The sequence below is a fragment of the Hylobates moloch genome, unplaced genomic scaffold (assembly GCF_009828535.3).
Source record: "Hylobates moloch isolate HMO894 unplaced genomic scaffold, HMol_V3 SCAFFOLD_5, whole genome shotgun sequence".
NCBI lineage: Eukaryota > Metazoa > Chordata > Mammalia > Primates > Hylobatidae > Hylobates > Hylobates moloch.
In genome coordinates this window covers 33,464,380-33,590,204 of record NW_026652280.1, presented here as the reverse complement: position 1 = coordinate 33,590,204, position 125,825 = coordinate 33,464,380, and the positions used below count along the sequence as shown (strand labels likewise).

The 125,825-nt window shown below is 43.0% G+C and overlaps 2 protein-coding genes and 1 pseudogene across 2 annotated transcripts; 1 reads left to right on the top strand and 2 right to left on the bottom strand.

Moving 5' to 3' along the window:
• Positions 1-4,431: 4,431 nt before the first annotated feature.
• PSTPIP2 (proline-serine-threonine phosphatase interacting protein 2) lies at positions 4,432-99,366 on the bottom strand. Its single transcript, XM_032152408.2, has 15 exons — positions 99,251-99,366; positions 61,963-62,063; positions 46,466-46,543; positions 37,696-37,730; positions 32,967-33,073; positions 27,289-27,351; positions 21,025-21,123; positions 20,387-20,432; positions 19,343-19,422; positions 15,224-15,322; positions 12,909-13,005; positions 12,705-12,786; positions 11,541-11,575; positions 9,648-9,705; positions 4,432-6,361 (listed from the first exon to the last, which is right to left on the bottom strand). Exons 1-14 carry the CDS (start codon positions 99,281-99,283, stop codon positions 9,656-9,658), a joined length of 1,005 nt encoding a protein of 334 aa, XP_032008299.1. The 5' UTR covers positions 99,284-99,366; the 3' UTR covers positions 4,432-6,361; positions 9,648-9,655.
• Positions 50,034-51,909, top strand: LOC116468418 (U3 small nucleolar RNA-associated protein 18 homolog; annotated as a pseudogene).
• An 11,582-nt stretch (positions 99,367-110,948) lies between the features above and the next one.
• ATP5F1A (ATP synthase F1 subunit alpha) lies at positions 110,949-125,768 on the bottom strand. Its single transcript, XM_032152407.2, has 12 exons — positions 125,639-125,768; positions 122,465-122,543; positions 118,459-118,628; positions 116,603-116,776; positions 116,345-116,511; positions 114,899-115,047; positions 114,130-114,281; positions 113,796-114,020; positions 113,174-113,281; positions 112,900-113,044; positions 111,303-111,453; positions 110,949-111,165 (listed from the first exon to the last, which is right to left on the bottom strand). Exons 1-12 carry the CDS (start codon positions 125,696-125,698, stop codon positions 111,084-111,086), a joined length of 1,662 nt encoding a protein of 553 aa, XP_032008298.1. The 5' UTR covers positions 125,699-125,768; the 3' UTR covers positions 110,949-111,083.
• Positions 125,769-125,825: the final 57 nt, after the last annotated feature.

Sequence of the window (125,825 nt, the reverse complement as noted above, 5' to 3'; positions counted from 1 at the left end):
CTTCTTCTTCTTCTTCTTCTTCTTCTTCTTCTTCTTCTTCTTCTTCTCCTCCTCCTCCTCCTCCTCCTCCTCCTCCTCCTCCTCCTCCTTCTTTTTGAGACAGAGTCTTACTCTGTTGCCAGGGCTGGAGTGTAGAGGCACAATCTCGGCTCACTGCAACCTCCGCCTCCTGGGTTCAGTGAGCCGAGAGCCTCCCAAGTAGCTGGGATTACAGTCTCTTGCCACTACGCACAGCTAATTTTTTGTATTTTAATAGAGACGGGGTTTCGCCATGTTGGCCAGGCTGATCTCAAACCCCTGACCTTGTGATCTGCCCGCCTTGGCCTCCCAAAGTGCTGGGATTACAGGCATGAGCCACAGTGCCCAGCTGTATTTCTTTTTCTGCGGTATATGTTTATCCATGCTTTATACATAAAAATAGTAAGATTTGTTTTGTCTATCAATAACCAATTTTCACCGCCTTGGTGGCAATACCGCCCCCATTAAGAATGCAAATCTTTGTTTTTTTCTTTTTTTTTTTTGAGACGGAGTCTTGCTCTGTCACCCAGGCTGAAGTGCAGTGGTGTGATCTCGGCTCACTGCAAACTCTGCCTCCTGGGTTCAAGCGATTCTCCTGCCTCAGCCTCCTGAGTAGCTGGGATTACAGGCACATGCCACCACGCCTAGCTAATTTTTGTATTTTTAGTAGAGATGGGGTTTCACCATGTTGGTCAGACTGGTCTCGAACTCCTGACCTCAGGTGATCCACCTGCCTCGGCCTCCCAAAGTGCTGGGATTACAGGCATGAGCCACCACATCCGGCTGAGAATGCAAATCTTACACTAAGAGATATTTGCTTTATGGCAAAAGTGGTACAACAATGGACAAATGCCTATTGGCTCCCTTTTGTCTACTGTGTACCGCATCACCTAGAAGATGCTGTCCTGATAGATTGCTGGAATGTCCTCTTAAAGGTGCAGCAGCTTGAGAATAATACCTTGCAAGGTTGGGGTGCTGGCCCTGATGATGAGGTGTTGGTGTTTAAATGGCCACAATCTGGTACTGCATGTTATGACTCCAATAGGTAGAAAACACAGTCTGGGAACTGAAGAAAATTATGTATACAGTGGTCCATTTCCAACACAAAGTGCCTTGAATTGGCTTAGATCAGCAAACTACAAAAGAAACAGGATATATGAGGCCTCTGCTTGGAGAGCCAATGCCTGCTTGTTGGCCTCCACCTTCCCCACAACTTAGTTGCCCTCACCTGAACCAAAGGAGTTTAGTCTAAGATGAAAGTTTACTAGACTGCAGAATAGTTCGTTTTGTCTGTTCTTATCAGCCTGCCCAGCTATTTAGGTCATAAGTCAAGCACTTGAACAGCTCCTGAGCTAGGATTGCAATGCATTGTGGGCTGCAACAAGATGCAGCAAGACAACCCTAAAAAAATACCTAAAGCCTTTACCCAACAATCAATTGGCAATGTCCAGGAAGATTGTGACCCCGTAATACTCAGCCTATGAGGAACTAGTGGAGGGACCTGTGCACTAGGGGATAAATTGCTTCTTGAAACTGTGCTGGGTGTGCCTGCCTATCAGACACCTGATCTTGCAAGACCGTCATTAAAAGTCTCACGTTTGATGTTCTGCAGGTCTCTGAGTCCATTCTTTGGATTTGGATGGGTGAGTTTGTCTCTCATGGAAACCAAGAGGTAAGAGTGGCATCTGTCACTATGGCTTACACTGACCCACAGGGGGAATTTGTGCTTCTCATCCCTTCAACTTTAGGCTCTGCCAGACAAAAACTCCTGACTCTAGGAGGTTGGCAGGGGATACCTATACCAGGGGATATAGAAAGGGTTCCATAAAACTATGGCCAATGCCTGGGCTATTGGGGTTCCTCATACCAATAGACCAGCAGTCAAAGAGATGCATACCAATCCCAACAGGAGTTAGTGATTATCATGAGAAAAAGGGGGCAAGGATGAATATATCTGCAAGGCAGGAGTTTCCCTGGGGTGCTTTCTTGTGTTCCCATGCCTGGTAATTAACATAAACTGGCAATTTCAGCAAACAGGGGACAAAAGCTTGATAACCAGGGCTAAGACCACCACCCCAGGGAGGAAGATGCAGATTATCCCACCAGTCAAGCAACCTAGACAAGCAGATGAACTAGCCAAGTTTAAGAGGATTCTAGAATGTCTGTGCATTAGTTCACTAGGGCTGACATAAAAAAATACCACAGATTGGGTGGTTTAAACAACCAAAATTTATTTTCTCTCTGTTCCAGAGGCTGGAAGTCCAAGAGCAAGGAGGGCAAGGTGCAGAGTTGGTTTCCTCTGAGGCCTCTTTCCGGGGCTTGCCACTGGCACATGGCCACCCTCTTGCTGTCTCTTCACGTACTCATTCCTCTGTAAACACGTACTCCTGCTGTCTCTTCCTTTTCTTCTTCTTCTTTTTTTTTTTTTGTTTGTTTGTTTGTTTGAAACAGAGTCTCCCTCTGTCACCTAGGCTGGAGTACAGTGGTGCGAACTTGGCTCACTGCAACCTCTGCTTCCGGGGTTCAAGTGATTCTCCTGCCTTAGCCTCCTGAGTAGCTGGGATTACAGGTGCCTGCCACCACGCCCGGCTAATTTTTGTATTTTAGTAGAGATGGGGCTTCACCATGTCGGCCAGGCTGGTCTCAAACTCCTGACCTCAAGCGATCTGCCAGCCTTGGCGTCTCAAAGTGCTGAGATTACAGGCATGAGCCACTGCGCCTGGCCTCTTCCTCTTCTTAGAAGAACACCAGTCACTAGGATTAGGGCCCCACCTCAATGGCCTCCCTTTAATTTAATCACCTCTTTAAAGGCTCTATCTCCAAACATTCTGAAGTACTGGCTGGCAGCTGGGACTTCAACATATGAATTCTATGTGAAGGTGGGGTGCACGATTCATCCATAATAGGAGGGGGAGGAAGGAGATGATGAATATCAATTATGAATGTAAAATTATCTGTAAGAACAGGAAATATAGCTGGTCCTGCTCTTTCATTTATATGTGTGTGTGTGTGTCTGTTTTTGGAAGTTGGGACTTGAAGAAGTAGTGATAGGATGGAGCAAAAAGTGGGGTATGGATGCATCTGAACCATGTGGGGTCAGATGCTATCAATGCCCCATCCACATCCCTTCAGTACCTCTCAATTCCTTAAACACACAGTTCCAACTGTCAGGAACTGTGTCCCTGCCTAAGGACCCTCTCAGATTGTTCCCACTCTCCAGCATTGGAGGCAGCCCAGAAGTGCTGGGAAATTAATGCCTCCTAGGAGCATTCCGCAACCAGTGACTGACAGGAGTTGGTGAATAAATACTCCAGCTCCCTTGTGGCTTAGTGCAATATCTCCTAAGTGTGTGTGTGTTCTTTTTGTTTTGTTTTGTTTTTGTTTTTGTTTTTGTTTTCTTGAGACGGAGTCTTGCTCTGTTGCCCATGCTGGAGTGCAGTGGCGCGATCTTGGCTTACTGCAACCTCCACCTCCCGGGTTCAAGCAATTCTTCTGCCTCAGCCTCCTGAGTAGCTGGGATTACAGGCATGCGCACCATGCCCAGCTAATTTTTTAACTTTTAATAGAGACAGGATTTCACCATGTTGGCCAAGCTGGTCCCGAACTCCTGACCTCAGGTGATCCACCTGCCTCCGCCTCCCAAAGTGCTGGGATTACACCACGCCCAGCCCCAGTTGTGTGTTCTGCACTGTTTCCTGGGAGTCTTCAACAAGAGCAAGCTCCAGCTGCCTGCCATGCAGCTTACTTGATAATGCACGCTTTTTTTGCCTTTCTTCCTTTCCCTATCTGGCTTCACCACTTCCATACTGGCACTTTCTGGAAAAAGTACTTGTACACAAATCCTTATCTCGGGGTCTGCTTCTGATGCAACCCAAATTAATATACCACCAGTCTATAGAATAGCTCACATTTACTAAATTTAACACATGTACTCATTTGGCTTCACTCACTTTGCACTCCTTATTTCTCTTTCAAGCGGTTGTTTCTCTAGCTATGTTTTCTTATGGGCCACTAATTCCTTCATAGTCTCTACTATGTGCCAGGTGCTGGAGATACAGCAGGAAAAAGAATAGACAACGGCCCTGCTACCATTGGGGTTCCAGTCTAAAAAGGAAGACAGGCTTTGAACAATTAATTTCAAGGGTGAATCATATCATAACAAGGAAAATGGAGGAGAGGAGAGATGCAGTAGTAGGATCCAACCTAGTCTGAAGGCACAGATGGTGTCTCCCAGAGGAAGTAACACTGCAATTGACCTCTGAAGGATTAGTACAAAGCAGTTCGGCACCATCTCCATTTGGCTTCCCTGACCAGCGATTTGTCTTTTTGAAACCTAACAATCACAAATGTGGCAAGGGATCAAATAAAGCTTGCAAGAGCGATATGGTCAACACAAAAATACGAAGCAAATCTCAAATTACCAAGAACCTTTATTTAACCTACCAAACTAAAAGAGCAATAAAATAAAAATATTTTCCATCCACAAAACGGTTTTACATCAACTACACTGACCAATACAGAGAAAAGGGAAATCCCTGAGGAACTGCCAACAATAAATAATATACTTAAAAATAGAATGTTCTGAGTGTAAAGGAACATTTCCTGAGCCCGTTCAGTTTGGGGAAATTTGGCCCTTTGCAAAATTCTGTTTCTCAAAAGGATATCCAACTGATGCAAGTTTCCTGTCATGACAAGAAGCTGTCATGTTCAGTAGCACCTTACATGAAAGGTGGGGAAATAGGCCAGGCGCAGTGGCTCACGCCTGTAATCCCAGCACTTTGGGAGGCCAAGGCAGGTGGATCACCTGAGGTCAGGAGTTCAAGACCAACCTGGCAAATATGGTGAAATCCCATCTCTACTAAAAATACAAAAAATTAGCCAGGTGTGGTGGCAGATGCCTGTAGTCCCAGCTACTTGGAAGGCTGAGGCAGGAGAATCACTTGAACCCAGGAGGCAGAGGTTGCAGTGAGCTGAGATCATGCCACTGCACTCCAGCCTGGGGGACAGAGCAAGACTCTGTCTCAAAAAAAAAAAAAAGAAAGAAAAGAAAAGAAAAGATGAGGAAATAATCAATCTTCTTCCGATCAATTTGTCCATAGTTCTGGAAAAGCTACTGCACAGAGCAGGAGAGGAAACTATTTGCTCTCTGTAATACTGAAAAACTGAGAGTGCTATTTTAACTTGTCAATAAATAAAAGGTACCATTTTCTCACAGTGCACAGATGTTGTACAAAAAGTACATGACCTCCCTGCTGTTTGTGAGTGAAAAAGGAAAACCCAAATATTTGTGAAAGTGTAAGATGGATGCATTTAGAATTCTGGGGTCTAGCAAGGGAAAGGTTCTCTGTGAAGACCCAAAGTTGAGGACTGGTTTTGTAACTCTAAAATTATCTTAAGGAATGGAATCAAAATACGGTATTTCATTGATTCTAGAATGTATTTTTTTCCTACTTTAGCATCTTAAATTCAAATGGGCTTGGCCATCAATGGTCTGTCCCAAGTTTATTGGCAACTCCTCGACCCCACCTTCTTAGTGCAACATAAAATAATGGCATGTTTTACAATCAGTGGCTCCTTAAATTAGATTAAACATCATGCTCTGTAGTTCAGTATACACAGGGATCCACATAAAAATAAATCTGAAATTTAAACCCTGGTGATTTTCCCAACTGAGAAAGTGCTGGCAAAAATATTTGGCATCTTAAATTTCAGCATGAGCATCACAACTTCAGGAAGGGTTAGAAGAATAGTGATGTGGGTTGGGCTCGGGCTCTAGTTGTGGTTCTGTCCCTAATCAGCTAGGAAAACTGTAAGGAAATTAATTTCACACTTGTAGGCTTTGTTTCCTCATCTGTAAAATGAGAAAGTATGATCAGGTGGCTTCTAAGTCTTCCAGCCAAAAAGGAAGGTAATTTTAAATCTTGCACCACTGAGGCTGTGTGTCGCCATGGAAACTCCACAGCCAGGCTGCCCAAAGCCAAAGGAGCCACTACTGCATCTGGTGGCTCAGAATCCTCTGCTGCCACCTCGGCTCCTCAAGTGGACGCTCCAAATCCAGAAGTGGATTTCATGCTTCCCATGTTGAAAACCTAATTCATTCACAACCTGAGTAACTGGGAAAGAACAATTCTTCAGAATGGGGCAATTTGTAAACTTCAAAAAACTGCAGAACTCTACTTGCTTATGTTGTCCTAAATGTCTACCATAAATTTTAAATCTCTGAAAAATTATAGCAAGGGTTCACTTCAAAGTTTTCATGACTGACATAACGTGGCTATAGGTCCTGCTGCTCTGGGTGCCCTTTCCATGTCATAGAAGCACTAGCCGGAAAAAGCTCTGGTTTCTGAAAGAAAATAACAAAGAAATTTCATTTGAATGAACAGTGCTTGTCAACACTCTCTCCTACCTTGAGAGTATATTCAACAAGAATAAGGGTGCAGGCCAAGGAAAACAAATGGTGAGGAATGGGTATTCCAAGCAATGAGAAATGGAATGTGATGATAACAGCATTGCTTTATGGTAAATAATACATACATTTACATTTTTATACATATTTTAAATTTGAAATTTTCAATCTATCTTTATCTAAACATGTTAGAATTAACAATAGGAATAGCAGCTAAAATCAACAACTACAAAACAAATCACAAATTCCTAACTCTTTCTGTTTCATTTTTTTTTTTTTTTTTTTTTTTTTTGAGACAGAGTCTTGCTGTGTTACCCAGGCTGGAGTGCAGTGGTTCAGTCTCAGCTCACTGCAACCTCTGCCTCCCAAGTTCAAGTGATTCTCCTGCCTCAGCCTCCCAAGTAGCTGGGATTACAGGCACCTGCCACCGTGCCTGGCTAGTTTTTGTATTTTTAGCAGAGATAGGGTTTCACCATGTTGGCCAGGCTGGTCTCAAACTCCTGACCTCGGGTGATCCGCCCATCTTGGCCTCCCAAAGTGCTAGAATTACAGGCATGAGCCACCGTGCCGGGACCCTGTTTAAATTTATTTTCCAAAAGTTCATTCAAACTATTTTAATTGTTGTGATAAGTTGCTTAGTAAGTTATTCACTAAATTAAACTTCCTTCTTTAAAATTTTCTGAAATTCAATATATGTTGTATACTGAATGTGAATGTGTTGTATATTCCCTTTTCTAAAATTTTCTGAAATTGATGTATATGTTGAACCCCGACTCATTGAACTGGCACAGATTCCAGTGAACTCCAGTGAAATGATATAACTCAAGTACATGTGTTGGCACTAGCATCTTGCATTCAAACATCACACTCTTAGACTCTGAGGAACTACAGTTGTTGGGTCAAGTGGTACTATTAAGCTACTAGAATATATTCTTTACCCAGACAAGTAAGGACAGAAAAGAGGTAAAAAATAAAAAGAAACACTTAGGACTGCCAATGACCTGCCCATCATCTACACAGTGCTCCAGAGAGCACGTGCCACCTCTGAATTCCAAGTTATTGATTTAACAGGTTTCCACTCTGCCTCTAAATAGGGCCTTGCCCCTTTCCATGAGAAAGAGGAAGGTTTATGAAACAAAGAAGAACGATGACTGATTGTAAAGACTAGAATTTATTTGTAGATTTGTAGGTCCGAAGTTATATGTAGTTAGAGAACACGGTACTTTATGTCTTCAAGTTCCATATATTTTATAGCAAAGTTGCTTAAATATTAAATATATTAAGCAATTATATTAAGCAATTATATTAAGCAATTTAAGGACTTACGTTTAAATATAATAGAAACTAGCTGATTCTTTCTTTTTTTTTTTTAGACCGAATCTCGCTCTGTCGCCCAGGCTGGAGTACAGTGGCACAATCTCAGCTCACTACAACCTCCACCTCCTGGGTTCAAGCGATTCTTCTGCCTCGGGGTCCTGAGTAGCTGGGGCTACAGGTGCCTGCCACCATGCCTGGCTAATTTTTTGTATTTTTTTTTTTTGTTTTAGTAGAGACAGGGTTTCACCATGTTGACTAGGCTGGTCTCAAGTGATCCACCTGCCTCAGCCTCCCAAAGTGCTGGGATTACAGGCGTGAGCCACTGTGCCCGGTCATTAGCTGATTATTTTTATGTAATTAGGACAAGTTGGCATCTGTCCTAGATAGCCAGTTGGCTGTAAGTCACAAAGTAGGTGTTTTTAGAGGACCGGAGACAAACAATGTTTGATGTGCTCACTTTGGTGGTATAGAACACTACAGAAAATCACCCTGGAGCACTGTTAAAATCTGTTTAGGTTCATAAACGACGGTATATGTAACCAACACCAAACCAGGAAGGGTGAGAGAGAGGTTGTTGCCTTTCTCCGTTGACTTCTGGCATCCCACCCACCACTGCCTGCCACTTTGTCTTCTGATACTGTTATCCAGGGCATACAACTAACAAGAAATGCAAAGACGTGTAGTTCAGATGTGTAGCTCAGTCCACACTGAGATCAGGAATATGTAAGTGGATCAACTCTTTAAAACAGTTTTTAGTCAAAGTAGTAACACATTTTCATTGCAGACAAATTCAAAAACAGAAAGGAAAAATATTACCTGTTTAGAAATATATCTCTTCAGACCTTTTCTTGGCTTGTGTATACCTATATAATTCTTTTACCCCAAGATAAGCCCACTGGGGTAAAAGAATGATACTTTATGAAGAGTTTTTTTTAGTATCGCTACTTTGGCTTCTGAGGCATTTCTTCATATCTGTGAAGAATGATTTTGACTTGGAGAATGTTCCAAGCACCTGAGTGCCTAAGAACAAGAGTCACCATGCAGTACATCTTTGCAGCTGCAGTTGGCTTAGCAGTGTTCAGTCCTCTGCTAAGAATCCTCGTGGTTTGCTTGTTCAGAGCATTAATAATCTGCAGGATGACCTCTATGATGACCTTGTGTGTATAGTGAGTGTGATATCATTTGCACTTCTTTTTATTTGACTTTTCCTCTTTTAGATGGTGAGAGAGTAAACTAAAATCTAAATTACTTTAACAGTGAGGATGATGTGTGTTTTGTTGATGAGCACTGCCTTAAATCCAGGTGTGTAATAACCATAAAAGAGCTTAATAAGAGCAGAGAAAGAGGGCTGGGCATGGTGACTCATGCCTGTAATCCCAGCACTTTGGGAGGCTGAGGCAGGCAGATCACTTGAGGTCAGGAGTTCAAGACCAGCCTGGCCAACATGGTGAAGCCCTGTTTCTACTAAAAATACAAAAAATATTAGCTGGGTGTGGTGGTGCGTGCCTGTAATCCTAGCTACTCAAGAGGCTAAGGTGGGAGGATCACTTGAACCCAGGAGGTGGAGATTGCAGTGAGCTGAGATCGCACCACTGCACTCCAGCCTGGGTGACAGAGCGAGACTCTGCCTCGAAAAAAAAAAAAAAACAAGCAGATAAAGAGTTACTATGGAATAATCAATGAAGGAAAAATAACCTTGTTCAAATAGGTATGGAAGGGTCTCCAGTCTGCTTCCAGCTGTGGCATCCAGAGAGGTGTCCTGAAGGGACAGCATGCTGGCCAGTGTGCCTGCCTGATGCAAGGCCTTGCTAGTTTGTGGTAGTGTTATAAAGAAGCTTCAAAGGCTTCAATAGCACAATTACCAGTCTACACAGGACTCAATTATGTGAAAAATAAAGGTTCTTACCATTGATTTTACTGATAGAGCAAACTGTAGTCATTAACCAAAGAGTAATCGGGATCATCTGCAAAAGGCAGAACACAGAAAACAACAGTAACATCAATTTTTCATAAGATCTCAGCCCTTTTCAAGCCAGGGCATTTCACTTACAGATTCTGGTGTCTATCCTTTTGTAAGAAGAAAATAGATCTGCCAACAAAAACTATAAATGGTAGTCACGACTCCAAACCAGAGGACATTCTGGAAATCACTATTCTGACTTCTTTGCCCTCTTTCATCCATGCTCAGGTACAGTATCCACAGTAAAATCATCTTTAAAAATGGACAGAAATAGCATCCTACATTACCAAGTGGTAATTCTAAAACAACAAGAAATAAAATACCTTAAATCTTCATGTTGTTCAAAGATATAATTTCAGCCACTACATTTCTTTTCCATCACTAAATTTTTAGTGAACTGTTAAGTGCAGCATAAGCTGTCCTCCTCCTGTATTGATAGGTTTCGACTCTGTGTCCCCACCCAAATCTCATCTTGAATTGTATCTCCCAAAATTTCCACCTGTTGTGGGAAGGACCCAGTGGGAGTTAATTTGAATCAAGGGGGCGGTTTCCCCCACAATGTTGTTGTGGTAGTGAATAAGTCTCACGAGATATGATGGTTTTATCAGTGGTTTCCACTTTTGCATCTTCTTCATTTTCTCTTGCTGCCACCATGTAAGAAGTGCCGTTCACCTCCCGCCATGATTCTGAGGCTCCCCCAGCCATGTGGAACTGTAAGTCCAATTAAGCCTTTTTTTCTTCCCAGTCTCAGGTATGTCTTTATCAGCAGCATGTAAACAGACTAATACACTCATTGTCTTGAACATGGGTAGGTATATCTTTTCTTTACTCAAATAATAAATACATGTTGAATATCTACCATGTACTCAGAACTGTGTCGGGTGTTGTGAGTAATACAGAAGACAAAGTTGTACCTGACCTTGGGTTCTTATTATTATTCAAGGCATACAACTAACGAGAGCTTGTTTGGAGTATACTCTTGACCAAAGACTGGGCCTCCTCTCTCAGGAATGGTCGTCCTCTTTGAGCACATAGCTTCGGGAGGGATGCACATGGACTGGTGAGGGAGGAAGGGGACACCCACCTAGCCAGCCAGATGCGCCAAATCAACCCTAGCAATCAATGGGCTGACAGATGTTGCAGCCAGACTGCCCTCACATCCCATACAACTAATAAGAAGTGCTAAGATGTGTACTTCTCCCAGAGGTATCATAGGAGTTCAAAGAAAGAAAGAGACTATTGTGATTAGTGAAAGGTCTCATTAAAGATAACATTAAGGTACATGTTTCTTGACGTCCATGCCTTCCATAAATTGTATTTCTATGTAATCCAAGGGGAACTATATCTCAGTTCTGCTGTTGTCACAGTCCAAGTTAAAATAATCGTTTAGGTAAAATTTGCTTGCAGTAAGTTTCTTTTGGTATTTCAGTAACTGAATTATCTTGGATAAGCTATAAAATAGACCACCAATTATCATATTCCACTCTGTGACAAGTAGTAGTATAGTACGATTCTAACATAGACTTATTCTCTTGGGAATTTGATTCTATTTAATCCTTTCATTCCCTTTATTTCAAAGTTCTAGCTATTTAAAGAAAACCCAATATAAGAATTTCGTGGGTTTTTTTCTGAGGAACGGCAATCGGCTCACTGCATCCCTTCACCTCCAGGTTCAAAAATCTCTCTTCACCTCTTGATACTGGATTACAGGCACATTTTGTATTTTTAGTGGAGACAGAGTTTCACCATGTTGGCCAGGCTGGTCTTGAACTCCTGACCTCAAGTGATCTGCCTGCCTTGCAATATAAGAATTTCAAAAGACCTTTTTTAGTGGCATACCTGGTGAACTTTTAGGAATTGGGAGGGGTCCTCTCCTGTAAGAAATGAAAACCAAAGTATTTTAGATAAATTCTTGTTATTTTTATAATTTTTTTACTTCTTGCTACAAGCCTATTGTACTCTAATCAGATCTGGTTTCTGCACTGGATGGTCAAGAAAGCTCACCTAAAGCAAATGATCTGTAGCACTGACCTACGGAAATCTAAGTTGCAGACGTTATATTATGGCAAGAGGCAGCATGCATAGTGATTAGGAGCACAAAGCCTTATCCCCACAACCTGGACTGGCAGGATTAAAATCTTAGCTGTGTGGGAAAGACTTCCTGAGTGCCTTGAACATCCGCATCCTCATAAGTAAAATAGGAAGTGTAAACAGCTCCTACCTCGTTGTGGGGATTAAATCAGCTAATTCACACTGACTGTTTTGAACAGTGCCTGACATGCTTAAATATTGATAATGATCATGCAATCCTTCCCAGGCACTCCCCATCTTTAATAAAACTGGAGTGAAAATTCAAAAGCTTAGACTACAAGCTGACTGTGTCAAACAGAAGTTTCTCTTCCCGCAGCATCCTTTACATGAACGGCAGCGAACTTTCTTAGTAAAGGACCACGTAGTAAATGATTTAGACTTTGCTGGCCACATACCATCTGTCTTGCAACTCTACTCAACTCTAGTGGCAAAGCAGCCATAGACAAAACCTCAGTGAGTGAGGGTGCTTGTGTGCCCATAAAACTTGATAGAGGGACACTGAAATTTGAAATTCAAATAATTCTCACACGTCACGAAATAGTATCGTCTTGACTTTTTTCCAGCCATTTAAAAATGCAAAGACTATTCTTAACTCACAGGCCCTATAAAAATGGATTTAACTCTCTGGGGCCATAGTTTGCTGACCCCTGCTTTCTACAGGCTGTAAGAAAAGTATAGGATTCATACATGAATAATAATGATCAAGTTCAGCCATGATATACTCCTCCCTGAACTATGACTATTAAAATCCACTTAATATTTTTCCTAAAAATACTATTTCCAAAAAGCAAGCAGCCTCATTAAGCAGATGCAGTAGTAGACATGTTCCAATTCTAACATGTCTTAGAACATTCATGATAACAATGTTTGCTAAAAGTATTTTTCTTCCTGTGACAGGCAGCTGGCTATTACCTTGCCAAGTTAGGCCCTGTAGCCTTTCCTGGTGGGACTGCATTCTTCTGGGAGGAGTAGAAATTCTCATACATGATGGGTGCTAGGAGAGTCACCAAGAAACAGGACATGAAGAGGCAGGCGTCTTTCATCCTCAATGACATCTAACAAGAAAGGCTAATAGAATTGTGTAAATAACACTCCCCACCCCACCGCCCCATTCACCTGGTGGAATCTGTCCAGTTTTGCGTTGATTCACAAAGTATTCAATGTCCTTCTGAATGCTGCACATTTCTAAACTCTTTCGGACTTGTTCGTACATCTAATAAAAAAGAAGGTCAATTAATAGGTAGAGGTATGTTGAGATCATTGTGACACAGCTCCTTAAAAACATGGGTTTGAGGTGGGGCGCAGCGGCTCATGTCTGTAATCCCAGCATTTTGGGAGGCTGAGGCGGGTGGATCACAAGGTCAGGAGTTTGAGACCAGCCTGGCCAACATAGTGAAACCCCATCTCTGTTTAAAATACAAAAAATTAGCCAGGCATGGTGGCAGGCGCCTGTAATCTCAGCTACTTGGGAGGCTGAGGCACGAGAATCACTTGAACCCGGGACGCGGAGGTTGCAGTGAGCTGAGATCGCACCATTGCACTCCAACCCCAGGTGACAGTGCAAGACTCTGTCTCAAAAAACAAACAAACAAACAAAAAAAACCATGGGTTTGATAGAGAGCTGACTCTTCCAAATTTTCTTGTTTTGAAAAAAAAAGAACACATTCCAAAGTCCCAGATTCACAGATTCACATTAGAGCTCTTCTCTGATGCACATCTGCTATTAATTTTTAATTTTTTATTTTATTATTATTTTTTAGACAGAGTCTCACTCTGTCACCCAGCCTGCAGTGCAGTGGTGCAATCTCGGCTCACTGCAACCTCCACCTCCCTGATGGAAGAATTCCCCTGCCTCAGCCTCCGAAGTAGCTGGGATTACAGGCGCACGCCACCATGTCTGGCTAATTTTTTTTGTATTTTTAGTAGAGACGGGGTTTCACCATGTTGGCCAGACTAGCCTCGAACTCCTGACCACAGGCAATCCGCCCACCTTGGCCTCCCAAAGTGCTGGGATTACAGGTGTAAGCTGCTGTGCCCAGCCTACATCTGCTATTAATTTTTTAAAGATGACAGAAAATGTATCTTTGTGGCAGGACAAAAGCCTTGGCTGAATTTTTTTTTCTTTTCTTGAGATGGAGTCTCACTCTGTTGCCCAGGCTGGAGTGCAGTGGCACAATCTTGGCTCACTGCAACCTCTGCCTCCTGGGTTCAAGCGATTCTCCTGTCTCAGCCCCCCAAGTAGCTGGCACTATGTGCCACCATGCCTGGGTAATTTTTGTATTTTTAGTAGAGACGGAGTTTCACCATGTTGGCTAGGCTGGCTCTAACTCCTGACCTCAGGTAATCTGCCCACCTCGGCCTCCTAAAGTGCTGGGATTACAAGTGTGAGCCACCACGCCCAGCCTTGGCTGAAATTTTTTTAAAATACTGATGGAACCAAAAAGTAGATATTAAATCCTACGGCACAAGACCAATGCCACACAGAAATGCAAAGACAATTACTTAAAGAAGAGTTTTCCATTCAATCCTATTGGTTTTCTGGGTGTTTAGCTGTTCTTCTAAGGTGAATGTCTCATCTAATGTGAGGGTGGCTACTCCTTAGCAAAGAAGGTTGTGATAACTTGATTTGATGCCTCTGAGATGTGGGGAGCACATTACTATTGCTGTGTACAGGTTAAGCCTGGATAATGGACCAGGGAATGCTGTTGAGGTAAGTCTGAGCCCTGGAGCAACCATTAGCCTGGGAAAGAGTCAGTGTCCTAGTACTTGGTGCTGTCCTGGAGTGACCCCATTCCAGAATTGAGCCGTGTCTGGGATGCACATACATGCTGTGATATCTGCCTTCTGTACATGAAACTCTATTTGGGTTCTATCTGTTCTCCTGCCCTAACTCTGAATTTTTTGTGCCCTAACTATCAATTTCTTTTTTTTTTTTTAATTGAGATAGAGTATTACACTGTCCCCCAGGCTGAGTGCAGTGATGCGATTTCGGCTCACTGCAGCCTCCGCCTCCTGGGTTCAAGCAATTCTCCCACCTCAGCCCCCTGAGTAGCTGGGATTACAGGGGTGCACCACCATGCCCAGTTAATTTTTGCATTTTTAGTAGAGACAGGGTTTCACCATGTTGGCCAGGCCGGTCTCAAACTCCTGACCTCGGGGGATCCACCCGCCTCAGCCTCCCAAAGTTCTGGGATTACAGGAGGGAACCACCGCTCCCAGCCATGAATCTCTTAATGAGAAAATCATGGTGGCAAATGAGCCAGGAGTCAGGTTACATGTTATCTGCATCCTTCTATCAACTCACTGTATGGCCTTAGGCAAGTCACCTTACCTCATCAAGGGCGAAGTGAACCAATCAATATCTATAGTTCTTTCTACTCTAATGTATCCAACATGCACCCGACAATCCTCAGTGGATGCCTCTGACTTACTTCATCACTGGTGACACATTGTTGTGACAGCTGATTCACATGTAACCACAATGCATTCCGGAAGAAGTTTATTCGTTCACATTCTTGAGCCTCAAATGCCTACAGAAAAATAGCCACATGTACATAAATATGCAAGGAAAAGGGCCGTTCATTTTGGCTAGCTGTGACTTAAGAAAGAGTGTCAACCTTCAGTTATCCGTAAACTTATTGTCCAATTTAGAATACTTCTCCCCCACCACTGAGGATGCTCATAAACTCATATCACAAAGAATGCAAACAAATCCTAATATCTTAGTAACACAAACAGGCTTGGAAATAGTTCTGAGGGTAAAAAGTAATGATGATCCCAGATACCAATATTCTGAGTTCCTACTGACATTTCCAACTATCTAACATCATCTCCACCTGAGCAGCCTGCCAGAGCCTCAGATTCAAAATGCTGCCCCTCCCACCCTGGAATGAATGAGTTTGACTGGCAAGATGGTCATAACTGTTGATGCTGATTGATGAGTACATGGGAGGCTGTGTACTTGTCTTCTATCTTTGTGTATGTTTAATTGTTTTTCCTTTAAAAAAGGGTTAAAATAAAAGTCATTGCCTGAGATACAGTATTTTGGATATAAACCAATATCACCTTTAGAAAAATCAAGCTAGTCTATGAAGCAGATGGTATTCTATTCAACAGTGGATGTGATATATCAGTGTATTTTTAAAATATTGAATACCATAGCTATTTTTAATATGAACGAATTTTACATACCATAGCTTTTATATACCACAGCCCCTTTTCCACTCTACGAGGAGAAAAGGATGGGGACAGGTATAGCTATAAGTGGTTCTCATACTTGAATTCACATCACAATCACTTGGAAGGTTTATTAGCATAGACATTGCTGGGCTCTACCCCCACAGTTTCTGATTCAATTTCCTATCTCATACTATAGGTTTTATTCAAAACCAAAAAATTTGGAATGCCTTTTAAAATTTGCTACATTTTAAAACTTGTTATAAAATAAAACAAAACTTCAAACATATACAAGAGTAGAGAGGTACAGATAGTATGATGAATCCCCATGTACTCATCACCAGCTTAAACATTTATCTACTCACAACCAATTCTGTTTTATCTATATCTCTACCAGTTACCCTACTCTCTGGAGTATTTTGAAGCAAATGCATTATTTCACCTCTAAACATTTTTATATCTATATAACATAGTATAATAATTTAATAATATTACATTATTTTTGTTATGGACTATTTCACATAGAATCAGAGGACAGTATAATAAATACCTATATACCAACTACTTAGCTTTGTCAAAAACTTCAGCCATATTTTTTCAGATTCTGTAAAAGCCCCTGTGTGATTTACCCAGTTTCTATCACCTTCCTCCTTCCCCAGATAGCCATTATCCTGAATTGTATCATTCTTATGCAGCGTTTGTTTTGTTTTCTATTGTTTTTTATGGGAAGGGGTTGTTTTGTTGTTTGGTTTTGGGGGGTTTTTATTTTGTTTTGTTTTAAGACAGGGTCTCACTTTGTCACCCAGGCTGGAGAGCAGTGGTGCGCTCATGGCTCACTGCAGCCTCAAACTCGCGGGCTCAAGCAATTCTCCCACCTTAGGTTCCCAAGTGGCCTCTACCACCACGTCTGGCTAATTTTTATATTTCTTTGTAGAGACAAAATTTCACTGTGTTGCCCAGGCTGGTCTTGAACTCCTGGGCTCAAGCAATCCACCCGCGTCAGCCTCTGAAAGTGCTGGGATTATAGGCGTGAGCCACCGCACCCGGCCTTTATGCAGGTTTTTACACTACATATGTATCTATAAAACGTATATGATATTGCTTTACATGTTTTTAAACCTTATTAAAAAATGGCCTCATTCTAGGCTTTCCCCTAAGAGTGTGGAGTTACAGAAGTAAAGCAGAAAACAGTGTTTTAAGAGAAGCATAATAACCTACAGTATCAGATGGCAAAGAGAGATCAAATAAGATTAGAAACTGCAAAGGCCCACTGGCCCTCATGCCAAGGGATTCTGATGCCCTCCAAGACAGCAGCTGCAGGGAAGCAAATCCCAGATGCTGCAGGCTGGGGCAGGCAGGACAACATGGACTTAGAGACAAGCCCTTCAAAAAGCGTGGCTGTGAAGAAGGGCAGGGGTAGCAGGGGTTGTAGATAGAAAGCAAGAACTGCTGGTTTTGTTTTTTGTTTTTTGGGTTTTTTTGAGATGGAGTCTAACTCTGTTGCCCAGGCTAGAGTGTAGTAGCACGATCTCAGCTCACGGCAACCTCCACCTCCCGGGCTCAAGTGATTTTCCCACCTCAGCCTCCCAAGTAGCTGGGATTACAGGTGCTTGCCACCACACCCAGCTGATTTTTGTATTTTTAGTAGAGACTGGGTTTCACTATGTTGGCCAGGCTGGTCTTGAACTCCTGACCTCAGGTGATCTGCCTGCCTTGTCCTCCCAAAGTGCTGGGATTATAGGCATTAGCAGCCACTGTGCCTGGCCGAACTGGTGGGTTTTAAAGCTAGGAGAGAGCTGAGTCTGTGTGCAAGATAACAGAAGTTGACAAGTTCTCTATGCCCAAGAAGGTGGGGAAAGGCAAGCTGGATGAAAAAAGATCTTGAACAAGGAAGGAACAGCCCCCTTTCTGCGCTAAGAGGAAAAAAGGAGTGGGGCAGGCGTATCTGTCAATGATTCTCATACTTGAATTCGCATCAGAGTCACTTGGAAGGCTTATTAACACAGAGATTGCTGGGCTCTACCTCCAGAGTTTCTGATTCAGTAGGTCTGAGGTAGGTCTGAGAACCTGCATTTCTAACAAGTTCCCAGGTGATGCTGATGCTACCGATCCTAGGACCTCACTTTGAGAACCACTGGAAGAAAATGTGTAGGCAGGGTGACAGAAACTTAAGTAAGCTTCCAAGTTATGTTTTTTATTTTCTCTTGGAAATTGTGAGGTCATTTGCTGCAAAAGAAAGGGAGCAGTGGTGAAATTGAAGGTATGAAGAGAGTAAAACAAAACAAAACAAAAAAAACCCTCCAGCCAGGCATGGTGGCTCATGCCTGTAACCCTGGCAACTCAGAAGGCAAAGGTGGAAGGATTGCTTGAGACCCAGGAGCTCAAGACCAGCCTGGGCAACATAGCAAGACCCTGTCTCTTTAAAAATAAAATAAATAATAAATAATTAACAAGGTGTGGTGGTGCACGCCTGTAGTCCCATCTACTTCCCTTGAGCTCAGGAGTTTGAGGCTGCAGCGAGCTCTGATCGTGCCACTGCACTCCAGCCTGAGTGATAGAGTGAGACCCAGACTCAAAACAAAAAGCAAACAAACAAACCTCCAAAGCCTGCTCACTTGCTGTCGGCATTCCCTTTAGAGCCTATTGAGGCAAGGCTCTCCAAAGGTAATTACTTAATCGACCACTAACTGATTCAGCTATTTTATGCCTGTGCTAACCCAACATTAGACTAAAATTTGAATTGCTGGACAGCATGGTCAGGATGGGGATGAGGCAGACAAGGTTTGGGGAAAACTATTCCCGTTCCTTCCATTCTTCACTTAAATTTCTGATTTCTTTTTTTGTTTGTTTGTTTTTTTGGAGACGGAGTCTTGTTCTGTCACCCAGGCTGGAGTGCAATGGCGCGGTCTTGGCTCACTGCAACGTCCGCCTCCCAGGTTCAAGCTATTCTCTTGCCTCAGCCCCTAGAGTAGCTAGGATTACAGGTGTGTGCCACCACACCCGGCTAATTTTTGTATTTTTCGTAGAGACGGGGTTTCACCATGTTGGCCAGACAGTCTTGAACTCCTGACCTCAGGTGATCCACCCGCCTCGGCCTCCCAAAGTGCTGGGATTACAGGCATGGGCCACCGTGCCCGGCCAAATTTCTGATTTCTAATTTGCCCTCAAGCTCTGTAACTCTATGAGAATCGGGGCAGATCATTTCTACAAAAGTAGACTCTCGAGGTTCTGGGCAGAAGACCCACCTCCCGGCCTCCCGTCCCCACCCCGGCCCCGCTCCCCCCCCTTTCCCCCTTCTCCCCGTCCTGAGCAGCTTCCTGTTACACACCCCTCCACACCCATCCCAGTCTTGAGCAGCTTCTGGTTACGGGTACCTCGCAGGCCTTGATGTGCTCACTCTGCCACTCTTCTCGGACCTTATCCAGGGTGCTGATGTGCAGCATGTATGCTTTGTCTGCAACAGAAGGGAGAGACCTGGGTCAGAACTAGACAGGAAGGTGGCTCGCAGATACACCCACAGGCTCATCTCAGATGGCAAAAGAAACTCATCGGAGTTGTGCTGAGCTCACAAGGCCCCCAGGACTCTGAGCATTGGGAGTTATTGCATCTCTCACCCTCATCATACTTGGTGAAGCAGGCAAAGGAGGGTATCACTTTCTTTTTAAACATTGGACCAAACATTGAGAAAGAAATGTTCTAAGGAAGAAGTCAAAGCTGATAAGAAACCTCAGCCAGGGTTTTGTTTGTGTAATTCCACCTCAGTATTTCCCATCACTTTTCATTTTCAAAATTGTCTGATGAAGGATGCAGAGAAGAGAATTACCTTGAGCCCTAAAGGGGCACCAAGTCACTTTAGTTTCGAATGTAGAGATTAAGATGTACATAACCACCACAGTCATGAGGGATATTTCCTGCAGGATATTCTGGGAATTAGAAGCTTTTGCAAATGCCTGGTTTGGGTCTTAGATTTCAGTGATAACAAGGCCTTGCAGCTTGGCTGTTTCACAGCAGATAAGAGCTACCGGGGCTGAAATGGTCTTTTAGATAGATGTCCCAATACATCAGAGGAAGCACCTGATTGCAAAGCCGCTACCACATGACTCCACCATCTCACTCCCATGTAAGGCAGCAAGATCTAAGCAGACAGCAGCCAGAAACAGTGTCCTCATAGCCTCCTCCCACCTTCTGGGATTCTAATAGACCCTCCCTTCCTCTCTCCTCTTCTTTCCTTTCCTCCCCCCCTTCCTTACTCTCTCCCTTCCTTCCTCCCTTTTTCCCTTCTAATATCTCACTAATCCTGCTGAATATCCATATATTCTCTCTTTAAGATATATAAAACTCCCTTTCTCAGGGACACATTTAGGATAACGTAAACCCCACCAGCAACCCTCCTCCATCCATAGCAACTGCCCCCTCACCCGAGTCTTCTACTGCGGTCTTTGAAGTTGCCAGTTTCACGAAAAGCTGTGAAAACAAACAAACAAAAAAAGAGCAAGCATTGGGAATGCTGCACAAGGCTTCCATAGACAAAACAGATTGAAAAGCGGTAACTATGAAGAGACCAGGTCTAGTGCAAGTCCTGTGTACATTTCTCTCGTGAGCAAATCATTCAATGTGCCCTGCAATCTTATCAATCTTGGAAAATATCCATAAAGCATCTTGCCCAGTGTCTTCCTAAAGACACACCCAGCCCTCTGGTTGCAGAAATCTTATATCTAGATTTTACAAAGTTAAATTTGTAATCCACCCAAGCAAAAGGCAGCCTGACTACAAAGAATACATGAGCCAAGTCTTTAAGAAAAATGAAAACAACTGGGAAACCCCTCCAACCTCTTATCACCCCATCTCCCTCCCTCATAGCCATGCTTCTATCGCTTTTCTCCCAACCCCCAAATATGTGGCAGTGGTTTTTCAGGTTCAGAAGACCCCCAATACATGAAGGAAGATATTGCCAGGGGTTTAGGGTACAGGTTCATTTCTTATGAAGATTCATAATTGGCTTTAGCCTGATATAGGTCAATCTCAGATTTTTCGGGTTGTTAGCCCTCCCGGGTACCTTTTCTTGTTGCTTCGGGTTCACCAGGTTGGCATTCCGGCTGACGGCCTGTTCTGCCTCATCTTTGTCCCGGCATTTCTGCTCATAGTTCTTCTTTGCCTTTGTCATTATGAACAAAGAGAACCAAAACAAATGAACAGAGTGTAACCCTGAAATGCAGCCCCCTTGGCCCAGGAAGTCCAGCATGGACAGGGCTGACTGATTAGCACTCTGATTGTCACTAAGCCATGGGTTCCCAGAGGGCAGATGCTTTTTCTTATCAATCTTTGAAAGCTCACTCTCTCTCTCTCTAGCCCTTTTTCAAATTATGTAATAGCAGCAACCTGATCAAGGAAGTAATAACTCCTATTTGGCAACATAAAGTACATGAGCTTTAAAAATGGACTGAAATGAAAAATGGAATTTGAAATAGACAAAATTAAGGCCAGGCACCATGGCTCACGCCTATAATCCCAACACTCTGAGAGGCTTAAGTGGGTGGATTGCTTGAGCCCAGAAATTCAAGACAAGCCTGGGCAAAGTGGGTGAAACCCCATCTCTACAAAAAACACAAAACTTAGCTAGGCATGGTGGCACACACCTGTGGTCCCAGCTACTTGGGAGGCTGAGCTGGGAGGGTCGCTTGTGCCCAGGAGTTCAAGGCTGCAGTGAGCTATGATCATGCCACTGCACTCCAGCCTGGGTGAAAGGGTGAGACTCTGTCTCAAAATAACAATAACAACAACAACAACAACAATTAAAATATTTATGTAACTCTAAAATGTGTGGTCTAAAATTTATGAAACATTCATAATCCTGAGAATGCATGCACAAACTCTTGGTTATTTGGCACCAACTCACACTAATTCTAACGAAGCCTCAATATTCACCACAGCATGTGAACAGCCGGCAGGTTACCAATGCTATCATTTATTTTGCTTAAAGATAGTCGTGTTCCTTATTTATTTATTTATTGAGACAGAGTCTAGCTTTGTCACACAAGCAGGAGTGCAGTGGTGCGATCTCGGCTCACTGCAGCCTCTGACTCCTGGGTTCAAGCGATTCTCCTGCCTCAGTCTCCCTAGTGGCTGGGACTACAGGCAAGCACCATCATGCCCCCCTAATTTTTGTGTTTTTAGTAGAGACAGGGTTTTCACTATGTTGGCCAGGCTGGTCTCGAACTCCTGACCTCAGGTGATCCACCCGCCTTGGCCTCCCAAAGTGCTGGGATTACAGGCATGAGCCACTGCGCTCAGCCAGTATTCCTTTTTTATTTAAAGAATTCTGTTTTTTTTTTTGAGACGGAGTCTCACTCTGTCACCCAGGCTGGAGTGCAGTGGCGCAATCTCGGCTCACTGCAAGCTCCGCCTCCCGGATTCACGCCATTCTCCTGCCTCAGCCTCTCCAAGTAGCTGGGACTACAGGCGCCCGCCACCATGCCCGGCTAATTTTTTGTATTTTTAGTAGAGACGGGGTTTCACCGTGGTCTCAATCTCCTGACCTCGTGATCCGCCCGCCTCGGCCTCCCAAAGTGCTGGGATTACAAGCGTGAGCCACCGCACCCGGCCAAGAATTCTGTTTTATGTAGTTTAAACGTAGGCCATGGTCTATCGTGTGCTACCATTACCACCAGTATTATGGAAACAGTTCACAAACTATAATCATTAGTGAATCATAAAAACAATTTTCTGTTTCATCTGTGAAAGCAAAGACTTTTTTAAACACCAAAGCTGCTTTATCTTAGTTCCAGGAAGTGGGAAGAAAACCAACAAAGCTGTGAATCAAACAGTTAGCTAATAAATAAAAATGATGAGAAAGAATGGTTGACTTAAGATAAATAAAGAAAATACGGCATATATACACAATGGAACACTACTCCACTATAAAAAGAATGAAATCCTGTCATCAATGGCAACACGGATAAGCCTGGAGGACATTATGTTAGTGAAATAAACCCTTTGATATACTGATTTCCTTTCCTTTGGATAAATACCCAGTAGTGGGACTGTTAGATCATATAGTAATTCTATTTGTAGTTTTTTGAGAAATCTCCATACTGTTCTCCATAGTGGCTGTACTAGTTTACATTCCCACCAACGGCGTGTAAGAGTTCCTTTTTCTCTAAATCCTTGTCAGCATTTGTTATTTTTTGTCTTTTTGATAACAGCCATCCTAACTGGGGTGAGATGGTATCTCATTGCGGTTTTGAGTTGTAGTTCTCTGATGATTAGTGATGTTGAGCATTAAAAAATATACTTGTTTGCCATTTGTATGTCTTCTTTTGAGAAATGTCTACTCAGATCCGTTGCCCATTTTTTAATCCAATTGTTTGTTTTTCTCTTTGCTGCTGAGTTGCTTGAGTTCCTTGTGTATTTTGGATATTAGTCTCTTGTCAGATGAATAATTTGCATATTTTCTCCCATTGTAACCACTGTAAGTGTTCAATTCAGTGGTATTAGATACATTTATAAAGTTACGTAACCATCACCACCATCCATCTCCAAAACTCTTTTTATCTTATAAAACTGAAATTCTATGCCTATTGAACAATAACATCTCAACTTCTTCTTTCCGCAGCCCTTAGCAACCGCCATTCTATGTTCTGTCTCCCTTTTATTATTTTTTTTAATTTAAAAAAATTTTTGTGGGTACATAGTAGGTTTATATACTTATGGGGTATATGAGATGTTTTGATGCAGGCATGCAATGTGAAATAAGCACATCATGGAGAATGGGGCATCCATCCCCTCAAGCATTTATTCTTTGAGTTACAAACAATCCAATTACATTCTTTAAGTTATTTAAAAATATATAATTAAGTGATTATTGAATATAATCACCATATCATGCTATCATCCCCTTCATTTTTAGAAGATATTTTCACTGGATATAGGGTTATGTGTTAACAGTTCTTTTCTTTCAGCATTTGCGATATGTTGGGCCACTTCCTCATGGTCTCCATGGCTTCTAATAGGAAATCTGCTGTCATTGGCTTTCCCTTTTAGGTTTTCTCTTTTAGTGAAGGTGTCATTTCTCTCTCATTTAGTTTTCAGAAGTTCGATTATATGTCTTGGTATGGATTTCTTTGGGTTTATCTTGTTTACAGTTTAATCAGCCTCTGGGATATGTAGATTTATGTCTTTTGCTAAATTTGGAAATTTTTCAGCCATTATTTCTTCAAATAATGACATAAAGCTGGGCTTTTTCAGCCCACCTTCCTTCTCCTCACGTTCTAGTATCACAGAGACATTAGTGTTAGATCTTTTCTTATAGTGCAAAAAGTCCCTGAGTCTCTGTTAATTTTTTTCAGCTTATTTTCTCTCTGTTGTTCATGTCTGGCAATTTATATTATTCTGTCTTCCAGTTAACCAATTCTTTCTTCTGTCTCTTCCATTCTCTTCTCAAGCCCATATATTGGGTTTTCTAAAATTTTGATTATTATATTTTTCAGTTCTAAAATTTCCATTTGGTTCATGTTTATATCTTCTATTTCTTTGCTGAGCTTTTCTATTTCTTTGCCAGTCCTTTCTTTGTTTCTTTCGTTTGTTTCAAGTGTGAATCAGGTGTAGTGGCACATGCCTGTAATTCCAGCTAGTCAGGAGGCTGAGGTGGGAGAATCACTTGAGCCCAGGAATTCAAGGCCAGCCTGGGCAACATTGTGAGACCCACCCATCTCAAAAAAAGTGTCTTTGTAATTGCTTGCTGAATATTTTGATAATGGATGCTGTAAAATCTTCATCGCATAATTCCAACATCTCTGTTATCTAGATCTTGGCATCTATTGATTGTCTTTTTTTTCATGCAGTTTCATATCTTTCTGGTATGAAGAGTGATATTTGATGGATTTGGGGGACTTTTTGGTATTATGTTACAAGACTCTGGATTTTATTTAAGGCTTCTGTTTTAGCTAGCTTCCTCTGGACACCACTCCAGCCGGGGAAGGTGAGGCATCATCTCATTACTGCCATGTGAGTGTGAAAGTCCAGGTTTCCCCTCCTTGGTCTCCACTGACACCACAGAGTGTATGTGACCCAGTTACTACTGGAAAGTGGTTAAAGTTCTCACTCTCCACTAGACCTCCTTAGACACCATCCCAGCAGGGAGAGGGTGTACGTCATTATTTCCCGGTGCAGGTGGAAGTCAGGGTTCCCCACATAGCTCCCACTGACACTGTGTAGAGGAGGCTCTGCTACCTCCTGGTGGGAGTGAAAGTTCTGGTTCCCTATTTGTTCTCTGTCGCCACCTTGGCAGGGGAGTTGGGTGCTCTCTACAGCCTGGTGTGGTGGAAGTTTAGACTCTCCACTTGGCCTTTGCCGATGTGTGGAGGTGGGGCCCCAGGTTTTTTACATGGTGTTTGGCTGCAGTAGAATGGTTATTTTCTAAAGTTTCTGTCCTGCTAGGCTGCCCCTTTTCTGGTCTTTTGGCTAGAGAGAACAGGTTTTTCTTGGAGCTTTTTATTTTATTTTATTTTATTTTTTTTGATCTATGACCATTGGCATTTCTGGGATGCCTGCTTCTTTGGCACTCAGTCTGTGATAAATGAGGCAAAAAGAAAGCCCAGGGAACCCTTGTCAGGTTGCTCTTTGAGTCCAAGGTCACTAGCCAGTGTGCCTTCTTCTCTCCACCTTTCAGAGTTTTTGTGTTGTTTTTTTTTTTTTTTTGAGACAGAGTTTCACTCTTGTTGCCCAGGCTGGAGTATGCAATGGTGCGATCTCAGCTCACCGCAACCTCCACCTCCTGAGTTCAAGCGATTCTCCTGCCTCGACTTCCCAAGTAGCTGGGATTACAGGCACACACCACCACGCCCAACTAATTTTTTTTTTTTTTGTATTTTTGGTAGAGTTGGGGTTTTGCCATGTTGGCCAGGCTGGTCTCGAGCTCCTGACCTCAGGAGTGACCCGCCTCGGCCTCCCGAAGTGCTGGGATTATAGACATGAGCCACTGTACCCAGCCAGAAAGTTATATTTTGATAAGCCTTTCTCTTTAATTATAAAAAATCTTGCCCCAGATTGTTTAAAATATAAAAGGTCTGGGAAAAGTCATCTATCAACTAACACTATTTCTGTATTACACTGACATCATTCCCTATTTATCAATTGTTTTTGAGGGATATATGTATCAACATAGTGAAATTCCTTTATGGTCCTCCTATAGAATATCATATTTGAATATTCTGTGTCAAGATGAGTCATATATTTCTACAGAGTCAACAGATTCATAAAAGCTAGAGAGAGATTTCTAGCAACTTGTCCAATCTCTGTCTTGCCAAGCATTTTTTAAATAAATTACTTAAAGTTTTTTATAATTTTCAGATATCTTAAAACAGAAAGGGATCACCCAATAAAATAGGTAAGCAATCAAGATTCAAAATAGTAACAGGGTAAAATTGCAAATTCAACAAGATAAAGGGTATTGTACACTATATATGTTTTTGTATCTTTGCCTAAAATATTTGAACTGACTTGCTATGTTTTCTCGGGTTACCAGAAAGATAACCCCGTTGCATTTCCACTATCTAATGTCACTTTCAATCTTTCCAAGGCCTTAAAAAAAGAAAAACCTTATACACTGTTGGTGGGAGTATAAATTAGTTCAACCATTGTGGAAAGCAGTATGGAGATTCCTCAAAGAACTAAAAGCAGAACTACCATTTGACCCAGCAATCCCATTACTGGGTATAGACCCAGAGGAATATAAAGCATTCTACCCTAAAGACACATGCACGTGAATGTTCACTGCAGCACTGTTCATAATAGCAAAGACATGGAATCAACCTAAATGCCAATCAATGACAGACTGGATAAAGAATATGTGGTACATATACACCATGGAATACTATGCAACCATAAAAAAGAATGAAATCGTGTCTTTTGGGGAAACATGGATAGAACTGGAGGCTATTGTCCTTAGCAAACTAACGCAGGAACAGAAAACCAAATACCACATGTTCTCACTTATAAGTGGAAGCTAAATGATAAGAACTTATGAATATAAAGAAGGAAATAACAGACACTGGGGTCTAATTGAGAGGGAAGGTGAGAGGAGGGAGAGGAGCAGAAAAGATAACTATTGGGTACCGAGCTTAATCTCTGGGTAATGTAATAATATGTACAACAACAACAACAAAGAAAACCCAAAGCATTTAAGGTTGTTTTCCCTAAAACACTGCATTAATAAATAATAACATTTTTGAAATGTTATTTGAGTAGGAATACGTTCATACACAGCACAGGATTTCAGAAAATGTCACCATTATCCCAAAAAAGACAATAAACTGTGACTCACATCCATGGTTTTCTTGAATTGTAAGCTCTTTTGTTTATGGATAGCATCCATTACAAGCTCTGTCTGTAAAGAGATCATAAACACTATTAATAAAAACAGAAATCATTATTAATAAAAACAGAAATCATTATCAATACTAGCTTATCTTGAGGGTTAAGTGTTCGAAATGATTACCCACATTTCACAATCTTCAGAAAAAAGAGACCAAACAATTTGTCCAAGGTCTTATTCCTAGCTAATAACAGGGCCCATCTTTGAACTTGTGCAGGCAAACACCAAAGCCTGGACTCTCAAACACCGTGGAGACTCACTGATCACCTTAGAGCACTCTCTTCGGTAAAATCTAGAATCAAGGAACTTTGGTTTCAAAAAGGAATTTTAAAACTTTTGTTAAAGTGCCACTTATATTTTAAAGGAGGTCTTTATTCTGTAAGTATACATCAGCACAGTTAAATTTGGTACTTGTAAACATTCACTTCTGCAGCCCATCAGTGACACATCCATGACCATCAGGGTGCCTGGGCAGTATGAAGGAAAAAAGAATTTGTAAGACAACTGAAAGAAGCTGTTCTGTTACTCTTTTATTCTATTTTTTTATTTTTTAAGACAGAGTCTTGCTCTGTCACCCAGGCTGGAGTGCAGTGGCATGATCTCAGCTGACTACAACCTCTGCCTCCTGGGTTCAAGCAATTCTCCTGCCTCAGCCTCCAGAGTAGCTGGGATTACAAGCCTGCACCACCACACCTGGCTAATTTTTGTACTTTTAGTAGAGATGGGGTTTCACCTCGTTGGCCAGGCTGGTCTCGAACTCCTGACCTCAGGTGATCCACCCAGCTCGGCCTCCCAAAGTGCTGGGATTACAGGCATGAGCCATCATGCCCAGCCCTGCTACTTTTTTTTTTTTTTTGAGACAGAGTTTTGCTCTTAATGCCCAGGCTAGAGTGGTTGCAGTGGTGCAATCTCGGCTCACTGCAACCTCCACCTTCCAGTTTCAAGCGAGTCTCCTGCCTCAGCCTCCCAAGTCACTGGGATTGCAGGCACCCGCCACCACGCCCAGCTAATTTTTTTGTATTTTTAGTAGAGACGGGGTTTCACCATGTTGGTCAGACTGGTCTCGAACTGCTGACCTCATGATCCACCCACCTCAGCCTCCCAAAGTGCTGGGATTACAGTCATGAGCCACAGCGCCTGGCCCCCTGCTACTTTTTATACCCCATCCAAGTGAAGTAAATGCCTTGCTTGGGAGTAAATTATTGTGGCTGTGCTGTTAATACTTGTTAGCAAAAATAATGGTGTTAATAATAAAGATGTACCTCCCAGACATAATTAGTAGCTTCCATTTATCAAGCACTTACACGTTAAGCAGTTTTCATGCATCACAACTATATGAGTACTATCACTCCCATTTTCCTGGTGGTACTGAAGTTGATTAACATACCCCAAAGTAACATAGTCAGCAAGTAATAGAATTGAAATTTGAACCCAGGAGCCCTGACTCCAGTGCCCTTTTGTTTCTCATTATCACCCAAATTGTCATTATCCTTATGATAGCTCTATAAAACCAAACTGTAAACAACGAAAAGATGCAATAATTCAAAATGAGCAATGACACTAACGTTGTGTAAAAATGATATAATATTGGAAATAAAATTCAAATGTAGTTCCTTCCAGACACACAAAACTTAAGTTTTTGTCTGCTACCATAACACATAAACATTGTTAGAAGAATTTTGACGATATCTGGATGGAATATTGGGAATGGTCTCACTTCAAATATGAGCTTTGTGGAGTACATGAAATTCCCTTGGAGGAGCTTCAAAGGAGCCCTCAGAAAATCCAGCAGTCATCTTCCGGCTCATGTGAAAGTCAGGTGCCAAGTGCTGGCCATTCGCCTGCTAATGGTGAAGACAGCGGAGACGTAGAGAATAGATAAGGTTCCAAGAGGAGCCCAGCATGGAAAGACACATGGCAGATCCCTGCCACTGCAGTCAGGAACCTGCGGTCCATAAGCATGACTGTGTCCCTCTGCCAGGAGGAGAAGCTGGGTTTATTTATTTAATAATGGTTCCTGATTTTCCCAGGCTACATGGAGCAGATCAGTTAGCAACGTTGGTCTATTCCAAGGTCTTTTCTAGTTTGAATACACATATGGCCCCTCTTATAGTTGGGAGCTGCTACTATATCATTTTGTGGCCCCAGCTAGGCCATCTTACCTGTAAGTTCTACATAACACTTGCTTCAAACACCTCTCAGGTGGCTGCAACATTCCACCACCAGCCAAGCCTGTTCACCTCCTATCATTCCTCTCTCTGCCTTCATGGATTCCTGGCCTTTGAAATTTGGTAGGAATCTAGAAAGCATCCATCCACCTCCCTAACCTGACAGGCATGGACCCTGGGGCCCAAGAGGTGAGATGCTTTGCTCAAGGTCACTCATGAGTTAGTGGCAGAGACATCAGGTCCAGCTCTGTCTGCTACATTACCTGGATTTACGTGTCCTTGTGTCCATATTCATTTATAGGGTGACATTTGTGGTGACCCCAGTGAGCCAAAGGTGCCCTTTCAGAGCTCCTCGGGGCAGTGTCTCTTCTGAGACTCAGACTTTCTGCTCAGACCAAATCCAGTGGAAATGTGATTGTGTTTTATTACTGATAACACAAAGGAATGCAGAAACACAACCATTTCTGTCATAGGGTGGGGAAAAGCAAGAGAGGGAGAAAGGAAGAGGAGACTTGCAAGTGACCCCTATAACCCTGAGAGAGACTATTGGAATAGCTGCTTCATGGCCCGTTTTTCTCTCTACTCACACTCAAGCTGTATCCTATTTTTTATTTTTATTTTTTGTTTTTTTTGAGACAGAGTCTCACTCTGTTGCCCAGGCTGGAGTGGCATGATCTCTGCCCATCCTCCACTCTGATTTCAAGTGATTCTCCTGTCTCAGCTTCCTGAGTAGCTGGGATTACAGGCATGAGCCACCACACCTGGCTAATTTTTATATTTTTAGTAGAGACGGGGTTTTGCCATGTTGGCCAGGCTGGTTTCAAACTCCTGACCTCAAGTGATCCACCCACCTCGGCAAAGTGCTGGGATTACAGTTATGAGCCACCGTGTCCAGCCTTAAGCTGTATTCTAAAAACTGGAAGCATCGCCTCTGTAACCACGGAGGTTCCTTTCTTTGGAGAAGGCTCTTCACACAGGCAGCACGAAACTCTCCCATGACCATCCCTATCTTAGCTGAGGTGATAAAACCATATGGGCACCAGAGGACACAGTGTCTGATCATGTGTTGTCATTGTCATGCTACAGACAGTTATGGACTGGGGAAGAAACCTCATGACCTTCAAGTGTCAAGACCTCTGAGAATGGCTCCTAAGACCCCTCCCTACCCTGCCAACCCCCTGGGGTGAGTGTCTCACTCCTCTATACAGCCTTTCACCCCAGTGGTTTTAGCATCAATGTCCTTCTTCCGAGAGGCCTTCCTAAGCCTCCAGATGACATTACGTGTTCCCACTGTGTGTTCAGATAGCATCTTCCTCCCCCGCATCATGTAAGGCACATCACGCTTTACCATGATTCCTGGGTCACATCTGTCTATCTGGCCCTGCTTTCATGCTTAGTGAGAGAAGGATGACCATGTACGTCTTGGTCACCACCTTCATAAAACATTAGCTGCGAGGGACCATACCATGAACTTCTGGCCAGCCCTTCTAGGACCTGCACCTTTTGTGCCCTCGTTTACTAAAAGAAACTAACTGATAGTTTTCCTTAAGTGGAAAAGGCTTAATTTCCAAGAAGTGAAAGACCAAAGCATGTGTCTGACCAGTGAAAAATGAGAAGTTAGCATTGGCACATTTTCTCCCAAAATTTTATGGTTTAAAAAAAAAAAAAAAAAAACTAGCTAAATACGGAAGTGGTAAAACCCAGAGTTCATTTTGACACAAGTAATTACAATTTTATTAATAAAATTTGGACTTCTCAAAGAAAGCTTTGAAGGTATTTTCCCACTGTAGACAGCACACAGAATAACGGGAACTTAGAGGGTGGCAGGGGACTGAGCACAGGTGACTTACACTATTGCTTAACACAGTTCAGAGCAGAGTTTGGTTCTAGCTTAAAATAATTTGGTCTGTGTAGCTTATCGGCATGAGGAAGTTTCAGAAACCTTGCAAAATTAACAAAACTCTCCCTGAAAGGACTAGGGCTACCAAGGGCATTTGAAACATGCAAGGAAATGATTCTCCTCTCCTCTGAGGGGAAATCATACATGCCTAGACTCTGGTTGTCTAAGACATTTTTTATTCTGAAAAATTGTAATTCCCCTAGAGGGGTGGGCAGTCCTGGCTATGTCAGCCAAAAGGGTCTGACCATCCAATGGGTTTAATACACATGCTATTTCTGCTCTGAAAAAGGCTTCAGGTCAGAGGCACTCCTCAAACCTGATACATCAAGCTTGAGAGAGTATGTCAAAGCACCTGACAGGGTGTTCGCATGTTCATTTCTACCCTTCCTTCCTGGTAAAAGGCACAGCACGAGTACAGGTGTAAGATGGAAGAGGCAGTAGTGTGCTAAAAGCAGCTGGTGAAACAGCAATAGGGGTAAGGCAGGCAGGCTCTTAGGATGCTGCCGCCCACCGTAGAGGCCAGTGGCCGCCAAGGAAGCTGGACCTAGACTCCAACCTAGAGCCACAGGCAAAGTTGCTGAGACTGAGGTCAGGGTAGAATCAGCCTTAACAGCTGGCTGTTTATCAGACATGCTCATTGCAGACAGCAAGCTCAGGCCCAGGATAAGGAAAGGTTTCCAAAGGGACCCCTGGGAAGGGTGAAAGAGGTCACCAAAAGTCACGCGCAGCTGTGCCGGGAGACCTGGGTAGACATCTTTGGGTGCCAGATAGAGAAGAGCTTGTCTCCCACGTGAGGCCCAGGTTCCAGTCTTGAAAACCAGACACAGAAAAAAATTCTGTAAGGACCCTACATGGCTGCAGGATCAGCCTGAATATCCAGTCTTTCAGGAACAAAATAGAAGACAATAGAGTTGTGGCTGGTCTAGTCTAACTAACACTTTGATATAAACCTGGACTTCTTTTCTTGATCCCAAATATTTGTCAGTTTTATTAACTCTTGTTCACCCTTGTCTTCTTCCATGTAGTTGGTCAGAGTAAATCTCATGAATGAAAAAGAGCCTACGTATAGCTGCTTTGAAGACAAGAGGACTTAGAGTTCCCAGGGCTTCAGTTTTCCCATTTGTACAATAGAGTAGTTGGACTACATTATGGTCTTCAGGGGGAGTGGGAGTCTCTTCCACTACTTCCCCCTTCCCCTATTGCCTTGTCCAGGATGAGGAGTGTGGTTTTGGGAGCCCTCCAGCTGGGATGTGCTAGAGTCTACTGAAGTCAGAGGGTTCCCCTTTCCATTCATAGTCTGAATAGCGGCAGCAGACCTGAAGAGGAATGCAAGCTGGACCCCTGAATCCTACATGAACTTTCAAAAAGCACAACTGGCCTGGGGTGTAGAAATGCATATACCCATCTGGATTGAGTCCCCATGTGGGGACTCCAATAAGTAATTTCTCAGGTCATGATTGCATGATGTTGGGAGCTGAGCTGAGGAGTATAATGAACAAACAAGCCTGTGGTTTTCTATAGGAGGAAAAGAAACACCTTAACACATATGCACATCCAACCTTTTTTCGTTGTAGTTTTTGCTTTTCCCTGAATTCCTCCATCTTCCTGGCCTCTTCTCTTAAACTCTGTGCAAGCTGAATGTGACACTGTGCCACATTGTCTATTTCTGCAAAAAAGAATTAAAAAAAAATCAAGGTCTACATATGTCTGAATTAAAATATATAAAATCATACAAAATAAATACGTATATACAAAATACTGGAGTAAGTGGTAAAATCAACATCACTTCATTTAGTCACCAGCATTTATTGAACCTCTCCATATGTCCAGCATTGCCCTGGCCACCAAGATCAAAGCTAGAAAATCTTTAGCTTAGCCTCCTACCACTAACTGATACTAACCTAGGGTGCCCAGGACTAAGGAGAAAAGCAGCCAAAGTCCCATTTCATGAAGGTTACATCCTAGGAGACATTACCAAAGCCAGCACAATTTCAAATTTGATTCTTCATTCTCTGTAGATGACCTCTAAGGTTCCTTCCATCTCTAATGTCTCATGAGCCTGAACGTTTATAAGAAAGGTCATATGCCAAAATTCTGGCTACCAATAGTTATCTCTGGGTAGAAAGATTATTGGTGATTTTCCCCCTTTTTTTAAAGATCTTTACAAGGAGCATGGCCTGCCTTTGTAAAAGAAAAGAATAAACACTTGTTCTAAGAAAACAAACCAAAGCATGGCATTAAAGCTAAAAAGACTGACAGATAAAGCTAGAAAGACTGAAAGATGGTCAGATTGATCTAAGAAAAAAATTTAAACTTGTGGGTATCAAAACCTTGAAGAAGGTTAAAAGATACATGACAAACTGGAAACACATTTGCAATTTATATAACAAAGAGCAAACAGCTATATCAAAAGAGCTTCCACAAATCAAAAGAAAAATACATATTCCAGTATTTAAAAACCAGTTAAGGAACATGAAATTCAAAAAAGAGTGGCTAAATGGCCAGTAAACATTTGGAAATATACCCAGCCTTAAAACCATTGAAAAAATGCAAAACTTTAAAATGGAAACCTTTCAGTTGGGCAAAATTTTTAAAGCACAAATATTCTTGATATCGGCAAGCATGGGACAAAACAGCACTGCTGGGAAAAAAAAAAACAGCACAACCTTTCTGGAGGAAATTTGGCATTTTTTAGAAACAAAATTTTTTAAATCTAAAAGAATGAGGCAGATCTATATGAATTGAAACGAAAAGCTGTCTATGATATATTGTTAAGTAAAAAAGCAAACTATAGAGAGAGATGTATAGTATAACAGCATAAAAACTCATTCACATCTATATGCATATGTGCATCTACAATTAAAAGAGAGTTGGCCGGGCGCGGTGGCTCACGCCTGTAATTCCAGCACTTTGGGAGGCTGAGGTGGGTGTTTCACGAGGTCAAATGATTGAGACCATCCTGGCAACATGGTGAAACCCTGTCTCTACTAAAAATACAAAAAATTAGCCAGGCATGGTGGCAGGCACCTGTAGTCCCAGCTACTCAGGAAGCTGAGGCAGGAGAATGGCGTGAACCCAAGAGGTGGAGGTTGCAGTGAGCCGAGATCGTGCCACTGCACTTCAGCCTGGCAACAGAGCGAGACTCCATCTCAAAAAAAGAGAGAGAAAGAGAGTTGTAATGCACAAAGGAAGGTCTGGAAATATATATACCAAACTACTAGCACGATTTTAAAATGATTGTTTTCATTTTAAAAACAATATAAAAACATATCTGGCCCCATCCCAGAAATTGTGGACCACTGCCATGGTATAATACTACTTATGTATGTGAATAAACACATATATACAATACACATATATGTTTAATTGCATTAAACTGTCTGGAGACAATCACTGAGAATAAAATTCCAGAGCTTACTATCTTCTTTACAGTTAGTTGTCTCATTTGAATTTTTAAGATAATATATATATTATTTTAATAAGAAAATAAAACTTATTTTTTTAGAAAAAAAGAAAACAAGTAAAGTAAAGCCAAAAAAATTATTTAGGAGACCCAGCCTATGCTGAGGTTTGACCTTGGGCCACGCCATACTTGGCTTTGCAGTGCATATAAGGAACGTGAAAAGATACTGTCTATACTTTGAGAAATGTATTCATTGACGAGTTACAGAGGGAAGAAGACACCTTCTATGAAAAAGTTAACATGAATATTTAGCTAACATTTACAAACGTCTAGAACTACTCAACTAGCTACAGAAACACTTTAAGCAAGCATTAAACACACTATGCTATGTTAAAATCCTTAGCTTGGAAGGGCCAGGTATTCTGAAAAACAGAAAGCTTTAGAGGCAGGTTCTGAGTAACAGGCCTGAAGAATATTAGAACTGGATAGGACCCCTTGAAAACCAAAGTACCAGGGTCTCACCCTGGATCGCCCAACTTCTGCTTGTCATCACATTAGAATAATAGGAACTAAATAAAAATCTGTTGGCTGAATTCCAAGTTGCAGTTATAACCAAAGGCCACAAAGTGGAAATGAGAACTGAGAAATTAAGAAAGGATGCTGAGGGTACTATGACTTATGTCTTCCATTTCCCCTCCAGACTCATACCAATAAATAATAATTTCTCATACCAAGAAAAGCAAAGATGACCAACACAGGAAGAAAATGACTCCTTAGCCTCAAAAAGATGAAGAGAAATAGAACTTCACCCCAACAGAGATGAACTCTGACAATTGTGACATTGGTATTTCCGAAGACTTTCTATTTCCTTTCTAAATTAGCCTTTACCATTCTCGAGAAGTGTGGTAAAATTAGAATGCCCGATTCAAACCCAGAAAACAAATCCAAACAGGAGGGAACTACCTCCCACTGGTTTCTCCTCTTAAGAGGCTGAAGGAGAGGAGCAAAGAAGGGATCTTTTTTTTTTTTTAAACAGTCTTTGTCGCCCATGCTGGGGTGCAGTGGCAAGATCTCTGCTCACTACAACCTCTGCCTCCCAAGTTCAAGTGATTCTCGTGCCTCAGCCTCTGGAGTAGCTGAGACTACAGGCACATGCCAACATGCCTGGCTAACTTTTGTATTTTTAGTAGAGATGGTGTTTTACCATGTTGGCCAGACTAGTCTTGAACTCCTGACCTCAGGTAATCTGCCCCCCTTGGCCTCCCAAAGCGTTAGGATTACAGGTGTGAGCCACCGCACCAGGCCAAAAGGGGTAATTTCTAGGACATGGCATCCTGACCCTGGGAAGAAAAGAATAAATAAATAAGAATTCTTAAGGAGTCAACAGGATGTGGTTCTAAAAAGACAGATCTCAATGGCTGAGTGCAGTGTCTCATACCTGTAATCTCAGCACTTTGGGAGGCCAAGGCAGGAGGATCACTTGAGCCCAGGAGTTCAAGACCAGTTTGGGCAACACAGTGAGACCCCATCTCTATGAGAAGTAAAAAAATTAGCCAGACATAGTGTTGCATGCCTGTGGGCCCAGCTACTCAGGAGGCTGAGGCTGGAGGATCGCTTAACCCTGGGAGTGTGAGGCTGCAGTGAGCTGTGACTGTGCAGCACTCCAACTTGGTGACAGAGTGATGCCCTGACTTAAAAAAAAATAAAAATAAACAGATCTCAAACTTCCTTAGGCAATCAGCCTGTAAGATCATGAGTTCAGCTGCAAATATTTTGAATTTAAGGTGCCTTTGAAACACCCAAGAAGAAACACTAAGTAGGCAACAGGATGTAAGTTCTGGTCCTTAGAGAGTTCTGGACTGAAAATATGGATATGTACATTCTTTATGTAAAGGTGATAGCTGGTGTCAGGGACAAGGATGTTTTTCTAGGCAGACTGAGAAGGGCTAGGACCAAGCTCTGAGGACCTGCAATATGGAAAGGGACAGAGAAATAGCCAGAGAAGCAGGAAGAATCCAAGGGAGTCAGAGGGATGCAGGTTTCCAGAAGAAAGAAATGCACAACAGTGCTGAATATTGTTGAAGAGTCAAGCTAGAAGAGGCCCAAAATTGTCCCCTAAACTTAGTGACCCAAAGGGCTGGTGTCCTTGGAGAGGGCAGTTCCAGGTGAGTGGTGGGGCCACAGGCAGATTAGAGTAAGAGGAGAGGGAATCATGACAATATTTCCTTCGATGCTTACTGTAATTAACTTTATTCTGGATACAAATGTTTGGTGATCTGGGAGAAATGGCAAGACAGTCACAACAGGGTCCCAAAGTCTGAAGCCCTGCAGAGGTGGCTCTGGGAGAAGGAAACCAGACTGAGCATAAGAACATACCAGGGGTTAGGTTGGTAGACATTCTGGCTGAGGCAGGTGGGGATATAGAGGAGCACTTGGATGACAGTGTCTCCGAGTTAGAACTAAGTATAGACGATTCTCTGAGGCAACAATTCTCCCAGCATGGTCCCTGGACCAGTGGCCTCAGCATCACATGGGAACACGAGAGACACGCAGACTCCCAGGCCTCACTCCAGACTTCCTGAATCAGAAACTCTGGGGATGGGTCTCAGGAATCTGTGTCAATAACAAGCCCACCAGGTGATTCTGATGCTCATGCAAGTGTGAGAAGCATGGCTCTGAGTAAGGCAAACACACACCATGATGTGCAGGTGTGCAGGTTCTCCAGCTCATTTCAAGCCTGCAGAGCTTTGTCTCACCTTAGGAGTTGCTCTAATTTTTTTTCACCCATTATGAAACTGCTGTTCAAATTAAAACACACCTTTGACGACAGACACAGGGCTTGTCAAGGGCAGTGAATATATTAAAAAAAAAAAAAAAACACTTACGCTGCTTGAAGACTTCAAGGGCCCGCTTCAGGGTGCTAAAAAAACAAGCACATATATAATTTCAGTTCTGGAAATTCTCTGCACAATCTTATTATAATGCCTTTGCATGCTTCTCTCTGTCTGTATCTTAACTAAGAACCTACAGACCAATTTTTCCCCATGAGCTAGAGAGACAGCAAAAGACCAAGACTTCTTAAGTCCAGTTTCCTCAATCCCAGGCACAAGAAATTCTTCACTGTTCACTTGGGGAGAGCAACATGCCAAAACCCTTTGTGTTTCATTTTCTCTGACGATAGGATAGGAGTTATGATCCCTTTCTCATAAGAATACCAGTGATTCTTTAAAGTATGGCAAGGAGGCTGAGGCAGGAGAATCACCTGAACTCGTGAGGTGGAGGTTGCAGCAAGCCAAGATCGCAACACTGCACTTCAGTCTGGGCAACAGAGCAAGAATCCATCTCAAAATAAATAAAGTATGGCAATTCAAAATATGAATACAAGGCAACAAAGGAAGGGTTCAAACCTACTCATGACTGCCTCCTTTTTCACTCATTTACATTCATTTAGTCAATAATCATATATTTCTTGACCATAAACCATGGGCCAGGCATTGTGTCAAATGTTGGTAAATCAATCGTACAAGACAGACCTCATCCCAGACCTCAGAGTCTAATGGAGGAGACAGACATTAAACAAATTGTATCCATTTTTCTATTGCTGCATGACAAACTTAGCAGCATAAAACAACACACATTTATTATCTCACAGTTCTGTGGATTGCCAGTCTGAATATAGTTTAGCTGGATCCTGTGCTTGGAGTATCACAGGCTGCAGTCAAGGTATTGCCCATGCTGCATTCTCATCTGGTGGCTTGACAGGGGAAGAATCTGCTTACTCAAGGTTAATATTATACTTACCCTCAGCAATAAAATACCTAAGAATGCTTTAACTCTGATTATCCTTCCTAACAAGTTATAAGCTTTTAATGTCCAATATTTTGGCTCCATTTTGTTTTTTAAATCACCCAAGTTGACATTGATACCATTTATTTATAAACTGTTTAGATTTATCCATATGTGCCATATTCTTTGCTCACTATTCCTTCTTGCACTTCAGACCTTTTGTCCTGGATTATTTTCCTTCTTCCTGAAGTATATTTTTTAGAAGTTCCCTTATTGAAGATCTGCTCATAGTTAACTCTAATTTTTTGTTGGATAACATCTTTATTTTTCCTTCTTTCTCAAAAAATAATTTCTCCAAGAAAAATAATTTTTCCAGGTTGATAACTATTTCCTCTCAGTATTTTAAAGACATAATTCTGTAGTCTCTGGCTTCATCATTGCTATTGAAAAAATCAGCTGTTGCTGTAATAAATGTTCCTTAGTGGGTAATCACTCTTTCTGGATGCCTTTAGGACTTTTTCATTAACTTGGATCTTACTCAGTTTGACTATTCTTGTGTACTTGTGAATTTCCTTTTAATTTATCATTCTTGGGATTAATTTTGCTTCCTGAATCAGAAGATTTATGGCTCCCATCAATTCTAGAAAATTGTCAAGCTCTGTTGCTTTAAAAATGTCTTCTCATTATTTCTATTCTCTCTTCTGGAACTCAGCATTGACCTTCTCATCCTATTCTCCATGTCTCTTAATTTTTCTTTACTTTTAACCTCTGATTTTTTTTTCTGTGATGAATTCCAGATAATTTCTTTTCTTTTTTGAAATGTATTTATTTACTTGACAAATAAAAATTGTATATATTTATCATGTACAAAATGATGTTTTGAAATATGTACATTGTGGAATGGTTCAATAGAGCTAAGTTACATATGTATTACCTCATGTACTTACACTTTTTGTGATGAGAACACTTAAAATCTACTCTCTTAGTGGTTTTCAAGAATATAATACATTGTTATTATTATTATAGTCATTGTGTTGTACAATAGATCTCCTGAATTTATTCCTCCTAACCAAAATTTTGTATCCTTTGATCAACATTTCCCCAAACCTTGTCCCCAGCCTCTCCTGATTTTTTCATTTCTAATTTTTGAATTCCCTCTTCAATTATAGTTAAAATGTTACTTAATGCATCTCATCTACTGAGTTTTTATTTTAAGTATTTCCTATTTTATTTATATAAGTTCCATCTGATTCCCTTTCAAAATTTCTTGGATACCTCTGAAAGTCACCCTACTCATAATCTTAATTCACTCTTTTATTTTCTTTAAACATATATATATATACTTGTTTTTTAGATCTGTTAGTTCTAGTATCTACAGTCTTTGCATGTCTAATTCTGCTATTTATTGCTTCTGTGGACACCCAGGACCACTCTAAACTAAATTTTTAGCTTAGGATTCTTCAGACCACTCTGATGAAACTTGGTACTTTGGAGCTCCAAATCTGCAAGAGAACTAGCTTGTAATTACAGATTCTCAGGAGATGCAACCGCTCCCATCATTCATAATCAACGCTTAGAGAGGTATCTTTCATTGATATCTTTTTTTTTTTTCCTGCAACAGAGTCTCACTCTGTCACCTATGCACCCAACTTCTGCCTCCTGGGTTCAAGCAATTCTCCTGCCTCAGCCTCCCGAGTAGCTGGGATTACAGGTGCTCACCACCACGCTCAGCTAATTTTTGTATTTTTAGAAGAGACAGGGTTTTACCATGTTGACCAGGCTGGTCTCGAACTCCTGACCTCAAGTGAGCTGCCCGCCTTGGCCTCCCAAAGTGCTAGGATTTCAGGCGTGACTTGATATCTTTTATTGAGATTTTTTTCTCTGGTTTAGCCTTTCATTAAGGTATCATTTATCTTTGGGTTTCTAGGCTTTCTCTGGGATTTAAGAGATGAAGAAAAGCTTGAATCCAGAGAGCTAAGTGACCACTGAAAGACACCTTTGATTCATCTTTGGCCTGTAAGGATTTTCCTTACTTTCTTGACAGCATAGCCATATATTTATTTTAAATTATTAAAATATATTTTAAACTAGCATTTTAAGTGTTTTACAATGGGAGGGCTTTCCCAATATCTAGTCTACTATGTTGTGGATATGGAAGACTGTGACTCATTTTTCATAACTTCTCTCAACCTCCCCCATCCTCTCTCTTCTAATCAACTCCCCTTTGCCCATTATTTTAGTTCTCCCCCAACCTACACTTCCTTAAGTGAAGTCCCTTGGAGGTGCCTTGGCCCTGATAATTTTCTTGCTCACTGCTACTTTCATGGAGGCTGATCTCATGGAACTGTGGACTGTGCTCACTCAACCTACTCAAACAGGGTTGAGATTTTGTAAACTCATGGTCCCCTACCACAGCAGCATAAGATCATGCATCATTTTATATATGTATGTATATATGGCAAATTCTACTATTTTAGAAATTAAAGGCCCTGTGTTTTCCAAGTGGCCCCTTCTTTCAGCTGCCTCACTTTTCCCACTCTATTTATCTCAAAACAAAGGTTCTTATTTCTCTCTGCCTTTTCTCACATGAACATTTGCGCCAGTTATTACAAATACATTAAGCATGACAGCCTAACTGCATATTCTCCATTCACTTTACCCATCTTATGATACAATTTTTCTAGGAGTACAATGCATTATAACAGTGTCCATATTGAGGCCGGGTACAGTGGCTCACCCCTGTAATCCCAGCACGTTGCGAGGCCAAGGCGGGAGGATCATTTGAGGTCAGGAGTTCAAGACCAGCCAGGCCAACATGGTGTAACCCCTTCTCTACTAAAAATACAAAAATTACCCAGGTGTGGTGGCACGTGCCTGTAATCCCAGCTACTTGGGAAGCTGAAGCACAAGAATCATTTGAACCCCGGAAGCAGAGGTTGCAGTGAGCCAAGATTGCACCACTGCACTCCAGCCTGGGCAACAGAGCAAGACTCCATCTCAAAAACAAAAATCAAAATAAAAAGTGTCCATATCCAAACAAATGCACCAATGGTCAACTGAAATTAATAAATCCACTCTTCAGTGATGCTTATTTGTCTTCAAAGAACAGGAAAAAAAGACGGGTATGATAGGAGATACAACTGGAATTCCCTCCCTGTAGTGAGTCATAGGGTTGAAAGGCCAGCCTTACAGCTAAATTGTCTGTCCCAAGTTTAAAATTTTTCTGCCACCACAGTGACTGACTGAAGGGCCCCTAAAAGAGCAGCCCCATCTTCATTTCCTTTGTCATCAGCTTTGTTGTCTCCCATCATCACTTCATTGCCATTCCTCGTGTTCAGGACAAAATGACATTCCAGGAATAGAATCTGAACCATGGGAATGGTGGCCTAACAACATTCACCCTCTCTTCTCCACAGTGTTCTCCCTCACTGTGGAAAAGGAAACTATTCTACAACTCTTTTAAAAAGCACGTTGGCCTTAAGTCCTAACAGGTTCCATCATAGGCTTGAGTCTCTCAGGGTAGCCAATGAGGTGGAAAATCCTAGCTAGTCCCTGGATAAGCAAAATCATCCGGCCGGGCGTGGTGACTCACGCCTGTAATCCCAGCACTTTGGGAGGCTGAGGCGGGTGGATAATGAGGTCAGGAGTTCAAGACCAGCCTGGCCAACATGGTGAAACCCCGTCTCTACTAAAAATACAAAAATTAGCCAGGCAGGGTGGCGAGTGCCTGTAATCCCAGCTACTCAGGAGGCTGAGGCAGAGAATTGCTCAAACCCCAGAGGCAGAGGTTGCAGTGAGCCGAGATCATGCCACTGCACTCCAGCCTGGGTGACAGAGCTCACGAGACTCCATCTCAAAAAAAAAAAAAATCATCCACTGTCATCTAGAACATCTTCCTAAAGATCATGTCATGGGGTGACAAAAAGCAAGTCACCTAAACAGCGTTTCATTTCAGCCTTGGAAACAATCCCAGTTCTCCTATCTTATGACTACTTCCTCTCTGAGGTATACTCTTAGAAGGAAAACTGACTGGCTTTTATCAAGCAACAGAAAAGAACTGTGTTACAGTCTGTCGGAATTTACCAAGTAACAAGGCAAACGTCAAATATGTAATGACATAAGAAATATCATTTTGGGTCAGATTCATTCTGCTAAATATCTTTTGCAAGAAGTAGTAGAGAGAATATGGCCGTTTTCCATCACATCACCTCAAAAGTTTTTGGGTATATTGCCAATGGCTTATGCTTTCTTTATAAATGAAAAAGTTTTTCTGTTCAATTGACCCACTTATCTTCCATAAAATGTTCTAAACCATTCTTTAATTACAGTGAAACTTGTCTAAGTTGATGTAATTTGGACCCTTGGACATGCAAATGTTTTACATATTCAAAAAATAAAACTAAATCAGACAGGAAAAAGAAAACAATCCCTATAATTTAAAACAAACAGAAACAAATAAACTTAACTATAAATAAAATTGGTAACATAATCACACAGAGAAAATAAATGTTTAAGTGACCTACTATAGTCTAAGATCAAAAGGAACTGCAAAGAAATGTTAAGCTCTATTTAGAAGTTTTATTGTTAGTAGCAACACTGATATTATTTTTTAAAAATTTATATATATATAAACAAATAAAGCAAATAATTATACTAATATTGTCAGGTCTTCAATATAAGAGGAAAGAAATATAAACATAAAATTTTAAGCATTATATAAAGCCCTATAAAGTTAAATTAGAATTGGAAATATTAGTATGAACTCACACTTTTAAAATCCATTCCCTGCCAGGGCCTACATACAATGATGCCTCTGTGACAATGATCAACATTAGAACTGAAAATTTGGGCCAGAGACGGTGGCTCACGACTGTAATCCCAGCACTTTGGGAGGCCAAGGTGGATGGATCACTTGAGGTCAGGAGTTCAAGACCAGCCTGATCAACGTGGTAAAACCCTGTCTCTACTAAAAAGACAAAAAATTAGCCAGGCCACTGCACCCCAGCCTGGGCAACAAAGCGAGACTCTGTCTCAAAAAAAAAAAAAAAAAAAAGAACTGAAAATTTGGTTTCTAAATACAATTAATCACGAAAAGGAACGGAACGAAGTATTCTTGGAGAAATAGCTGATTCCAGATTTAAATTTAAAGCATTTACATTGTTAATAATTGTAAAATCTTGGTGACAAATATGAGTAACTGTAAAATCTAGGTGATGGGTATATAGCTATTTATTATGTTCTTTTTTTACTTTTCTGTGATTTTTAAATTTTCATTTAAAACATCAAAAATATATAATTAACCAATGAAAAATAAATCTTCCTTGTACTAATTTCCTATGTCTGAGGGTAACAAGATTTTTAGGTTTATATAACTATTAATACTTTCAATATCTCCTAATGTTTTCCTCTTCAGTAGTTCAATACATTTCTTTGTAGTCTGAGAGAGAGAGAGTGTGTGTGTGTGTGTGTGTGTGTGTGTGTGTGTGTGTGTGTGTGTGTTGTATGTGTGCTTATTTTAGAAGCAAGAGAAGACAAGAGGAAGGGCAATGTCCTATGTGTCCCCATTAGGGCCTCTGAGGGGACACAGACCTCTGTGCATCTCTGAAGCTGTGGATAGCACAGCCAGAGCAGGATACAGGAAAGTATGTTATGTGGTTAGGTCCGGAAAGAGAAAGCCTGACCTCCTTCTCCAAACCCTCCCTCAACATGTTGGGGAAGGAATCTAGAAATTTCCAAATGAGTAGGACTGGCTACATAATTTGTGAGTCCTACTGCAAAATGAAAACATGAGACCCCTTGTTTATAAATTATTAAAAATTTCAGAATGGTGATAGCAGGGCATTAAACCAATTATGAAACCCTTCTAAGTGTGAGTTGCCCTAGCACACCAGGGAAACCAGCTTTGTGTAAGACGGAGTGTATTGCTAAAGTAGGCACCATGACCTGGTCATTTCTGTATCCTCAATGTATTAAATGAATGACTGAAAAATTAAAAATTATGGTACAGAAATTTTATTTAAATCGAATATTATTTAATATTTAAATAAAATTTAAATTTTGTTTAAATTTATTTATATTTACAATTATAAAATGATGCAAGGAAGACACGGAATTGATCTAAATGCCCATCAATGACAGACTGAATAAAGAAAATGCGGTACATATACACCATGGAATACTACGAAGCCATAAAAAAGAATGAGATCATGTCCTTTGCAGGGACATGGATGGAGCTGGGGGCCATTATCCTTAGCAAACTAAAATAGAACAGAAAACCAAACACGACATGTTCTCACTTATAAGTGGGAGCTAAATGATGAGAACACATGGACACGTGGAGGGGAACAACACACACTGGTGCCTATTAGAGGGTGGAGGATGGGAAAAGGAAGAGGATCAGGAAAAATAACTAATGGGTACCAGGCCTAATACCTGGGTGATGAAATAATATGTATGACAAATCCCCATAACACGTTTACCTATATAACAAACCTGCACATATACCCCTAAACTTAAAATAAAAGATTTTTGCCGGGCATGGTGGATTATGCCTGTAATCCCAGTACTTTGGGAGGCCAAGGCAGGTGGATCACCTGAGGTCGGGAGTTCAAGACCAGCCTGACCAACATGGAGAAACCTCTTCTCTACTAAAATACAAAATTAGCCGGACATGGAGGCACATGCCTGTAATCCCAGCTACTTGGGAAGCTGAGGCAGGATAATTGCTTGAACCCAGGAGGCAGAAGTTGTGGTCAGCCAAGATAGCGCCATTGCACTCCAGCCTGGGCAACAAGAGCAAAACTCCATCTCAAAAAAAAAAAAAAAAAGTTTTTTTAAAATGGTGCAAAATCTCCTATAGTTATCACAAACCAAAAAATATACATATAATTTTATATTTTATATATAATTTTACAGATATAATTTTATAGGTATTTTACTTAGGATAGATATTATAAAATAATATCAACACAGAACTCTGGGCATCTCTGCTATCAACACTTGCAGAGACGCCCAGAAGTCTATGTCCCCTCAGAGGTCCTAATGCGAACTAATAGGACATTGACCTTCCTCTTGTCTTCTCTTGCTCCTAAAAAACACTCACATACAATACACACACCCACATACACACACACAGGAAGCCCTACTATTAAATTTGTAGTATAAATATATATAATATAATCCTACCTATGAAAAGGTGTACATATAAAAAAACTTCAAGAAAAACTTAGAAGGTATTAATAACAGGTTGTGGCTTCATAGTCCACTTTAGCCATTTTTCTGCTTGTCTTGATTTTTCACAATTGAAAATAAGCAAAAAATTATAATTTTTTTCAGGCCAAGTACAGTGACACGCGCCTGTAGTCCCAGTGACTTGGACAGCTGAAATGCAAGGATCTTTTTTTTTTTAATTTTTTGAGACAGAGTCTTGCTCTGACACCCAGGCTAGAATGCTGTGGCACAATCTCGGCTCACTGCAACCTCTACTTTCTGGGCCCAAACCATCCTCCCACCTCAGTCTCCCAAGTAGCTAGGACTACAGGCACGGGCCACCACGCCTGGCTAATTTTTCTATTTTTAGTAGGGATAGGGTTTTGCCAAGTTGCCTAGGCTGGTCTTGAACTCCTGGGCCCAAGCGATCCACCCACCTCGGCCTCCCAAAGTGCTGGGGTTACAGGCATGAGCCACTGCACGTGACTGAGGATCTTGAGTTTGAGCCCAGCCTGCACAAAATAGTGAGATCCCATCTTCAAAAAAAATTTTTTTTTCAGCCAGCACACTTCAACCTCCTGGTAACTCTGTCTGCTGAAGCGAGGGGGCTCCCGGGCATTATTAACCAACCTGGAAACCAGAAAAAAACTTGATACGTACTTGATTTCAGACTGTCCACACGGCTTCTTCCTAGAGAGGCTGAGCAGATCTTTGCCATATCTCTCTTCAATTGCTGCCCTAGGGGAACAGAAGAGAGGGTTATGGGTCCTTCTCAGAGCTGACTCTTTGTTAAGACACAATGACCTCCCCTGGAAAGCAAAACTGCACCTGTGACCATAGAAGCTCAGATACAACACCATTCTGTAAAACGCAAGACTCCTTCTGTATGATAGGGAACAACTGTAAAAAGATTGATGGCCCTCATCTCTATGATGGTCTCCTCCAGCTGGAAGTCCCTAACATGGACATTATGTGAACATTACAGTAAAACTGAACATTTGTTTAAGTGGAATAAGAAATGCCCAACCCTCCTCCATCTTTTCTAAGAGTGCCCTTTACCATGCTATAGAGCCCTTCGTTCACAAGCAATTCAAATACGCAACTAAACTGTACCAAAAGAAGGGGAATTTCAGGAAAGAAACTCTGCAGTCAGCATGCCCTATGAAAACACTGATTGTTACTCAGCATTGCAGGGTCGGTCACAGCACTAAACATCCTCCTTCCCCTTCCCCTCTCCCCACTGCTTTTTGTCACCATCTCCACTTCTTGTCCCAGCCCAGCCTTATATAAACCATACGATTAGGACAGAGTGATTTAGGCTCATCTACCCTACGTTTTTCTTCAGATTTAAAAAAGTTATGTAAGTAATAAATGAATATATCCTCACGGTAAAAGACTGTAACACCACAAAGGTAGACAGTCTAAAACATGCCAGCACTTCCCACTCTCTTCCAGCGCCACTGCTCTCCCCAGGGGCAGCCACTGCCAAGGTTGGTAGTTAGCTTTCCAGTCCCTTTTCTCTGCATTTACATGCCCATATCTCACATACACACATGTGTGTAACTTTCATGTTTACGTAATTGAGATCATTCTATTATTTGCTGTCCTGTTTTTCACCTAGTAACACATCACATAGAATGTTCCTTATCAGCACATAGGGATCCACCACATTCACAATATGGAGTTCTCTGTAGTACAAAGTCTCCTGAGTTATTTCCAGTTTTCACTACCACTAAAAAAAAAAAAAAGAAAGAAAGAAAAGAAAAAAGAAAAAACCTAAATGAACATCTGAACATCTGTGGACATATATCCACGGGCATCTCTGATAGTGTCTCACTCTGCCACCCAGGCTGGAGTGCAGTGGCACAATCTCAGCTCACTGCGACCTCTGCCTCCCGGGTTCAAGCGATTCTCCTGCGTCAGCCTCCCATGCAGCTGGGACTACAGGTGTGTGCCACCATGCCGAGCTAATTTTTGTATTTTTAGTGGAGACAAGGTTTCACCATGTTGGCCAGGCTGGTCTTGAACTCCTGACCTCAGGTGATCCACCTGCCTCACCCTTTCAAAGTGCTGGGATTACAGGCGTGAGCCATCACACCCAGCTTGAGAGTGTTTTTCTGAGAGTCCTGAGAAAGTGGATTTACTAGGTCAGGGGAAATAATGCATTTTAAATTTTTGAAAAATAGTGCCAAAGTGTTCTCCAAAAAAGTCTTCTCAATTTATACTTCCACAAAAAGTGTACAGGAGCTCCCATTTCCAGGAATGCTGACCCATAGTGGATATAAATAATCTTTTAAAATTGCTACCAGTGTGAGAGGAAGGTTGAAAAAAAGAACTTCTTTTTGAATTTTCATTTCCCTGATTTCTAGTGTCGTTGTTATACGCTTATTGTTTATTTGCATTTCTTCTTCTGTAAGTTATCATCCAACTTTTTAACTGAGCATTTTGCCTTATTCCTATTAATTTGGTAGAAGTTCTTTATAGACTATGTATGTACAACTTATTCTTACACATGTTACAAAGTTTCTCCCATCCTGTTGTTTGTCTTTTCTAAATAATGATTTTATCCAATTTATTAAAATGATACATGCTCATTACTCAAAAATAAACATGAAGAAAAGTACAGGCTGGGCATGGGTACAGTGGCTGATGCCTGTAATCCCAGCACTTTGGGAGGCCAAGACAGGAGTATTACTTGAGGCCACGATTTCAAGAGCAGCCCCGGCAACACAGCAAGACCACGCCTCTACAAAATTAAATAAATAAATAAATGAAATAAACGGGTGTGATGGTGCATACCTGTAGTCCCAGCTACTCGGGGAGGATGGGGCAGGAGGATCACTTAAGCCTGGGAGTTCAAGGCTGCAGCGCACTATGATAGGAAGGAAAAGTAAAAAGAAGAAAACCAACAACCCAAAATTCCACCAACTAAAACTAATTAGTATTAATATTTGATGATGATTGTAACAGGGATTTCTTTCTGCAGGTGTAATACAAATAGGAAGGATGAACAGATGTATGCAACAAATAATTTTTAAAGAATAAGACCAAATGGCCGGGTGCAATGGCTCACACCTGTAATCGCAGTACTTTGGGAGGCCAAGGCGTTGGATCACCTGAGGTCAGGAGTTCGAGACCAGCCTGGCCAACATGGTGAAACTCCGCCTCTACTAAAAATACAAAAAATTAGGCATGGTGGCGCATGCCTGTAATCCCAGCTACTTGGGAGGCTGAGGCAGGAGAATCACTTGAACCCAGGAGGCGGAGGTTGCAGTGAGCTGAGATCGCACTATTGCACTCCAGCCTGGGCGACAAGAGCGAAACTCCGTCTCAAAAATAAATAAATAAATAAATAAATATTTTTTAAAAATTTTTTAAAAAGAATAAGACCATATGCTACATGTCTTTTAAAAATAGCTTTGGCTGGTGTTGTGGCTCACACCTATAATCCCAGCACTTTGGGAGGCCAAGGTGAGCAGATCGATTGAGCCCAAGGGTTTGAGACCAGCCTGAGCAGCACGGGAAACCCTGTCTCTACAAAAAAATACAAAAATTAGCTGGGTGTGGTGGCATGCATCTGTAGTCCCTGCTACTCGGGAGGCGGAGGTAGGAGCCTGGGAGTTTGAGGCTGCAGTGGACCGTGATTGTGCCACTGCACTCCAGCATGGACGACAAAGTAAGACCCTGTCTAAAATAAAATAAGTAAATAAAAATTGAAATTTTAATCTGATTTTAACTTCACAGAAGAAAAAAAAAACTGAAGTGAAGCTGAAAGAATTACTAAAATTGAAATAATAGTTTCTTTACCATAGGAAAAATTAGTTCCTCAAAGATCTTTCTGAGGTTAAAAAAAAAGTTTATGAAAATAAGTAAGAGGGCCAGGCACGGTGGCTCACGTCTGTAATCACAGCACTTTGGGCGGCCAAGGCAGGCGGATCATTTGAAGACAGGAGTTCGAGATCAGTCTGGCCAACATGGTGAAACCCCATCTCTACTAAAAATATAAAAACTAGCCAGGCGTGGTGGCACGTGCCTGTAATCCCAGCTACTCAAGAGGCTGAGGCAAGAGAATTGCTTGAACCCGGGAGGCGGAGGTTGCAGTGAGCCAAGACCGCGCCATTGCACTCCAGCCTGGGCAACAGAGCCAGACACCGTCTCAAAAAGAAAAGAGGCGCGCATGCGCAGTGAGGTTCCACGTGAGCGCCTGCGTTTGTCCTTAAACCTAACGATGCCGCGGGAACTGAGGAGCTGAATGAAACTGGACAGTAGAACCGGAGCGAAGCCGAAGCGTTAGCCCGGAACGAGGGCGGGCTGGAAAGCCGGAGCGGGGCCGGGCGGGCCGCCCCAAAAGGCTGCTCCTTCATCCCAGCGGAAACCGCCGGCCCGGCCAAGCGCGGCGGGGGAAGAGGACGGACGGCTCTGGCAGCGGAACCGCCTGACGCTGGAGAGGACAAACCGGCTATGGAGTGGTGCCTGGAGGAGCTGGTCTTCGGCGACGTCGAGGACGACGAGGACGCACTGCTGCGGCGTCTGCGGGGTCCGCGGGTTCAAGGACATGAAGACTCGGGAGACTCAGAAGCGGAGAATGAAGCAAAAGATAATTGTGCACCTCAAAAGAAGCCAGTTTGGGTGGATGAAGAAGATGAAGATGAGGAAATGGTTGACGTGATGAACAATCGGTTTCGGAAAGATAATGATGAAAAACGCTAGTGAAAGTAAACTTTAGAAAGACAAACTTAAGAAGCAACTTTAAGAAGAATTCCAGCATGCCGTGGGAGGAGTACCTGCCTGGGCAGAGACTAATAAGCGGAAAACAACTTCAGATGATGAAAGTGAAGAGGATGAAGATGCTTTGTTGCAAAGGACTGGGAATTTCATATCCACATCAACTTCTCTTCCAAGAGGAATCCTGAAGATGAAGAACTGCCAGCATACTAATGCTGAACGTCTTTCTGCTGCTCAGATCTCATCTGTGCAGTTCCATCCTTGTGCACAGATTGTGATGGTCGCTGGATTAGATAACCTGTATCACTATTTCAGGTCGGTGGAAGAACAAATCCTAAAATCCAGAGCACCTGTTTGGAAAGGTTTCCAAACTTTAAGGCTTGTTTTAGTGCTAGTGGGGAAGAAGTTTTAGCCGTGAGTACTCACAGCAAGGTTTTTTATGTCTATGACATGCTAGCTGGAAATTAATTCCTGTGCATCAAGTGAGAGGTTTGAAAGAAGATAGTGAGGAGCTTTGAAGATGTCTCCCCAGATGGGTCCTTCTTGCTCATAAATGGCATTGCTGGGTATTTGCATTTGCTATCGATGAAGACCAAAGTACTGATTGGAAGCATGAAAATTAATGGAAGGGTTGCAGCATCCACGTTCTCTTCAGATAGTAAGAAAGTATATGCCTCTTCGGGGATGGAGAAGTTTATGTTTGGGATGTGAACTCAAGGAGGTGCCTTAACAGATTTTTTGATTAAGGCAGTTTATATGGATTAAGCATTGCCACATCTAGGAATGGACAGTTGCTTGTGGTTCTAATTGTGGAGTAGTAAATATAAATAATCAAGATTCTTGTCTCGAAGAAACAAACCCAAAGCCAATAAAAGCTATAATGAACTTGGTTACAGGTGTTACTTCTCTGACATTCAATCCTACTACAGAAATATTGGCAATTGCTTCAGGAAAAATGAAAGAAGCAGTCATTGGTTCATCTTCCTTCCTGTACAGTATTTCAAACTTGCCAGTCATTAAAAAGAAAACTATTTCTCATGTTTATGTCACGGAATTTTCTCTCAGAGGTGGATACTTTGCCTTGGGAAATGAAAAGGGCAAGGCCGGCTGGGTGCAGTGGCTCACACCTGTAATCCCAGAACTTTGGGAGGCCAAGGCGGGTGGATCACCTGAGGTTGGGAGTTCAAGACCAGCCTGACCAACATGGAGAAACCCCATCTCTACTAAAAATACAAAATTGGCCTGGTGTGGTGGCAGGTGCCTGTAATTCCAGCTACTTGGGAGGCTAAGGCAGGAGAATCACCTGAACCCAGGAGGCGGAGGTTGTGGTGAGCTGAGATTGCGCCATTGCACTCCAGCCTCGGTGACAAGAACAAGACTCCGACTAAAAAAAAAAAAAAAAAAAAAAAAAAAACAAAGAAAAGAAAAGAAAAAGAAAGAAAGAAAAGGGCAAGGCCCTGATTATAGGTTGCACCATTACTCAGACTTCTAAACAGACTATTTGAAGTCCAGTTGAGTCACAAGAGAAGCCTGTCTTGGTATATCGTCTCAGAAACTTTCCCGAATGCGTGATAATATATGGAAAATGACTTACAGAGCCAGCCGTGCTTAAGAACCAGTAATGTCTTAATAAACATGTGGCAGCTTTTGTTTGAAAAAAAAAAAAAGTAAGAGGATAGAGATAATAAAACATTTTAACAATTTGTTTCTATTTTTGACCATTTTAGATGTTTGACAACATGCCAGAAGTGTTAGATAATGAGCATTGTTGTACTTCCACCTCCTCAATATTGTTTACATTTTGTTTCATTTGTGTATAACATATTCTGTTCTCCAATCGTATTTCCCCCAGTTATTTAGTCTGAACTATTTATTACAATGAATTTGAGGCTCAATAATTGTCCTGTTACCATAATTATTCATCCTGAAGATTTTAATTTGGATTCATTTCTTGCTTGACTAAATTTTATCACTATATAATCTTTTGCCGAAATAGTTCAAGGACAGGAAGGGGGTTGGTATTCCCTGAGTTCTTTCATATTTGAGACTATTTACCTGTGGCCTTTATATTGGACTGACAACCATACTGGTGTAATGAATGTTCTTAAATGTTTCCTCAGAACTTGGCTGAACTTGTTCCACTGGCTTCTGTCATTGTACAGAAGCCTGGGGCCATCCCAAATTTCCCCTGATTATTTCTGTATAGACAACTTGTTTTTTCCTTCCTGGATATTTGAAGAATTCTTTATTTAATTCAATAACTTAGCCAGGATGTGTGTTAACATTGATCCTTATATAATCATAATCAGTATTGATTACTGTGTACCAGAGTTTCCTGGTTCATAGTGTGCCCTTCAGATCTATTTAGTCCTTCCTTTCATGACATTTTTCCTGTATTACATCTCTGAATACTTCCACTATTCCTCTGGGTAAATTTTCTACTTGGGATCAGTTATCCAGATGTTGGATGGGCTTTGTTCTTGAGTTATGGGCTCTAGTTCTTTGGTTGCTTTTGCCTTGATATCTTTCTTCATTCCTTCCTTCCCTCCTTTTTTGGTGGAGGTGCATTTGCATGGCTGTTATGTGATTTGGCTTCATCGTGCTCCTGGTACTGTGGGCAGCCCTATCTACTTGCTCTGAGACCATGCAAGTGATTTCTCCTTCACGCCTTTCCGGTCTTAGACAGTACCCAGTATTACAGTTTGAGCAAGAAACCTGTTTCTTCTCAGGCCTCTATTCTTCAACTCTACTTCTAAAGTTTTTCCAGCTCCTGACAATGTAAAGTGCACCGGAAGCTGACTCTAGTTATAGAAAAAGATGCATCTTAACTCCCTAGTAACTGTTTCTAACTTTCTGAATCTCTGTTCACTATATCTATATAAAAATTTATAACATGCTACAATGAACATTTAATATTTTTACAAGTAAAAAGATGTTCAGGCCATTTTCATTTTTAAAAATATGTAATATACAGGCATTTTATCTTTTTATTCTCAGAATTATATCCATTAAGATTTCTTTAGAATCTTTTGCTGTTTCCAAGACAAGAAGTGACTCACTCAGTCTCTTTCTTGTAAGAGGAAGGCATCGTGAATCTAAACATACCATAGGCCACATCTTGTTCCCCATGAAACAAGATGTTCTCCTAGAACCTGGGAAGTAATGAGTTCCAGCAAGCATCATGGTGTGCTTTTTGGAGAAAAGAAGGAGCTTTAATGGAAGTGAAACTAGAATCTCAGCCTCATAAAACCAGGGAACAACCACTGAGGTTGAGAGGGTATTTCCCCAGTAAATGGGAAGCAATGGGTCCAGGCAGGCAATGAAGGAATTACTAGAACATCACAGAAATCACGCTTGAATAAGTAGGCCTTTAACTAGATCACCCTCCTACCACCTATCCGAATTTTTCTGTCTCATCTGATCATCAATTTGTCATTTATTGAACATCCACCATGTGCCAGGCATCGTACTAGGTGCTAAGAACACAGAGATGACTGAAATATGAGACCTGCCTAGTGGGGCTCATAATCTAGCAGAGGAGAGAGATGCAAACCAATATTTTAGTTTACTACCATGTAACACAGGCCAGATGAAAATGTACAAAATAGTACAGGAAACAGAAGAGGCAATACCACACCTCTTGCACTTAGCTGGCTACGCTTCATAAAGCTCTCCTTAAAAACCCCAACTCCCTTTGACCTCGCTTCTATCCAAATTCCGAGACCAGGAATAATCCATGTGCCATTTTCCCTTCAGCAACCCATGACAGGCTGGGTGTCGTGGCTCACATCTGTAATCCCAGCACTTTGGGAGGCTGAGGTGGGCAGATGACCTGAGGTCAAGAATTCGAGACTACCCTGGCTAACATGGTGAAGCCCCGTTTCTACTAAAAATACAAAAAATTAGCTGGTATGGTAGCGTGCACCTGTAATCCCGGCTACTCAGGAGGCTGAAGCAGGAGAATCGCTTGAACCCAGGAGGCGGAGGGTGCAGTGAGCTGAGATTGTGCCACTGCACTCTAGCTTAGGCAATAAGAGCGAAACTCTGTCTCAAAAAAAAAAAAAAAAAAAAGAAAGAAAGAAAAAAGAAAAGGAAAGAAAAGAAGAAAAGAAAAACAATCCATGACAAACATCATCAGATATGGCCTTTTCCATCAGGTCTGAAAGCAGCCTCAGGATGATCCTCAATCTAGTGCTCCAGGTTGCCCCAAAATCAGAGTGAACAGATGAGATGAAATCCTTTTGCCATGAAACCTGACACTTAAATATTTTGCTCAATTTTACTGTATATGCCATTCACAGCACCTCAACTGACTGACAAGTTCCTTGGGAAGACCCATGTTATTAGATCCAAGGGGCTCTCACAGGACATCTCGTACAATCCAAATTTTACGGCTTACGAAACTGGAACCTAGAAAGGTCTAGGGCCTTGAATAATATCAGCACTGGCTAGCGAGGAAGCCAGGATTAGAAGGCTGCCCAGGTGTCTAAACTCCCATCCCAATACTCTATTTCCCATGTTGCTCTCAGCTTCCAGTACATTCTTTTAGGCACAGGTGTTCCTCCCACAAAATAGGTTGCAGTCTCAACCCCCAGCATCTTAGACTGTGACCTCATTTGGAAATAGGGTCATTGCAGACGTAATTGTTGAGATAAGGTCATACTGGATTAGAGTGGCCTCTTAATCCAATATGACTAGTGTTCTTATAAGAAGACAATGTGGGCTGGGCATGGTAGCTCACACCTATAATCCCAGCACTTTGGGAGGCCAAGGCAGGTGGATCACCTGAGATGAGGAGTTCAAGATGAGCTTGGTCAACACGGTGAAACCTGGTCTCTACTAAAAATACAAAAATTAACTGGGTGTAGTGGTGCACATCTGTAGTCCCAGGTACTTAGGAGGCTGAGGCAGGAGAATCGCTTGAACCTGGGAGGTGGAGGTTGCAGTGAGGTGAGATCATGCCACTGAACTCCAGCCTGGGGGACAGAGTGAGACTCCATCTCAAAAAAAAAAAAAAAAAAAAAAAAAAGACAATGTGAAGACACAGGGGAAGAACACCACAGGATGATAGAGGAAGAGATGGGAGTCTTGCAGCTGCATGCCAGGACATGCCAAGGATCGCTGATGACACCAAAAACCAAGAGAAAGGAATGGGACACCTTCTCCAATAAAGCCTTCAAGACAGCATGATTCTGCCAACATCTTGATTTGGGACTTCTGGCCTATGGACTTGTGAGAGAATAAATTCTGTTATTTAAAGCCATTCAGTTAGAGGCAATTTGTCCCAACAGCCCTAAAAAACTAATATGGTACATAATGGCTTGACAACTTCACCAGCTAATGCACGAAGGAATCTGTCATTCCCACCCTGGCAATCTGTCCTTCTTAAGGCTGTCCTGAGACATAGCCGACCACAGTGAGGGTCCCGGAAACAGAGCTGTAGCCAGGGCAGGTTGACCATGGGACGTACAGGAGCTTATGGGGAAGAGTACAGAGTCCTGAGGCACCAGGGCTGTGGATCCCCCAGAGTATAGGTATAGCTGCTAATCTACAAATGGTAAAGAATTCTGGGCATAAAGGTGTTCCACAAGCATGCTTCCCTCCTCCCTACTCAGGATCCTATTGCAGCACACAATTAAGAGAACTGACTTGGCTGCCAAGTTCCTGTTCTTCCTCGGAGAATACACCCAACTTTCTCAAGAGACCATTAAGTAAAGTGGAAAAAACATCAGACAGGAAGTCAGTAGGAATCCCAGCTTTACTACTTACTCATATTGTCATCTTGGGCAAGTCATTTAAAGCCCACTAAACTTTAGTGTTCTTATCTGTAAAAGGAAGCTAATGATATATTCCCTACTTGCCTTCTACACTTAATATAACAATATTAGTAATGGTTATTGAATTTGCCTAGATCAGTGGGTACCATTTACCCACTATATATTGTGTACCAGCTACTGTACCGGGCACAGTGTAGTGGTTAATAGCAGATTCCAGGGCCCAAATTTTCTAGGTTTGAAACCGTATCTACCACTTATTAGCTGTCTGAACTTAGGCAAGTTCCATAGCCTCTCTGAACCTCAATTTCTTCAATTATAACATAAGGATGAGAAAACTTACCATACAGAGTTTTTATGAGAATTAAATAATATATACAACACACTGTAGCTTGCATAGAGTAAGCCTTCAGTAAACAGCAGCTATTAATATAATCTCATTTAATCCTCTCTAGCTTCCCTCTAAGGTATGATTAACCTTATTTTTATAGTTCTCATTTTCTGCTCATATCAGGAGCTCATTATATAATATTTCGCCACATCTGGGGATCTGAGGGTGGGAGAGTCCATGGGCTTGGGCTACCAGTGACAAGATGGCTTCATTTTAATTGTTAACCAGCTGAAAGACTTCAGACTAAAGTCGTATGTACAATGTTTCCTTTAAAGAGAAATAAGGTCAGGCGTGGTGGCTCACTCCTGTAATCCCAGCACTTTGGGAGGCTGAGGTGGGCTGGATCACTTGAGACTAAGAGTTCAAGACCAGCCTGGCCAATATGGAAAAACCCCATCTCTACTAAAAATACAAAAATTAGCTGGGTGTGGTGGTACACACCTGTAATCCCAGCTACTCGGGAGGCTTAGGTGTGAGAATTGTCTGAACCCGGGAGGCGGAGGTTGAAGTGAGCCAAGATCGCACCACTGTACTCTAGCCTGGATGACAGAGTGAGACTCTGTCTTAAAAAAAAAAAAAAAAAAAAAGAGAGAGAGAAATAAAAGAAGAGGAAAATTTGACCTGGACTTGGAGCCGGGCGCGGTGGCTCACGCCTGTAATCCCAGCACTTTGGGAGGCTGAGGGGGGTGGATCACAAGGTCAGGAGATCGAGACCAACCTGGCTAAAACAGTGAAACCCCGTCTCTACTAAAAATAAAAAAAAAATTAGCTGGGCGTGGTGGCGGGCGCCTGTAGTCCCAGCTACTCGGGAGGCTGAGGCAGGCAAACGGCGTGAACCCGGGAGGCAGAGCTTGCAGTGAGCCGAGATGGCGTTAAAAAAAAAAAAAAAAAAAAAAAAAAGAAAAAAAGAAAGAGAGAAATAAAAGAAGAGGAAAATTTGACCTGGACTTGGAAGGATGGGGAGAATTTACTTAGGCATCAAGGAAAAAGGAGGACTTTCTAGGTGGGGAAATACTGAAATAAAGACGTACAGGCAGAGACATCCAAAGCATGCTCACCAATAAACCCATCTGGCTGAAATAGAGAGAATGGGTATAATGAGTGAGATTGTATAAACAGACAGAAAAGAAAGGGAGAGTGTGTCTGTGCTGGGAACTAGCCCATCTCCCCAGATAGCCACCAGCCCTTTTGTCAGGGTTGATGAGTCATAAACACAGGGGTTGTATGAGACCCCCATCCTCACCACCCCCTGGAGCCATTCTGGATTCTGTCACTTTCTAGATTCCCCTGGTAAATTACTTAAACCTCATCTACAAAGCTACACTTCTGTGCCAAGAAACCTTATGCAGCCAGTATAAGTGCCAAAGGGATGTGTAAGCCTCAGTGTTATTGTTATATCATGTAGCTATTCAGATGTTGGCTGTGGTTGCCAGCATTACCTCTATTATTGTTGTGCTTTTCCAGCTGAGAGAAGGGTAAACTAGATAAATTTACAATTTACTGATGGAGTGTTTGTTACTGTGTTTTGTTACTTACAGTATTATTTAATTATTATATAGTAATCAATATTAATTAATTTAATTGATATCATTTTTATTTAATTAATATTAATATTATTACAATATTAATTGTTAATATGTTATAATATTAATTGTAACAATTAATTGTAGTAGTTATTAACAATTATTGTAACAATGTAGTAGTTATAAATAATTATAACAATTAATTGTTAACAATTATTATTATTGTAACAATTAGCTGTTACAATAACCCTGTATGATAACTGTTCTCATCCTTAAGTTACAATTGAAGAAACTGAGGTTCAGAGAGATTATGGCATTTGCCTAAGGTCAGACAGCTAATAAGTGGTAATATGGTTTCAAACCTAGGAAAGTTAGGCCTTGGAATCTGCCCTATGTATCTAGCAAGCCTTCAATAAACAGCAGCTATTATATAATCTCATTTAATCACCTCTAGCTACCTTCTGAACTAACCTTATTTTTCTATGTCTACCCTGGATGCAAGAATCTGCCCTATGGGTGGCAAGAAATGTAGCCTCCCTGCCCTTCCAGAGCAGCACATGAAGCGGCTCCTTGCACTGGGGTGATCGTTCTGTGCAACCCCACATGAGTGCAGATGAATTTACTGCAATCCATCTGGGTACAACCAAGGAAAAGGATATTTCCTAGTTTCCGTAATGGAGGTAAAATGTGGCATGGAGGGGTGCAGTGCTGGGTTCCAGCCAGGGAAGAGCAGGGCTGGGGAGCTCACCAGGATGTATAGTATCTCCCCCTTCCCCTTGCCATTTTCTGGGCAGGTTAAACTGCCAGAAATTCAAGAGGCCCATGGTAGGACTCTGACACTTCTGGAAAGTCTTAAAAGTACCCCATTAGATATAGGGCATGTTTAGCCATGTACCATGTAAAAGTGTTATAAATGTATGTGTATTAAACTTGATGAACTCAAAATAATAAATAATGTATGACATTGGATGAGAGGTGGTTGTTCAAAAATAATTATTACATATAACAGTCTGTTATCTTTGCCCCTGTATTTGTGTGTATTTGCCTCTTGTCTCTAAGAACCACAAATATCCCAAGGTTCTACATGTAATTTTTGTTTGTTTGTTTTTTGTTTTTGTTTTGAGATGGAGTTTCACTCTTGTTGCCCAGGCTGGAGTGCAATGGTGAGATCTCAGCTCACTGCAACCTCTGCCTCCTGGGTTCAAGTAATTCTCCTGCCTCAGCCTCCCGACTAGCTGGGATTACAGGCATGCACCACCACGCTCAGCTAATTTTGTATTTTTTAGTAGAGATGGGGTTTCTCCATGTTGGTCAGGCTGGTCTCGAACTCTCGACCTCAGGTGATCCGCCTGCCTCGGCCTCCCAAAGTGCTGGGATTACAGGTGTGAGCCACCATGCCCGGCCTCTACATGTAATTTATGACAGCTCAGTCAAATAATGTTTAAGACTCAAGGAGGATGTTTCAGTCAGATTAGATTATGGCACAAACGCAGCCAACTGAGTCCCAGTTCCCACAAGCATCCTGCACCCACCCAAACAAGAGGAAAGCTGGACACCCACGCCTGGACTGTCCTTCTGCACATGAATTACCCTTGAACAGGACACAGTGGAGGAACAAACACACAGGCTCAATGACAGCAGCTTCCTTCCTGCAAGCGTGCCACCAGGAACAGAGGCCCAAAGCCAAGCAGGCCACACGTTCAGGGGCTGCATCTCCACGCTCAGGGCATGCCTATCTGACACTCTGATCTAATGCCTGCCGATTCTTCCCCAAAATTGGAAAACACAAGACTGACTTCTTTTTGCTATAAAACCCATGGGAGAAAAGAGAACATATACTAGAAATACAATATAAATAATCAATAATTTTTATTCTCCATTTATTTCCTACTCTTATGTATTTTTGTGAATCGATTTTAAAAGCGAGATCTTAGCTTTGGGATCCTATCTGGACTAGCGTTTTTCAACTGTGGGTCATGACCCATTTGTGAGCCATAAATCAATTCAGTGGATTATGACCAGCAATTTTTTTTTTTTTTTTTTAAAGACAGGATCTCACTCTGTCACCCAGGCTAGAGTGCAGTGGTGCAATCATAGCTCACAGCAACCTTCAAATCCTGGGCTAAGTGATCCCCCGACCTCAGCCTCCTGAATAGCTGGAAGACTAGCATTTTTAAATTAAATACAATTGGATAAATTAACAGGGTAGTCCTATTTCATTGTTTTGTTTATGCGTGTGTGTACTAGGTGGCTGTGTAAAATATTTTTTTGAGGGTCACATTCAAAAACGTATGGAAGCCACTGATTTAGACAAACCCCACTGTATCAGGGGACCCTTGGATGGTCCCCCAGGCAGTCAGTGCCTGGGGTCCTGAGCCGACAGACACTTCCTTCCTCTGCAGATGTATTCCAAGGCCATTTCATTCCCAGGAGGAAATTTATAGAAGCCATAACTGGGGGAGGAACAGAAAAAAGCAGAGTCTTCTTCAATCTCTAGATCCTTCATGTTCATGAAACTCTTTGTCCTAGCACAGTTGAAGGAAGGAGGAAGTCCACTGCCAGTGTTTGTAAAAAGAAAGGCACACTTTTTAACTGGATGTCAACACTGTCAACCATCTTGGGTAGAAAAGAAGGGAGCTGCTCTCTTAAAGGGGGAGGAGCAGCAGCCAGCTCCACGGGGCTGACAGTAGCCGAGCCTCTCTCGGTTCACCCCTCCTCAGGCCTCCAGGTCCTCCAGACCTTTGGGATGGCTCAAGGAGACAGGCCTCACCACCCAAGGGCTGGGCAACCAGTGTGAGTAAGTTTGATCGTTACCTAATTTTCTCTTGAGTAGAAAGTGAGAGAGTTGACCGAAAATGCTTTGATGTCTGTATCTCTGGGTTCTGGGCCTTTCCCTTACTGCCTTACAAATAGAACCTGTTCATTAATTTGAATCTTGGCAAGGATCCTGATCTTTGGCCCCAAATCCTCTTAACATATTCTTTCATCCAGAACCTCTGTAAAATGGAATATTCTAGATGAATAAGTTTCCACAAAACTAAGTTCTGTTTTTTAAAAAATCTTATCCATTTTTAAAAAGAAGAAAAGAAAATCCTCTAAACCATGCCAGTTCCCCATGGACTGCCATGCCCTGCCACCCCCAGGAGCGTCATGATCGGCTTCACAGCTTTCCCACAGCTCCTCATCCTCCTGGTCTCTGAGCTGCACTCTGCCTCCCTCTAACCACGTGGGCCATCTGATTCCCACCTCAAGCTTGCTGTTCTCCCAGATATCCAGGTACTTCTTCACCTGTCAAATCCGCCTCACCCTCTGAGGGCCACCACAAAGAACTACTCCTCCATGAAGCCACCCCGTCCTCTATTTTATTTCCTTCTTTCTTTCCCTCCCTCCCTCTCTCCTTCCTTTTTCCTTTCCTCTCCTTTCCTTCTTTGCCAATCCTCAGCAGTCTCTTCCTCGGCAGTCTAAAAGCTACATCTGGGGTCTTTCAGTGTTATTTGTACCACAGTATTAAGTATATTTCTTTTCTTACTATAATTCGTTCGCAGTTTCATCATAAATCTTATGTGTCAAACTTGTTTCTAAGAACTTTAGGACAGAAGTATCATGTACTTCTCGGGTATCATTCCATAACCTAGAGCAGAGGGTCTTCAGAACCATTAAACGCAAATGAAAAATAGGAAATTGTTCCTTGTCTGTGTGGAGACATCTTGGCCCACCCTCTTCAGAGAGGACAGAGCATCGTACCTTTCTTTTAGAAACTCTTCAAACTCTTTGCAGTTCTTGCGGCCATTGTTCAGATGTTGGATAACGCTGTCATAGCCAATGGTGCTGAGGATGTCTGCACTCTGGGGGAAAGACAATATGGCATCAGACCAGGAACGGAAGGCAGCCCCGAGGCCGGAGAGAAGATGGGACAAAAGAGGTGGGAAGCTGGCCATGGAACGTTGCTGACTCACTTTGAGATGGTGCAGGGACCCCCTTAGGAGCCTGTCAGGCTTCTCCACCCTCACCCTGGAGATGAAGGAATATGTTTCAGTTCCTTCAAGGAAAATTCCAGGTATCTAGCTAGCCCTGCAACCAGAAATTAGGGAAGTGAATGAATAATCCACCAACGAAGCCACCCAAGTAAGTCAGGGTCACAAGGTATTTGGTTCCCTATGGAAACAAAGATAACATATTTACATACATCCTTGAGTTGTTTTTCAGAAACCAGGACTCTCACCTGATGACAAATGCCGATCACAGTCATGTTGACCTTCAACAGACTGGAACCAGAAAACGGATAAGGAAGTTCCACAAATTCCTCAGCCCCTAACTCACTTTGGAAACCCCCTCATTCCTGCCTTTAAAAACCCTTGCTTGTAAGCCATCATGCCCCTTTTCCTTGCTTGGTGCCCTGCAATAAATGCCTTTTTTTCTGTAACTGCAAACCTTTGTGTCAGTGTTGGGCTTTGCTGTGCCCAGTGAGCAGACCCAAGTTCAGTTCGGTAACACTTTACCTCCAAGACACAGGTAGCCAAGAAGAACAATGGAAGAAGTAAGAACACATGTAGTGTGAAAGAGTTTTTTAATTGATGAGACTGAAGGGCCACAAAACAGGAAGTGACAGATGAATCACAGGCACATGGATGAGGGAGCTGGCTAGGCTGGGGTCCCTCTACGGATCCTCTACTGAAGCCCAAAGTCAGGCCAGGAGAGGGAGAAGGAGCTGGGCGCCCACTCCAGCCTTCCGTCATGTGCTTCCTCATACTGCTGGATGGAAACTGACTCATACTACAGGACCATGTAACCTGGTGCTATTCAATTTTTACTCTGTCCTTAAACTTGCCACTGAACTTGACCCTGATAGCTCTTCCTACCACCAGTTAGCGTTACTGAGGGTCAAGGGTATCTCTACAAAAGACAAGCAGCTCTGAGCCAGGAGCCAGGAGCCAGGACTCAGGAGTGGGAGAATGGGGCTGTCTGTCCACTGGGAAGCATGAAGCATGCTCTCCGTGGTCATTGGCCCCAATTAGGGGAGAAGGAACATATATATATATATATATATATATATATATTTATTTTTTTTTTTTTTGATACAGGGTCTCACTCTGTCGCCCAGGCTGGAGTGCAGTGGCACGATCTTGGCTCATTGCAACCCCCACCTCCTGGGCTCAAGTGATCCTCCTGCCTCAGCCTCCTGAGTAGCTGGGACTATAGGGATGTGCCACCATACCCAGCTATGTTTTGTAGTTTTAGTAAAGGCAAGGGTCTTGCCATGTTGCCCAGTCTGATCGTGAACTCCTGACCTCAAGCAATCTGCCCGCCTTGGCCTCCCAAAGTGCTGGGCGTGAGCGACTATGCCTGGCCAAATTTTTTCATTAGCAGTTTATTTACATTTTATTCTACTGTGCTCTCCAAGGTTGGAGGGTCCAGGCTAAGTCCCCCAAACCAGTAGCCTCAGATGCAGTACATTTTAAAAATCAAGCCAACAAGTCCCCAAATCAACAAATCGGTACACTAAATAACACTCCAAAGTGTCCCCTAAGGAGGCTGGTTCCCTGGTTTCTACCCCCAAATGCATACAAAGGGTTGTCTGATTCAGACTATAATCCCTAAGAGGTTGGTTAGCTGGCCTCTGGATGTGCCCTGGGGAATTTTGAACTCATCCACCCCAACCCAGCCAAGGCAGACCAACCCTTCCCAGCCCCAGTTTGTGGAAGGAAGTGTGGCTCTGTATGGGATAAGGGGTTTCTAAAGATACCTCTCTACCCAGCCCTGGACACTGGAGAAGCAGAATTTCTCTCTTCCATTTGCTGCCACTTATGATGGCCTAGTCGAGCAGACAGCAGTCCCAGAAAGACCCAGCAGGACCCAGGCCTGGGGCTGATTTCAACTTGGCACCCTAACGAGCCATTTCGCCTTGCATTTTTCAAATGGACCTATAAAATCATCAAAACTTCTACAGGTTATGAATCTAAGTTAGAAATGTTTAATTCTATGCTTTGTGACTGTTGTTTGAGCATAAATTTAGACCTTAGAAAGCCCCAAAAAAAACAGCTTCCACCAAAGCCTCATTTGTCCACTGGCCTTCTCCATACATACCCCTCTGTCTTTGCCAGGAAGGCATCTAACTGCCCCTGAAATGCAGCACTCAGCAGCAGCTCTAAGACGTTGCTAACATTATCCTCTCCTGAATCCAGATCTAGCCCCTCAATTCCCAGGTTTTCCCAAAGTCTTCTCTGAGTAGCCCCAGTGCTCCCTTCTCTAGGTTCTCAGAGTCCCCAGCATCTGAATTTGTTGTTTGCTACCATGCCTGTGAATACCTTTCTGTCCCAACTCTACTGCAAGTGCTTGCAGCTTCTTTCAAGTTTTGAACTACCCCTGCATCCCCTCCCAAAAAATCTTATTATTCACATCAAAGGCCTACAGTAAAATTCTCGAGAATGAAAAGGCCTATTGTGCTTACTGCCAGATGCATTAGAAGAGAACAATGAAAACAGATTCCTGAGTGATGAATGAATGGGTACCAAATGGTCAGTGTCAAAACCGGTTTGTAGACAGGAGTCTTTGCCCTTCCCAGAGAAAGACATTGAGATTCCTCTTTTCTTTTCTTTTTTTTTTTTTCATTTTGAGACAGGGGCTCACTCTGTCACCCACGCTGGAGTGCACTGGCATGAACATGGCTCACTGCAGCCTCGATCTCCCAGGCTCAAGCAATTCTCCCACCTCAGCCTCCCAAGTAGCTGGGACTACAGGCACACCACCACACTTGGCTAACTTTTTTTTTTTTTAAGGAGAGGTGAGGTTTCGCTATGTTGCCCAGGCTGGTCTTGAACTTCTGAGCTCAAGCGATCCTCCCACCTCAGCCTCCCAAAGTGCTGGGATTACAGGCATGAGCCACCACACCTGGCCCCTTTTTCTTAATTAAAGATGAGGAAACTCTTTGAGTGGGACTGCACGGGTGGAACTAGGCCAGAGTTTCCTGGAAACACAAACCAAAACCACAGACCTCCCAGCTGCCAGACTTTAAAAAACCCAGAATTGCCGCTTCAGAGGAGTGGCTGGACTACAGAGGCAACCAAGAAAGGAAATCCCCAGGAGAAAATAAAGAGTACTGAAGGCCAAGTTAAAGTGGTGGAGGACTGTCTGGAAACTCCTGCCTATGTTACTCAGAGAACACGGGTGGTAAGTTGACTGACAAAAATAAGAAGAGGAGGACCAAGAAAAAGGGCTGCACAATGCACCAAAACATCCTCTAGCATATACTATTTGGTATCATGAGTTAACATCTTTTAAAAAAATCATTTAACTCCTTAAAGGACATCTAGGTTATGCCCAAACCATCATCCGCAGTAGTTTCCATATTAATACTATTTGAAAAATGTCTGATAATTACATATCAACTAATACAAAGTACTAAAAAGTTTACAAAGCCAGCATAAGATAGAGTTCCTGCAATCAGTTCCTACCATTCATTTAGAGAGTTAGTACAAGGCATGTACATAAAATAAACATGTGTGCACAAGGAAAATTAGAGGCTAGTATATAAGACTATACAGAGAAAATATGTAATGAATGCAGTAGACAAGAGGGTACAGGCTAGGGTCATCAGAGAAGAGAATAAATAAAATTTAAATTGAGTCTTTTAAAATGGCTGGCACTGGCCAGGCACAGTGGCTCATGCCTGTAATCCCAGTACTTTAGGAGGCCAAGGCAGGCAGATCACTTGAGACCAGGAATTCAAGACCAGCCTGGTCAACATGGTGAAACCCTGTCTCTGCTAAAATACAAAAACTAGCTGGGCATGGTGGCACACGTCTGTAGTCCCAGCTACTTGGTAGGCTGAGGCCAGAGAATCACTTGAGCCCAGGAGGCAGAGGTTTCAGTGAGCTGATATCGTGCCACTGCACTCCAGCCTGGGCGGCAGAGTGAGACTCTGTTTCAAAAAAATAAAACGGCCCAGCGCAGTGGCTCATGCCTGTAATCCCAGCACTTTGGGAGGCCAAGGCGGATGGATCACCTGAGGTCGGGAGTTCAAGACCAGCCTGACCAACATGGTGAAACCCTGTCTCTACTAAAAATACAAAAAATCAGCTAGGCGTGGTGGCACGTGCCTGTAGTCCCAGCTACTCAGGAGGCTGAGGCAGGAAAATTTCTTGAACCCAGGAGGCGGAGGTTACAGTGAGCCGAGATCATGCCACTGCACTCCAGCCTGGGTGACAGAGAGACTCCATCAAAAAAAAAAAAAAAAAGAAAAGAAAAAAAAAAAAAAGAAAAGAAAGGAAGGAAGGAAGGAAGGAAGGAAGGAAGGAAACAGATATCTGAATAGCCCTATATGTTTAAGGAAATTGAATACATAATTTAACACTTTCCCACAAAGAAAACATTAGACCCAGATGAATTCACTGTTGAATTCTATCAAACATTTAAGGAAAAAAGTAACACTAATTGCATTCAAACTCTTTCGGAAAATAGAAAAATACTTCTCAACTTGTTTTATGAGACTAGCATAACCCTGTTACCAAAAAAAAGATAAGGGCATTATTTAAAAAAAAAATAAAGAATATTACAGAAAAATATCTCTTATAAACAGAGTTGTAAAAACCTTTGCCAAAAGGTATAACACATTATGATCAAGTTAACCAAGTTAAACTTTTTTTTTTTTTTTTTTTGAGACAGAGTCTCCATCTGTCGCCCAGGCTGGAGTACAGTGGTGCGATCTCGCTCACCGCAACTTCCCCCTCCTGGATTCAAGCGATTCTCCATCCTCAGCCTCCCAAGTAGCTGGGATTACAGGCGTGCACCACCACACCCAGCTAATTTTTGTATTTTTTTAGTAGAAACAGGGTTTCACCATGTTGGCCAGGCTGGTCTCGAACTCCTGACCTCAAGTGATCCGCCATCACTTGACGTGTGCCACCATGCCCAGCTAGTTTTTGTATTCCGCCTACCTTGGCCTCCCAAAGTGCTGGGATTACAGGCATGAGCCACCACGCCTGGCCTAGTTTAACTTTTGAAAGTCAATTAATGTAACTCACCATATTAACAGAAAAATATAAGAAAAGTCATATAATGCAGAAAAAGGATTTGAAAGACTTCAATACCACCTCACAATAGAAAATCAACAAATCATTAAGAGAATGGAATGTCCTCAATCTGACAAATAGTATCTACAAAAAGCCTCAGCTAACAGCCTGTTTAAGGTGAAACACAGAATACTTCCTTCCTAAGATCAGGAACAAGGCAAGGATGTCTGTTCTCACTACTTCTATTCAACACACTGTATGTCCTAGCCAGTGCTAGGCAAGAAAAAGAAATAAAGAGCATACATATTGGAAAGGAAAAAGTAAAACTGCCTTATTTGTAGACAACATGATTATGGACATAGAAAATTCTAAGAAGTTTACAAAAAAGTTACTAAAACTAGTCAGTTTAACAAAGTTGCAGTACACAAGGTTGATATACAAAAATCTATTGTATTTCTATATACCAGTGGAAAAAAAAGGAAAGAAAAAAATGTAAACATTTATTTATATTAGCATTAAAAAGATAAACTATACAGGGATAACGCAAGAAGTTTTGCAAGATTTCTTCACTGAAAATTACAAAAGATACAGCTAAAAGAAATGGAAGAAGACCTAAATAAAGGTAGATATATACCATGTGTGTGGATTGAGGGAGTGAATAGTGTTAAAATATCAATTTCCCCAAATTGATCTATAGATCTAACACAATCCCATCAAAATCCTGAAAGTCTTTTCTGCAGAAATTTGCAAGTCAAGCCTAAAATTTATAAAGAATTACCAAGGACCTAGAATAGGCAAAAAAAAAAAAAATCTTTTTTTAAAGAAAAACAAAGTTGGAGGACTCATACCACCTGACTTTGAAAGTTTTTTTGACCCAGGTGTGGTGATGCACACCCACACCTGTAGTCCCAGCTCCTCAGGAGGCTGAAGGAGGAGACTCGCTTGAGCCCAGGAGGTTGAGGCTGTAGTGAGCTTTGCACCACTGCACTCCAACCTGGACGACAGAGCAAGAGCCTGCCTCAACAACAACAAAAAAACAACTTTTTTTGAAGCTACGGTAATTGAAACAGTATGTACCTTTCAGAAGATAGACAAACAGACCAACAGAACAGAATAGAATGCAGAAATAGACTCACTTATATATGGTCAACTGGCTTTCAACAAAGTTGCCAAAGCTATTCAGTGGGAAAATGGTAGTCTTTCCAACAAATGGCTCTGGAATAACTGCATAAACTTGCTGGGGGGAAAAGCCTCTATTCATGCCATGCTGCAGGGCCTCTGAGAACTTATTTCTATGCTCCTTTTCACCTCTTCTATCCTCCCATGGCCTCTGGGAAGAAGCGTAAGGAGTAGAGGGGAAGCAAACAGCACCCGCAGTCTCCAAAGCCACCATCAGGGTTACAGGTCCCGCTGCTGAGCATCCACACATCTAGTTCTATGTTGCATCTCCAGCCCGCTCCTCTCATAATATCTGCTATACAGCCTCTACAGACATGGGCTCCAGGGATCAGCAGGCTAGAATCACTCAGGCAGCTTGTTAAACATGCAGACCCCTCAGTCCCACTCCAGCCCTGCAAATTCTGAACCTGGGGCGGGGCATGGCAGTCTCTACCCTTCTATACACCTTCCAAGTGACTTGGAATGCAGTTTGACAATTGTGGCCATACAAAATATAAAAGGCTAAAAGAACCATCATGGTTCCTGCCTAGAAGAGCTTATAAGCAGAAGAAAGCAGGATGCAGGCCTGTGAAAATAAAGAACACTACAGAATGGGGAGGTGAGAGAATGACTGTCAGAAGTGCAAAGCAGAAGCCAGAGAAGACCCTCCATGGTTTGCATTTCATTGTTTAAAAAACCTCCAATCTTGAGTAAAACATGCAAGTTGGCAATGATGGCTTTTGGAAGCCCAGGGAGCCCCACTAGAACAGGGAGAAGGACAGTTACTTTGCATCTCATACAAAGGCTGTAGTTTATTTGGTGCCTGGGCATAGGGTGCATAAGTGTGCTGCACTTTGCATTAAAGAATCACAACATGTTCCACAAACACAGTGAGACAGGAGCTCTATGTTTTACAGGTGGAGGAAACAAGGCACTAGGAAGCTTTCCTTATTCACTTTCCTTGTCACTGCTTCCAACCACTATGAAAAATTTTAATTCTCAACTAACAATATTATCCAAATCTCTCAGTTATTTATTAACAGCTATAAAACAGCAGACTTGGGACAAAGACTACGAAGTTCATGTTACCTCCCTATGCTGTCAACCTTGATCTTTCTCTCCTGTTTACTTACCACTCTATGAGGTAAAACCAAATGGATCAAATTCTGCATATATGGATTATTTTTAATTAATATTAATAATTATGTCTAGGGCTAGGCGTGGTGGCTCATGCCTGTAATCTCAGCACTTTGGGAGGCCAAGGCCAGCAGATCATGAGGTCAGGAGTTCGAGACCAGCCTGGCCAACACAGTGAAACCTCGTCTCTACTACAAATACAAAAATTAGCGAGGCATGGTGGCGTGCGCCTGTAGTACTCAGGAGTACTGTAGCCTGTAGCTACTCAGGAGGCTGAGGCAGGAGAATCGCTTAAACTCGGGAGGCAGAGGTTGTGGTGAGCCAAGATCACACCACTGCACTCCAGCCTGGACAACAGAGCGAGACTGTGCCTCAAAAACAAAAACAAAAATATGTCTAATATACACTGAGTACTTGCTATGTGCCAAATAGCATATCAAGTATTTTGCATGGAATATCTTGTTGAATGCTTACCACAATCCTATGACATAGGTGTCATTATTATCTTCCTATAAAGGACAGGCCATTGAGGCTCAAAATCTGTATTTGAAACAGACTATAGTCTGAATTTTTAAACCACCCAACTACATAGCTTCCCTTATTTGAGGACAAGGACCATATCTAACCCTTTGTCCATTAGTCCATTTCCTTGCAATTCTAGATGGAACACACCCAGGCTTTCATGCTACACTTCGGTTTGAGTGGCAATTCTACCATTCACATACTATGTGACTTTGAGCTAAAGACTCAATCTCTCTTACTGTTAATTTACTAGACTGTAAAATGGGGATTATTGGAAGGATTAAAGGAGATCACATGCTTTAAGTCTGTCAACTGCTTCAAGAATTAAAAAAATGAAGGACGACACATTTGGATTTTTCAAAACCAGGCACATTAGCAAAAAAGGATGTGTTTATAATCTGAAGTCTTTCTCCCTACCTCCATCTCTTAATGGCAAATCGAACTTTTTTGTTTATCACACATCTGTTCCCAAGCCACACTGAAATAACACATGATCCACAGCAACAACAGAAAACAGGGAGGGGCCCAATGAGGAAACTGGAGATTTGTAAGAATTTCTGCAATAGAAAAAGCAGATGGGACTAGATAGACAGAGGTCGGAAGACCATGTGAATTTCTTCATTGAAAGCAAACAATGGTGAAATAAACATAGCCTGTTGGCTATTCAAAAATGTGTGTGTTGTCATCTGGGAAGGAGTTGGAGACGTGTCAGATATACCTTAGCAAAGGATATGAAAACGACTGTTAGCATGTCAGTATGTTCAGCCATGTTCTTCCAAGCCTAAGGTCAAAGTCACTATAATGGTTGTGTCCCTCAACCCTCTTAAATAATAGTAGTGGACAGTGCAGACAAGCATGAAATTCCACCCCAGTTCCTGCATCAGTGTTATTCCACAAACCCACAATCTGCCCACCTTGCCTCCTACAACACTCAAAAATCCTCGGCGTCATCTAGGCTAGATCCACACTTGACATTTTCACATGTCTAAATGTCCCTACTGTCAAGTCAGCAGGTCATTTAAAAAGGCAACTTCACTCGATTCAAAATAAGTTAAGTGAAAGTAGAACCTGAGAAAATGTGCAACCCAAGAACACATTAGAAAAAAAAAAAAAACTAGAAGAATATGTACCAAACACTGAAAGCAATTTTTCTTCTTAGCACTTTTCTACATTTCCTAAACTTTCTACAATATACTTATACTGTGTTTATAATCTGAAGTCTTTCTCCCTACCTCCATCCCTTAATGGTAAATGGAACTTTTTTGTTTATCGCACATCTGTTCCCAAGCCACACTGAAATAACACATGATCCACAGCAACAACAGAAAACACGGAGGGGCCCAATGAGGAACTGGAGATTTGTTAAGAATTTCTGCAATAGAAAAAGCAGATGGGACTAGATAGACAGAGGTCAGAAGACAGTGTTCCAACCCAGACAAGACAGAGAAGAAAATACGCAAACTTTTCCAACACAATCCTAGAACTTCAGCCCCCAAGCTCTCCATCAGCAGAGGCTGAAACTAGAGCTGCCTCGGAGAAGTCCGTAGGGTGTTTGGAGGTCACTGGAAACCCAGCCAGTGGCCTGCCTCACTCCAGGAGGAAGCAGAGCAGCTGGTTGTGACATTTGTGCCAAGGTTGCAGTTAGTCCAAGGACTCCACCCCACAACAGGCGCCTAACATGGGCATGAAAACCAGAACAGCAAAGGGTACTGTCCCCAGCAGTCTTCAAATCTTCCACAATAAAAAGTTAGACAAACAAAGGGTAAGCATAGCTCTGAGGCCCTCTAAATGCCCTCCACTTCCTGGGCAATGCCTTTCCCAACTTCTCACTACAGACAGAGACAAAAATATCAGAAATTGTTAATACAAGTATCTACTTAGAAAACCAGAGATTAAAGTGAAAAACTGGGAACAAAATATAAATATACAAAAAAGCAACAGGCTTCTTGTATGTTAACAGTAACCTTTTAAAATGTAATTTAAAATACAAAGATCCTGTTCAAAATGCCAACAAAATCTTTAAAATGCCTAGAAATAAGTCTTTTTTTTAAGTGAAAACAATTTTATTAGGAAAGTAAAGGAATAAAAGAATGGCTACTCCATAGGCAGAGCAGCCTAGAAATAAGTCTTTTTGAAGCAATACTGCCAAACATTGCCAAAGAACACAGAGGAAGACCTCCATACAGCCTAGAATTAAGTCCTAGATAAAGATGGAAAGAGTCAATTCTACCCAAATAAATCTAGAAAGTTAAAACAATTCCAGTTAAAATCAAAATTCTGGGATTTCTTTTTAAATGTAAATGATCTGCCACCGTGCCCAGCCAACCTAAGTGATTTTGAACACAATATTTTGACTATGTACTCCTAGCCAAAGATTAAAAAAAAGTACAAATATGAAATTCTAGCTTGTTTTTCACAATGGTATGGTTAGCAATTCTGAAACTACTTATTGTGGATAATGGGAGCCAGGTTTCTCATAGAAAAAGGAACAGTGGCATGCAAGAGCAGGCTTACTTAGTGAGAACCAATTGTACACATCTCTTTCTAATTCTCCATTCAGTAATATCATGTTGCTAGCTTGAAACTGGCCATGGAAGGGAGCTTTTATACCATGAATGCTGGCAAACGTTGCCTATCAGGCTTTTTATCCACTGGAGAGCCAGTTGTTAAACATCTGCCAGCACACTACTAGAAGGGAATGAAAACTACAAGTGAAGGAAAGCTAGAATAAACCCTGTGATGTTGAAATGGAATTGGAGCTATCATCATGCATAAATGTATTTCCTAGCTCTGTCTGTTGGGAAATCCTGGAAACATACAAATTGCAACGAGCTTACCTAGAGCACAAATCTTAGTTTCTAAATATTATTCTCTGCTTAATGGAACCAGGACTCTTTGGAGAAACAGCAGATTCCAGAACTGGGGCAGGGAAATTACCTATTAAGCCTGTAACATTTCGTGCCAGTTAGCAAGGACGTGCTCAAAGAATGATGAGGATATATCAAAGGGAAATAGGATCCAGTTTAAAGGAGCTTCCCACTGTCCAAATCTAAGACAACTTGGACATCGAGATTAATAGTGATGGTAATGGTCAGGCATGGTGGCTCATGCCTGTAATCCCAGCACTTTGAGAGGCTGAGGCGGGCAGATCACTTGAGTTCAGGAGTTTGAGACCAGCCTGGCCAACATGGCAAAACCTCTTCTCCACTAAAAATACAAAAGTTAGCTGGGCATTATGCCCTGTAATCCCAGCTACTGGGGAGGCTGAGGCAGGAGAATTGCTTGAACCTGGGAGGCAGAGGTTGCAGTGAGCCAAGATCATGCCACTGCACTCCAGCCTGGGTGACAGAGTGAGACTACATCACAAAAAAAAAAAAAAAAGATGGTAACATATTATAATGCATTAAATAAAATAAGACTCCACGAATCCACAATAACATGGTGGAGAGGGGAGATTTCCTTACAATAGAATGCCAGTTCTATTATGTAGATAGAATTAGAAAACCACCATACAAAGATTTATACATGAATGTTCACAGCAGCTCGATTTGTAATAGCCAAATACTTGAAACAACCCAAATGTTCATTAATAAGTCCAGGCTGAGTGCAGTGGCTCATGCCTGTAATCCCAGCACTTTGGGAGGCTGGCGCAGGTAGATCTCTTGAGTCCAGGAGTTCAAGACCAGCCTGGGCAATGCGGCTAAACCCGTCTCTACAAAAAATATAAAAATTAGCCAGGCATGATGGCACAGGCTTATAGTCCCAGCTACTCAGGAGGCTGAGATAGGAGGACGGCTTGAGCCAGGAGGTGGAGGTTGCGCCATGATTGCGCCACTGCACTCCAGCCTAGGTGACAGAGTGATACCCTGTCTCAAAACAAAACAAAACAAAACAACAAGTCTATGGATAAACAATGGTATGTCCCTAAAATAGAACAATATTCCCTAATAGAAAAGAATAAACTATTAATACATACAACAACATGGATAAATCTCAAAATAAGTATAAGAGAAAGAAGCCAAGCAAACAAAAGTACTTACTGTGTTCCAATTTGACAAATTCTAGAAAATGCAACTAATCTATAGTGACAGCAGATCAGTGGCTGCCTGGGAAGGGTATAATGCGGAGGGAGAGATGTCAAAGGGCCGTGAGGAAACTGGCGGGGGGGTAATGAACACGTTCACTATCTTCATTGTGGCGGTTTCATGAATGTAATTCACATGTCAAAACCTATCGAACTGGCAGGGCACAGTGGCTCACACTTGTAATTCCAGCACTTTGGGAGGCTGAGGCAGGCTGATCACCTGAAATCAGGAATTCAAGACCAGCCTGACCAACATGGAGAAACCCCATCTCTACTAAAAATACAAAATTAGCCAGGCACGGTGGCACATGCCTGTAATCCCAGCTACTCGGGAGGCTGAGACAGGAGAATTGCTTGAACCTGGGAAACAGAGGTTGCAGTGAGCCGAGATCACGCCATTGCGCTCTAGCCTGGGCAACAAGAATGAAATTCCATCTCAAAAAAAAAAAAAAAACCTATCAAATTACATACTTAAAACATGTGTACATAACTATATGTCAAGTGTTCTTCAATAAAGTTGGGAAAAAATTTTAATCACCACTTGGCAACTGTCTTAGCAATAATTGATTAAGGCAAGAATTTTCCATGGATGTTAAGACTAATGGACTTAGTATTCATTTGAGAAGAAACTGGATATTTATGTGGTTTCAAAATATTTCCCCTGAAGATACTTATTAATTATAAAGGGAGAATCAGTAATTTCGCATTTGAGAAACCTAGAAAATAACACTATGCTAGGCTAAATAAGAGCCCCTAAAGATGTCCACATCCTGGTCCCTCGGACCTGTGAATATGCTTCCACACATAGCAAAAAGGACATTGCAGATGTCATTAATGTCTTGGGATGGGAAAATTTCCCTGGATTATTCAAGTGGATCCAACCTATTTACAAGGGTCCTAAGAAAGAGCCAGGAGGGTCATAGAGTCAGGGTAGGAGATGTCAATGACAAATACAGAGGCCAGAGAGAGAGATTTGAAGATGCTACACAGCTGGCTTGAAGACGGAGGAAGGGGCCACAAGGCAGTGAGTACAGGCAATCTCTAGAATCTGGAAAAGAAGTCAAGTAAAGAGATTCTGCCCTACAACCTCCAGAAGGAGCCAGCCTTGCTGACAACTCAATTCTAGCCAAGTGAAACTCATTTTGGACTCGTGACCTCCAGAACCATAAGTAATAAATTATCTTGTTTTAAGCATAAGTCTGTGGTAATTTGTTACAGCAGCAACAGAAAACTAACACAACCACCTTGACCAAAGGATCAAAGTTATCACCACCAAGTAACAGGGCAAAAAAGCATCATGTGCCTTCTGTTACTGAGATTAACACAGCATCACTCCTGCCATGTTCCTCCCAAAACACATGGCCTGAATCTAATCATCAGGAAACGGGCAAACTCAAATCAGGGCACATCCTACAAAATAACTCTCCAGTACTCTTCAAAAATGCTAAATTCATAAAGACACAGAGAGACTGAGGAACTATTCCAGGTTAAAACAGACGGAGGAGACCTGGCAGCTAAATGCCATGTGGAATCCTGAATGGGAAATGTTTTCTTCTTTGGCTAGAAAGGACATTATTGCAACAACTGGGGAAATTTGAGTAGGGTCTATATATTAGCTAATAGCATTATATTGACGTTATTTCCTGATTTGTCATTGTATTGTGATTGTGTGATAAGAAGATATCCTTATATTTAGAAAATACACATTGAAATGTTTGTGGATAAAGGGAAATCGTGCCTACTTCTTGACTTTCAAATGGTTCAGAAAAAAAGCGTGTGTGTGTGTGTCTGTGGGTGTGTGTGTGTGTGGAGAGAGAGAGAGAGAAGGAGAGAGAGAGGAACAGAACTTTTGAGGAGTCCAAGTGAAGAGCACATAGGAATTCTTTCTACTATATTTACAAGAGTAAATCTAAATTTCTTTAATTAAAAACATCAAAATTCAGCATAATAGCCAACTAACACAAGAACAGAAAACCAAACACCACATGTTCTCATTTACAAGTGGGAGCGAAATGATGAGAACACATGGACACATAGAAGGGAGCAACACACACTGGGGCCTCTTGGAGAGTGGAGAGTGGAGAGTGGAAGGAGGGAGATGATCAGAAAAAATGACTAATGGGTAATAGACTTAAAACCCCCATGACACAAGTTTGTTACCTATGTAACAAATCTGCACTTGTGTCCCTGAACTTAAAATAAAAGTTAAAAAAAAAAAAAAGATATTCAAACAATGTAAAAAGACATGACAAGGAGGAAAAAAGAGCAATAATATTTAATCAAAGATTAATGTGCATAATGAGTCCTAAAAATCAATCCCATAAAAATGAACAACCGTCCGGGCGAGGTGACTCACGCCTGTAATCCCAGCACTTTGGGAGGCCGAGGCAGGCGGATCAACGAGGTCAGGAGATCGAGACCATCCTGGCCAACATGGTGAAACCCCGTCTCTGGGAAAAATACAAAAATTAGCTGGGCGTGGTGGCACGTGCCTGTAATCCCAGCTACTTGGGAGGCTGAGGCACGAGAATAGCTTGAACCTGGGAGACGGAGGTTGCAGTGAGCTGAGATTGTGCCACGGCACTCCAGCCTGGTAACAGAGCAAAAGTCCATCTCAAAAAGCAAAACAAAAAAAAAAGAACAACCAGTTTTCTCAAGTGAGTAAGAGATATAAACAGGCAACTCTAAAAAGAAAAAGGGTCAATAAGCAATTTTTAAATAAGAGAATCAATATTAATAATCAAATAAAGGCAAACAAACAAAATATAATTTTTCATCCATCAAATTAGGAAAGGTTGAAAATTTCTAACATTGGCAAGGAACTATAGGGAAATACTGTCAAATTCTACTGGCAGAACTGCACATTGGCATAACCTTTTGAGGAGGAAATTAGCAATACCATTAAAATTTTAAATATGTATAGTCTTTGACGATGAGGAGTTTATCCTACAGAAATAACTACACAAACATGAAAAGATTCATACACAAGGATGTTCAGTGCAGCATCATAATGACAAAAAATTGGCCAAGTGCAAGTGGTTCACAGTCATAATCCCAACACTATGGGAGGCCAAGGTGGGCAGGTCACTTGAGCCCAGGAGTTCGCGACAAGCCTAGGAAACATGGCAAAACCCCATCTCTACAAAAAATTTTAAAAATTAGCCAGGCATGGTGGCATGCACCTGTGGTCCCAGCTACCTGGGATGCTAAGGTGAGAGGTCGAGGCTGAGGTGAGCTGTGATTGCACAACTGCACTCCAGCCTAGGCAGTGGAATGAGACTCTTTCTCAAAAAATAAAATAAAATAAAAATGATAATAACAAAGAATTGGAAGCAACCTAAATATTCAGCAATAAAGATTATTTAAATAGGCCGGGCGCAGTGGCTCACGCTTGTAATCCCAGCACTTTGGGAGGCCGAGGCGGGCGGATCACGAGGTCAGGAGATTGAGACCACGGTGAAACCACGTCTCTACTAAAAATACAAAAAAATTAGCCGGGCGCGGTGGCGGGCGCCTGTAGTCCCAGCTACTCGGAGAGGCTGAGGCAGGAGAATGGCGTGAACCCGGGAGGCGGAGCTTGCAGTAAGCCGAGATTGTGCCACTGCACTCCAGCCTGGGCGACAGAGAGACTCTGTCTCAAAAAAAAAAAAAAACAAAGATTATTTAAATAAATTATGTACAATCACATGATGGAAAACTGAACAGATATTAGAATAAAGCAGAATTGTATACATTAACATAACAAGATACAATATATCAGGAGAAAAATGAAAGTTATATATATGAGCCCATTATAAATAAGCTCATATTTGTTAATGTACGGGTCCACTATATGTAACTGCAAAGAAAAGAAAGGGACACACCATACATGTACTAGTGACAATCTCTATCTCCGAACTGTGTGGATTCTTTTTTTTTTTTTGAGATGGAGTCTCACTGTGTCGCTCAGGCTGGAGGGCAGTGGTGCAATCTCGGCTCACTGCAACCTCCACCTCCTAGGCTCAAGCGATTCTCCTGCCTCAACCTCCCAAGTAGCTGGGACTACAGGTACCCACCACCACACCCGGCTAATTTTTTGTATTGTTAGTAGAGACAGGTTTTCACTATGTTGGACAGGCTGGTCCCATACTCCTGACCTCAGGTGATCCACCTGCCTCAGCCCAAAAAGCTGGGATTACAGGCATGAGCCACCGTGCCTGGCCTGTTTGGATTCTTATAACAAAAATCGAACATAAGGCCAGGTGCAGTGGCTCACACCTGTAATCCTAGCACTTTGGGAGGCCAAGGCAGGAGGATCACTTGAGGACAGGAGTTTAAGACCAGCCTGGGCAACGTGGTGAAACCCTGTTCCTACCAAAAATACAAAAATTAGCTGGGTGCATGGTGGGCACCTGTAATCCCAGCTACACGAGAGGCTGAGGTGGGAGAATTGCTTGAGCCCGAGAAGTGGAGGTTGCAGTGAGCCAAGATCGCGCCACTGCACTCCAGCCTGGGCGACAGAGCAAGACTCTCTCAAGAAAAAAAAAAATTGAACATAAAACTGAAAATAACACAGATTATTTTCTATTATGTACGTTGAGGTCATGGCTTTTTGAAAGACCATTATCCCTGGAAACTTAACATAGAAGGCATAAGAGTCAGTAGATTTCAATGTTCAGAAAGTTGGTTAATGTTTGACATTGCCCATCTAAACATCAATATGATCTAAATCCCAGAAAAACCCCAAACCCCTAGGGACATGAGAAATTCAATTCACAATTCCATTGAAAGAGAAAACCTGAGAATTGAAGTAGGTGTTTTAATTCATAAACATTCAACCACCTCTGAGTGTATGACTAAAGTTAATGTTCAGACTTTTCCAGTTAATAAAAAACAAGTTGAAGTTCTGTTGGATATCCCTGAGAGGTGAACAAACACATATATCACAGGGTAAAATTAGTGATGCGTCATATTACCGGGCAAATCAGTGATGCGTCCAAGATGTGTGAAATGCAGACCCCACGGGTCTCCTCCTGATCCATGACATTCCCTGAGAACCCCTGGGCATGCCCAAGACAGGAGCGGGCAGGCAGGCAAGTGCCAGGAAGTGGCTATACCCAAAACTGGAACTAGGTCCACAAATATGGGACCAGAGGAACAGAGTGAGATACCAAACCTCAGCAGCTCTAGAAAGCAAGCCAGATCAAACAACAAATGTGCTGCCACTACTGTCAAAAGCAAATATAGAACTAGGAGTTAGGAACTTGAACTAGGTCAAACCCAGGGGAATGTCCAACATTGCTTCACCAGCTGACTTGTGTTCCTTCTCACTCCAAGTACAACATTTGGGCCCAATCCATAGAAATTCCAAACAGCTTCTGACTACTATGTCACATCCCTACCACAATACAATTTTGAAGGTCTTTGATCTCTATCAGCTAGCCTCTAGTCGAGCCAGATAAGCAAAGTGCAACAAATATTGAAGGCTTATGACACCATATAACTTTGAAGACCTAACCGCAACCCTGTAAAGGCTGGGATACATTTCACAGCTGCTAACTGGGGAACCTTGGCTTACTTCTTTATCCCAAGAAATTGCAAGTTAATAGAAAATGCTTAATGTTAATTTAAAAAAAAAAAACTTTTTCTAAGGTAAAACCTGACCTCAGTGCATTCATTCCCATTCAGTTTCTTCCATCTTATCCATCTTCAAATCCCAAAGCATAATTGGAAGAATCCTCCAAAACAAATTCCCTTCTGTTCTCCGCACTTGGATTTTCCCAGACAAAAGTAGATTTATAGTTTCTAATACTTTTTGAACCAGAAATGAATCAGTGTTCATTATCGATGAATCAGAAGGTACAATTACTAAGATTATCCCATCTCCTAAATGTTCTAGGTAATCAAGGAGTCTGTTTACTTTTCTACAGTGCTCTAGTTTTAGAGTGCTAGGATATCAGAGGTAGAGTACATCTTGGAGATCAATCATATCATTAATTTCCATCTTTTTACAAATGAAAAAACAAACAAGCATAGATTGCAAGTTGACCAAAATCTTTAGACTCCTCATATGAACAAAAATACATAAATACAAAAAAGTAATCTCTAAGTTTACACATCAGACTGATTAACTTTGCCTCCGACAAGTAACACCAAGTGTCCATTGTTTATTCCAAGAACTTTTCACCTTCCATGTCTCAGTGGGTCAGCCTTCTCCAATCCTTGAAATATGTGACTCTTGTTTCTACTTACTATTTATAAAATTGACATTTTGTGTTGTCCTTGAGGTTTTTTTCCAAAGTTTTCATTTAAATTAAGTTTTAGATTAAGCTTATTTTTAACTTCACTACTGCCATTTCACTGAGGCCAGCCCAAGTTCAGTTTAGTTCAGGTCCATAACTTATGGGAATGGGGATGTTTTATATATTCAAATTTCAGAATTAAGCAAGTCTTAAATGTCAGGATTTTAGAAGCGACTTACAGGAAGTGTTTCTTTCAGTACATGTTCGTCGAAGTCCAATCCCTTTTCTCCTTCTCTTAACTTGCTGATTTTTTACCCAGCTTGATCTAATGAACATCTTGCATGAGTTTTGAGCACAGCAGAGTATGCAAACATCTTGATGTGAAACACATGTGAAAATGACATTCAGCTCAGCCAGACCATTAAGTCTGATTCATTGAAACTAAACCTCAATTAAATTGAGTTGAAAACTTATACCCACACAAACCTGCACACAAATGTTTATAGAAGCTCTAGTCATAATTGCCAAAAATTGGAAGCGACCAAGATCCTTCAATAGGTGAGTGGATAAACTCCTACATCCATACAACGGAACATTAATCAATGATAAGAAGAAATGAGCTATCAAGCCACAAAAAGACATGAGGGGATCTTAAATGCATAGCGCTAAGTAAAAGAAGCCAGTCCGAAAAGGCTACACACTGTATGACTCCAGCTACAGTCATATGTCACTCAACAATGGGGATACATTGTAAGAAATGCGTCATTAGGTGATTTTGTCATTATTTGAACATCACAGAGTGTAGTTACACAAACCTAGATGGTGTAGCCTGCTACAAAGTGAGGCTATATGGTATGGCCTATTGCTCCTAGGCTACAAACCTGTACAGCATGTCGCTGTGTTGAATATTGTAGGCAATTGTAACACACTGGTGAGCATTATGTATCTAAACATATCTAAACAGAAATGGTATAGTAAAAATACTTGTACGGAGGATGTTTTTAAATGGTACATCTGTATAAAGCAGCTCCATTATTATTTTATGGGACCACCATCATATATGCAGTCTCTTGTTGACCAAAACGTCATTATGTGGCCCATGTCTACATATGACATTCTAGAAAAGGCAAAACTATAGAGATTGTAAAAAGACCATTGGTTGCCAGGGGTTTAAGGGAAGAGTGATGGATGAAAAAGTGGAGCACAGGGGAATTTTAGGGCAGTGAAACTACTCTGCATGATACAATAATGGTGGATATATGACATTATTCAGTTGTCAAAACCCATGGGACACAAAGAGCTACACCTAATATAAACCATAAGCTTCACTGAATAATAATGTATCCATATTGGTGCATAATTGTAACAAATATACCACATTAATGCAAGATGTTAATAATAGGAAAAATAGGGAGAACAGATGGGAAATCTGGGCTTGAGTTCAAGTTTTCTGTAAACCTAAAACCGCTCTAAATAATAAAACCTACTAATTTTTTTTTTAATTTTTTTTGAGACAGAGTCTTGCTCTGTTGCCCAGGTTGGAGTGCAGTGGCGCAATCTTGGCTCACTGCAACCTCTGCCTCCTGGGTTCAAATGATTCTCCTGCCTCAGCCTCCTGAGTAGCTGGGATTACAGGCACGTGCCACCACGCCCAGCTAATTTTTGTATTTTTAGTAGAGACGGGGCTTCACCGTTGGTCAAGCTGGTCTCGAACTCCTGACCTCATTATCCACCCGCCTCAGCCTCCCAAAAACCTACTAATTTTTAAAAATTGTTGAAAATGAGGCAACAGCATATTTTAGCTTTGTGGGTAATTAACAGAAACTAGTTTTTAGTGACTTGATCGTTTCAGCACATTGGCTCTTGTCAACTGATTTTCAGCAATTTGGTCCGTTCCTGCTTCCTACTGAAGTCGCACTGGTCTTTCTGTTCTTCTCACTGATCCTTTCCAGCCTCACCGTTATCTCTCCCCTTTCCCCAGCCATCCAGAAGGCTGGCTTGACCTTACCACATCTCAATTCAAATGTCATCTCCATAGAGAAGTCCTCTATGGTCCCTCTGTCCTTCATACACATCCAGTGCCTCTCCCTCCAATCACCTAATGTGGTAGGCAGATAATGACACCCTCCCCTAAAGATGTCCAAATCCTAATCCCTGGAATTATTAATAGTTAATTTGTTACTTTGTATAGTCTCACTTTGCTACCCAGGCTGGAGTGCAGTGATGTCATCACAGCTCACTGCAACCCTGACCTTCTTGGGCTCAAGTGATCCTCCTACCTCTGCCACCCAAGTACCTGGGACTGCAGGCACATGCCCAGCTAATATTTTGAATTTTTTTGGTCGAGGTTTCATGATGTTGCCCAGGTTGGTCTCAAACTCCTAGGCTCAAGCGAGCTGCCTGCCTCGGCCTCCCAAAGTGCTAGGATTATAGGCATGAGCCACTGTGCCCAGCCAGTGCCAACATTTGTGATTGTTAAGGCTAATAATGCACACAGCCAAATCCTCTCCAAAATAACTCTAACAGCTTACCTACAGTGACTAAATGCTCATTTCCTGCACCATCCCCCAGTGAAAGATACTGACACTTGATATACTTTTTAAAACTTGCTAAATTTAATAAGTAAAACTGTATAATTTGGATTTTTTTATTAGTAGTAAAGTTTAAAAGTTATCCATATTTTTACAATTTACTTTTAGACTCTCATTTGTGTACTGGAAAAATCACTTTTAAAAGAGAATAAGGAAAAAAAAGGTAGAGAAAGCAGGCAAACAAGCTTCTACTCCACGGGAAAACCGAGTATATTTAGACTGTATCTTTCTTGTTTAGTAAGTACCTAACTGAACTGCAGGTGCATCTTCTCACTAGCACAGCTTCTATAGGAGCCCCAAGCACAAACTTGCCCTCTCCTTTCTCTCTCTACAGCAGAGGTGGGCTTCCCACAGCTCCCACAGCCCTGCAGGGGCTGGGATGATGGGGAATCTGTGCTGGCTCCACTTCTTATGTCCAGGTGGTCCCTCGGCAACGTAGATCCCTTAGCTGTCTGGGAGTCTGTAGGAATTCCCTTTGCAAAATGGATCATCACTTATGTCCTCTAGCTCCCCTCTCCAGGCTTTTCCTGCCCACCCCAAATCCATGCTTCCCTCTGTTGTGCCCTGTGCTTCCTTAAAGTGCCCATTAGTCCAAAACGTCACCCTCCTCCAGGGCCCCTACTAGGATGAGGCACGGTCGTGCATGTGCAGAGTTCAATTCTGTCTTTCTTTACAATTTTGAGGGGCCAGGCGTGGTGGTTCATGCCTGTAATCCCAGTGCTTTGGGAGGCCTGGGTGGGAGGATCGCTTGCGGCCAGGAGTTTGAGACCAGGAGTTTGAGACTAGTGTGGGCAACACAGCAAGACTCTGTCTCTACAAGAAATGTTTAAAATAGCAGAGCGTGGTGGTGCACACCTGTGGTCTCAGCTACTCTGGGGGCTGAGGCAGGAGGCTCACTTGAGCCAAAGAGTTCAAAGCTGCAGTGAGGTATGGTTGCACCACTGCACTCCAGCCTGGGCAAAAGAGTGAGACCCTGTCTCTAAAGAAATAAAGTTTTGATATTTTGTTCCTCGAAGGGTTTTTCTCATTAACTTTGATTTTTTTAAATATTACATTAAAGAACAATTTATCTTGGCCAGATGCGGTGGCTCACACCTGTAATCCCAGCACTTTGGGAGGCCGAGGTGGGCAGATCACTTGAGGTCAGGAGTTCAAGACCAGCCTGGCCAACATGGTGAAACTCCATCTCTACTAAAAATACAAAAAAATTAGCTGGGTGCAGTGTTGGGTACCTGTAATCCTAGCTACTTGGGAGGCTGAGGCAGGAGAACTGCTTGAACCCGGGAGGCGGAGGTTGCAGTGAGCCGAGATCAGGGCATTGCACTCCAGCCTGGGCGACAGAACAAGACTCCATCTCAAAGGAAAAAAACTACTGAGGGATTTTTTGGCACCCCCTTAAATTTTATGTGCAAGGCAAGTGCCTCAGCCTAGCCCTGGCTCTGCCTGCCTCCCACTCAGCAGAGACCCCTCCCTCCCTCCACAGGGGCCTCCCTCAGAGAAAAGATTGCTCAGTCACATGAAGGTGCACACGACTTAACCACCACCTTTCTCGGGAGACCTTTAAAACTTTCTTTTCTTTTCTTTTTCTTTGTCTTTTTTTTTTTTTTTTTTGAGACAGAGTTTTGCTCTTGTCACCAAGGCTGGAGTACAATGGTGCAGTCTCAGCTCACTGCAACCTCCATCTCCCAGGTTCAAGCGATTCTCCTGCCTCAGCCTCCCGAGTAGCTAGGATTACAGGCGAGCGCCACCACGCCTGTCTAATTGTTTTGTATTTTTAGTAGAGATGGGATTTCGCCACGTTGGCCAGGCTAGTCTCAAACTCCTGACCTCAGGTGATCCACCCACCTCCATCTCCAAAAACACTGGGATTACAGGTGTGCCCCACTGTGCCTGGCCAAAACAATTTTTTCTTAGTTTACAGAATATCTCATTGTTCTACGATGAACACATTAGCAAAAAAGAAAAATCAAAAATCACCCATAGGCTGGGCATGGTGGCTCACGCCTGTAATCCCAGCACTTTGGGAGGCCGAGGCGGGCAGATCACGAGGTCAGGAGATCAAGACCATCCTGGCTAACACAGTGAAACCCCGTCTCTACTAAAAAATACAAAAAATTAGCCGGGTGTGGTGGCAGGCGCCTGTAGTCCCAGCTACTTGGGAGGCTGAGGCAGGAGAATGGCGTGAACCCAGGAGGTGGAGCTTGCAGTGAGCAGAGATCGCGCCACTGCACTCCAGCCTGGGTGACAGAGCGAGACTCCGTCTCAAAAAAGAAAAAAAAAAAAAATCACCCATAATCTTAAAAACCTGGTAAAATTTCTGTTTTTATGCTTTAAAAAAAATACAAAACTCTGGGTCAGAGGAAGGGATGGCTTGCTAACCTGCCATTCCTTCACATGATAATAAGTACACTTCTTCAACATCTCATGTAGACAATTACACTTGCCTACCTATATAGGATGGGAGACTCCTGGAAAAGACTCTGAAAAGATCTTCTATGAGTAATTTACCCCTGGAAGTTGGGATTTGAAGGCTAAGGGAGGGATTTTTATGGTTTTTTACTCCATACACATCTGTATTGTTTTGATATTGTACAATAGGCATGAGTTACATTCCTAGTTTTTTTTGTGTTTTTTGTTTTTTTGAGACAGAGTATCACTCTGTCACCCAGGCTGGAGTGTAGTTGCACGATCACGGCTCAGCGCAACCTCCGCCTCCCGGGTTCAAGCAACTCTCCTGCCTCAGGCTCCTGAGTAGCCCGGGACTACAGGGGTGCGCCACCACACCCAGCTATTTTTTTTGTATTCGTAGTAGAGACGGGGTTTCGCCATGTTGGCCAGGCTGGTCTTGAACTCCTGACCTCGTGATCCATCCGCCTTGGCCTCCCAAAATGCTGGGATTACATGCATGAGCCACCGCACCCGGACCTACATTCCTAGTTTTTTAAGGTACCAATAAAAATGAAAAATAAATAGCTCATGGAATCCATAGGCGGTTCTCTCTGCTTAAAGGCAGGGGTGCTGAGGAGAGGTCTCGCTGCAAGATAATTGTCATTAGGCAAGTCCTGTCACCAGCGGGGTGGGACCCTCTGTGTCCTCAAGCGACTGGTTGTGGCCTTGCCACAGGCAGGTGGCCAGGACTCAGGACCCTGGACACTGCCTGGGAGGCTGGTCCACTTCCATCTGGGTTTGGGTACAAGTTGCAGGTTTAGTATTTTTTGTCTTCTATGGTCTGAACAAGTATACTTGCTCTTCTTTTAATACTTTAGGGGAAAATCGTCTTAATTCTTTTTTTTTTTTTTTTTTTTTGTGAGATAAGGTCTCCCTCTGTCACCCAGGCTGGAGTGCAATGGTGCGATCTTGGCTCGCTGCAACCTCTGCCTCTCAGGTTCAAGTGATTCTCCTGCCTCAGCCTCCTGAGTAGCAGGGATTACAGGCACGCACCACCATGCCCACCTAATTTTCATATTTTTAATGGAGACAGGGTTTCAACGTGATGGCCAGGCCGGTCTTTTTTTTTTTTTATTTAAGACAGAGTCTCACTCTGTCACCCAGGCTAGATGGAGTGGCACGATCTCAGCTCACTGCAACTTCTGCCTTCCAGGGTCAAGTGATTCTCCTGCCTCAGCCTACCAAATAGCTGGGATTACAGGTGCCTGCTAACACGCCCAGCTAACTTTTGTATTTTTAGTAAACACATGGCTTTGCCTTTTTGGCCAGGCTGGTCTGGAACTCCTGACCTCAAGTGATCTGCCTGCCTCAGCTTCCCAAAGTGCTGGGATTACAGGCGTGAGCCACCGCGCCTGGTCTTATTTCTTTATTTTAAAAGTTGTACTTATTTTATTGTTGAAAAATTTTAAGTATAGATAAAAAGAAAATAATGTTTTTCAAATTGCCTAAAATTCCAGAGAAAACAATAGTTAATATTTGCTATGTAATCCTCATATATTTTCCTAGTGACATATGACTGTCTTCATTTTTTGTTTAATAAAAATGAGGTCTAGGCTGGGCGTGGTGGCTCATACCTGTAATACCAGCACTTGGGAGGCCAAGGCGGGTGGATCACCTGAGGTCAGGAGTTTGAGACAGCCTGACCAACATGTTGAAACCCCGTCTCTACTAAAAATACAAAAAAATTACCCAGGCATGGTGGCGCATGCCTGTAATCCCAGCCACTAGGGAGGCTGAGGCAGAAGAATTGCTTGAATCTGGGAGGCAGAGGTTGCAGTGAGCTGAGATTGCACCATTGTACTCCAGACTGGGCAACAAGAGTGAAACTCCGTCTCAAAAAGAAATAAATAAATAAAATTAAAATGAGGTCTTATTTTCCAAATTGTTTAGTAACTTTCTTTTAAACTTAATATTACAAGTGTCTTTCCTAGTGTTTGTTTTAAATCGTCATTTAAATATCTTTATAATATTATTATATTTCAAATATCTTCCCTGGTGCTTGTTTTAAATCATAATTTTTAGTGATTAGGGACTCTTTCACTATGGTATTTCACTACAATTCCTTAAATTTTTGAAAGTGATTTCCACTCATCATTTTCATTCATTATCTAAATTTTAAAAAATTAATTTAACTGCAAAGATACTATTCTGTGGATATACTAACACATTGCCCACAATTCCACCTCCTTAACACAACTATGATGTACTTTATCATTTGAAACACATTGTAGTCCTAAAATTGGGCTTGCCAGATATCATTATCCTCACTGCACAACAGGAAGCTCAAGTCCAGAGTGGTTAGTTGGGTGGCACTGGACAAGTCACTCATTTGGTCTGAGTACAATAGCGTGTAGACCCCAAATGACTCCTAATAAGGGTAGGAGGGCTGTGGCTGCCATTGGCTGGTGGCCTTGCCCTCTCCATTTTCTGTTCTCTCAGAATCAATCACAATTCCCTCTAAATGGCTGCAGTCTTTGTACACTCAAACTTTACGTGGCAGGGGAGGGTGCTGGTCTTTCCAGGCTTCCAGCTTCCCCATGTGAGGCTCCGCCCAGAGGACTAGTTTCTTTGCCCTCTGAGAGCAGACAGGCTTCTATAATAACTTGCTGAGCCCTTTGGCCTTGGGCTTTTCCGCTTAGTTTCTGCAGGGAAGGCCACGTGCTCACAGGCAGGTGCCTTGTACTCTATAGTACTCTATCCTTGACCTCAATATTACATTACTAATTGACAATGACATGTATAAAACAACAGAGATGAAATGGTCAGTGGTTGGCAGATAAGAGGGAATGCACCAATAGATGCACATTAATAAAAAAAATCATACACGAGGCTGGGTGCGGTAGCTCACACCTATAATCCCGACACTTTGGGAGGCCGAGGTGGGCAGATCACTTGAGGTCAGGAGTTCAAGACCAACCTGGCCAACATGGTGAAATCCCATCTCTACTAAAAATACAAAAATTAGCTAGGCATGGTGGTGCGTGCCTGTCATCCCAGCTACTCGGGAGGCTAAGGCAGGAGAATCGTTTGAACCTGAGAGGCGGAGGTTGCACTGAGCCAAGATCACACCACTGCACTCCAGCCTGGTCAATGGAGCGAGACTCCATTTCACCAAAAAAAAAAAAAAAAAAAATCACATATGAAGTTCATGAGCAAAATGAGGCTGCTTCGCACTGAGAAACAATAGCTCTAAGTCAAAGGAAGCAGATGAGATGGAGATTCGGAAGACCTGGCAGGAGCATCAAGGTCCCTTATCCACAAACTTCCTGCCCTTGCTGCCCAGGGAAAAGCAATACCAGTCTGTGTCAGCTAGGGAGAGGCCTGCCAGCCAAGACCGTGGCCCTGGGCTGTGGCTGGTCACAGTAAAGGTCAACCACTCTTATGGGCAGGAATTAGACCAGAACGCTGATTACATAGTTATGCCCTAACATAGGACAGGTAGATGAGGAAACCTGAGCTTGGGACAGACAGCCCACAGGACAAATCAACAGTGCCCAGATCTGGCCATCTGCGGAAGCGCTGACAAAGGCCTGAGTCAATACTTTTTATTCCTGAGAACTTAGGTCTTTTTGAACCCCTAGTTCAGTCCTTGTAGGGCAGGATCTGGATCTCCTGGGACAGAGAAAACAATATCTGTATTTGATAAATAAGGGCTCAGAGCAGATTCCAAGAGGTGGGGCCACCAGGGTTTAGAGAAGTGAAGGGACTTAGATGCCCATATTTCTAGGGTTTTCGAATATTTGTGGCCACTTATGAAACTATCACTTCCAACAGCTATTCTTTCAATAGTATAGTTCAAATAGAAGCAGAGACCAAGCACTATAGGGCAAGTGTAAAGAGGACACACCATGGAGACTGCTTTCTCTGGCAGTTCAGCTTGCATGCCTCACTCAGCAAAACTAAGCTCAGAAGTTAGTTAGGCTCCTGCCCGTTAGAAGGCATGTTCTTCAAAAAGGGATGGGCTCTCAGTCTCCCTACCCTGAACAGCTTATTCAAGTCTTCCTTCCAGCCTTCCAGCCTTGTGCCACACCATCCCCTCCCTGAGAGGTATTCTGAAAACAATGATTTCCCCATCTTGTTGCATGCCTGGTGCCATTTTAGCACTCTTCAAGGACTGCTACCCTATCACACCCACCCAGCAAGACTTGTCCCAGAATCTTACCCTGGTATGCCAGGCGTGGTGGCTCATGCCTGTAATCCCAGCACTTTAGGAGGCCGAGGTGGGTGGATCATGTGAGGTCAGGAGTTCAAGACCAGCCTGGCCAACATGGTGAAACCCCATCTCTACTAAAAATAAAAATAAAAAGAATCTTGCCCTGGTAAACCACTTTTTTTTTTTTTTTTTGAGATGGAGTCTCACTCTGTCACCCAGGCCGGAGTGCAGTGGTGCAGTCTCGGCTCACTGCAACCTCTGCCTCCCAGGTTCAAGCGATTCTCCTCCTGAGTAGCTGGGACTACAGGCACATGCCACCACACCCGGCTAATTTTTTTCTACTTTTAGTAGAGACGGGGTTTCACCGTGTTAGCCAGGATGGTCTCAATCTCCTGACCTCGTGATCCACCCACCTCGGCCTCCCAAAGTGCTGGGATTACAGGCAGGAGCCACCGCCCCGGCAGGTAAACCACTCTTTTTAGCCTGAAGGAGAGTAGGTCAGTCTGTTTCCCATTAGTGTCCTACCTCTTTGTTTGCTTCCTTAAGAAGAATGTAGGACCCTGAGGGCAGGAATCCACCTTCTCCTCATTTTGCAGGTCCACACAGGTCTCTGACTTCTGCGAATGTCAGAATACATAAGCCCTCATACTCAAAAGACAGTATTTTTAGTGAGACAGAGTCTTGCTCTGTCATCCAGGTTGCAGTGCAGTGGTGCAATCATGGCTCACTGCAGCTTCAACCACATGGACTCAAGTGATCCTTCTGCCTCAGCCTCCTGATTATCTGGGACTGCAGGTACTGGCCACCATGCCTTGCTAATTAAAAAAATTTTTTTTTGTAGAGACAGGGTCTCACTATGTTGCCCAGGCTGGTCTTGAACTCCTGGACTCAAGCAATTCTCCCACCTCGGCCTCCCAAATTACTAGGATTATAGGCATGAGCCACAGCGCCCAATCAAAAGACACATGTTGAGTAAAACTTGGACTACAGAAAACCTTGATGTGTAATAGAAGAAATCACAAAACATTAGATCAATAAACCTGACTGTATAAAGTGTTTTCAAAATCCATATACATATATCATTTTACAGATGAGAAGGCAAAGCTGAGGAAAGCTGAATAATTTGAACAGGGGCACACACATTCTTTGTCTTGAAAGGAGCCAAACTGGGAATCAAACCTGGGAATGTCCAATGTAAAAGCTTGAGGGCCTGAGGACTCCCTCTCACTGTGTCATGCCTATACTAGATGTTAGAACATGTGAATTACACACACACACACACACACACACACACACGTATATATATACAAGAATATATATTTTAAGATACACATAAATTTACAAGCAAAGCATGAGGAAGAAAACAAAACCATTTGTAAAAGAGGAATTACAAGAAAATAACCAAATGTGCACTCTCCCTGGTGATAAAAACGCAAATGAAAGTTGAATAAGGCACCAAGTTTTGCTTGTTAAATGAGCAGAAAAAAAGACAATAGCTATGATTGACAGAGTGAAACTAGCATCCTCAAATACTATTGGGAACACTGAGAATATGCCCACTCTTTAGGAAATCATCCTGGTTCTACACATCAAAAGTTTTTCAATGTCCTCCTGTTAGTTAATGGTTTTTTCAGTCATTCAGTAGGTATTACTGAGAATCTGTCATGTGCCAGGCATTGAACTAGGTACCACTGGAGTAAGCAGACAGGAGTGTGGGTCCTCACCCCAAGGGCAGCCATGCCAGCCCTGGAATGACCAATTAGGGGCTTGTAGATGAGAGAGAAATAAAACTCTTCCTTGTCTAGGCCACTGTTGTTTTGGGGTTTTCTATTACTTGCAGCCAAACTGAAGCCTATTTATACAGAAGGTAAGTGAGCTTTCACCAGCTGCTCTGGTTTCTTTTTTCTTTTTCTTTTTTTGAGACAGAGTCTCACTCTGTTGCCCAGGCTGGAGTGCAGCGGAGTGACCTCGGCTCACTGCAACCGCCCCCTCCCAAGTTCAAGCGATTCTCCTGCCTCAGCCTCCCGAGTTGCTGGGACTACAGGCACCCACCACAACACCTGGCTAATTTTTGTATTTTTTTTTTTTTAGTAAAGATGGAGTTTCACCATGTTGGCCAGGCTGGTCTCCAACTCCTGACCTCAGGTGATTCACCCCGCTGGGCCTCCCAAAGTGCTGGGATTACAGGTGTGCTGTCTGGTTTCTTAATGGAGTAGAGGCAAGATCACCAAAACACAGTGAGAATGTGGGAGGGATGTGGAGGTCTGAGTGGAAAAGGCATGAAATTATCACTGCAGAAAGGGAAAGAGTGATCTTATTAGAGAAACATAGTAAAATGACTGGGCAATGATGAGTTCTGTCTTGAGTTTCCAGAAATAGATACTTAAAGAATCCAAATTTTAAATACCTTACATGAATGACATGCACCACATTCTTTATTATAGAAAACACTGGGCTGGGTGCGGTGGCTTATGCCTGTAATCCCAGCACTTTGGGAGGCTGAGGCAGGCAGATCACCTGAGGTCAGGAGTTCGAGACCAGCCTGACCAACATGGAAAATCCCCATCTCTACTAAAAATACAAAATTAGCCAGGCATGGTGGCGCATGCCTGTAATTCCAGCTACTTGGGAGGCTGAGGTAGGAGAATCACTTGAACCCAGGAGGTGGAGGTTACAGCGAGCCGAGGTCGTGCCACTGCACTTCAGCCTGGGCAACAAGAACGAAACTCTGTCTCAAAAAAAAAAAGAAAAGAAAAGAAAAGAAAACTCTGGAAATTACATAAATGCCAAACAGTGACAGAATAGTTGTATCACTCACAAAACTTTTCTAAATAATTGTTAGGAAAAGTAGATAGCAATATATAAAATAAGTTATATATATATTTTGAGATGTAGTCTGGCTCTGTCACCCAGGCTGGAGAGCAGTGGTGCGCTCTCAGCTCCCTGCAACCTCCACCTCCTGGGTTCAAATGATTCTCCTGTCTCAGTCCCCCAAGTAGCTGAGTACAAGTGCCCACCACCATGCCCAGCTAATTTTTGTTTTTGTTTGTTCGTTTGTTTGTTTTGAGACGGAGTCTCACCCTGTTGCCCAGGCTGGAGTATGGTGGCGCAATCTCGGCTCACTGCAACTTCCGCCTCCCAGGTTCAAGTGATTCTCCTGCCTCAGCTTCCCGAGTAGCTGGGACTACAGGCACCCACCACTACACCGGGCTAATTTTAGTAGGGACAGGGTTTCACCCTATCTGCCAGGCTGGTCTCGAACTCCAGACCTTGTGATGCACCTGCCTCAGCCTCTGAAAGTGCTGGGATTACAGGTGTGAGCCATCGCACCCAGCCAATTTTTGTATTTTTTTAGTAGAGACGAGATTTCATCATGTTGGCCAGGCTGGTCTCAAACTCCTGATCTCAAGTGATCCACCTGCCTTGGCCTCCCAAAGTGCTGGGATTACAGGCATGAGCCACTGTGCCCAGCCAAAGTTACGATATTTTAATTAAAGCAGTAGAATACAAGATAGTACAGATACTATAGGATTATAATTATGCATGGAGGAAAAAAGTTGGGAAAGTACCAAATCACTAATAATATATATTCTAATAACCTTAATTTTATGTTAATATTAAACACTATTGGCCAGGTGCAGTAGCTCATGCCTGTAATCCCAGCACTTTGGGAAGCCAAGGCAGGCAGATTGCTTGAGCTCAGGAGTTTGAGATCAGCCTGGGCAACACGGTGAAACAGCGTTTCTACAAAAAATATGAAAATTAACCAGGCGTTGTGGCATGTGCCTGCGGTCCCAGCTACTTGGGAGGATTGCTTGAGCCCAGGAATTTGAGGCTGCAGTGAGCCGTGATCGCACCACTGCACTCTAGCCTGAGTGACAGAACAAGACCCTGTCTCAAAAATAAATAATTAAATTAAATTAAAACTATTGTTTTAAAATTTCATGTTGAGACTCATCTTCTTGAGTAGCTAATAATCTCTCAGAGGTGAGATGTTGTGTGTCTGTCTCTCTGTGAGTCCACAGCAGCTACCACAAGGCTGGCCACTCAGACTTCACATAGACATTTGCTGAGTTGAACTGCCTGAGATTACGTGGGGAATGCAGAAGAAATTCCTCTCTTCAACAAGTTGCTATGTTTTCTCCGTTGGTCACAAGGTCTCTCACCAGAAGGTGAGCCCCACGTGTGTGGGCTTTGTGCTGCACCCCTTCTTGAGTATAGGGCTTCTAAAGAAGCCAGAGCCCATCCTTAATGATATTCTCCTCATGCAAGACCACCAGCCAGTCATAGCAGAACAGGTTCTTTAAAAGGGTGGAACAGGCCGGGCGCGGTGGCTCACGCCTGTAATCCCAGAACTTCGGGAGGCCAAGGTGGGCGGATCACCTGAGGTCAGGAGTTCCAGACCAGCTTGCCCAACATGGTGAAACCCCCGTCTCTACTAAAAATACAAAAAATTAGCTGGGCATGGTGACGCATGCCTGTAATCCCAGCTACTCAGGATGCTGAGGCAGAAGAATCGCTTGAACCCAGGAGGCAGAGGTTGCAGTGAGCCGAGATCTCGCAACTGCACTCCAGCCTGGGCAACAAAAGTGAAACTCCATCTCAAAAAAAAAAGGTTTTTGACCATTATTTTAAAGCTAGCTCCCTCCGGCTGCTCTATGAAGAATGTATGGGAGAACAGGTAATTGTTCATGACTCTATCTTCCCTTTTGCCACTAGGCAAGACAAAAGGAAACAGCCCTCCTGGTGTGTTTCTGGGGACCAGATTATCAAATTAAATTTGGCCTAGGCCGGGTGCGGTGGCTCACGCCTGTAATCCCAGCACTTTGGGAGGCCAAGGCGGGTGGATCACAAGGTCAGGAGATCAAGACCATCCTGACTAACACGGTGAAACACCGTCTCTACTAAAAATACAAAAAAATTAGCCGGGCGTGGTGGCGGGCCCCTGTAGTCCCAGCTACTCAGGAGGCTGAGGCAGGAGAATAGCGTGAACCCAGGAGGCAGAGCTTGCAGTGACCCGAGATCGCACCACTGGACTCCAGCCTGGGTGACAGGGCAAGACTCTGTCTCAAAAAAAGAAAAAAATTTGGCTTAAAGCTGCCTCCATAAATAGCAAGCCACAACCTAACTTAGTGTGTAAACAAACCGTAACCTAACTAAGAGTATATTCTTGTAACAAGTAGCTGGGTCTCTGCCAATCATAACAGGGGAGCTTTCAGCCAATCCCAGGCTGCAGACTGCCCAGTCAAGTCCAAATAAGGCAACCACCCAGCTGTAACCAATCAGGCTATTTCTGTACCACCTCTTTTTTCTGTCTGTAAGTATTGCCTGCCCACTTTTGCCTTGTGGAGCTCTCTGAACCTTTACTGGTTCAGGCTGCTGCCTGATTCATGAATAGTTTCTTTGCTCAGATAAACTCTGCTAAATTTAACTAGTCTGAAGTTTTTCTTTTCATAAAATCCTAGAGAGTGTTTAAAAATTACAGCAACAACCTAAACATTGTACAAAATACACTATGGGGTCAGCATGGAGAGTCTGTGGTGTTAACCTGTATTCTTTCTTTATTTTTTTTTAAAAGCAGCCTCCTATATTTATCCAGAGCACTGTACAGTCAGTTCTCCATATCTGCATCCATGGATTCAAACAACCACAGATGAAAAATATTCCAAAAATTAAAAAATAAAAATATAACAATTAAAAAATGCAAATAAAAATACAGTGTAAACTATTTACATAGCATTAATATTGTATTAGGTATTATAAGCAATCTGGAGAATATTTAAAGTATACAGGAAGATGTGTGTAGGTTATATGTAAATACTACACCATTTTATAGAAAGAATTTGAGGCCAGGCATAGTGGCTTACACCTCTTTTTTTTGAGATGGAGTCTCGCTCTGTTGCCCAGGCTGGAGTGCAGTGGCACAATCTCAGCTCACTGCAAGCTCTGCCTCCCAAGTTCACAGCATTCTCCTGCCTCAGCCTCCTGAGTAGCTGGGACTACAGGTGCCCACCACCACGCCCGGCTAATTTTTTTGTATTTTTAGTAAAGACGGGGTTTCACTGTGTTAGCCGGATGGTCTCAATCTCCTGACCTCGTGATCCACCCACCTCGGCCTACCAAAGTGCTGGGATTACAGGCGTGAGCCACCACGCCTGGCCAGCTTACACCTCTTATCCCAGCACTTTGGGAGGCCAAAGCAAGAGGATAGCTTAAGGCCAGGAGTTTGAAACCAGCCTGGCCAACATAGCAAGACCCAATCTCTATATTGAAAAAGAAAAAAGAAAAGAAAGGACTTGAATGTCCATGAATTTCGGTACCTGCATGGGAGTCCTAGAACCAATCCCCTGCAGATACCAAGAGATGACTGTATAGAGAAAAGCCATTGAGCAAAGCCAGATGCAACATCAGTTCAAACTCTGCTAAGCCTCCAGAATGACAAAATTCCAATCTGGTAAAAGGTTTGGATGAGAGAGACAGCCCTGTGTTGACAGCAGGGCAGTGAGCCAGTTCAGACAGCCCCAAGACTCGCCCTAGTCAATCCCAGGCAGAGAGAAGCCCCTCCCACTACAGGAACAGGGTTGCTGAAACAGCAGCTAGGAAGCTGGTCTATGCCAAGAACCTTGGGAATCAGGAAGGCCCAGGAAAAATAAGTATCTACAGGAGGTTCAGGGACGATTTGGACCTCACACCCAAGTGAGAAGCCTGGAAATCCCCAGGGGTGAGAGAACACTGCTTTCATCTACCCCTTCCAGAACAGGTCCCACTGTCACCCGTGCACACCCGTATCTGAAGGACACTGGTGTCTGATCATCCCAAAAACTGGAATTTTTTCTCATCGTGGCCTGGCTGTTTCCCTGGATCTTTGGAAACCACGGTCACTGTCTTATTCTGACAAGATACAATCGAAGTTAACCAAGAGAAATTATACAGCACTGCTTAACCAAAGTGCCACAAAGAAGGTATACACAGGGAAGGATGGGAGAGAAACAACACACGGTATGTACCAATAGCAGGCAAATTCATTTGGGGCTGATCCCAGTTTTATTCATTTATTTTTAAATGATTTTTAGAGACAGGGCCTCACTATGTTGCCCAGCCTCCTTAGTAGCTGGGACTACAGGCGCACGCCAGCTCCAATCCCAGTTTTAAACACTGATTATTCCCTTTTGAAGCAGATTCATCGAAAGTTTCTTTAAATAAACATTTTCACGAAGCATTTAAATACATTCATTTATGAAGTGTGTATTGACTCATACTTTTTCAGGAACATGTACAAACATGTTTGACCACAGTCCTCTCACCTTCCTTGGAATGTCCCTCTCTTGGGCCTGTGATAGCTCTTTCCTGGTTGTATCCCTTCATCTCTTCCTCTATTTCTGTGTCCCGTTTCTCCTCCTCCATCAATAGAGGCGTTCACTAAGAGTGCTTCTTTGTGGACTTCCGATCTCTTCATTCTTTCTCCTTGAATAACCATCACTCACTTCTTTTACTTGTCACCTCTGCTGCTGATAATAGCTGGCAACTATAGGTGCTCTCTGTGTGTCAGGCACTGTACTAAACTCTCAAGTTTAATCCTCCCAACAGTCCTAAGGAGTAGACACTGTTATTATCCCCATTTTTATGTATGGAAAAACTGAAATTTTGGTGGTGGAAGCAGGCTGCCCAGGGTCACCTAGCTAGTAAGGGGCAGAACTGGATTCAAGCCTGGGCAGCCCACCTCAGAGGCTTCATGCTGTTCGGTAAGCTCTCAAAACTGGACATCTTCCCAAGGGGCGGGGCCATCCCACCAGCGCCTCAAACCCGGCATGTCACCCACCAGACATTAGAGTACTCACTGACATGTTCATACTGGCTGTGAAGATATTAAAATACTGCAAACTCTGTGGCCTGGAACCCTGTCTTCACGCTGTCACCCTCTCCGCTAAGACCTCCCCATATCCAGCATCCCTGGCATGGGGCTGAGGGGTGGAGGCTGGTGGGGAGGGGCTTAGCGCCCACCTGGCCTTGGCCTTGCCAGTGCTACAACTATGGCTAAATACTGAAGATTGTGTTGTTTGGTTGGATTTGTTTGTTTGTTTTTGAGACAAACACAAATCACTCTGTCGTCCAGGCTGGAGTGCAGTGATGTGATCATAGCTCACTGCAACCTCAAACTCCTGGCCTCAAGCAATCCTCTTGCCTCAGCCTCCCAAATAACTATATCTACAGGCATGCACCACCATGCCCAGCTAATTTTTAAGATTTTTTTGTAGAGGCAGAGTCTCGCTATGTTGCCCAGGGTGGTCTCGAACTCCTGGCCTCAAGCAATCCTCGTACCTCAGCCTCCCAAAGGGCAGGGATTACAGGCATGAGCCACTGTGCCTGAACTAAATACTGTCAGTATCACGTCTGCCTCCTTCTCCTTATGTCTCCACGAACCATTTCCTCTGCTGACTTCCTTATTTCTGGGGCCCACATCTCATTCTCCAGTTTGTATTATACAGAGCCTTTTTCCCACAATGCCTGCCATGGGATCCCACAGTCTTCCATTCTACCCGAAAAACTCGCAGGCCTCCCGTGAGAGCCAGCTGTGGTGCCCTTGGTTCCTCTGTGAGGCTGCCACCACCCTGCACCCTAGGATGAGTAGTGCCCCAGGAGGACCTCACAAACTCCAGTGAAGGGACTCACGGGCACAGTCTAAACTGTGTCCCTGAGGTCCCCAGCCAGGTTTCTCTACCCTGCAGCCTACGTGGGGTAGAGGGACCATCTAGGCAGCAGGCAGCTGTGAAGCTACCTGGATGGGGGGGGCAGGGGGGAAGCAGGAGCCCCAGTAAGGAGTCAGGGCCCCTTGGCAGCTGCGGTAAACTTTGAGGTGTGAGGCCTCCTGCTCCTGTCTTAAAGGGATGAGGACAGCTCCTCTGAATGAGGGGGCATGGACCTTGAGGGGCACCTGGGGAGTGAGAGGACAGAGGGAAGAGGACTGGACAGAGGAGGGAGACAGGCAGACCTGCTCCCTCCAGGCTGGGCTGGCCCTACCGGGCTGGGGTACCCCCTCCAGCTTATAGGGTCTCCCACACCATCAGCCCCGCTGTGGGGCCTGGACGGAAGGGCTGGGGCAATGGCCTGGGGAGGGGGCTCAGGAAACAAGGCTGCCGAACAGGGAAAGCTCCAGCAAAGGAAAGCCCTCTATGCTGTACGTTTCCTGGAAAGGACGATCCCGGGGGCAGCTGCTGCTGTCAACCCGGTAAAGCTCACAAGCCCCCACACCAGATCCCCCGAGATCCTCTCACGGCTCAGCTCCAAGGGCCGGCAGAGACTCTCCCCGGACTGGTCTCGCCTCCCTAAGGGTCTCTGCTTCGCCTGTGAGAGGAGGAGTTGATGTCCTGACTCTAAGGTGTCTCGGCTCTCTGCGTCCTCAGGAACACGCGCTGCTGGGGGCGCGGGCGGCAGAGAGTGGGCCCTGGAGTCCGAGCCCCCGGGACTCGCGGGCACGCGGAGGGTAGCGGGTCGGGACAGAGAGCGAACAGCAGCCCGGCGTCCGCTCCAGGTCTGCCCCTCGAGCAGTGGGGCTGGGGCCCCGATCCCGTCACGCGAGAGCTCCGCCGAGCCCCCGGGCGCGCGGTCACCGAGTGGCGCCGGAGCTGGGGCGCCCCCCAAGCCCGCCGCGCTAGCCTCCCTCCCGGGCCGGGTCCCGAGCCCCGCGATCCACTGTCGGCCCCGCGACTTACCCAAAAGTTTCCCTTGAACAGTGAGCGCGTCATCGCAGCGCGAGTGGGGGCGCGGAGGAGAGCCGGGCCGCAAGTGGCACAGAGCCGGGAGGCCTGACTGCCACTGCCCGCGGCCCCGCAGCCTCAACTTCTGCGTTCCACACTCGCGCAGGGAAGCCGCCTCCGGGTCCTAAACCACTCCCGATTGCGACGGCCGCCGTCGGTGCTCTGCGCTCCCCGCGCGGGACCTGGGCGGGACCCGCGGCGCTCACTGGCCCAGGGGCAGCCCGCACCCGGACCCAGGCCCATTTAAAGCCCCACAGCGTCAGGCCACATCAATATATCAGCTGGAAGCTAGCTGCCTCCTTCTGGAAGCCTTTGGGGATTGGAAATAACTGGTCCTGGCTTGGGTTCCTGCCCACAACGCCCCCTGGACCGAATGAAATCCAGGCTCTGCGGGGTGATAGAAGGGATCTGATCGGATAGTCGCGAGGACCCGGTTTAACCTACAGAAGGCCTGGGGGCCGACAACGACCGCAGACGCCTTGGCGTCACGGCGGGTCCCACCAGCACCTGCTGCAGATCAGGCCCTGGCGCACGTTTCATTTTTTTACTTTTTGTTGTTGCAGGTGTTTTTAATGAATGGGGTCGCGTTTTAGTCTAAAATGTCATGGAGAGGTCATCTCTGCTGTTTCCCCTTGACTCTAGTCACTTGGTGGTGTCCTAACAGGGCTTCCAGGAGCTCAGCCGCTCTCTGACTCCCTTTCCATTCTCAGAAGGCAAGACCCTTCCCTGCCCATTCCACCCCAGCAAGAGGGGCCCAAGATTCCTTCTTCTCCCTCCCCAGGGCGAGTCACACCCCTCTCTGCATTGTATTAGATTGGTACAAAAGTAATTGTGGTTTTTGCCATTACTTTTAATAGTAATGCAGGGCTTATGACAAAGTACTGCCTGCTGCGACAGGCCCCAAGCCCAACCTGAGGCCCAGAGGGGTTGAATGGCTTGCCCAAGATCACAGTTTATTTAAGGGATGAAGAGCTCAAGGTTAGAGCTCTGCCCTTCTAAACAGAGGCAAAGACAGACATCCTTCCTGGGGCAGATCCATCCTCGGCAGAGGAATAGGTGCTCAAAAGGGGGAGGATAAAGGTCAAGGTTGCCAAGACTGGCACCAGCCCAGCCTGGAGAAGCAAGCATTCACCCCTGGAGCAGGTTCTAGCTACGCCCAGACACAGTGAAAGGGCAATTGCTAGAGTTATGTGAAGCACCTGGAACAAGTTCTGCTCCATAATACTGCCGCCAGCCCCACTCAGATGAACTCCCACCAATAAAGTCATCCTCAACTACAAAGACGGAGAGGTGGCCTCCAGCCACCAAGCATTTCCGAGGGATGCATCCATTTACCTACTTGCTCATATCCTTTGAAAGCAGTGAGGTTAGAAGGAAGGCAGAGAAGCCTGGCAGAACCATCAAGGGGCAGCAGAGGATGTGGTAAGCACTAGGAAGCTAGGCTTAACTGCAGGGGGTAAGAAATGGCACTAACTGGGGACTAGAAGCGGGAGAGCTGAAGACACCACTAAGGTTTTTCCTGGAAGTTTTAAATACTCTGGAAAAAGTTTAGAGACCATTGTAATTGTCACATTTTAATTTTTAATACATGTATAATTTTAACTCATTAGAACGTTTCACAAGCTCTCACAGTACATTGTGCTTGATTTTCGCGACTCAGACCCTAAGCTCCCTAAATTTTAACCCTCTTCCGCCATCTGGTGACAAAGTTTTTAATTGCAAATGGTCATCCACACTGCTGGAAAATATTCTTCATTCCTCAGTTAAGTTCATCGCTGGGGCAGGTATTGTGAGTAAAAAAACAAAGTGTGTGCTATATCCAAGAGATATATTTAGGATATTTTACTGACTTCTATGGTTTGAATGTTGCCCCCACCAAGAATTCTTGTTGAAACTTAATCTGAAATGAGACAGTATTGAGAGAGGTAGGGTCTTTAAGAGGTGATTGGGTCATGAGGGCCACTAGTCCCATTCATGGATTAATGGGTTAGTAGATTAATGGGTTATCAGGAGATGAAACTGGTGGCTTTATACTTTATAAGAAGAGGAAGAGATGGCTGGGCGCAGTGGCTCATGCCTGTAATCCCAGCACTTTGGGAGGCCAAGGCAGGTGGATCACCTGAGGTCAGGAGTTCAAGACCAGGCAGGCCAACATGATGTAACCCCATCTCTATTAAAAATACAAAATTAGCAGGGTGTGATGGCACACGCTTGTAGTCCCAGCTACTTGGGAGGCTGAGATAGGAGAATCGCTTGAACCCAGGAGGCACAGGCTGCAGTGAGCCAAGACCACGCTACTGCACTCCAGCCTGGGCGAGACAGACTGAGACACCATCTCAGAAAAAAAAGAAGAAGAGGTACAGAGGCCTGAGCTAGCACAATCAACCTCCTTGCCATGTTACGCCCGGTGCCACAGAATCCCTACCAGCAAGAAGGCTGGCACAAATGCGGCCCCTCAACCTCGGACTTTTCAGCCTTCATAACTGTGAGAAATAAATTCTTTTCCTTTATAAACTACCCAATGTCAGATACTCTGTTATAAGCAACAGAAAACATACTAAGACACTAACAAAATTAAACACCATTATTATAGCAATCATGAAATAATGAAATTATTTAATACATTTAAGACAATACATTTAAGATAATCACTGTGAATATTTTGGCATAATCTCTTTCAACAATATATACTTGCAAGAATAAGTTCTTATTGTACATAAAATTTTGAGTCTTGCTTTTTTAACTTAGTATTTCTAAGTATTTTCTAAAATCACTAAATATATTTTTTCTAACAAAAAGTTTGATAGAATACAGGGCTGGCCACTTTGTAAGCAGACAATCTTGCATGTAAAAATTGAAAATCTCTGTGAAGGGCTGGGTGGGGTGGCTCACACCTGTAATCCCAGCACTTTGGGAGGCTGAGGCAGGCGGATCACTTGAGGTCAGGAGTTCGACACCAGCCTGGCCGACATGGTGAAACCTCGTCTCTACTAAAAATACAAAAATTAGTCGGGCGGAGGTGGCGCAGCACCTGTAATCCCACCTACTCGAGAGGCTGAGCCAGGAGAATCGCTTGAGCTTGGGAGGTGGAAGTTACAGTGAGCCAAGTTTGCACCACTGCACTCCAGCCTGGGCAACAGAGCGAGACTCCATCTCAAAATAAAATAAAATAAAAACATCTGTGAAGAGAAATTTGGCCATGTGATCAAAATGTAAAATGCCCCTATCTTTTGACCCAGTAAGTCCATGTCAAAAAACTTACCCTTCAAATATATTCTCACATACGCAAAGTAAAATATGATACAGTTGTTCATAGCAGTGTGGTTATTTTGGCAAAAGACTTGAAATAGTTAATGTCCATCCATGGAGTGTACTAGCTCAATATATTGTCATATATCGATCCAATGAAATCATATTCAAACATAAAAAATGAGGAAGCTCTTTGCATATTGATGTGGAACAATCATCAGATATATTAATAAGTGAAAAACAAAAAGCAAAACAAGCTGTCACTAGAGTGGGAAGAAAAAAGAACACGCACACATTTTCTTTTCTTTTTTCTTTTTTTTTTTTTTGAGACGGAGTCTTGCTCTGTCGCCCAGGCTGGAGTGCAGTGGCGCCATTTCGGCTCACTGCAAGCTCCGCCTCCCCGGTTCACGCCATTCTCCTGCCTCAGCCTCCCGAGTAGCTGGGACTACAGGTGCCCGCCACCACACTCGGCTAATTTTTTGTATTTTTAGTAGAGACGGGGTTTCACCGTGTTAGCCAAGATGGTCTGTATCTCCTGACCTCATGATCCACCCACCTTGGCCTCCCAAAGTGCCAGGATTACAGGCATGAGCCACCATGCCCGGCCCACACACACACTTTCTATGGTCCCCTCTGAAGTGGGGATCTGGGGCCTGAGAGATAGGAGAGAGCGGAAGAGAGCCCTACTTTTCATCCCATGCCCTTCTGGACCGTAGAATTTATACTCTGTGAGTTTATTATAAACCCAAAGAAAACACATCATTTTTAATTTTTGCATAACTTCCCATCAAGTGGATATACCATTATGTACTTAGCATTTCCCTAATGCTTTTGGAAATATTACTGTGATAAATATCTTTTATATAAATCATTGTTAAAATTACTCATAGTGGAGGCCGGGTGCAGTGGCTCACGCCTGTAATCCCAGCACTTTGGGAGGCTGAGGTGGGTGGATCATTTGAGGTCAGGAGTTCCAGACCAGCCTGGCCAACATGGTGAGACCCTGCCTCTAATAAAAATACAAAAATTAGCCGGGTGTGGTGGTGGGCGCCTGTAATTCTAGCTACTTGGGAGACTGAGGCAGAAGAATCACTTGAACCTGGGAGGCGGAGGTTGCAGTGAGCTGAGATCACACCACTGCACTCCAGCCTGGGTGACGGAGTGAGACTACGTCTCAAAAAAAAAAAAAAAAAAAAAAAAAATTACTCATAGTGGAATTACAGGTTAAAGAATACAAATATTTTTAAGGGTCTTGAAATATATTACCAAATAGTTTTCCACAGAAGTTCTATCAGTCTATACTCTCAGTAGTGCACAGCGGTGTCCCTGCCTTTTCAGAAACATTGGATAACATCATTCATAATCCTTGTTATATGATCATGAAAACACTCTCATGATACTTTAAATTTGCATGGTTTTAATCACTACTTGATCTGGTTTTTCATATGCATGTTTTTTCAGGCTATGCCATCTTTTGGGAATTGTCCTTGTCCTTTGCCCACTTATCTCTAGAAGTTTTGTTAGTTTTTTCTTTTTTAAAGCCAGTCAAATTTAGCAGTGGGGGACTGTACATCAACTTTAGTGACACTAATGTTAGTAAATTCTAATAATCCACTACCACTGGACCAGCCAAAAGTCTTGCTCTTTTTTTTTTAACCAATTTGCCATTTTTGTTGCAAACATGTCTTGCTCTGTATTTCACGGCCTAGCAGGCTACCTAGCATATCATAGGTGCTCAATAAACATTGATTTAACTGGATTAATTTGTATTTAATTAGATTTTTGGGGGCCCCGTTTTCATGTTTATACAACCCTATGTATTGACGTCCTCTGTCACTTTTTCCATTGCTTGTTTTGCTTAAAATTCCTTCCCCATCCAGGATCAGTGCAACACAGATGTGACTTGGAAGAACCTTGGAACAGTCAGACCTATCTTGTAGTTACAAGGACTTGCTGACTTCAAAAAGTAAGAAATCATCCCACCCAACCTGTACTCATTACCTATTGCTGCAAAACACATTACTTCAAAAATTGCAGCTTAAAACAAGAAATATTTATTATCGCCCACAGTTTCTCAGGGCTAAGGATTTTAGAATTGTGTGAGTCTGGCTCAGGGCAACTCATGAAGTGGTAGGCAGGCTGTCGGTGGGGCTGCAGTAGGCCTGAGCCCCACCAGGAACTGGAGAATCCACTTTGAGCTAAGTCCTGTGGTTGTCTCCAGCTGCTTGCTGGCTGTTTGCCTGAGGTAAACGTCATAGTGGCATGGGCTTTGTCATAAAGCTGCTCACAACATGGCAACCTGCCTTTCCCAGAGCAAGGGATCTGAGAGAGAAAGAAACTCAGACAGAGGCCATATTATTTTTATAACCTAATCTCAGAGCCCTATTTAGGGCCATGTCACCAACAAGTGGCAAGAGTTCCTACCTCACCCAGACCCCAACCCTGGGTCTGAATGGAGATTCCCACGCAACTCAGACCTGTGAAGCACTGCTGTGTCTCCTCTCTGCCCATCAGTGGTCACCCACGCACAGCATTAACACTGCTAGCTGGAGTCTAGGTTTTGCTTTGGGGAGGAACCCATACTGTTGTCAGAATGCCCTGATACAGTGAACTAGCCATGCCACTTAGAAATTCCATGGCAGGGCGGGCACAGTGGCCTACGCCTGTAATCCCAGCATTTTGGGAGGCCAAGGCGGGCAGATCACCTGAGATCGGGAGTTTGAGACCAGCCTGACAAACATGAGGAAACTGTCTCTACCAAAAACACAAAATTAGCCGTGTGTGGTGGCGCATGCCTGTAATCCCAGCTATTCGGGAGGCTGAGGGAGAAGAACTGCTTGAACCTGGGAGCTGAAGGTTGCAGTGAGCCGAGATTGTGCCATTGCACTCCAGCCTGGATAACAAAAGCGAAACTCCATCTCAAAAAATAAATAAACAAACAAACCATATAGGAAGCACTGACAAATAAGGAATGACGTTTGACCTTGAGTTACATTTTTCTTTTTTTTTCTGAGACAGAGTCTCACTCTGTCACCCAGGCTGGAGTGCAGTGGCATGATCTTGGCTCACTGTAATCTCTGCCTCCCGGATTCAAGCAATTCTCTCACCTCAGCCTCCCAAGTAGCTAGGACTACAGGCGCATGCCACCACGCCCAGCTAATTTTTGTATTTTTAGTAGAGACAGGGTTTCACCATGTTGGCCAGGTGGTCTCCTTGACTTACATTTTTATGGATATGTTATACATATTCCAAAATTATTTTAGATTCCTAAAATTCTGATATGTCTTGGTATGTTATCATGTAATTATGGTAATTATATTAAATTATTGTAGGCACAGAAATAACCAAATTTGTCAACTGTGTCTTTAACCGTGACCATTTCAAGTCATTTCCACAGTTAAGTGCCTAAATCCAACACATTTTCTAAAAGCTCTTTGCAAGCAAGTAAAATCCTAGAGTGTGTCTTCAAAGAGATTCATGAAAAGGATGGAATGGACCCTGACAAGCACTCTTAAATACAGGCTTCCAGTAACTTTAGGATCATATTATTTGGACTGGATAAGAAGTCTCAGAACTCTAATGAAGAGACTGCCTGGTTTATGAAACTGGTAATACAAACAGGATAAAAACTAATTGAATATCAAGAAAATAATTTGCCATATTTTCATGCTGAATTAGCCAGAACTGAAATTGTTTATATATGCAATTTGAATAAACACTTATGGTCCAAGTCATATTACCTGTGAAAGCTGATTTAATAGACAGTGCTATGTACCTGAACTAGAGAAGCAAAATTGGTAGTTAGGAGGATACAGGCCAGGTATGATGTCTCATGCCTGTAATTCTAGTGCTTTGGGAGGTCAAGGTGGGAGGATCACTGAATGCCAGGCAGGGCAACAGAGTGAGACCCCAGCTGTACAAAATATTTTTAGATTTTTTAAAAAAGGATATAAATCTAGTGTTAAGCATGGACTCATGGAGAGCCTAGATGGCCACTGTATCTTCCCTGAGTCCTTAAAGCTTCCATTATTAAAAGCTCTGCAATCTATGGATCATCATGGAAGGGCTAAAACAATCCAAATAATGAGTGTTTGTGTAGCAACTGTCCTAAATCGCTAAAATGGTTTATGACCAATATTTGGTTTGTCACATCCATCCCATAAAGTCAGTCAAAAGTCCGGCAGCCTTATAACTCTTGCCAAAGGCCAATTCCTCCATAAGTTCTTTCCTAGTTCTACCATTAAACATAGATCTTTCAATCCAAATGCCACTTGGTAGTGGTTAGTTACTCCATCTTATCTGTATTTCTATGTAGTAATTATGTAGTATTTACAAGCCATGATGAATTGGTCTTTTGTTCTCCCTCCTCCTCCTTACTCCTAGGTTAGGTAAGTTACTGATGGAGTCCTTTTGCGTCTTACTCATCTTTGAATCCTTTTTAAGTGTTCATCTCATACATAATGCTCAATTAATAGCTGAATTAAGTACTACTTCAGATATGCTTATCTTAATATTCTTGCAATCATAGATTATAGAGCTGAGACGCTAAGAGACTTTCAGGAGAGCAAAAAAGACAAGACCTTATAGTTAACAAATAGTTTTTAAAAATACAAGTCTGGCTGGGCGCGGTGGCTCACGCTTGTAATCCCAGCACTTTGGGAGGCCAAGGCGGGCGGATCACGAGGTCAGGAGATCGAGACCACGGTGAAACCCCGTCTCTACTAAAAAATACAAAAAACTAGCCGGGCGTGGTGGTGGGCGCCTGTAGTCCCAGCTACTCGGAGAGGCTGAGGCAGGAGAATGGCGTGAACCCGGGAGGGGGAGCTTGCAGTGAGCCGAGATTGCGCCACTGCACTCCAGCCTGGGCGACAGAGCGAGATTCCGTCTCAAAAAAAAAAAAAAAATACAAGTCTGAAAGCCATAAAACTTCACATTTCAAAGGTCAAGTGACTTCTCAAATGTTCACCACCCCAGTGATAAGATAAATGCACACAGACACAATTTTATGACAGCCATTTGGATGCCACACAGAAGGGCCATTTGGGCAGTGTATTTAGGCCTGCCTGGTAAAAACAGCCAGGTGCCTATGAGGTCTCCTATGTCATTAGTCTCTAAGTACTTAGTAAAAAGCAGTATTTAAATCTCATGGTTCACTGCTGTAACAGAAAGGGCTGGACTCTATAGCTCAGCAAAGACACCAGGGAAAGGACTATACAGTTTTAGGGGAGATCTTGAAGTCTTCTAGCACAACTTTTTTTAAGTCAGGGTCTCACTCTGTCACCTAGGCTGGAGTGCAGTGGCGTGATCATAGCTGACTGCAGCCTGTTTCAAACTCCTGGGCTCAAGTGATCCTCCCAAAGTGCTGAGATTACAGGCATAAGCCACTGTGCCTGGGCTATCATATTCTTTAAAAATATTACATCAGGGCCAGGCGCAGTGGCTCACACCTGTAATCCCAGCACTTTGGGAGGTCGAGGCGGGTGGATCATCTAAGGTCAGGAGTTCAAAACCAGCCTGGCCAACATGGTGAAACCCCGTCTCTACTAAAAATACAAAAATTAGCCAGGCATGGTGGTGCGCACCTATAATCACAGCTACTCAGGAGCCTGAGGTAGGAGAATCGCTTGAACCCAGGAGGTGGAGGTTGCAGTGAGCCGAGATCGCGCCATTGCACTCCAGCCTGGGCAACAAAAACGAAACTCCATCTCAAAGAAAAAAAAAAAATCCCATCAGACCAGACCAGTAGTTAACATTTGGAATTTGATTTATAATGGACAAACATGGTTATCTTCATTTGAGAAGTTTATTGAGCAATTATGTGCCAGGAGTGGGCTATAAGGTCCAGTCAACAAGCAAACAATATATAGTCCCAGTAATAAATTAATCCCAATCCATTAGCCACTCAAAGTATTTTTCTCCAAAGTAGTAATCACCACTGACACTAGGTATAAAATGCTCCAACAAGCCGGGTGCAAGTGGCTCACCATGTCATCCCAGCACTTTGGGAGGCCAGTGGACCACCTGAGGTTGGGAGTTTGAGACCAGCCTGACCAACATGGAGAAATCCCATCTCTACTAAAAATACAAAATTAGCCAGGCGTGGTGGTGCATGCCTGTAACCCCAGCTACTCGGGAGCCTGAGACAGGAGAATCCCTTGAACCCAGGAGGCGGTGGTTGTGGCGAGCCGAGATCGTGCCATTGCACTCCAGCCTGAGCAACAAGACCGAAACTCTCAAAAAAAAAAAAAAAAAAAAAGAAAAAAGAAAAGAAATGTGCAGAACCTTCTAACTAAAAGTAACTTCCTTATTCCAGAAAAGGAAAATCAGATTCAGAAGTTATTTCTCAAGTAGCTATAAAGCAAGAGTCAAGATCAGAAATGACCAATTGCTATCGAGTTTAGTGTTCCTCTAAGTACTGAAAAGGACTTATGAGTACTTTAAGAACTCTCCTTTTCCTACCAAAGATACTGGAGCCCACATATGTAAATATATTTTGACTTACTGAAGACAGAGAGATGGATAAGAATGAAGTTTCGGTATAGCAAATCCTCATCAACAAAATTAAATAGCAAGGGAGGGGGAACCCTAGGAAAAATATTTTAGAACATGACCATGCAAGACCCTTACAGACAAAAGCCTTTATAAATCAGTTAAAAAAAAAAAAAAAAAAATGGCCGGGCGTGGTGGCTCATGCCTGTAATCCCAGCACTGTGGGAGGCCCAGGCAGGTGGATCACAAGGTCAGGACTTTGAGACGAGCCTGGCCAATATGGTGAAACCCCGTCTCTACTAAAAATACAAAAATTAGCAGGGCATGGTGGTGGGTGCCTGTAGTTCCAGCTTCTCGGGAGGCTGAGGCAGAATTGCCTGAACCTGGAGGCAGAGGTTGCAGTGAGCCGAGACCAGGTCACTGCACTCCAGCCTAGACAACAAAGACTCCATCTCAAATAAACAAACAAATAAATAAATAAACAAGTAAAAAAAATGTAACACAGTAAGAATGAGGACAGCCTATGAAAAATTAAAAGTAAATAAATAAATAAATCAATAGGCTGGGAGTGGTGGCTCACACCTGTAATCCCAGCACTTTGGGAGGCTGAGGCGGGCAGATCACGAGGTCAGGAGCTCAAGAGCAGCATGGCCAACATGGGGAAACCTCGTCTCTACTAAAAATACAAAATGTTAGCCGGATGTGGTGGCATGTGCCTGTGGTCCCAGCTAATTGGGAGGCTAAGGCAGGAGAATCGCCTGAACCCCGGAGTGCAAGTTGCAGTGAGCTGAGATCGCGCCACTGCTCTCCAGCCTAGGTGACAGAGCAAGACTCTGTCTCAAAAAAACAAATCAGTAAAAAAAATTTAATGCAGTAAGAATGAGCAAAGGCTATGAAAAGCTATAACAGAGGAAATAAAGTAGCTGTTAAAATATTAAAAGATGGCCGGGTATGGTAGTTCACACCTGTAATCCCAGCACTTTCAGAGACCAAGGCAGGAGGATCACTTGAGCCCAGGAGTTCATCATCAGCCTAGACAACATGGCAAGACCCTCTCTCTACAAAAAGTAGAAAAAATTGGCTGGGTGTGGTGGTATGTGCCTGTGACCCCAGCTACTCAGGAGGCTGAGGTGGGAGAATCAATTGAACCCAAGTGGCAGAAGCTGCAGTGAGCTGAGATCACACCACTGTACTCCAGCCTGGGTGAGAGAGATGGAGATCCTGTCACAAAACAAACAAGAGATATTGGCAAGTTTTCATAATCCTATGCATTCTATCTTCTCAGCTTTTGTTCCCAGCAATTTTTTCATTTCCGAGAATTTTAACTGTCCTATTATTTTCCTGCCTACAGTACCTCTTTATGCAGGTACATCCTCTGGGCAGAGAAGGCAGCTATGCTCTTCAGTACTGTCAGCCTGCCACATATACCCAGTTTAGGAATTTCTCTTAAACACAAAGTACTCTAGAAACTTAAGAGCAGCCAGGCGCAGTGGCTCACACCGTAATCCCAGCACTGTGGGAGGCCAAGGCAGGTGGATCACCTGAGGTCAGGAGTTCGAGACCGGCCTGGCCAACATGGTGAAACCCCGTCTCTACTAAAAATACTAAAAAACTAGACAGGCGTGGTGGTGGGCACCTGTAATCCCAGCTACTCGGGAGGCTGAGGCAAGAAAATTGCTTGAACCCGGGAGACGGAGGTTGCAGTGGGCTGACAGGGTGCCACTGCACTCCAGCCTCAGTGACAGAGTGAGAATCCATCTCAAAAAAAAAAAAAAAAAAAATTACAAAGAGCTCAGCCTTGAATTATCTAGCCCAGCTGACTGTACCAATATTCAAGTAAAATAGATCAAGAAGCATGCTTACCAATTTCTCAATTTGATCTTGGTTTTAAAGAATAACACAAATGACAGAAAACTATGCATTATGGAACCTTTATTTTTCATGTGATTTCTGTACACAAGGAGTATGAGAGTAACCCTTTTACAAATGGAACTAATTTACTAGAACAATGACAAAACTGAACTGGTATTTGATGTGAATCCACAGGAGTTTAAGCTTCAAATCCAGCCAAGAAGTTTGTTACAATCTCTTTCAGCTTTGCATCTGATTGTTCTGAGATCTTTCCATCAGCCCTATTTGGAAATAAAAGGTCTTAAGTTCTGACCTGGAAAAAATTTTAATGACTAGCCTAACTACAGATTTGAAAATAATTTTAACTTCATATCTTAAACATAACTTTACAAAAAGATGCCAACAATTGCATTCATACCTGATAGTGCCCAACAAGGCTTGGTGCTGGCTGACGACATGAGACAAGAAAGCATTCTCAAACTTTGTAATCTTGCTGGGCTCCAGTTTATCAAGATACCCCCTTACACCCGCATAGATAACAGCCACTTGTTCTTCAATAGCCATGGGAGCTGAAAAGATACAAAAAGAATGCCAAGTGAGTTGCTCAAAGAAATGAATGCCATGTTACTAAGGTCAGGAAAACTTACTTTTTCTCCAATTCCTAACATGTCCCTGTAAATTATCTATTCTTCACAATCTCAGTGACCTAGAACTCTACCTAATAATCCTTCCTCCCTCCTCCGACAGAAAACAGTTATTTCTTGTATTTTCAAGGCTTGAGATATAATCTTTCAGTATAGTCCATAAGCACTGTTTATAATCTGACAGTGTTAATACTGTTTTGAGTATAAATATTTTGCTGAAATCACTTGACAAAATAAAAACATATTAACTTTCTTTTAAATCTGCCAAATTACACATCCTCATATAGCCAAGTGGGGGAGGGGACTCTAACGGGCCTTAATTCCTGAAAGGAAGACATTAAATATACTTAAGTTTTCCTGGTTGTGAAGCCCCTATCATTTACATTCAAATGATAATAAGAAATGTAGTTTGGGCCGGGTGCGGTAACTCACACCTGTAATCCTAGCACTTTAGGACTCTGAGGTGGGTGGACCACTTAAGGTCAGGAGTTCGAGACCAGCCTGGCCAAAATGGTAGAGGTTTTACCATTTCTACTAAAAATATACTCCAGCCTGAGTGACAGGAGACTCTGTATTAAAAAAAAAAAGAAAAAAAAAAGGTAGTTTGGGGCCGGACATGGTGGCTCACGCCTATAATACCAGCACTTTGAGAGGTGGGAAGATGGCATAAGGCCAGGAGTTCAAGACCAGCCTGGGCAACATAGTGAGACCTTGTCTCTACAAAATATAAAAAAATTAACCAGGCATGGTAGTGCATGCCCATAGTCCTAGCTACTCAGGAAGCTAAGGCTGCAGGACTGCTTGAGCCCAGGAGTTCAAGACTGCAGTGAGCTATGATGGCACCACTGCACTCCAGCCTGGGTGACACAGCAAGACACTGTCTCTCTTTAAAAAACAAAATACAGGGCCAGGCATGGTGGCTCACGCCTGTAATCCCAGCACTTTGGGAGGCTGAGGCAGGGTGGATTGCCTGAGGTCAGGAGTTCGAGACCAGCCTGGCCAACATGGTGAAACCCTGTCTCTACTAAAAATACAAAAATTAGCTGGGCATGGTGGCTCACGCCTGTAATCCAAGCTACTCAGGAGGCTGAGGCAGGAGAATCGCGTGAATCCGGGAGGTGGAGGTTGCAGTGAGCCAAGGTCGCGCCACTGCACTTCAGCCTAGGCCACAAGAATGAAACTTCGTCTCAAAAAAAAAAAAGAAAAACCAAAAATCAAAAAACAAATGTAGTTTAAGTAAAAGTGCCTTTGATGAAAGATAACAGATAACAACACATAGTACAGGCCATGATATATGATGTAGCTTTGTAGGCCTGGGAAGACCTTGATACACAATAGCAACCTGACCAAATGAAGAAAAGAACAACTCACAATACTGTCCTTGCTTCAGCAACTCAGTTAGACGCACGCCACGACTCAAAAGTTGTTGAGTGGCAGCATCGAGGTCAGAACCGAACTGGGCAAAAGCAGCAACCTCACGATACTGAGCCAATTCCAGCTTCATGGTACCTGCTACCTGAAATACACAAATTACTGTACTGTAACTCAGTGACACAGAGCACTACACAAACATAGTTAATATATTAATACCTTAAGATACTAATCTAATGATAGCCCCCTTACTGCCAAAGTGATGCAAAATTACCTGCTTCATAGCCCTGGTTTGGGCAGCGGATCCCACACGAGACACAGACAGACCAACGTTAATTGCAGGGCGGATACCTTTGTAGAACAATTCTGTTTCCAAGAAGATCTATAACGTAGGGAAATACGCATGCTAGCAAGCTTAAAGTAAGAAATCAACTATCTTCAAATTTAAGTCATTATGCCAAAAAGCTGAAACTCAAAACCTAACAATGCAAAGCATCAGTATCCCAAATCTTTCAGGACCTGAACTGACCTGTATATTTTATTGCTGCAATTAGGAGATGTGCATGAGATGAGAAAAAAACATAATAGACAACATATTTATACTGAAATATACACAAATGAAGTGATATAATTTCTATTCGATTCAAAATTATCTAGAAGGGAGAACAGTAGTGGTTAAAAATGAAACTAGAATGAAACACACTACTCTATGAAATAACTGGGTGACAAATACATGGAGTTTCACTATGCCATTCTCCTAACTTTTCTATGTATTTGAAATTTTCCATAATAAAAAATAAAATGCATTTAGCATATCAGTCAATATACCATTAGTCTCAACCAATGCCTTAGAATTATCCAAATCTTCTTTTTACATTTAATCATTAAAATAATACCTGTCCATCAGTGATGGAAATGACATTTGTTGGAATGTAAGCAGACACATCACCAGCCTGTGTTTCTATGACTGGCAAAGCAGTCAAAGAGCCACCACCAAAAGCATCATTCATTTTGGCTGCTCTCTCCAGCAACCGAGAGTGTAAGTAGAACACATCACCAGGATAGGCCTCACGACCAGGGGGTCGGCGGAGCAACAGAGACATCTGACGGTAAGCAACAGCCTATGGTATAGAATAGGTTTGTGAAGTTAACCTATTAAATAGAAGTTGCATACTGTGAACTTTTACTTCAGTACAAATAAATGGATTCTAAAAATATATTTCCTTTGACCTGTTTGGATAAGTCGTCATAGATGATCAAGGCATGTTTCCCATTGTCTCTAAAATACTCTCCCATGGAACAGCCAGAGTAAGGAGCCAGGTACTGAAGTGGGGCAGCATCCGAGGCTGTAGCCGACACCACAATGGTGTACTTCATGGCATCTGAGAAAATACATTTTATGTTTTACGATTTTATCAGTATTGTGATTTTAAATTGGAGGCTACTATAAAAATTACCCAAGTGCTAAAAATATTTACATTAAGAGTTAATCAGGCCGGTCGCGGTGGCTCATGCCTGTAATCCCAGCACTTTGGGAGGCCTAGGCGGGTGATCACCTGAGGTCAGGAGTTCGAGACCAGCCTGACCAATATGAGGAAACTTTGTCTCTACTAAAAATACAAAAATTAGCCAGAAGTGGTGGCATACATCTGTAATCCCAGCTACTCGGGAGGCTGAGACAGGAGAATTGCTTGAACCTGGGAGGCAGAGGTTGCAGTGAGCTGAGATCGTGCCATCGCACTCCAGCCTGGGCAACAAAAGTGAAACTCCGTCTCAAACAACAAAAAAAGAGTTAATCAGAATCAAACAGCTTCCACTTTAAAGAAACCAACAAAACCTTTAAATGTATTACTGTTTTACATTATTTTACTTACTGATTTGTATTAAAAAGTTCAGCTCATTAGGAATTACAATACGCCTTCATTAAGTAGAAGCTATTCTACAATCAGCAGCAACTGGACTTAAGATAATAGCAATGGGACTAAATTTCTTTTAATACCTGCATCTGTGAGTCTCTTCACCAACTGGGCAACAGTGGACCTCTTTTGACCAATAGCAACATAAATACAGTACAGCTTCTTCTTTTCATCAGATCCATCATTGAAACGTTTCTGGTTAATGATTGTGTCAATAGCAATTGAAGTTTTCCTTTAAAAAGAAAAAGTAAATATAAATCTTTCTAAACTTAAAAGGACTTCCCTGTGGGGGAAGAGATCAGACTGTTACTGTGTCTATGCAGAAAGAAGACATAAAAAACTCCATTTTGTTCTGTACTAAGAAAAATTCTTCTGCCTTGAGATGCTGTTAATTTGTAACCATAGCCCCAACCCTGTGCTCGCAGAAACACGCGCTGTGTTGACTTAAGGTTTAATGGATTTAGGGCTGTGCAGGATATGCTTTGGTAAAAATGTGTTTGCAGGCAGTATACTTTGTAAAAGTCATCACCATTCTCCAGTCTCGAGTACCTAGGGACATAATGCACTGTGGAAGGCCGCAGGTCCCTCTGTCCAAGAAAGCCTGGGTATTGTCCAAGGTTTCTCCCCACTGAGATAGCCTGAGACATGGCCTCATGGGAAGGGAAAGATCTGACTGTCCCCCAGCCAGATACCTGTAAAGGGTCTGTGCTGAGGAGGATTAGTGAAAGAGGAAAGCCTCTTTGCAGTTGAGATAAGAGGAAGGCATCTGTCTCCTGCTCGTCCCTGGGAATGGAATGTCTTGATGTAAAACCCGATTGTACATTCTATTTACTGAGATAGGAGAAAACCACTTTACGGCTGGAGGTGAGACATGCTGGCGGCAATACTGTTCTTTACTGCACTGAGATGTTTGTGTAAAGTCAAACATAAATCTGGCCTACATGCACATCAAGGCACAGCACCTTTCCTTAAACTTATTTATGACACAGAGACCTTTGCTCACGTTTTCCTGCTAACCCTCTCCCCACCATTACCCTATAGTCCTGCCACATCCCCCTCACCGAGATAGCAGAGATAGTGATCAATAAATACTGAGGGAACTCAGAGACCAGTGCCAGCGTGGGTCCTCTATATGCTGAGCACCAGTCCCCTGGGCCCACTGTTCTTTCTCTATACTTTGTCTCTGTGTCTTATTTCTTTTCTCAGTCTCTCAACCCACCTGACGAGAAATACCCACAGGTGTGGAGGGGCTGGCCCCCTTCATCTGGCGCCCAACATGGGGCTCAAACCCACGACTCTGGGATTAAGAGTCCCATGCTCTACTGACTGAGCTAGCTTGTCCCACTTGACAAGAAATACCCACAGGTGCGGAGGGGCTGGCCCCCTTCACTTCCCAGCTAAAATTTTACTATTAATCCTCGTATTAGATTCTAATGTCCCCATTACCATTTACCATTCCAAGACTAAAAAGTAATCCTTCCATTGAGCAAATTTTAGTTAGAACTTTTAATATGCTTTTGAGTCTTTACCCAGTCTGTCGGTCACCAATAATCAGCTCACGCTGACCACGACCAATTGGCACCAAGCTATCCACAGCCTTAATGCCAGTCTGCATTGGTTCCCGCACTGAAATTCGAGGAATGATACCGGGGGCTTTCAGACCAACTCGCCTACGGGTCTTGGAACCAATTGGACCCTGTTAAAAAAATAAAAAGAAAAACCCTAAGCATAATCAGTTTCGATGTTTGTTGGAAGCTGCAACTATATCTAATGAACATTAAACCTACCTTTCCATCAATAGCATTACCAAGGGCATCAACTACACGACCCAACAGCTCCTCACCAACTGGAACGTCCACAATGGCTCCTGTCCTCTTCACTATATCTCCTTCCTTAATTAGTTTATCATTTCCAAACACGACAACACCAACATTGTCAGGTTCCAAGTTCAAGGACATACCCTGCACAAAAGACACAACTGAACATCAATGAAGCTGAATGGGCACTCCTCTCCATACACCAATACTACATAAGAAAATAGGAGGAAAAGCAGTATTGTCCTTTTCACCTGGTTTATTCTTGAGTACTTTTCCAACTAACAAACAACCCTCTCTGATTAAGACTTTTAACATAGCTACATGTTCCCTTGAATAATCTTAGGACAGCACATTGATAAGCCTAATATGCTCACTATCATATCCTCAAATAACTATTACAAAAGCAAAGAAATTGGACAGGTTAATAAGCGTTTTTCCACTGCATTTTCTTTGGCAATGACTCTTGGGCTGGGTGATCAGTATGAAATAAAGTGATGAAGGCCAAATGGAAATCTTCAGACAAATTTGATTATCATCTTATTTATGTGTGAGAAGCTCCATAAACAGTTTCAAAATTTATTCAAAACCTGTACTCTTCGAGTTAGTAGAAAGTGAAATTAAAAGCTACCTAACTGTAACCAATCGAATACAAATTTTCATAACGTAACAGCACCAAATCACCTCTCATCATTACAACTATATTTTAGATCCTTAAATCATGTCTGAAGCAAAAAGGCTATTCCAGGAATAGTCTGGTCAGTAATGAAAACTCTGGAGAAGTACTTGGAGTATCATGAAATATCATTACAGATCCAAAAACTTTAACCTACATCTCTCATGTTCAATACAGCATCCACTAACCACATGTGGCTATTTAAATTTGTCAAATTTAAAAGATTAAAAATTCAGTTCCTGTCACACTAGCCACATTTTACATGATTAATAGTGATAGTATAGTAAGTACCACGTTAAACAGCACATATGTATTCTCATCACTGCAGAATACTATGTATTTCCAATACTATTGGACAGCACTGTTCTAGACACTTCGATTTTAAAAGCTAAAAGGGGAACTCAGAATTAATCTGTTTTGACCTCACCTTTCAAAGAGAAATACTGTATACTGAAGATGCTAAATTGGCCAGTGTCTTACAGCTAATGATAACTTTGGGCTCTGTAATTAGTCTTCCACATCAAGTGGCTCTTTTTCCATAGTAGACATGAGCAAGAGTATCAAGACTATCTTTTCCCCTATCTGTGTGCCTACTAGACAGTTCTACTCTCTCCAGTTTATCCAGATGCCATCCTCTGCTTTCCCTAACTCCTACAACTTATTTCTCATACCCTGACAGATGAGGCTCAACCCAATACAAAGTAGACTTACATCATTAGAGAGCTTCTCATAGCTACACCAAAGCTCACCTTTGAACAAGAGGTCTACTCACTAGAAATACAAAGTCATGGACTTCCAATTTCCACCAGAAAAATTTTGTTGAAGTTATCAAATGCTTTGCTTTTGTATAAAATAAGCTTAACAGCAAGATAGAACAGACTTGAACTTCTTGGATTTGGGGTGAAAGTTTACTCAATTTTATATTTTGGAGCCAGTGGCTACAAGTTATGTATAAATCAGTCCCTAGAGTAAAAAAACCTGGCTAATTCAAACCCTTAAGTTTATTCTCTTTACAATCTATGATAATAACAAGAAAAAAATCTGAGGCAAATTGAGACAGTTTTTTAAAAATCTGATACAATCTTTGAATCGCTGAATGAATAACTGAGAAGACTTAGATCCTAAAACACCAAAATCTTATTTTATGATTTACCTTTAAGCCTGAAGAAAACTCTACCATTTCTTCTGCTTGAACATTCCTCAGCCCATGTACGCGGGCAATACCATCGCCAATACTTAAGACACGCCCAGTTTCTTCAAGGTCAACGGAGGTATCAGCGCCAAGAATACGCTCTTCAAGAATAGAGGACATCTCAGCAGTCCCTATGGAAGACAATTCAATTCAATTAAAAAAATAATCTGGGCCAGGCACGGTGGCTCACACCTGTAATCCTAGCACTCTGGGAGGCTGAGGCGGGCAGATCACCTGAGGTCAGGAGTTTGAGACCAGCCTGATCAACATGGAGAACCCTGTCTCTACTAAAAATACAAAATTAGCTGGGCATGGTGGCACATGCCTGTAATCCCAGCTACTCGGGAGGCAGAGGCTGAGGCAGAAGAATTGCTTGAACCCAGGAGGCGGAGGTTGCGGTGAGCTGAAATCGCACCATTGCACTCAAGCCTGAGCAAGAAGGGTGAAAACTCCGTCTCAAAATAATAATAATAATAATAATAATAATAATCTGGTCCTCAAATCTTTTCAAAGCCCATTTCTCAACAACAAAAAACTAGTTTTGCGATCATAATAATCAAAATATATTCTACAGACCCAGCACAGTGGCTCATGCTAGCCACAGTGGTAATGCTAGCACTTTAGGAGGCTGAGGCAGGCAGATCACTTGAGGTCAGGAGTTCGAGACCAGCCTGGCCAACATGGTGAAACCCCGTCACCACTGAAAATAAGAAAAAAAAAATTAGCTGGGCATGGGCATGCCTGTAGTCCCAGCTACTCAGGCTGAGACAGGAGAAATGCTTGAACCTGGGAGGTGGAGGTCACGGTAAGCCGAGATTGTGTCACTGCACTCCAGCACAGGTGACAGAGTGAGACTATCACACACAAAAAAAAAATTTATATAGATATATATTCTACAATGTAACACGAGATTCTATTTTTAAAAGCTATGAAAATAAAACCAAGTGATTAAGGAAAAAAAAATCTTCACAAAACAAATGTAAACCAGACAAAAAGCTAATCAAATTAAGTAAAACCCTTAAAATAAATGTTCTCCTTTAATTTCTAAGGAATCTGTAACTATGTTAAAACCTCAATTTTTGGCTAAATTCAATTAAAACATATTTTAAAAACCAACTGTTGGCCAGGCGCGGTAGATTATGCCTGTAAAACCAGCACTTTTGGATGCCAAAGGGGGTGAATTACTTGGGGACAGGAGTTCGAGGCCAGCCTGGGCAACATGGTGAAACCCCCATCTCTACTAAAAACACAAAAATTTGCCGGGCATGGTGGTGCATGCCTGTAATCCCAGCTACTTGGGTGGCTGAGGCACGAGAATCACTTGAACCTGGGAGAAGGAGGTTGCAGTGAGCTGAGACAGCCCCACTGCACTCCAGGCTGGAGACAGAGCAAGACTCTAAATAAAAATAAAAATCGGCCAGGCGCGGTGGCTCACGCTTGTAATCCCAGCACTTTGGGAGGCCGAGGCGGGCGGATCACGAGGTCACGAGATCGAGACCACGGTGAAACCCCGTCTCTATCAAAAATACAAAAAATTAGCCGGGCGTGGTGGCGGGCGCCTGTAGTCCCAGCTACTCGGAGAGGCTGAGGCAGGAGAATGGCGTGAACCCGGGAGGCGGAGCTTGCAGTGAGCCGAGATCGCGCCACTGCACTCCAGCCTGGGTGACAGAGCGAGACTCCGTCTCAAAAAAAAAAAATAAAAATAAAAATAAAAAAAAATAAAATAAAAAATAAAAATCAACTGTTAACAAAGTGTAAGTGTCTTTCTCTTTCAAGGCACACAGGGTAGTATAGGTGGTATTCTTCATCTTAGCATACAGGGGTTGGGTGCAGTGGCTCACACCAGTAATAACAGCACTTTGGGAGGCGGGCGGACCACTTGAGGCCAAGAGTTCGGACCAACCTGGCCAACACAGCAAAATCCCATCTCTACTAAGAAAAAAAAATAATAATTAGCCAGCTGTGGTGATGCATGCTTATAATACCAGCTACTCAGGAGGCTGACGCAGGAGAGAATTACTTGAACCCAGGTGGTGGAAGGTCCAGTGAGCCAAGACTACGCTACTGCACCCCAGTTGGGCAACAGAGTGAAAATCTTTGTCTCAAAAAACAAAACAAAACAAAATAAAAAAACATCCCAGCAGTTTGGGAGGCCAAGATAGACGGATCCCCTGAGGTCAGGGCTTTGAGACCAGCCAGGCCAACATGGCGAAACTCTATCTCTACTAAAAATACAAAAATTAGCTGGGTGTGGTGGTGCGTGCCTGTAATCCCAGCCACTAGGGAAGCTGACGCAGGAGAATCATTTCAACCTGGGAGGTGGAGGTTGCAGTGAGCTGAGATGGCACAACTGCACTCCAGCCTGGGCAACACAGTCTCAAAAAAAAAAAAAGGAGGCCGCGCACAGTGCCTCATGCCTGTAATCCCACCACTTTGGGAGGCCAAGGGAGGTGGATCACCTGAGGTCAGGAGTTCGAGACCAGCCTGGCTAATGTGGTGAAACCCCTTCTCTACTAAAAATACAAAAATTAGCTGGGTGTGGTGGTGGGCACCTGTAATCCCAGCTACTCGGGAGGCTGAGGCAGGAGAATCACTTGAACCTGGGAGGCAGAGGCTGCAGTGAGCCCAGATAGTGCCACTGCACTCCAGCCTGGGCAACAAGAGCAAAACTCCATCTCAAAAAAAAAAAAAAAAAGAAAGAAAAGAAAAAACATATATACTGAATGTGTGGGTATGTGTGTACACATACACATATACATATATACACACACACACACTCTCACACACATATATATTTAACCTTTATTTTAAAAGTCGAAATACTCATCTCCAAAGAAATTCCCCAACTTATAGTGTCTTCCTATGCTCACCTCCCCACTTCTCTACCGCATCTGTAATGTACAAGTTCACAGACTGCCAAATATCTAGTAGCTACTGCCTTTGAAAAATAAAACCTATCAGTGGATGAGCACAGTGGCTCACGCCTTTAATCCCAGCACTTTGGGAGGCCGAGACAGTCAGATCACGAGGTCAGGAGATCGAGACCATCCTGGCCAACATGGTGAAACCTCGTCTCTACTAAAATACAAAAAATTAGCCGGGTGTGGTGGTGCATGCCTGTAGTCCCAGCTAGCCAGGAGGCTGAGGCAGTGGAATTGCTTGAACTCAGAAGGTGGAGGTTGCAGTGAGCCGAGATCTCGCCATTGCACTCTAGCCTGGCGACAGAGCAAGATTCTGTCTCAAAAAAAAAAAAAAGAATAAAAGAATAAGAAAATCTATCAATAAGAACTTACATTTTTTCTAATGCTTTTTATAAAAGGAAAAAAGAAGTCTTCCAGAGGTCAGAAAGATTCCATTACCTAGTATATGTTCTTTCTGTTTCTACCCAAGGGCCATTATCAGAACAAAGAAGCCATACTAATATCAAAAGAAAAATATGTAACAGTAGTTCATTTGACTATAACAAGAGAACCATGACAGGGCTAAATGGCAACATTATGGTTTAAGAACCTGACAGTCTATACAAACTAGAGAAAAAACTAACAAATGGCCAGGCACAGTGGCTCATGCCTGTAATCCCAGCACTTTGGGAGGCCGAGGCAGGTGGGCGGATCACGAGGTCAGGAGATCGAGACCATCCTGGCTAACACAGTGAAACCCCGTCTCTACTAAAAATACAAAAAATTAGCCGGGCGAGGTGGCGGGTGCCTGTAGTCCCAGCTACTCGGGAGGCTGACGCAGGAGAATGGCCTGAACCCCGGGGGCGGAGCCTGCAGTGAGCCGAGATCGCGCCACTGCACTCCAGCCTGGGGGACAGCGAGACTCTGTCTCAAAAAAAAAAAAAACCTAACAAATGAAAAACAACTCACCACAGTTATATCATGTATATAATTTATATCTTCATCTAGTGTGATAATTTATCTCTTCATCTAGTAAGTGCAGTGTAGACTGAGAAATAATAACTTACCAGTCTTCTGAAGATGAGTGTTAGAGGCATGGAGGTTCCTTGCAGCAATGAAAGATGAACCCAAAGCATTTCTGGAGACCTAGTGCAAAAGTATTCTTAAAAATTTGATTTTTAACAAAGCCTTTATAAAACTGACAAGCTTAAACAAAGGCCAGCTTAGTGTGATCAAAGTACTGATGAAAATACTAATTACATATAAAGCATTTTGTTTAAAACGTCAAATGGGAAAGTAGCTTTTGATATACGTGAAAACCTTTTATACAGCTCCTAGTACACAGTAAACACTCGCATATTTTTAAAATGCAGTCTGTACTTTATTATTATTGATTTTTTGAGACGGCTCACTGCATCCTCCACCTCCTGGTCTCAAGCGATTCTCAGCCTCCTGAGTAGCTGGGACTACAGGGGCGCACCACCTCCACCAGGTTAATTTTTTATATTTTTGGTAGAGACGGGGTTTCACCATGCTGGCCAGGCTGGTCTCGAATTCCTGACCTCAAGTGACCCACCCGCCTTGGCCTCCCCAAATGCTGGAATTACAGGCGTGAGCACTGCACCTGGCTTATTTTTTTTCTTTTTTGGGACAGGGTCTCACTCTGTCACCCAGGCCGGAGTGCAGTGGCTCAACCACAGCCCACTACAGCCTCGACTTCCTGGGCTCAGGTGATCCTCCCACCTCAGCCTCCCCAGTAGGTGGGACCACAGAAGTGCACCACCTGGTCAGGCTAATTTTTGTACTTATTTTTTTTGTAGAGACAGGATTTCACCATATTGCCCAGACTGGGCAGTAAAATACACACACACACACACACACACACACACACACACACACACACAATTTTTTTTTCCTTCTGAGATGGAGTCTCATTCTGTCACCCAAGCTGGAGTGCTGTGGCACGATCATGGCTCACTGCAACCTCCACCTCCCAGGTTCAACTGATTCTCGTGCCTCAGCCTCCTGAGTAGCTGGGACTACAGGTGACCACCACCATGCCCGGCTAATTTTTCTATTTTTAGTAGAGACAGGGTTTCGCCACGTTGGCCAGGCTGATCTCGAACTCCTGACTTCAGGTGATCCACCCACCTTGGCCTCCCAAAGTGCTGGAATTACAGACGCGAGCCACTGCGCCCTGCCTGGCAGTCAGTATTTTAAAAAGCAACTGTTGGTGGGGATCGGTGGCTCATGCCTGTAATCCTAGCACTTTGGGAGGCCAAGGCGGGCAGATTACCTAAGGTTGGGAGTTGGAGACCAGCCTGACCAACATGGAGAAACCCCTTCTCTACTAGAAATACAAAATTAGCTGGGCATGGTGGCACATGCCTTTAATCCCAGCTACTCAGGAAGCTGAGGCAGGAGAATCACTTGAACCTGGGAGGCGGAGGTTGTGGTGAGCCAAGACTGTGCCATTGCACTCCAGCCTGGGCGACAAGAGCAAAGCTCCGTCTCAAAAAAAAAAAAAAAAAAAAAAGCAACTGTTACCAAAATATAAGTGTCCTTCCCTTTAAACGTACCCAATTTTTATTATTTTAACTTTAGATGTATTTTAATTGAGTTGCAGGAATTCTAAGATAAACGGCTTCCTACAAGGGGCAAAACTCAAAAGTATTTCCAATTTTACTTAAAAAAAAACAAGCGGCCGGGCACGACGGTTCACGCCTGTAATCCCAGCACTTTAGAAGGCCAAGGCGGGCGGATCACCTGTGGTCAGGAGTTCAAGACCAGCCTAGCCAACATGGTGAAACCCCGTCTCTACGAAAAACTACAAAAAGTAGCAGGGCACGACGGCGGGTGCCTGTAATCCCAGCTACCTGGGAGGCTGAGGTGGGAGAATCCCTTGATCCCGAGAGGCAGTGGTTGCAGTGGGTGGAGATCACGCCATTACAATCCAGCCTGGGCGACTGAGCGAGACACCATCTCAAAAAAAAAAAAAAAAAAAGCAAACAAAAACTGAATAAATGCTAGGGTTAGAGTAGAAACCAAGAGTTGTGACATGTGGACTTATTTTACTCTCTCAACAAATCCTGCAGCCACCTGGAACTTCCTTCAGTTTCTCCTTCCTTCAAGTTGTAATACTGCGACGACTGGTCACTGTCAATTCTGAAGCCTCTACCTTCCATAGGAGCTGGATGAAAACCGTTAAAAATGCTTTTTTGTTAACAGAAAACCAAGATGCTACCAGCGGTTGTTAAGGCAGCAAAACAGCCAACATGTTTATTTCACCTTTCAAATTGAGATTACTTTTAAAACAAAAAAAAGTGTCGGTGTCAATGCGTGTACACTGAAATCATATTAATTTCAAAGGAAACAACGAAGGGCATTAACCCTTACAGCCATTTTCCAAACTTGTTCTCTTTTACTTGAATTCTCCATCACTAAAAATTACTCAAAACCTGGTGGAAAACTCAAGGACAAATTCTTTAAACACATCCAAGTGCCACAAAGCACACTCTGCCAGAGAGACAATTTAGAAACCAGCTTCACTGCTGTTACAGTGCTGGCCACATGAAATGGTTCTTTGCACCTGCACGATGTTTTCACGGTCGGCTTCACTGCTGTCACAGTGCTGGCCACATGAAATGGTTCTTTGCACCTGCACGATGTTTTCACGGTCGTTTCGTATTCAGCACTAAGAGAAAGCCTACTTAAGTATTCCAAAAACCACCTTCATTTATTCCTTTCCTCTAAACTAAGCTCCAGGCAGAGGTGAAATGCTGGGCCTGCTGACCTTCAGACAATGTCAGACTCCCCTGACTAGCTTCAACAAGAGCTGACAGCAGCTTTCTGACCTTCAGCGGGACGCGACCCTAAGAATCGAAAGACAGGAACCTCACCGATTCGGAACAGGCCTCGGAGAGCTAGCGCCCAAGCCCTGACCTTCACCCAAGACCCCCCTTCTCGGGCCGCTGTCAGCCCAAGACAGGAATCTTGAGGCCCTCTCTCTGGACACCATCGAGTTCACTCTCTGCCCTGTACCATTCTGCCTCACTGTGCGCAGGTAGCGAGCAAAACGGCCCCTATGTCGCCTGCTCTGTCCAGCCCGAGCAGCCACGGGTGCAAGATGGCGGCATCCGCCACAGCCCCTCACTCTCCTGCAGAAAGAGCGCCCGAGCCGGCGCACCACCACCCTGCAGCCCCACCCGGCCGCCTCCACCATGCCGGCCCTCGGTGCTCACCAGTCCGGCCCGCCGAGGGAGGGCGCGGACCACGGCCGCAGCAACGCGCACGGACAGCATCTTTGCAGTTACTCCGCAAGCGGTACCTCTGCAGCCGCAGCCTCCGGACTGACTGGGACAAAATGGCCGAGCCGCAAAGAAGGTCAAGACAGCCGGCCCACCTGACCCGGAAGTACTGCCCCTCGGG

Bases quoted from the DNA above. Each gene is read 5' to 3' on its own strand.
- PSTPIP2 (XM_032152408.2), bottom strand. From the start codon at position 99,283: ATGACGCGCTCACTGTTCAAGGGAAACTTTTGG. The intron at 13,006-15,223 runs GTAAGTCAGAGG...CTTTTTTATTAG, and splicing joins AATGTGTCACCAGTGATGAA to ATGTACGAACAAGTCCGAAA. The intron at 11,576-12,704 runs GTAATAGCCAGC...CATTTCTTACAG, and splicing joins ACAGGGCCTAACTTGGCAAG to GAGAGGACCCCTCCCAATTC.
- ATP5F1A (XM_032152407.2), bottom strand. From the start codon at position 125,698: ATGCTGTCCGTGCGCGTTGCTGCGGCCGTGGTCCGCGCCCTCCCTCGG. The intron at 114,282-114,898 runs GTATTAAAAGAA...GTATTTTCTCAG, and splicing joins GAAGAGACTCACAGATGCAG to ATGCCATGAAGTACACCATT. The intron at 114,021-114,129 runs GTCAAAGGAAAT...TCTATACCATAG, and splicing joins ATGACGACTTATCCAAACAG to GCTGTTGCTTACCGTCAGAT.